Source organism: Rattus norvegicus, chromosome 13 (assembly GCF_036323735.1).
Source record: "Rattus norvegicus strain BN/NHsdMcwi chromosome 13, GRCr8, whole genome shotgun sequence".
In the NCBI taxonomy this organism is placed as follows: Eukaryota; Metazoa; Chordata; class Mammalia; order Rodentia; family Muridae; genus Rattus; species Rattus norvegicus.
The window spans coordinates 92,456,958-92,574,318 of NC_086031.1; the positions used below are offsets into that span (position 1 = coordinate 92,456,958).

The following is a 117,361-nucleotide window of genomic DNA, read 5'->3' on the forward strand; positions in this document are numbered from 1 at the left end:
ATCATCCTGAGTGAGCTAACCCAATCACAGAAAGACATACATGGTATGCACTCATTGATAAGTGGCTATTAGCCCAAATGCTTGAATTACCCTAGATGCCTAGAACAAATGAAACTCAAGACGGATGATCAAAATGTGAATGCTTCACTCCTTCTTTAAAAGGGGAACAAGAATATCCTTGGCAGGGAATAGGGAGGCAAAGTTTAGAACAGAGGCAGAAGGAACACTCATTCAGAGCCTGCCCCACATGTGGGCCATACATATACAGCCACCCAATTAGACAAGATGGATGAAGCAAAGAAGTGCAGGCCGACAGGAACCGGACGTAGATCTCTCCTGAGAGACACACCCAGAATACAGCAAATTCATAGGCGAATGCCAGCAGCAAACCACTGAACTGAGAATAGGACCCCCGTTGAAGGAATCAGAGAAAGGACTGGAAGAGCTCGAAGGGGCTCGAGACCCCATGGGCTCCAACCTCATAGGTAGCAATGAATAGCCTAGTAAGAGCACCAGTGGAAGGGGAAACCCTTGGTCCTGCCAAGACTGAACACTTAGTGAACGTGATTGTTGTGGGGAGGGTGGTAATGGGGGGAGGATGGGGAGGGGAAGCCTATATAGAAGGGGAGGGGAGGGGGAGGGGCTATGGGGATGTTGGCCCGGAAACCGGGAAGGGGAATAACAATCGAAATGTACAGAAGAAATACTCAAGTTAATAAAGATTTAAAAAAAAAAAAAGAGTTCCACCACAGCCAGGGTTACACAGAAAAAAAGAAAAGGAAAAGTAGGAGAGGATTACTTTATCTAGCATCACTGGGAGGGGGGAGCTGCTTGGTCCTGTGGAGACTCGATCACCCAGGGTCGGGGAATGCTAGGGTGCTGAGGCAGGACCACCTCACAGAGGCAGGAGGAGGGGGAGGGGATGGGGACTTGTGGAGGGAAAACTGGGAAGGGGGATACCATTTGAAATCTAAATAAATAAAATAACCAATAAAAAATGAAAACAAAACAAAAACAAGCAAAGATTCCTAACATCACAATACAAAAAGTCAGATTCAGATCATGTCTGCCCCTGTGAACAATGCAGAGACCCTGAACAATGCAGCTTGTATTAGACTTGTGCCTAAGTTCAGATACTGGAGCTCACCCGCACTGCTGTAGCCCTCTTGCCTGTCCTGCTCCAGGATGGTTTCTCCTGTGTCGTCACATGGCTGGGACACTTTCATGATGAAACCTTTGCTTCTCCTCCTCTCCATCACTTTCAGTTTTCTTCCCTTCTCCATCTCTACAGCTTAAGTGCCACAGTTTGGTTCACCACTGCCTTACTTTCCTAGGTGTGATCCCGGAATGCTGTCATGGCAACTGTAAATGTTCACCTTCCTTTTGTCTGCCCCTGCCTGTATCTGAGCTGCTGGTCACACACAGTGGACATGTATGACAATGTCTGGAACTAGGACAGCTGGATCATTCAACTAAAAGAAATTTCAACACAATAACTGACCACGTAAAACACTGTACCAAGTATTTAGAGTGTGTCTCCTCCTGAGCACATACAGGACCACCCAAGGAGGAAAGTCAACCTACTCAACCAACAGTACTGGATAAACTCAAACCACACACACACACACACACACACACACACACACACACACCACACCATACACCACACACACCATACCACACATACCACACCACACACACCACACCACACACACCACACCACACACACCACACCACACACACCACACCACACACACACACACACACACACCACACACCACACACCACACACCACACAACATACACCACACACACACACCACACACCATACACCACACACACACACAACACACACACCACACACACCACAACACACATACCACACCACACACACCACACCACACACACACACACACACCATACCACACACACACACACACCACACCATACACACACCACACACCATACACCACACACACACACCACACACACACACACACATCACACACCACACACCACACACACACCACACACACACCAAACACCACACACACACACACACACGCACACACGCACACACGCACACACACCAAACACCACACACACACACATACCACACCACGTACACACACACCACACACACACACACACACACTACACACACACCAAACACCACACACACATACACATGTCAAGTGAAGGAGCTCAAAGCATCCTGAGCATCCTTTGACTGAGGGTCAAAGATGATGGCTCAGTGGTTAAGACTGCTGACTGCTCTTTCAGAGGACTCGAATTCAGTTCCCAGCTCTCAGATGATGGCTCACAATCAACTTTATCTCCTGTCCTGGGGGATCTGATCCCCTTTGGCCACTGTGGACACTCCACTCATACACAGACATACATTCAGGCAAACAAGTAAAATGGAACTCTCACCCAACTCAGAATTGATCTATGGTCTAAACTTAGGAACCCCAAACTGAAAAAAAAAAAAATTCTTAGAAAAAAAAAAGTAGAGTAAATCATCCCAACATTGGTTTGGGCAGTGATTTTTATAATGGCTATGATATCAAGTCCCAGATGAAAGAAAGAGAAAGGAAGAGAGAAGAGAAGGTGGAAGAGGAAGGGTGAAGGGGGAGAAGAAAATGGAAAGGAATGGGGTAGGAGAGAAAGGGAAAAGAGGGAAATCAGGGTGGGGAAGGAGAGAAAAGGTGGACTTCATGAACATCTAAAAACTCTGTGTATCAAAAGGCACAGGAATTGGTGCCTAGACCATGCTTCATCAGAGAGGTTTCATTCAGCAACCAAGGGAAAGAGGAGCAGAGAGTATAGGAGTTAGAGGTGTCAAGGACACCCCAAGAAAACCCCACAGATTCAACTAACCTAGGCTCACAGAGGCTCACAGACACTGAAGCGAACAGGAGCCAGAGAGGACTGACCTAGCCCTCTGCATACAGGTTACAGTTGTGTCGCTTGTGGGATGCCTAACAGTGAGAGCAGGGACTGTCCCTGACCTTTTCCTCCCACCGGCTTGCCTCTTCTAGCCTTAATGCAAGGAGAGGTGCCCAGTCTTGCTGCAACTTGATATGCCACGTCTAGTGGAAATCCACAGGAGCACTGCTCTTTTCTGAATAGAAGTGGAGGAGGAGTGGATGGGAGAGAAACTGGAATGAAAAGAGGGAAGGGAAGCTGTGGTGGGGATAAAAAAATAACAGTAAATCCAAAAAACCACAAAAATAAAAAGGCAACCTATGAAATGGAGCAAAGTATTTGCAGATCATATATTTGATAGTAGAATGTCCCGAGTGTTCAGAAAACTCCCATAATTCAACAAAACAGCCAAATTAAAGCAGGAGGGAGGACTCAAATAGATAATTTCTCTAAAGAAAATGGCTAGTTGGCATTGGAGAACATTTGGGAAACCTAGATTAAATCCACAGTCAGACACTATTTCACATACACTAGCACGGCAAGAATAAAAATAAACAGTATAGTAATAAAGAGTTCGTGATGGAGAGGGGGAAGGGCACCTTCACCCTGGGGAACGCGCAGTGGTAAACCAGAGACTGAGAGCGAGATCTCCAGTATTCCATGCCTGGATGCCCAAAAGAGTGGAATGGAAGTTCTCCATAATTTATTTTCACACCACGTTCACAGCACCATGTACAACAGCCAAGCCTGTAAGGACATGGGCAGAGGGACGTCTCGTTGAAAGGGTGCGTGTATGGGATGGTGTTAAGGGCTGAGACCACAGTGAGCAGGGATGCACATTCTGGTGAGGGAAGCAAGAACTGTGAAGAATGGTGCCTAGAAAAGCCAGGGCAACAGTTAGTTATTCGATGCACAGGAATGCTGTGGAGACTTTCTGGGACTTTCTATGTTTTGAATCAGGAGTAGAAAGGTTTTCATTATTCTCATGTTGGTTTTAGCCTCTATGTGAGGTTTTTTGTTTTGTTTTTGTTGTTGATCTTTTCAAATGAAAAGGGACTTAACATAAAAAGGAATGGATTAGTGCTATGGAAAATAGTCTGGTAATTCTTCACAAATTTCGACACAAAATTCTCGAATGATCCAGCAATTGTGGTTTCACCAGATGGTTCATCAGGTAACAGAGCTTCCTGTCAAGGCTGAGGGACCTAAGATCAATCCCCTCAGGACCCATATGGAAAAAATATGGGACCCACAGGTTATCTATCCTCTGGCATCTCCAGTCACCCAACAGCATCCACTTGCACACATGTGTGGGTGCATGCACATACGCACACCCTCACACGAGCTGTCAAAAGGCAGGAAATCCTCATACTTGCTAGACCATGGATGGCCCGTGGAAACATTTTACTAAATAAAAGCAGGCTAGTTTGCAGGCAGAAAAATACCAAACTACTTCACTTGTAAACGTTAGTTGGTCAAAAGTCTCAACAGAAAGTCGGATGTCGGTTGCCAGGGGTTACGGTTCGTTCAAGTGGGCTCTGGCAGTGGCTGTGGTTACAGAGTGTGAACAAAATCAATTGAACATTTTCAGTGTTTAAAACTGTGTTTAAGGAAAAAAACTGCACTGTATATAAATGTAAGGGTTTGTGTTTTTTTTTTTGAAAAATATTAAATTTTCCAGTGCCAATTAAGTTACTCCAAAACAAGCTAATACAAAGCCTTCTCCATAATCGCACGGTGCCATCTTTTGACAGAATGGTTGTATAAATGAAGCACAGACGTGGGACATTATGATAGAGGAGAACCCAGGCGTCCCAATGGAAGACATCTGGGGGCCTCAGGTAAGAAAAGGACTAAATTTGGTGTTCGAGATTAGCAAAAGCTTGAGTGTATCAAATGACTACTATGTGTAAAAATACGGAAACCGAGCCTTTTAATAGACTCATGGTCTTATGGTGCTGGAGAGAGCACACGCTGCCCTTACAGAGTCCGTGTTCTGTTCCCAGATCCGTGTCACGTGGCTCTTAACCGAGTGTAACTTCAGCTTCAGGGATCCAGTGCCCTCCTTCAGCCTCCTCCAGTTATACACAGACACAAAGACACGTAGAGTTCAACCTAAAATTCAGTCTGAGATAAACAAAAATAAATCAAACACAAGCTCCAAGAGTGAAGAGGGCTTTGTTCCTTCTGCTCACTGCTATATTCCCAGCACCCAACTCATCGTAGCACTTACAGAGCTAACTAATAAACTATGGCTCATCGCCACTAATAAGGAACACTTATTACTTAAAATCACAAGGAATTAATGTAGCAGTGGATTCAGTTCCAAAAGAACTTGCCTTCCTGGTTCTTTCTGTTGTTTTTCACAGGCACCCAAGGGTCTGGGTTGGGCAAACAAATGCCACAGAGAGCATCATTGACTCTGTGGTGCTCTTCGGCAAGGAGATGCATCCAGCAGTGAGTAGCTGGAAGGTTGACAGTCATGAAATGAGGCTGAACCGGCATGAATAGTCTAGTCTTTCCAGGCTTAGAAGACACCAGGAATGACTTATCCTCCAGGAAGCTTGTTGGAATAGACAACTTGGTCCCATCCGAGTTTCTGATTCAGTAAATCTCAAGCAGGGTCAACATTCTTTTCTGACCCCGCTTCTCCCTTTCCTGCCTCACCACCCCACTCTCTTCCCTGCCCTTCTTCTTCTTCCTGCCTTTCTGTTCCTTTCTTTTCCCAGCACTGGAGATAACGTCCAGAGCATTGTGTAAGCTATGTAAGTGTCTGCATGACAATCCAGCTCCTAAATTCATATTTCTAAAAGTTCCCAGATGCAGCTGACATTGCTGACCGTGGGCCTTTGGGCCTATACCTGGGAAACCAGGGAAGTAGCTTACAATTAGCAAAGATTCTAGAAGGAACATGCCAGGCCTTCAATCCTCATCCCACCTTCCGAGAAGGACAGCACAAGACAGTTCTGCTTCTAAGAAGTAGCTCTCAACCTCTAAGTTCTCAAAGAAAAATGTCTGAGAGCAAAAACGGCATTTTTTGTAGGTTCTCGGAGTTGGTGTTGGAACAGATAGGGACAGGACGGGCGCTGCATGGCTGGCTAACTTTCCTGTGATCCAATATGGGGTTTGAGTCTTTGAACGTGACCAAGAGTCTAGACAGAGCAGTCCTTGGCTAGGAACAGAGTGAGCTCATGAGTCTATGGGAGATTTGTTTGGTTGAAGACTAGGTAGCTGATGAAGTGATGGCTCACAAATGAAAAGGAGGGAAAAAAAATACTTGACCTGGCAGCCCAACAGTATGGCAGGAAACGTCGCATGTGACCAGGAGGAGCAGCCGTTGGTCAATATCATCCCTGGAATTAAAAAAAGAATAACAAAGGAGAAAATTAGAAAGAACAAACATATTCCAATGTCTCTGTATAAAAATGCACAGTGTTACCAGCAAAGAAATCCTAATGCCCAGGTCCATTCCGTGGTAATGGGCAGATATCCAGTTCCCACGTGTAATGTAACTGTCTCCTTTTCTTTTAATCAAGTTCATGGCTCCATGTATTAACCAACTCGGTAAACAATACTTCTCATAGCCCAGTGTTGACCCAGGAAATATTTTGTATTTTCTTTTACAGAGAAAGGGTCTCTCTCCATAGCCCTGGCTGTCCTGGAACCACCTACATAGACCAGGCTGACTTCAAACTCAAAGATGTATCTGCCTCTGCCTCCCAAATGCTGGCATTAAAACGTGTGCCACCACACCACCCAGCATAGTGCGCATTTTCAAGTTGGTTTTACTGAAAGATCCATGAGCCATTTATGCATTCTTCAGTCAGGTACCCAAACACGGTTGGGTACCTATAGCAGACATACAGTGTCAGAGAGGTGAACAGAGATGAGAAATGGGAGAAGGCAAGGATTCTCCCTGCTATGCTTGTGTTTTATCATGAGGTGTTGTAATACTTTATTAACATGTGCTTCATGTGAAACAATCGCATAGCATACCTTTAATACCTAGTACATTGAAGATAGACTATACCCATGGTAGCATTGCATTAAAAGGCCTCAAATTGTAGGGGAAATAAAGAAATCAAGAAGTAAACAACACTGATATATCCAGTGCCACCTACCATCCATACCACTATACCTACCCCAAACCCTATTCCATTTTACCTCTACCCCTGCGCCAACACTTACCCTTACCCCAGCCACTTCACCCCAACCTACACTTACTCACACCCTTACTCTTCCCCTCACTTTATACATAAACACACCTCTTACGTTAACCTCCTCCCTACCCCTACCCTTACTATTCAATGGCTACGGACAGAATTTGGCTTCATTAAGCATCCGTGATCGGTGATAAGTAGATGTTACAGGACAGATGGAAAGACCCAAAGAAACTCGCCGGGTTCGGTACAGTTGTGGGCAACAGTCTTTCAAGTAGGTGAAGTCCCATCCATCTCCAGAGGAGCCCAGTAGTCTCTCTCCAAGGGCAATCTTACCCACATAGGATTAGAGCCACCTTGTACATGGGCTGGGTAGATCTCTGCCTTGCTACTAAGGCTATGTCCATAGCAAACTTACACAGGGTTACCATTCTCAGCCTTAATCCCTTCTGAAAGCTAAACTAAGCTCCTAGTTCCACACTCTTACTTAACATCCCAGTTTTCACCAAGCTAAGACTATCTTGGTCTATGTGAGGGATCCCCCAGAAACTCCTCTCGGAACCATGGGCGAGGGCTGGTAGGGGATATGCCAGGCATTCTCTGGTACGGCAGTGGCAGAGTAGAAAGGTGTAGCCATCACGTGATGTTTCCAAAACAAATATATGATAAGCTGGGGCTATTGAGAAAGGTCAGCAGATAGAAGCACTGGCTACTCTTAGCAGAAGACCTGGTTTTGGTTCCCAGCATCCATAAGGTAGCTCACAAGCACCTGTTAATGTCACTTCCTGGGGTTCTGATGCCCTTTTCTGACCTGCACAGGTAGGGTGTGTAGGTGGTGAACTTGAATACAGACCAAAATAAAAAAATACTCATACACATAAAATTCTCATACATCATATGAATCAGATTTTATTAAAGTGTGGGAATAAACTTTTTTTTGTCTTTGCTTGTGCTCAGAACTATAGGCCTTGTTTTTCTTATGCTATTGGGACGCCAGGAGACCTAAGTCAACCATACGAGATTATAAACTATTCTAATAAAAACGCCTTAAAATGGTCCTCATCATATGCCGCAATGTATGTGTATCGCTTGAAGGTCTTGGATCCAAACTATAGGTAAGAATAAAATTGTAAGTAAGATTAAAATGATATTTTCCCCTTTAAAAATAGTATTTTTTGTCTTTTTGGTTTAATTTGATACCATCTAAATATCTAATTTTGTTATTCCTGTTATTTATAAGTTTACTTTCCATTTTGTAGCAATCATAGCAAACATGCTATAGAAGCAGGTTATTAGATCACTCAGTTTGAAATTTTGTTCTGGTATTGTGTGTGTCCCCTTGACATCCATATTGGCTGCTTTTCCCGCTGACCGAACACCTGACCAGAAACACATAAAGGGTGAAGGATGGGTTATGGCTCAAAGTCTGAGAGGAAAATCTACCATGGTAGAAACAGCATAGTGCGAGGAGAGCCAGGCGGCTGGCGAAGAGCCCCAGTCAGGAGGCACAGAGCAACAGAGGTCAGGTTCAATTCTTTCCCCCTCACAGACCCCGGTCCAGGCTACTGTGTGATCCATGCTTAGTGTGAGTCTTTCTCAGTCAGACACTTCTGGAAACAGCCTCCTGTGTAGTCCCAGAAGGTGTGTTTCCATGGTGTCTCAAAATCCGGTCAGACTGACACGGCCCAGGGTGCCATCCTAGCACTATAAGAGAACAGAGCAAATGGAAGCCCAGGAGCCCATGTGCTTGGCCCTGGAGGAGACACATTTAAAAAATACAATGTGGACAGGATCAGTCAGTCATGATTGAATGGGAGTCTATCAATGTGACATTATCTTTTGAGTTAATGCTTCCCTTGGTTACCTGGCAAACAAACGTTAACTGACTGCCTTGCTCCTCCTTCACAAAGATGTGTCTTTTGGTATGCTAAAAAGTTCACTGATGCCTGGAAGCACTTAGGTAGTTTTGGAATGCAGACTGATTGATGGAAAGACCAAAGCAAAACTAAGATTTATGATTTTCCTATACCCATAAGCCTCCAGTGTATTTCCAAGGAGGCTGGGAGTTCCTAAGATCAACAGAGAGGATTTCCTTCTGAAAGAGTTCTGAGTGCTGCACATCTCCTAGCCCCGCCCACAGGGATAAGAATACTTCCTTGAAAGGGAGGAGAAGCCTTAGGGAAAAGAGCCTCTCCGCTCACAGGTGATAGGCGGCTTCACTGATGCACAGCGATGGGTAGGCTAAAGAGTGATGCCATCGCAGAAAGGGACTCTTGCCAATGTCAAGAGAAAATGTCCAGACAGTTCCAACGGCAGTACAAACCAGTCATCCCAGCTACTCAGAGGACCCGAGTCCATAGATCTCTCGATCCCAGGAGCTCAAGACCAGTCTGGAAGAGATTCTCAAAAATAACAAACATATAAGGAAACCAGGCTTCGAGGGTGAAATAATCCCAAAGAAAAGGGTGTGTGTGAAAGCCACAAGGGGTCCAGGCCGTGAGAAATGACCGAGAGCCAGTCAACAGGGAAAGTGGCCTGCATCCTGGAAGGTCCTAGGGGAGCGGCAAGGAGATGGTGTGCGTAACACACTCAGTCCATGTAGTGGGTGCTGAGAGCTAATATTTGGACAATCAGCGTGTAGGATTCTCAACTATTAAAATGGCCATGTCCACTTTTTAACACATTTTCATTCATTCTTAATAATTTCATAGATGTATACAATGGATTTTGATCATATTCATCCCTAATTCCTTCGAGATCCAACCCCTGCTTTCTTCCCAGACCCTGCTTCAAGGTCATGTCTTTGGTTTTTTTCCTTATGTGGCCCACTGATTCCATACTCACGGGTATGGGGCTATCCACTGGCCTGTAGTTAACCAACAGGAGCCACACCGTTAAAGGAAAATGTCCCTACTTCCCTCGTAAGCCAGCTACTGTCCATCGTTTCTCCCCTCCTCTCTTCATACTGAAATGTTGATTGGCTTGGTCTTGTACAGATCTTATGCAGGCAGCCATGGCCGCTGTGAGTTCTTAAGTATAGCAGGCCTGTTGTGACTATAGTACTTCCTGCCTTCTGACTCTTCCCCTCCTCAGCAGTCTCTGGATTTGGGGGGAAGGAGTATGATATAGATGTCCTATTTGTGGCTGACAGTTAACCTGCAGACAGTTTTCTTCACTGTGACAATAAGTTTCTCTATTAACTATCATCCACCGCACAAACAAACATCTGGGATCTAATCTATGGGAATAGATACACAATTTAGAAGGCAATCAGTACTGTGTCCATTCAGCAAGATAATAATAGTAAGACGTTCACGCCTTGGATGGATAAGTTCCCCTACCAGAAGTTCTTGGCCAGATTAACAATACCAGACACCATTTCATCTTGTGGCATGGGCCTAAAAGTACAGAGGGACCACTAGTGGGAGGCAGGGTGGGGTGGGGGAGGTCTTCGTGAAGGTGGGATAATAGAACCCAGGAGATAGAAAGGGAAAAGGAGAAGGAGTTTTAAATGAGGCAAGGATAGAAGGAACAAGACCGAAGAGGTGAGGAAAGCGATAACACTGAGATTTTGAAAAGGCCATATAAAAATATATATCGAGATATATTTGTATAATAAATTCATACAACCATATACTTATATTAAAATTATAAAATATAAAATTATATAATAATTTATATAATATCTTAAGTTAGTATATACAAATATGTTACACATATAAATATGTGTGTTGGGCTGGAGAGATGGCTCAGTGGTTAAGAACACCCGACTGTTCTTCCAGAGGTCATGAGTTCAATTCCCAGCAACCACATGGTGGCTCACAACCATCTGTAAAGAGATCCGATGCCCTCTTCTGGTGTATCTGAAGACAGCTACAGTGTACTTATATATAATAAATAAAATAAATCTTTAAAAAAAATAAATATGTGTGTTTATATTTATAAACACATATGTGAGTTTTATTGGAGTTGCCTCTATTCAGGGTATAATGCTCCTTAAAGAAGCCATAGTGGCCCAATAAAAAGCCCAATCCTAGGTGTTGAATATCTCTCCTTGAGTTGAAAGGTCAGGGATGACCTAGAGACCTCAAGGAAGTACAACCTGTTGTCACTGATTTTTGTTACCCAGAAGAACTGGATAACTAGACCGTAAAGCTGAGGACACCACACACTTTGACAGGACACAGAGAAACCAAATTGGTACTGACCAGGAAGCTTCCTCCCTGTTGGGTGACTTTCGTATCACTGGAAGATGCTATACGGGCTGCTTGCCACAAAGTCATCACTGCACCAAACCAACTGTGAACCCTGTGAGATTCAACCAGTGGCCTGACAAGATAGGCCCATGAGGGGACACTATTGGCATGGGTGCCATGGGGGTCAGCTACCTAAAGTTTTGATCTTCTGTTCTTACGTGTCTACAATCCTGGATAAGTTTGGAAAAAGAAAGTAGAAAAGTAAGTTTAGTGATATAAATGGGTGTGACAGACTGGCAATCAGAGATTAGATCAGACAGACAAACGATGGCTGTGAGTGGTAAAACCCTAGAAGATGATGGGGGTATGTATCTGAATTTAGTTCTAATTCCAGATGAAAAAGAAAATGAAGCCAACTCTCACTAGATATGAGCCCGGATTCCTGGTTAGCTGAGTGTTCACCAGAGATAGTGCTGTAGCTAAAACTTTAGTTTGAAATAGTCCCAGTCTGTTTATGCCTCCCACATGCTCAGCAGAAACAAATGAAGAGTAGGGCTGGAAGAATTCACTTTAAATGTAAACACACACAGACACACAGACACAGACACAGACACAGACACAGACACACACACACACACACACACACACACACACACACACACACACTGAAACATTCTAACAAATAAACCAGACAGGAAAAGAAGCCATAGACAAGGAACAAGAACCAATAGAAATAACTACCTATAAAACGAGCCCCTGAAGCCCGTCCAGTGTTAAACCTGTTAGACACAAAATACAAAATGCATGTGCTTGTGTCTTAGTCAGCGTTCTATTGCTGTGAAGAGACCCCACAGCACCTCTTTAACTGGGGCTTGCTTACAGTTTCCAAGGTTCAGTTCATTGTCATCATGATGGGGAACATGGTGGCACAAGGACAGACATGGTGCTAGAGAAAGAGCTGAGAATTGTCCATCCAGGTCTGCAGGCAGCAGGTAGTAAGCCTCGGGGCCTGGCTTGGGCTTCTGAAACCTCAAAACCCACACCCCAGTGACACACTTCCTCCAAAAAGGGAACCCCTCTTGACCCTTTCAAATAGTGCCACTCCCTGGTGACCTGGTGTCCAATCTCTGAGCCTCCGGGGCCATTCTTATTCAGCTTGAATGTTGGCTTTTTTTTTTCAAAGAAGCAATGAAAGGAGGACATATTGGCCCAGCTGTCTGCCAGCAGAACGTGTGTATATGCACATGATAGAATTTTATCCAGTCTCAGAAAGAGCAAAATTAATATTATTTTCAGGAAAGTGAAGAGAACCAATGAGTGTCATTCTCTGTGAAATAAGTCACACTGAGAAAGATAGATAGCCCATGTTTTCTCTTATAGACCAAGTCTAGACTTCAGAAAACGTCACAAAAATAGGAGTGGGGCCATTTGGAGTGGAGAGCAGGGAATAGGGACAGTTGGCGATTGGTAGGTCCTTCATTGTATTCGTGGATGGAACGGCCATGCTAAAACACGATGACTACAAGACTATAAAGAGAATAAATGAGTGCTGGGGAGGAACCGAGAGTTTCTAATCATCGCAGTCCATACTATCATCACTCCCTTGCCCCAAACCTCTCAACTTCCAAGGAACCACAAAGATAATTCATTTCATGAGAACGTAATTATACTTTTTTTTAAATTTATTTAATACTTAATAATAATTCTTTGGTTTCCGGACAAATATCCCCCTCCCCCTCCCCTTCCTTATGGGTGTTCCCCTCCCAACCCTCCCCCCATTGCCGCCCTCCCCCCACCAGTCTAGTTCACTGGGGGTTCAGTCTTAGCAGGACCCAGGGCTTCCCCTTCCACTGGTGCTCTTACTAGGATATTCATTGCTACCTATGAGGTCAGAGTCCAGGGTCAGTCCATGTATAGTCTTTAGGTAGTGGCTTAGTCCCTGGAAGCTCTGGTTGCTTGGCATTGTTGTACATATGGGGTCTCGAGCCCCTTCAAGCTCTTCCAGTTCTTTCTCTGATTCCTTCAACGGGGGTCCTATTCTCAGTTCAGTGGTATGCTGCTGGTATTCGCCTCTGTATTTGCTGTATTCTGGCTGTGTCTCTCAGGAGCGATCTACATCCGGCTCCTGTCGGTCTGCACTTCTTTGCTTCATCCATCTTGTCTAATTGGGTGGCTGTATATATATGGGCCACATGTGCGGCAGGCTCTGAATGGGTGTTCCTTCAGTCTCTGTTTTAATCTTTGCCTCTCTCTTCCCTGCCAAGGGTATTCTTGTTCCCCTTTTAGAGAAGGAGTGAAGCATTCACATTTTGATCATTCGTCTTGAGTTTCATTTGTTCTAGGCATCTAGGGTAATTCAAGCATTTGGGCTAATAGCCACTTATCAGTGAGTGCATACCATGTATGTCTTTCTGTGTTTGGGTTAGCTCACTCAGGATGATATTTTCCAGTTCCAACCATTTGCCTACGAATTTCATAAACTCGTTGTTTTTGATAGCTGAGTAATATTCCATTGTGTAGATGTACCACATTTTCTGTATACATTCCTCTGTTGAAGGGCATCTGGGTTCTTTCCAGCTTCTGGCTATTATAAATAAGGCTGCGATGAACATAGTGGAGCACGTGTCTTTTTTATATGTTGGGGCATCTTTTGGGTATATGTCCAAGAGAGGTATAGCTGGATCCTCAGGCAGTTCAATGTCCAATTTTCTGAGGAACCTCCAGACTGATTTCCAGAATGGTTGTACCAGTCTGCAATCCCACCAACAATGGAGGAGTGTTCCTCTTTCTCCGCATCCTCGCCAGCATCTGCTGTCACCTGAGTTTTTGATCTTAGCCATTCTCACTGGTGTGAGGTGAAATCTCAGGGTTGTTTTGATTTGCATTTCCCTTATGACTAAAGATGTTGAACATTTCTTTAGGTGTTTCTCAGCCATTCGGCATTCCTCAGCTGTGAATTCTTTGTTTAGCTCTGAACCCCATTTTTAATAGGGTTATTTGTCTCCCTGCGGTCTAACTTCTTGAGTTCTTTGTATATTTTGGATATAAGGCCTCTATCTGTTGTAGGATTGGTAAAGATCTTTTCCCAATCTGTTGGTTGCCAATTTGTCCTAACCACAGTGTCCTTTGCCTTACAGAAGCTTTGCAGTTTTTTGTCGATTTGTCGATTCTTGATCTTAGAGCATAAGCCATTGGTGTTTTGTTCAGGAAATTTTTTCCAGTGCCCATGTGTTCCAGATGCTTCCCTAGTTTTTCTTCTATTAGTTTGAGTGTGTCTGGTTTGATGTGGAGGTCCTTGATCCACTTGGACTTAAGCTTTGTACAGGGTGATAAGCATGGATCGATCTGCATTCTTCTACATGTTGACCTCCAGTTGAACCAGCACCATTTGCTGAAAATGCTATCTTTTTTCCATTGGATGGTTTTGGCTCCTTTGTCAAAAATCAAGTGCCCATAGGTATGTGGGTTCATTTCTCGGTCTTCAATTCTATTCCATTGGTCTATCTGTCTGTCTCTGTACCAATACCATGCAGTTTTTATCACTATTGCTCTGTAATACTGCTTGAATTCAGGGATAGTGATTCCCCCTGAAGTCCTTTTATTGTTGAGGATAGTTTTAGCTATCCTGGGTTTTTTGTTATTCCAGATGAATTTGCAAATTGTTCTGTCTAACTCTTTGAAGAATTGGATTGGTATTTTGATGGGGATTGCATTGAATCTGTAGATCGCTTTTGGTAGGATGGCCATTTTTACTATATTAATCCTGCCAATACATGAGCATGGGAGATCTTTCCATCTTCCGAGGTCTTCTTCAATTTCTTTCTTCAGAGTCTTGAAGTTCTTATCATACAGATCTTTTATTTGCTTGGTTAAAGTCACACCGAGGTACTTTATATTATTTGGGTCTATTATGAAGGGTGTCGTTTCCCTAATTTCTTTCTCGGCTTGTTTCTCTTTTGTGTAGAGGAAGGCTACTGATTTATTTGAGTTAATTTTATACCCAGCCACTTTGCTGAAGTTGTTTATCAGGTTTAGTAGTTCTCTGGTGGAACTTTTGGGATCACTTAAATAAACTATCATATCATCTGCAAATAGTGATATTTTGACTTCTTCTTTTCCGATCTGTATCCCCTTGATCTCCTTTTGTTGTCTGATTGCTCTGGCTAGAACTTCAAGAACTATATTGAATAAGTAGGGAGAGAGTGGGCAGCCTTGTCTAGTCCCTGATTTTAGTGGGATTGCTTCAAGTTTCTCTCCATTTAGTTTAATGTTAGCAACTGGTTTGCTGTATATGGCTTTTACTAGGTTTAGGTATGGGCCTTGAATTCCTATTCTTTCCAGGACTTTTATCATGAAGGGGTGTTGAATTTTGTCAAATGCTTTCTCAGCATCTAATGAAATGATCATGTGGTTTTGTTCTTTCAGTTTGTTTATATAATGGATCACGTTGATGGTTTTCCATATATTAAACCATCCCTGCATGCCTGGGATGAAGCCTACTTGATCATGGTGGATGATTGTTTTGATGTGCTCTTGGATTCGGTTTGCCAGAATTTTATTGAGTATTTTTGCGTCGATATTCATAAGGGAAATTGGTCTGAAGTTCTCTTTCTTTGTTGTGTCTTTGTGTGGTTTAGGTATAAGAGTAATTGTGGCTTCATAGAAGGAATTCGGAAGTGATCCATCTGTTTCAATTTTGTGGAATAGTTTGGATAATATTGGTATGAGGTCTTCTATGAAGGTTTGATAGAATTCTGCACTAAACCCATCTGGACCTGGGCTCTTTTTGGTTGGGAGACCTTTAATGACTGCTTCTATTTCATTAGGAGTTATGGGGTTGTTTAACTGGTTTATCTGTTCCTGATTTAACTTCGGTACCTGATATTTGTCTAGGAAATTGTCCATTTCCTGTAGATTTTCAAGTTTTGTTGAATATAGGCTTTTATAGTAAGATCTGATGATATTTTGAATTTCCTCTGAATCCGTAGTTATGTCTCCCTTTTCATTTCTGATTTTGTTAATTTGGACACACTCTCTGGGTCCTCTTGTTAGTCTGGCTAAGGGTTTATCTATCTTGTTGATTTTCTCAAAGAACCAACTTTTGGTTCTGTTGATTCTTTCTATGGTCCTTTTTGTTTCTACTTGGTTGATTTCAGCTCTGAGTTTGATTATTTCCTGCCTTCTACTCCTCCTGGGTGTATTTGCTTCTTTTTGCTCTAGAGCTTTTAGGTGTGCTGTCAAGCTGCTGACATATGCTCTTTCCTCTTTCTTTCCGCAGGCACACAGCGCTATGAGTTTTCCTCTTAGCACAGCTTTCATTGTGTCCCATAAGTTTGGGTATGTTGTACCTTCATTTTCATTAAATTCTAAAAAGTTTTTAATTTCTTTCTTTATTTCTTCCTTGACTAGGTTATCATTGAGTAGAGCATTGTTCAATTTCCACGTATATGTGGGCATTCTTCCCTTATTGTTATTGAAGACCAGTTTTAGGCCGTGGTGGTCTGATAGCACACATGGGATTATTTCTATCTTTCTGTACCTGTTGAGGCCCGTTTTTTGACCAACTATATGGTCAATTTTGGAGAAAGTACCATGAGGAGCTGAGAAGAAGGTATATCCTTTTGCTTTAGGATAGAATGTTCTATAAATATCTGTTAAGTCCATTTGGCTCATGACTTCTCTTAGTCTGTCTACGTCTCTGTGTAATTTCTGTTTCCATGATCTGTCCATTGATGAGAGTGGGGTGTAGAAATCTCCCACTATTATTGTGTGAGGTGCAATGTGTGTTTTGAGCTTTAGTAAGGTTTCTTTTACGTATGTAGGTGCCCTTGTATTTGGGGCATAGATATTTAGGATTGAGAGTTCATCTTGGTGGATTTTTCCTTTGATGAATATGAAGTGTCCTTCCTTATCTTTTTTGATGACTTTTAATTGAAAATTGTTTTTATTTGATATTAGAATGGCTACTCCAGCTTGCTTCTTCTGACCATTTGCTTGGAAAGTTGTTTTCCAGCCTTTCACTCTGAGGTAGTGTCTGTCTTTGTCTCTGAGGTGTGTTTCCTGTAGGCAGCAGAATGCAGGGTCCTCGTTGCGTATCCAGTTTGTTAATCTATGTCTTTTTATTGGGGAGTTGAGGCCATTGATGTTGAGAGATATTAAGGAATAGTGATTATTGCTTCCTGTTATATTCGTATTTGGATGTGAGGTTATGTTTGTGTGCTTTTCTTCTCTTTGTTTTGTTGCCAAGACGATTAGTTTCTTGCTTCTTCTAGGGTATAGCTTGCCTCCTTATGTTGGGCTTTACCCTTTATTATCCTTTGTAGTGCTGGATTTGTAGAAAGATATTGTGTAAATTTGGTTTTGTCATGGAATATCTTGGTTTCTCCATCTATGTTAATTGAGAGTTTTGCAGGATACAGTAACCTGGGCTGGCACTTGTGTTCTCTTAGGGTCTGTATGACATCTGTCCAGGATCTTCTGGCCTTCATAGTTTCTGGCGAAAAGTCTGGTGTGATTCTGATAGGTCTGCCTTTATATGTTACTTGACCTTTTTCCCTTACTGCTTTTAATATTCTTTCTTTATTTTGTTCGTTTGGTGTTTTGACTATTATGTGACGGGAGGTGTTTCTTTTCTGGTCCAATCTATTTGGAGTTCTGTAGGCTTCTTGTATGCCTATGGGTATCTCTTTTTTTAGGTTAGGGAAGTTTTCTTCTATGATTTTGTTGAAGATATTTACTGGTCCTTTGAGCTGGGAGTCTTCACTCTCTTCTATACCTATTATCCTTAGGTTTGATCTTCTCATTGAGTCCTGGATTTCCTGTATGTTTTGGACCAGTAGCTTTTTCCGCTTTACATTATCTTTGACAGTTGAGTCAATGATTTCTAGGGAATCTTCTGCTCCTGAGATTCTCTCTTCCATCTCTTGTATTCTGTTGGTGAGGCTTCTATCTACAGCTCCTTGTCTCTTCTTTTGATTTTCTATATCCAGGGTTGTTTCCATGTGTTCTTTCTTGATTGCTTCTATTTCCATTTTTAATTCCTTCAACTGTTTGATTGTGTTTTCCTGGAATTCTTTCAGGCATTTTTGCGATTCCTCTCTGTAGGCTTCTACTTGTTCTCTAAGGGAGTTCTTCACGTCTTTCTTGAAGTCCTCCAGCATCATGATCAAATATGATTTTGAAACTAGATCTTGCTTTTCTGGTGTGTTTGGATATTCCATGTTTATTTTGGTGGGAGAATTGGGCTCCGATGATGCCATGTAGTCTTGGTTTCTGTTGCTTGGGTTCCTGCGCTTGCCTCTCGCCATCAGATTATCTCTAGTGTTACTTTGTTCTGCTATTTCTGACCGTGGCTAGACTGTCCTATAAGCCTGTGTGTCAGGAGTGCTGTAGACCTGTTTTCCTGTTTTCTTCCAGCCAGTTATGGGGACAGAGTGTTCTGCTTTCGGGCGTGTAGTTTTTCCTCTCTACAGGTCTTCAGCTGTTCCTGTGGGCCTGTGTCTTGAGTTCACCAGGCAGGTCACTTGCAGGGGAAAAGTTGGTCCTACCTGAGGTTCCGAGGCTCAAGTGTGCTCGTGGGGTACTGCCTAAGTCCTCTCCGCGGCGGCAGCAACCGAGGAGATCTGCGCCACTCTTTCTGGGAGCCTCCGTGCACCAGGGTTCCAGATGGTGTTTGGTGTTTTCCTCTGGCGTCTGGATGTGCGCAGAGTGAAGTCTCTTCTGGTTTCCCAGGCGTGTCTGCCTCTCTGTAGTTTTAGCTCTCCCTCCCACGGGATTTGGGTACAGAGAACTGTTTATCCGGTCTGTTTCCTTCAGGTTCCGGCGGTGTCTCAGGCGCAGGGGTCCTGCCGCTCCTGGGCCCTCCCCCTACGGGAACCCAGAGGCCTTATACAGTTTCCTCTTGGGCCAGGGATGTGGGCAGGGGTGGGCAGTGTTGGTGGTCTCCTCCGCTCTGCAGCCTCAGGAGTGCCCACCTGACCAGGCGGTGAGGTCTCTCTCCCATGGGGTTTGGGAGCAGAGAGCTGCTGCGGGCCGGGATCCGCAGGACATAATTATACTTAACAATGCACTTAACCCTCCAAAGCAGAACAAATCAGTCTTAGTGCATCCAGTGCCAAGTCCAATCCCTCAAAAGAACTTTTTGTTTCTCCTTTAATTTTGCCATGATATGTAAGACTTCCCAGTTGTCACCAGTTAGCACTGATGTGCCTAACATATGTCATATACAAGTAGGAGAAATGGAAAAGGGGGAAAATAAAAGATAGTTCAAATATAAATAGCATAGAAGTAGACAGATACTGTAGCTGTTGTTTGAGACAGAGTCTCTCTCTACAGTCCTAGCTGTCCTAGAACTTGCTATGTAGACCAGATTGGCCTTGAACATTTGGAGAAAACTTTTCTTTCTCTCTCCGGAGTGCCGTGATTAAAGGCATATGGTATCTGCAACTCTCTGATAACCTTTCCATTCTGGTTTTATAGCTCTTATTACCATATAACTTATTATCCAGACCAAAGGCTCAAAGAGTTAAACAAAGCTTTATTAGAACAACAGGTGAATATCAAACATGACCTAGGTCACCAGCAACAAGAGAACACCCTATTAATACAAAGGACGCCTTGAAAGGATATCCACTCCTCTGAGAGACCAGTGAACCCCATGCACGTCAGCTCTCTTGCTTTCCAGTCCTTGTTCTTTTATTCTTTGTTATTGGGACAACATGATAAAAATGCCTGGCTCTCAGCACACCTCCATCCAGTGCTTCAGGATGAAGCCAAACAAAACAGGCAAATTCAGACCCAAGCACACCACAGGAAGAAGAGATCACTGTCCTCCACTTGATGACATCAGCCGCCACTGGGGAGATGGCCAGTGCCTCTGGATTCATGCACCTTTGGGGCAAGTCAGCCCAGTACTGATGCTGCAGTGGCAAGAAAAGTCAATGCTTGGTAATGGCAGTCTCCACATCAGCCTGGATAAAGGAAAGCCACAGCAGGCACCATGGCCACACTATTCATGACCCCACCGCATAAGCACTTGGGAGGCTGGCAAAAGGAAGAGCGGTCACCAAAGGAAGAGCCTCTTCTCTGGTGATAAAGTGAATGTGGGTCATGTGACACCTGAACATTTAAATACTCCAGAATCTTGTCGAGGACCCTATCTACATGTGCTCCCTTTAAATTTCTTCTCACCAGTTTCTATTTTGTGCAAATCCTCACCATGTATCTAAGATTCAGTTACTGTCCACTATTACGGCACTGGCCGTTATCCTCTAGATAAAAAAATGAAGAAACATTAACAAGAAGCCCTGTTTGATGGGAGATCTGTTCTCCACAGAATTCACAGCACTCTGCAAATGTCCTCTATTTTTACTCTGCAGTCAGTGGAGCCTCAAAGACCTCCCAATGTCTGAGAACAGAAACCATCAACTCTTGAGTGCATGCAAGACCGTCTTACATCACTTGCACACCAGGACAGAAAGGTCACATCAGGCTTAGATGTCAGAGATAGCACGTGTCTAAGAGTCAGTCAGCAGCCAAGGTTTCAGGATCACCCATCACTATGGGGTCAGGTCGTGGGAGCTTGATCTCAGCACTGTTTGAACCACCGGGGACATAGAGAAAAGTCCTCTGCCCTGAGTTCAAGTCTGGTAGATTTTTAGTTAATATATAATACACAGAACAGTATGTAATGTTATGTAAGTATGTCCATATACCTTAAAATATGTTTATATATTATATACTGTGTATAAATTATGTGCTAATATATAAATATATGAATGTATTATATATATATATATATATATATATATATATATATATATCAAAGTGGGTAAATGTAGAACAGTAGCAGCAACAATCAACAGGATGGTCCTTTTATCTGGACATGAGCTGAGGGATATCTTGTGCCCCACATCAGTGTGACTTACCTCTCTTATCCGCTTACCACCACCTGAGCGTACGCCTTACATCATCAGCATAAGGGATTAGCACAACGTCCCATGAGATGCTGTTGGAAAACAAGCTCTCTGGCAGTAGGTTCATAGGGTGGATGTAATCCTGGAAGGTAAAAAAAAAATTCTTTTTCCGCCTATGAGGCTAGTGGAACACTGAGGAGGGAAGCGCCTTTTCAGATGAGCAGCTGCTTACTGGCCACCAGGACTAGAGAACCCTGGAAAGAGCCTGGACTGAGCTCACGAAAACTTCCCGGGTGTCCCAGATTCTCGTGTCTTCTGAGAAGCCAGCCAGACGAGCTTCAGAGAGGCAGTCTAAGCTTTGCAGCTCAGGTTTCTCAGGAAGCACATTTTGTGATGCAAACAGATATGTAGGTTTACTAGGATGGGATCGAAGATAGCTGCCTGTAGAAGGAGGAAGTCAAAATGGAGAGAGGAGGAAGTGGGTAACTCCAGCCCCAGTGAAGCCTTCCGTTGATTTCACAGGGACACTTGAGCAGCGTTGCCTGGCAGAGCTGTTCTGAGAAAGGGACAAGGTCTTCTGGGTCACGGCCTTTGGCATGGACTTTCCACAAGAAGGGGTGACTTTGGCAGAGGGCAGGCCCTGGCAGACTTTGGTTCCCTTATGAGGAAACAGATGCTTCATTCCAGAAAGTAGACCCTTCACGGCACATGCTTGGGGTTGCCCTCATTATGCCTCTTCCCTTCGAGGTCTGTATTTTGGGTTTGCCTTGTTGATTTCCTTTATGTAACTTGGTTTGTTTACTTGTTTGCTGGAACTGAACTGAGGCCTCACATGTGCTAGGTAAATAGTCTCCCACTATTCTACAATCCCAGCCCTGTCATGTCAGCCAAAGAGGGCCCAGCATCAACCATCCATACCCAGTCATTTTCCCTGATGGTAGCCATACTTTCTTCCTCTAATTATAAATCCATTCGGCTTTTGCTTCATCCTAAACAAAATGGAAGAGCCCATTCCTACTGCAGCGTCCCGTTCCTCAGATCTTGGGAGTCCACTTGGCCTCAGACGCTGATGCAAGTCTCAGGGCTGTCACAAACAGTTTCTTTCTGGGCCCTGCCTGAAGGTGAAAGAGAAACACGGACCTAAGAAATTTACCTCAGTAGACCTCCTTTAACAGTCTTTGCATTTTATAATGCAAGACTGATACTGTCAGCCTGAAAGGATCCAGAATCACCAAAGAGATAAGTTCTGGATATGTGTATTAAGAATTTTTTTTTAGATTAGATTATTTGAGGAAGGGAAGACCCACCCTGAAAATGTGGGCTGTACAACTCCATGGACTCTGGTCCACTACTATACACAAACAAAGTGAACTGGCACCAGCACTCATCACTCTCCTCTTCCTCACGTGGGTCAGCTGCGACCACTTGCATGCCTTCCTCTCCCCTGGAGGTATGAGCCAAAGCAAACTCTTTTCTTCCTCGAGTTTTTTTTTGTTTTGTTTTGTTTTTTTCCGGAGCTGGGGACCGAACCCAGGGCCTTGCGCTTCCTAGGTAAGCGCTCTACCACTGAGCTAAATCCCCAGCCCCTCGAGTTGTTTTTAATCAGGAGTTTGACCACAGCAATGCAAGATCTGATCCTTAGCTCCCTCGTCTGGAAGGAAAGGTTCTCGTGAGGACTAACAGAGCATGCATGCATTCCGCACAGCACCAGGCACATAGTAAATGCTCATTTAGCTCAACTTCATTGAACATAAGGCTCCGTATGCAATGGTTGACTGTGTAATCCTTCTGCAGATACGTATGATCATTGTTCAGTATTATTAAAGCCATTATGACTGTTGCCCTGAAAACTACTAGCCAAACTGTGTAATGCTGTGAGGACAGAAGCTCTGGGGAATCTCACAGTAGCCTAAAGGTGCAACAGTGTCCATTATGACGTGTCTACTGTGTTCTCGTCAAGAAAATGACACCTTAATAAGGTTCCATATGATCTGATTATAAGCATAAATATGGATGTTTTAAACACATCTGACTTAATATTTAATATTCTAATTCGCAGCTTCTGTAACCTAACAACGTATTTTGCGATTGAGAGCTTAGGACAGATTCCCAGGTAATGGGCAGTACCTCATGGTGCTGCAGTTTTGTTTATTGTGTTTCCTGTCTTTGCTTTTTTTGAGACAAAATCTGGTAACCCAGGCTGGCCTGGGACCCTTGTTCCCCCCATCTCAACACAGTGCCTGGTAGAAAGAGGGTGAGTTACGCTGATCGTGGTTCAAAAGAGAGCCCTTTGCTTGCTCCCAGAGGAGAAAAATCACACTGAGATAACTGCAGACCCAGAGAAACTAACACTACAACAGTCTGCTCCAAGCAGACACTGAGGCTTCAAATAAAAAACAACCCTTACATTTTTGGATTAGAACATAAGCCCTCTCCAGGGAGGTACCTCCACAGAAAAGAGACCCAAAGTGAAGGGCCCTTAGCAGGGAGTAGGCCCCAGTACCCACATGTTCACACACGCTCACACACACTCAAACATGCTCATCACCAGTGCTGTCACAAATATACTCACACACACATACGCATTCATACACACACATGCTCACACCCACACACTTCCACATATGCATGCTTTCACAATCACAAATGCTCAATCACCACCAGCCATGGAACCAAGCCCTGAGCCTGGAAGGATGGCCAGAGGTGAGAGGATCACTAGAGCCCAGCAGTTGTAGGCCAGCCGGGAAGCACACTAAGGCCACATCTCCCTGTATGTCCCCATCCGTCCCTCTGTATTTGTGTCAGTGAATGGTGACAGTATCTTCATGCTGACCAACCCCAGATTTAGCAGCTCTCCTTATTCTTCTGCAAGACCCTGGAATGCCGCATGTTAATAATTGCCGAGACTTTATTTTTATTTTTATTTTTTAAGACTTACTATCTATAGCTGTCTTCAGACACACCAGAACAGGGCACCAGATCTCAATACAGATGGTTATGGGCCACCACCATGTGGTTGCTGGGATTTGAAGTCAGGACCTTTGGGAGAGCAGTCAGTGCTCCTAACCGCTGAGCCATCTCTCCAGCCCAATTCCAGAGACTTTTGAATACATCCTGGACCTAACCCTTCCCCTCCGTCTTCTCACCCACATCACATAACCTTCTCCCATTCCGTCTCGCTCCCACAAAACCCCCTCCTCTTGCTCTTTGCCTAAACTCCAGCTCTTTTCTTACTGTAAGCTTTTTTCCTCTCGTATGCATGCCCACCTGTTTTAGGTTTTGTTTCTTTGGTTTGTTGGGACTGGGTGTGCTGTATTTGGGGGGAAAGGATTTAGCTGGAGTTTGGCAACTTTGTGGGTTCTTCTACCCTTCTCAACCCCTTTTCTTCCACCCTTTTAACCCCATAACTATATACAAGAGACACGTATGTCTATATATGAAGGATAGAGGATGGTCCTATCTCCTGCTGATCAGGAGCGTTGAGTTCCTTGGGGAAAGTTTGATCTTTGCCATCAGTATTAGTACTGCTAAACTCTCATTCTCCTCCCTCCCTCCCTCCCTCCCTCCCTCCCTTCCTTCCTTCCTTCCTTCCTTCCTTCCTTTCTTTCCTTCTCCTTCTTTTTCCTCTTCTTCCTCTTCCTCCTCCTCCTTTCTTCTTCCCTCCTCCTCCTCTTCCTCCTCTTTTTCGTCTTTGTTAAGGAGTACTCATAGACCAGAACCAACCTACAACCCACACCAACCAGCCTCTCGGGATCCTAGCACTAATACATCCTCTGAAAAGTCCCCAGAGTTCCAAGTGTCCCACAGTCGAAGCTGCTGTGGTCAGTCTGAAGTAGCCCCACATCCCACACCTGGGATTAAAACAAAAGCACAGTTCTATTCCTGTGTTCTTTAAAGAAACCAAAATTCTCACGGCAGAGAGAACAGCGTGTGGAGGGCAAGGGGGTGCCTTTTTCCTTTCCCGTTTTCTCTCAGTGCTGGAGAGCACACTTGGGACCTTATTCCTGGTCGGCAGGATCTGTGCCATTGGACCACATCCCCAGTGCCTTTGCCAGTCGCTCATTTCTAACCACGCTGCCCTGCAGGTTCTAGAGTTCCAGTCACCCTGAACTAGGTTACATTCCAGAACAGCCCAGAAGGACCTCCCAGCTTCTTCATGTGTCCGTGGCCTTGCATACCATCTATTTCCTAAAGCACTGTTCAGCCACAGCCGCCACCTCCTCTCCCGGGCGTCACTCCAAGGGTGGTAAATAGGACGCCCTTCCTTCTCTCCAGTGGGTCATCATACTGGCCTCCCCAGGAAGCCTCGAGCATGTTTAACCACCTGGAGGACCTATGCTAGGGCTTATTCCTCCATTCCCTGCCACCAGCAAGGGAGGTAGCTGTTCTAAGACAGTGCAACTGAGTGGATTAGCAGACAGAGCATGGGCAACGACTTTCTGATGGCTCCTTTGTTGTTTGTATTCCAGATCAAGTATCTACCTGGTAGCTGCCTTGGTATTTGTCCTCATGCTCACATTCATCAGTGTTCTAGTTCTGAGCTATTTCTGGTACTCGAAGATTTATAGGCGGTTTATTATTGAACCACTTCACAAGCCTCCTGGAAAACAGAAGAAGAATTAGGAAACCTGAGAGTCGACTCCGGATACATATATGTAGATAGATAGTAGTATGCATATATGTAAATATATTAAGAATTTACATTTGCCTAATAAGCTCATGCTATTATTTTATTCAATATCTGAAAAAATATAGTTAAATTACTTCTACTAATAGCATACATCACATTACTGTGTTATTTCATTTTAATGATACCATATATACTGTTACATTGCATTTAAAAAATAAACACCTTTGGCTATTATGCTGACTCCTAACAATGAAAGTTTCTGACAGTGAATAAATGTGCCAAATATGATTTTATTGGATCATATGGAACTGTGTATAGTTGTGGTTAATTTATATCTACTCAATAAAAGTAGATTTTTTAAGTCATCTGCTTTTAAGTAGATTTCAGAAGCTTTTCTAGTGGTAGGTTCACATAGGAGATGTAGATGTTATATAGAAAGGGTCATCTTGGGTTAGGTTCACAACTAGAAATATATAAAGGGGCAGCTAATATAAATTTTAATTCTGTTTTAACCTTTGATTTTCAGGTTCAAAATAGGCTTCTTAGTTTATCCAAACTGAATTGAAACTTTAAAAATAATGTTATTTTACATGTATTTGAGTGTGTGTGTGTGTGTGTGTGTGTGTGTGTGTGTGTGTGTGATTATGCTTTCTGGAAGTCAGTGCTATTGTGGGCCCTGGGTCTTACTGTACCAATTAAGAATGAAGTAAATGCTAGGAGTTGATGGAAAACACCTTTAATTCCAACACTCAGGAGGCTGAAGCAGGTCAATCTCCATAAGTCCCAGGTCATCCTGGTCTACAAAGTAAGTTCCAGGACACCCAGGGCTACACAGTGAAACTCTGTCTTAAAAAAATCAAAAGAAAGAAGGAGGAGGAGAGGAGGAGAGGGAGAGAGAGAGAGAGAGAGAGAGAGAGAGAGAGAGAGAGAGAGAGGATGGTTTGATTCCCATCCCTCACATAACTCATAGTAACTCCAGTTCCAGGGGATCTGACACCCTCTTCTGGCTGCTATAGGTACTGCATGCATGCGATAACAAAGATACAAGCAGCTAACACTCCCATACATGTAAAATAAAAAATGAAGGGAAATAAAGGACTTTATATTTAAAAAAGGTTTAACCTCATTTCTCATGAGGAGGGCAGAATTCAAAGGCTACATAGAGAAACTCTACTTCCTTTTTTAAATATTATTTTCTTTGTTTTGTGTATTTGGTGTTTTGACTATTACGTGACAGGAGGAGTTTCTTTTCTGGTCCAATCTATTTGGAGTTCTGTAGGCTTCTTGTATGTTTATGGGCATCTCTTTCTTTAGGTCAGGGAAGTTTTCTTCTATGATTTTGTTGAAGATATTCACTGGCCCTTTAAGTTGGGAGTCTTCACTCTCTTCTATTCTTATTGTCCTTAGGTTTGATCTTCTCATTGAATTTCCTGGATGTTTTGGGCTAGGACCTTTTTGCGTTTTATATTATCTTTGATAGCTGTGTCAATGTTTTCTATGATATCTTCTGCCCCTGAGATTCTCTTTCCTATCTCTTGTATTCTGTTGGTGATGCCTGCATCTATGACTCCTGATCTCTTTCCTAGGTTTTCTATGTCCAGGGTTGTCTCCCTTTGTGCTTTCTTTATTGTTTCTATTTCCATTTTTAAATCCTGGATGGTTTTGTTCAATTCCTTCACCTGTTTGATTGTGTTTTCCTATAATTCTTTAAGGGATTTTTGTGTTTCCCCTTTAAGGGCTTCTACTTGTTTACTTGTGTTGTCCTGTTTTTCTTTAAGAGAGTTATTTATGTCCTTCTTAAAGTCCTCTATCATTATCATGAGATGTGATTTTTAAATCCAAATCTTACTTTTCTGGTGCATTTGGATATCCAGTATTTGCTTTGGTAGGAGAACTAGGCCCTGATGATGACAAGTAGTCTTGGTTTCTGTTGCTTAGGTTCCTGTGCTTGCCTCTCGCCATTGGGTTGTCTCTGGTGGTAGCTTGTCTTGCTGTCTCTGACAGTGGCTTGACCCTCCTGTAAGCCTGTGTGTCAGCACTCCTGTAGACCTGTTTTCTTTTAGCCAGATCTGGGAACAGAGAGCTGCTCCTGGGTTTGTGTGACCTGAAGCCTCCAGGCAGGTCCCTTGGAGCAGAAAAGTTGGTCTTACCTCTGCTCTCAGGTATGTAGGTGCTCCTGGCGACTGACTTTCAGCTCTTGTCGAGGCAGAAACCCGAAGTGTCTTGCTCCTGCCTGCTCCTAGGTCCCTGTGCCTAGAGGGCACAGATGGCACTCTACTTTTTCTTTAAAGAATTATTTATTTCATGTATGTGAGTGCACTGTCGCTGTCTTCAGACACACCAGAAGAGGGCATTGGATCCCATTACAGATGTTTGTTATCCACCATGTGGTTGCTGGGAATTGAACTCAAGACCCTCTGGAAGAGCAGCCAGTGCTCTTAACCTCTAAGCCATCTCTCCATCCTCCGAGAAACTCTACTTCTAAACACAACACAACAACAACCCCACTAGCCAAGAGACTTTGAAGCCACCACTGCCTCCAGATACAATAGTGATAACATGAGCAGCTATCATCAAAGACTTTGTCAATCATTTTCCTTTCTATTTGGTAAGATACAAACTGGTGGTTACCACTAGCCTCGCAAGTCACTCCAAAACTAAAGATATCCAGGATAAAGAATATCCCTTGAAATTCCAAGGTGTGCTATCTCTCTTTGCCTGGCTGGCAACTTGGAAATGGAAAATGGGCTATCTCAAGATCTTCTAGTGAAACAGTGTTATTCAATAACCACCACAAACTGATTCAGCCAGTAACGGTTGATCTAGCAGAGCAGGAGCCGTAGCGAGCCAAGAGGAGCATGGGGTGACCTCCCAAATAGTCCCCAGGATTGGTCAGAAAGGAGACCAGTAATTTGGAAGACATCAGTCGTTAGTCTTCGTTTCAGCCACTCCCTTGCTGCGGGTGGTGGAGCATGGGGGAGTGGCGGGGCTTTATATAATCATAGCCAAACACCTGTCAGCAAGTGTCTAAGAAAGGAAACATTTATTTTTACCCCAAGTTTAAGAGGTACAGTCCATACAAACCACAGGAATAGTGTGTTCCCAGCAGTGGGAATGTGAGGTCGCCTCTGCTCCCATCAGAAAAGTCCACTTCCTCCAGCAAGACTCATAAGGGCTCCTCGGCGCTCTAACACAGTGTTTCCAGCTGGGGACCAACTATTCAGGAAAACGAACGTGTGGGAGGCCATTTTCCACTCAAACCATCACACTGTTCGAGGTGGCCAAGGGGACCCCCGCCTTGTGGTAGCCATGCACTTTGGTAGTCTCTCCCTTTGCCTTACTGACAGCATAAGCACTAAAATAAAACAGAAGCAATTCCAGGCCACTTCTGATATGTGGCTTCCTGCTTGGTTGTCCCCTACTGTCTTTTGCAACAGTTCTTCTGGAATAAGCAGCTACCATTTCAGGAGCAGCCTTACAAAAAGGCCAGGACACAGCAAATTCAAGCCTCCCACTGACTGAGCGGCATAGTGAGCTTGAAGGCCTATCTGTACTCCTCACCCAATCCATAGGTATTGGACTCTACTAGTGCAGAAGACAAAAACTCAAGAGACTCGGGTAAGAAGCACTCGCTTAAACTGCTCTTGTTACTCCCTGACTCTGGAGACAGAAATAATGTTCTTTCCAAGTTACTGTACATGTTGGGTGAATTGCTGTACAGGAAAACACAACAGGCAATAGATTGAAATTCTACCAGCTTTTGAAACCTTCATGGCTTTGGGATTGACCTGATTGAGGTGACAGCAGATACACATACAGAAGGGCTAGCATCAGATTGGTCATGTGCTCAGGGGGAGACATAGCAGTAGTGGTTTGGAAACGCAGCACGCTGCTTATATGCCACACTGAAAGACCCCAGCTTAGCAGCAGTAACGCCATTTTGCAAGGCTGTACTTAAGATGACTGGTTCAGGGAAAGGTTAGAACACTGAGTACACAGCGGCTGCCAAGCAAGATATGTTTGGTTGAAGGCCTGGCAACAGGACGACTTCGGTTGAACACCTGACAATGAAAAAAAGCCCCGGGAGAGGTCCCACACCCTGGTGGGGGGCCGAGTCAATCGTTATGTTCCAAGAAGGTAGCTAAGAAACTTGCCCCCGGGCTGAACCCTTGGGGGGCCGAGTCAGCCGTTATGTTTCAGGAAGGTAGCTAGAAAACTTGCCCCTGGGCTAAACCCTTGCCATATTAGAATCCACCAATTATATCCCTGTAACCATGCATCTGCTTCTGTATGCTTGCTTCTGCTCCCCAAAATCCTATAAAAGCCCATCCTTGGTTCCGTGGGGCGCGCCAGTCCCCCGAGTGACTGAAGCGCCCGCAGGTGCCTGTGCCTGTGTATCCCGACAATAAACCAAATCCTCTTGCTGATTGCATCCTGTGGTGTCTCGGTCTGGTCTTTGGAGTTGGAGGGTCTCCATCCCGAGGGAAAGTTCTCCCTGAGAGCTTTTCAACACAAACGAGGAGGAGGTAGGTTAATCTCTGTAGTGGTCTTTGTAGGGGACAGTTTCAGCCTCCGGTCATCTTGGAGACAAAACTGTAGTCTGTAATTTCTTTGAGCATGCACACTCCAGGGGAAGCCACTCCATTCCCATGGCACTAGCATGTTTGACATGCTTGTGTTAATACTACATATTCACTTGGGATTCCACCCACAGTTTGAGCTGTTTCCTCCTGGAGAGAAGGGATTAGTTCTTCCAGGATATAAGAAAGGGCTTGTGACTAAATGTTTTGTCAAAACTACTATTCCTTCTGTTTCAAATATCTTTCCCTGGTTTGCTCTTTGGTGCAGGTGGCTGGGACTCTGCAAACTACATTTCTGCCACCCTGTCACTCTCTGGATGTGACTAGATTCTAGGAGGAGACTAGGAGACAAGAGAAAGGAGTTCCTGTCTCCTACCTGTGTTAGTTACTTTTCTGTTGCTGCAAAAAAACAAACAAACAAACAAAACAACAACAAAAAAAAAAACTACGATCAAGGCAACTTATATAAAAAGGGGTTTATTTTGGCTTATGGTCTCAGAAGGCTAAGAATCACAGCAGAGGGACACAGCGACAAGCTGCAGGCATGGCAGCAGGAGCAGGAAGCCAAGAGCACATGTCTTTAAATGCAAGAAGGAATCAAGAGAGAGGTAGAAGTAGAGTAGAGAAGTAGGCTTTGTCTTGGTTACCCTTCTGTAACTGAAGAGACACCACGGACACGGCAATTCTTACAAAAGAAAGCGTTTAACTGGGGTCTTGCTTACAGCTTCAGAGGTTTAGTCCATTATCATCATGACAAGAAGCAGGCATGGCTGGAGCAGTAGCTGTGAGGTTTACATCCTGATGCACAGACAGCAAGGAGAGAGACACACAGTGGGCCTAGCAATGGCTTTGGAAACTTCAAAGCCTGATGCAGTGACACCTCTTCCAACAAGGCCCCACCAAGTCCACCACACTACTTAATCACCCACAACTGGAGACTAAGCATGCAAACATACGAGCCTATGGAGGCCATTTTCATTCACACCACCACATTCCACTCGCTGACGCTCCCCTCCCATCCCCACCATAGGCTTGTAGTAGTTATCACAAGGCAAAATGCATTTAGTCAACTTCAAAAGTCCCCATAGTCTATAAGTCTTAACACGTTAAAAATCCAAAGTCCAAACTTTTCTGAGACTTAAGGAGATCTCTTAACTCTAAACACCTGTAAAATTAAAAAGAAAGTTATATAGTTCCAACATATGACACTGAATATACATTACCATTTTATTTTATCTTATGTTTGTTCAAGATAAGGCTGGCCTTGAACTCATAGATTTGACTGTCTCTGCCTCCCAAGTGCTGGGATTAAAAGCATGCCTTGTGCTACCCACCGCCTGGCTACATTACCATCTTAAAGGGAGGAAAGGAAGTATAGGAAATACTGGGCTAAAGCCACACCAACTGAAACCCAGCAAACTCCAAATTCTGCATCCCCATGACTGGTGCCAAAGTGCTCTTCAGAATTCCAACTATTTTCAGTGTTGTTGACTGAAACACATCTCTCTCTCTCTCTCTCTCTCTCTCTCTCTCTCTCTCTCTCTCTCTGGCTGGTTCCATATTGTGTTAGAAGCTCTCCTTGACCCATATGACCCATAGCTCTGGCATTTCCAATATTGTGGGGCTCCCACACAATCCAGGTTTCACCTTCATAGTTTCATGCAATGGCCTCTGTGGGCCTCTATGCAGAGACAACCCTGACATATGCCTGGCCTCACCAGCTTTCCTTAGCCACATAGGAAACATCTCTCCTGTATCCATTTTTTTACTCTAAATTCAGAACCACATCACTACATCATGGAAGCTGTCAAATTCTGCTGCCTGCTTGGGCTAAAGTCTGGTCTTTCCTCTTTGTATTACATTTGTACTAGGTTTCCGTTGTTACGTAGGCCTAGGCAATTGCTCAGGCCTTTTCTGTTTACAGGTTGCAGGGTTAGCTGGGTAAGATCTTGTCTGAGCTCACCAGTCCCTTTATCCCTTTAGACCTTTCCTTAAGCTTCTTGTCTCCTTGAGCATAGGCCTCGGCTACAGCATTACACTTCCTGCTTCTCCTTCTCCAATACTACCTTTCGAATCTCTCTTTGCCAGCTTTTCATTGTAGATCTGCACAAGAGTGATCATTGATAACCACATGATACAGTCAATACTAGACTGTCTTGAAACCTCCTCTGCCAACACTCTTCAATTGAGCCTCAGTCATATTTTTAGGACAAGGCAGAAAAAAGCAGCCACATTTGCCAAAATATCACAAGAGTGGTCTCTAGGCCACTCACTAATATCTGTCCCCTCTGAAGCCTCTTGAGCTGGGCTCCCACAGTTCACACATCCCTCGGCACCACTCTTCATGCTCCTGCTACAACAACCCAATAAACCCTGCTTAAAGCTGTCCGCTAATTTTCTAGATTCAGAGTCTCAAAGCCTTCCATGTTCCTTCGAACAACAGCATGACCAGGCCTATCACAGTGATGTATACTCCTTGGTACCAGCTTTTTAGTTACTATACTATTGCTGTAAACAGACAGCATAACCAAGGTAACTCATAAAAGAAAGCCCTTGACTAGGGATTGCTTACAGCTTCAAAGGTGAGTCCATTGTCATCACAGTGAGAAGCGGGTAGGCATACTGCCATGCCTGACTTTTCGCACGGGTGCTGGAGATCTGACCATATGCTTGCATACCCATTAAACCATCACTACGGTGCCTTATTTTTCATTTTTAATTTATATTTAAATTTTTTCTCTTATGTATATTTTGATCATATTCTTTCCCCTCTTCCATCTCATCCTGGATTCTCCTCTACTTCTTTATACATCCAACTTCATATTCTCTTTTTCCACGTCCAAAACTGAACATGAAGCAAAAAGGATCAAAACAAATAACACCTCCCTCCATCATAAGATAACCAAAAAAAAAAAAAAAAAAGAGCATAGATGGCAAAAAAAGCAGAGTCTGTTTTATGTTGGTCAACCACACCTAGTCATGGGGCCTGCCCTGGTGTGCAGTTGACATACCGAATGACACTTTTTTGAAGAAAATGCATTTTCCCCATCCCCAGCTTCTTGGTTAGGGGTAGGACTTTGTGTCTACTTTCTCTTCTTTGTACTGGAATTTTACCTACTTTGAATTTCTACAGGTAGAGTGCTATCATGTTCTCTGTGAGTTCACATGTGTCTGGATGATACTGTTTCTTTGGAGTCATGTACCACCTCTGGCTTTTACAATCCTTCCTTCTCCTCCTTGGCACAGTTCCTTGAGCCTTGAGGGGAATGGTTTAATAAAGATATTCCTCTTAGTGCTGGGTGCTCCAAAATCTCTCATTCTCTTGTGCATTGCCTGTTTATGGTCTTAATTACCATCTACTACAGGAAGAAGCTTCTGTGATGAGGGTTGAGTAAAGCACTGATCTGTGAACATAGCAATTTATCATCAGGACTCATTCTATTACTATGTTCCTTTGCAAAATAATAGTACTAGTTTTCTCCCTGGGTCCATGACCTATCTAGTTGCAGGTTCTTAGCCACTTTAAAGATTTCAGGTTTGAGTTCCAGCAGCAGAGTGAGCTATAAGCCCAGTTTAAACAAACAAACAAACAAACAAACAAACATAAATAATGTGGTTGGTTACTCCTGTAACATTTGTGCCACTACTGCATCATTGCATCACATGTCTGGTAGACAAGTTGCTACTGTAGCAACTAGGTTTGCACCTAGGTGAGACAGATAGTTACTTTTCTCCTCTGGTATCATGAAAAATACGCCTCAGTACCATGAACACTAGTCAGTAAGAATGAAACTTCTAGTCGGGCAACAGTTCCATTTTTTTTTTTTTCATGTTTGATGACTTAAGTGGTGCCTTTGGCAATAAGACCTTCCTGTAAGGTTATGGAAAGTAATCAATAGTCTTGGCAATAGCGTAATGTTGGAGGAAGATATCTATGGGACCTTTTTGGCCAATAACTTAACAAGATGTAACCCATTCTGGCACTGGTGGTTTTATTTGCCTAAGATGTCTAGTTGGTTCATTGTCTCCCCCAGTAAATAGTACAATAGTACGTTTTCATATGGTTTTTCAAAAGGCTATTAATGTTAGTTCTCCCTCCCCATATTCCTTTCTTTAACCTATCCTTCCATCTCCTCCCCCGTTTTTCTTTCCAACCACATTTTTTTCAGTATTTCCTAGTGCGTCATTCTTTAATTTGAACATAGCCTAGAGTCATTTGCAAAAGAAGTCCCAATTAAAGGATTACCTTGGCCAAATTAGCCTGTGGGTATTGTCTTGATTAATCCATATAATAAGGCCCAACCCATCATGGGTGGTACCATCCCCTGGACAGGCAGTCTTGGGTTTTATAAGAAATCTAGCCAAGGGCTGGAGAGATGGCTCAGCGGTTAAGAGCACTGACTGTTCTTCCAGAGGTCCTGAGTTCAAATCCCAGCAACCACATGGTGGCTCACAACCATCTGTAACAGAATCTGATGCCCTCTTCTGGTGTGTCTGAAGACAGCTACAGTGTACTTATATGTAATAAATAAATAAATCTTAAAAAAAAAAAAAAAAGAAATCTAGCCAAGCATAGGCCAGTGAATAAGCCAGCAAGCACTGTTCCTCCAAGGAGTTTGCTTTTAAGTTCCGGCCCTACCCTGACTTCCTCCGATCATAGACTGTGACCCATAAACCTCTTCTTTCCTAAGCTGCTTTCAGCCAGAGCATCTGTTAATCACAGCAATAGAAAGGCTGTCCAATAAGTTTCCAGGCTTTAAATTGTACTTAAATGTTTGTTTTAGTCAGTTTAATAGTTATAACTCCATTTCATTTATGCAAATGCCCTACTCAACATCTCATGAGCCTCTAAAAGACACTTGAAATATAACATGACCCAACAACAATTCAATTTTCCTTTCCAACCTGCTTCTCCCTCAAATGTTTGATACATTATGAATAGCATACTATGTACTCAAATGTGTCAAAAATCTAGAACCTACTTTGACATTACCCCCTACTCCCCCAACAAATTTAATGTCCAAACTTGTTCATATAATGCTGGTCACTAGATTCCCAAAATCAGGAAGAAACCAAGCCACAAATCCAAAGTGCTGTTTAAGTTTCTTGCGTTATATTTGTTAATGTTCCAAGGACCAAATCAAGGCTTGCTAAAGGCAGGAGAAAGGGATATCTATCTATCTATATATCTATATATATAATTTGAGACTATTTTTACAATCTACCCTGTTAATCTTCATGTTTTCATTTCCTTTGCCTCTTTAAAGTTTCACACAAAAACTCAATCAAACTTTTAAAAGACGCACATACTCGTGTCATTCCTTGGTTCAGACACTACCAACTCTTCTTTTAAAATCCAACCTCAGGGGCTGGAGAGATGGCTCACTTCTTAAAAGCACTTGTTGCTCTGTAGAGGATCTGAGTTTGGATCCCAGCACTCAGGCCAAGCAACTTACAGTGACCTACAACTTCCTACAACTTTGGTCACAGAGCATCACTCACTGCCTACTTCTGTCCTCCTTGGTCACCGCGCCTTTCTCTCTATCTCATACACAGACACACACACAGACACAGACACACACACACACACACACGCATCCACGCATCCACGCACGCACGCACACATTAATAAATCTAAAATTTAGATATCCAATCTCAACTGAAAACTCGGGATCTGGCTTCTGACTAGTTAACTGCCTGCCCATGGATTGATTTCCTCTTCGGGCTATTCGATTTTGTTCCTTGAATATAGAAAACTTTGGCGTCTTATATCTAATGCACTTTTTTTTCTAATTAGAATTCTTAGATCTCAGGGGGTTGGGGATTTAGCTCGGTGGTAGAGCGCTTGCATAGCAAGTGCAAGGCCCTGGGATCGGTACTCAGCTCAAAAAAAAAAAAAAAAATCTTAGATCTCTTATGTTTGACGAGATTCCTGTCAGAGTTTAGCATAAAACAAGTAGTCATTCCCCACACATCCTAAGATAACTCTATCATCTTAATTTTTCTACAAAACACACATCACTGGAATTTTGTTTCAGTTGTTTCAGTTGCTGAATTCCTCAGTCTACCATATCACACGGCATAGGGCAGGAACACAAAATATACTTGTTGAAATGGGTGCACAAACGCTGTGTCCTAGGACGGAGCTAATCTGAGTTGCTACACTCTTACCACGTGCACAGGATACTCTCAAGAAATGTGAATTCCGTTTTGAGGGTTAACTGAGTTTGTTACATCCTACTTTTCAGCAGTAACCTTCCTCCTTTATTGCCTCACTCCTATATTTGGGAAAAAAAAGAAGGGCTTTGAAAACTTAGTCATTACTTCTTCACATTGCGTTGGATTCACATTTCATGCCACAAACACCAGAAACAGCACTGAAAGCTACAAGTCAAACAGTTTCTCTGCTCGCCAAGGACGAACAGCGAAGGTTTCCCGGACAAACCCTTAGCATGGCATCCTGGGAACTGAAGTCTCCCTGGGAGACGTGAAGGGCAACAATATCCTGGCGCATGCTGGGATATGTAGTCAGACTGTTCATACGCCCAATAGAAATCGGGGAATCCAGCACTGCATTCTGGGAATCGTAGTCTTTCTGCGACCTCGAACCACCAGGGTGAAGAGGCACCCAACCCGCCGCCATTTTAGGTCTCGAGGTGCAGCGCCTGAGAGAGTCAGCGCGCAGGCGGGCTCAGCCCTGGCTCCGAGCGGGCCCCGCCTCCAGGGTGCCTGGAGCCCGCCCCTCGCCCAGGCTCCGCCTTCCCCCACGTGTCTGCGGCCGAGGGGAGGCGCCTGAGCCGGAGCGGGCTCTCCACCGGTCTGGCCCGGTCCTCATACAGGTTTCTGACAGCGGCTCCCGGGAGCGGCCCCGGCTGCCGGATGCTTCCGCCCCGACTGCGGCGGGCCGGGCTGGACGCTTAGTGCCCGGCTCGAGCCCTGCCTGAGGCTCCCGCGGGGGTGGCAGCGGCCTCCGCCCCGCGGAGACCGAGCGGCTGGAGGACGAGGCGGCGGTCGTGGGGAGGAGGATGGGGGCTAACCAGTTAGTGGTGCTCAACGTCTACGACATGGTGAGTGCGGCCCCTGGCGGCCCGCGCCGGCCGGCACTCTGACGGGCTGGGACCCGGGCTCGGTGCTTCCTGCCTCGAGCCCCCGCCTCCAGTTTAGTTCTCAGGGGTTGGGGGAGGGGACAGTGGCGCTGTCTTCTAATCCGGAGACTGGCCGGCCGCCTCTTGGAGGTGTCCAGTCATTCTGAGGGAGGGCTTGGGCTCGAGCTTCCTCCGAGCCCTCAGCTCCCCCGACTGTGGGCCCGACCCCTGGGCGGATGAGCGGTGCCCTATCCGCGAAGCTTCTGTCGCTGTGCGACCTCCCCGCCGTCACCTGGCCTCGAAGCTGCCCAACTCCCCTCTGCCCTGCTCCTGCTGGCCCTTTCCTGTATCCAAATGCTCAAGTCTTCCAGTAACTCCCAACCCTTCAAGTCTAGAAAGTCACAGCTGCGATGCGGATGCTAGAGTCTCCCTAAAGGTGAACAGGATCCAACACACCCTCATCTCCAAGGCAGCCTCATTAAAATGAATGAAGCTAAAATTTATCTAGAAAATAGCGCCGTTGAATTATTTAGAGATCACAGAGGTGATCACTAGATTCCGAAGACCACTTTCCAGGTGATGCAACAGGTGGATGACGTGACCACTAGAGAGGGAAGGGAAGCCTTGTTTATTATGTCATCTAACTTTGAAGAGCTGCAAACACGCAGGCTAGGGGGGTCAAAGTTTGGGTTCCCTGGGGTTGCAATTGCAATAATAGCCCTAGAAGAAGCACGAGTAGAGAATGATCGCCACTGTGAGTGCACAGTGGGTTTGTTCCCTCGCCTTTGGTTACTTAATTTTTGTTTTGTAAAGGATAACCTTTGCCTGAAAAGCCTGAAATTTCTTGGGTGTGCATTGACACGTGAAAATTCTCCGACTTTCTTTCTGTTGGCTTAAAAATACTTAGCAGAAATTCAACAATAAGAAGTCTTGGTTCTTGTTTACAACTCTTATCTCTTTATTCTTTATATTGTTTGTAAGTTTTTAAATGAACAGGAAGCTATTGATAGAAAGGGATTCCTTATATGATATCCAGAAATAACATTGACAGGGCATATGGTCTGCCTGTAACTAGAAGTGAGGCTTCTCTTCTAGTAGGTTCCAGTGTAATCTGGAGATGAGAGGTAGATTAACAGACTAGGCAAAGTGAATCATGAAGAGAAAAGTTGAATAACTGGGACGAGAGATTCTAGAAGAGCATGTGTAATTTATGACTAACAGCCTACACTACTGGTTAAGAAATTATTCTCTGCTTTAAACTTTTTGTGTTTAAAAACACAAAAAATGGAAATCCTTTCTTAAGACTTATTATTGTCCCCTTTTTTGTTGTCTTTCGTTGTTGTTTTGAGGCAGGGTTTCTCTGTACTTCTGGCTATCCTAGAACTATCTCTGTAGACCAGGCTGGCCTCAAACTCAGAGATCCACCTGCCTCTGCCTCTCCTGGGATTAAAGGCCTGCACGACCACTGTCGAGTTTAATATTGCTTTTTTATTATTTCACTGCCTATTGCCTATCAGACTTTGGATTTTTTTTTTAACTGATGAAAACTATATATGTTTTTCTCTGGAGGATATTAAGATATCATTTATATTTTTAATCAATTAGGATTATGCAATGACCAGTGACAATAGTTTCAGTACCCTAAAACATGTTTTTTAGGGGAAGACTGTTTTGAATGATGCTAAAATATGAAGTAATCAAAAAAGAACTTATTCTTCCCGTCACTTTAGTAGATACAGTGAAAGCAGACAGAAAAAGGGTAAGTGACCTTCCCGGGTGACTAAAAGCAGGATCTAGAATTTCTAGATGATAATCTTGATTCAGTATTGTCCCTACTGAGTAATTCCCTTAATTATTTCTTACATATTGCTTTATTTCATCAGCAGGAAGAGAAATATTTGAATAAAGACATTTATTTAAAAGACTTACCCTTGTATGTTCTTTTAAAGGCTTTTGGTCTTTGAATGCTTATATCACTAATTTAAAAACTTAGCATTACTTATTTAATTTTGACCCAGTTGAAACCACAGGCAGGATCTATTACCTCTCTGCTTCAAGGAATTTGGGATATCATAAGACATAAGAGTAGTTATGATTTAGAGCAGAATAGCATTATTTTAATGGGAGCAGAAGTGGATCCAAAGACTATTCTGTGGTTGTAGAATCAGGAAATTCTGAAAGAGAAAAAAGTAAACTAGAAGCCTTGATAGGCTCTTCAAGGGCAGGGATCAAAAAGAACAGGAGTAGGAAGTACAGGCTGAACCAGGAGCTTTGATCTAGTCCCGTCTAACTGGAGGGTAGGATGCATGAAAGAAAACTTCATAGTGAGTGAGTGAGGGTTGCAGGGACTCTGAGCCAAGGGGGTGATCACAGCTCCATTAGCACAAAGCCAAGTAGATGAAGTTATACACTTTTTCCTGTTATACCCATTTTTCACAAATCGGTTTTACTTTTTGATGTATTTTGCTTGGTGCTCAGGGTCGATTCCTTTTATCTTTGGCTATAATTTCTGTTCCGTGTAGATGCCTTTGATGATAATTGCTTCTGTTTATAAGCCTAGTACATCAGCTGCTCCAAAACCAACCACTGGTTTTTCCTGTTAGAATCATCAATCAGTTGTCATGGATTCTTGAGTCTTTCTGTCACCTGCTATGACTGTATTTCCTGTTCACTAGAATGGATGGCCGGAGATCACTCCTCTACGCCTCCTACATATATAACTTATTTATCCCGTATTACTTACTTATTTCTTGGTGATTAGAGCCCTCTGAATACTTTGGGACAACCTACTAATAAAATATGGCCAGTAGCAATTTTTTGAAATTTAGGAATGGATTATTCATATATTCCTAATCTACCTAAATGTATAGCTAATGAACAACTCAGATTTCTTTCAATTACTAGAAAAAAAATCTATTATGGTTGCTTTAACACAGTATTTTTTTTTCATAGACCCGGAATTTGTATATTTCAGCCTATCTCAGCTACTAATGCATTTCTTAAAAATTAGAATATGTAGGTCAAAATAAGCTTATCCATCCTAGAAAAAAGTTAAGTTTTTTCCATTTTAAAAATAGTGCCTATGTATCTTCAAAGTCTTTAAAAAGTAGAAAACAAACACCTAGAACTCTTCCAGTTAGGACATTTTTGCCTGGACTGCATTGTTTTGGCCTGATTCTCAGACTCCTCCAAGAGAGTTTAAAATTATGAAGGTGTGATAAGGTGTGTCTTTTCATACATCTGTAGATTTAAATCATACGTTCTAAATGAGTTCTGTGTACACTCATTTATTATATACTAAATACACTCTTTGACAATCAGTTCCATAAAACCTGCAAATCCACATGTCTAGCAGCAGACATCCTCCTCTCCTTTTTGTGCCTCTCCTATGCTTTTCTCTTCCCCTACATGCTGCCCCCCCCCAAATCCCACCATTACCACTTTTGATAGCTAACACTCTATTCAGCATCTCAACCCAAAAACTTGGAAGTAAACCTAAGTAGCTATTATAAACCCTTCACAGTCAGTCACCCGGCCTCATCCAACTCTTAGTTTTGGTTGATCAGTGTAAAAGTAACAGAACTTGACAATCAGCAGCTTAAATTGGAAAGATAGTCTTCAATTCAGAGATTAAAAAGAGGTAGTTTTGCAGCTCAGTCGTGTCATTAAGATTTTGCAACCTCCTACTCTTCCCTGCTCAGTTTGTCTTTGTCCTTGGTTTGTGTCCTCGGAGTTGCAGAATTGCTGCCATAGCACTAAAGTTAGTGTCAGCAAACGATGTGAATGTACTGGGGCAGGGGGACAAAGAATCTTTCCTTCCAGAGATTGCTCAGAATTGGCTCCCATGTAAACATGCTGCGTCTGAATAAGTAGATCACTGGCTTTTCTAGCCTTTATAGGCAACTTTGTCTATCACACATCTGACTTTGAATTGTGTGTCCATGAGCACATGTGGAGGTCGAACAGCTCAGGTGCTGTTCCTCAGGTGCTCTCCACCCTTTTTTCTAAGTGGCCTAGAACTCACCAGTAGGCTAACTTGGATGGCCCCATGGATCCATCCATCTGTCTTTACCTGTCCTGTGTTTATATTACAAATACTATCATGCTTGAGGCTAGAGAGATGGCTTAGTGATTAAGAGCACTGGCCATTCTTCGAGAAGGACCTGCGTTCAATTCCCTGTATCCACATAGCAGCTCACAAGTGTAACTCCAGTTCTAGGGATCCAGTACACTCATAAAGACATCTGTGCAGGTAAAGCACCAATGCACATAAAAACAAATAAATATTTAGGAAAAAATCTGAATACTATCATGCTTGGCTTTGAGGGGAGCAGGGTAAGACAGTCTTTCATTATTCAGCATGCCAGGCTGGCCTTGAACTCAGAGAATCTCCTGCTTTTGTCTTCTGAGTCCTAGGATTAAAGGTGTGTGCCTCCGTGCCCACCAGTTGTTGTTTTAAAGGTAGGTTTTGGAGAATGAACTCAGATCCTTAATGCTTGGTCAGACAAGCACTTACTTTACCAACAGAACCACCCTGCTGTCCCCAACTTTTTGAATATTTAAAAATTTTCAAATTAGATTTGTTTTTCTTTATTCTTGTTTATCCTACAAGTATGTACTTTGTTGTAGTTTGGTTGCTCCATTCTTTAATTGGTTGATTGATTTTTGAAACAGACTCTGATGTTGACCAAGCTTGTCCTGAATACCTGATCTTCATTCCTTCCTTAAGTGGTACACCTTTTAAAGTCTCATCTCACTAAACAGGGACCCACGAAGAAATTTCAGTCACTTCACTGTAGATATAACCTCCTGGACCAAATAGAAAGAAGAAAGCAAATGCAACACCAGCATTCATCTCTCTCTACTTTCTGAAGATGAATTGTGACTGGACACTCACGTGTCCACCATGCCTAGACTGAACCTTCAAACCGTGAGCTAAAAGAAGTCCTTTCCTCAATTTTTTTTTTGGGGGGGGAGGGTTAGGAATTTTACTACTTTAGTGAGAAAAAGTAACTAATACAATGCCCACAAGCCTTTAATCATTAATATGCTTGCACCTAATTGACCTCTGAGCACTTCCCAATCATAGAAGATTTCTACATTAATTCTTTTGTATGTTTCAAAATTCTACCTTTAGTTACTAGGCTAACAGTTACTCTATACAAAGTCAAGGAACCTACTAAGGATTCCCAGTTGCTAGTGAACTGGCCCGTTAAGAATTCTTAGCTGTTGGGCTGGAGAGATGGCTCAGTGGTTAAGAGAACTGAGTACTCTTCCAGAGGTCCTGAGTTCCAATTCCCAGCAACCACGTGGTGGCTCACAACCATCTGTGATTGGATCCGATGCCCTCTTCTGGTATGTCTGAGGACAGCTACAGTGTACTGTATTAAATAAATAAGTAAATCTTAAAAAAAAAAAAAATTAGAACTGTTTGACCCTATCTATGACTTTCAGTGTTGGTTGCCTCTTGTATTTCGGGGAACAGGATCAGACATTAAAAAGCCAGCTAAGGCTGAGAAAGGGAACTGGGCTACCAGAGTGAGAAGGGAAGGCAGTTGGTGGAGAAGATATGCTGAGGAGACAGTTGAGGTAGGAGAAGCTGAGCTGAGCAGATAGGCTAGAACGGCTGTTACAGTTTGGAGCTGCTAGGATTGGGAAAACTGGGAGGAGGGCTGGCAGGGAGTTTAGCAAACTGGTAACTGTTCTAAAACAGCTAGCGATTTTACATAGGGAATGATGCTGCCCACATTCAGAATGGGTCTTCCCTCCTCAGTTCAACCTCTCTGGAAATGCCCTCAAAGACATGGGAGGTATATATCACCCAGGTGATTCTAAATATTGTCAAGCTTATAATCAGGATTAACTATTATAAGTCACCCTTTGCATGATACTCAAACATATTTTTAAGTCATAACTTTCTGCCTCTGGACTCCATAGGCTTATGCCCACCTTAATGCTAACTGCATGCATTTCAATATCAAATTTCAAAACTGTTAAAAATTCCAATGTCTCTTCGTACTCTGAACCACCAGAGAGTTAAAAAACAAGTTCTATACTTCCCATATACAATGGTACAGAATTTAAAAAATCCCTATCAAAAGAAAAGAATGGGAACATAGCAAGGACAGTGTGGTTCTACATTTCGCCTTACCAGTGGGGACCTCCTCTCAGGCAGACAAAATGAGAGGTGTCCTCACTGCCATCAGGGTGTGAGAATGGCAGAAAGCAGCCTAATATGGAGACCCCAACCCGGGTAAGAAACGAGACAGGCTGAGGCCAAGGAGGTAGGGGTTCTTAAACTCCTGGGCATCCAGTGGCCACTGGGAACCTCATGGAGTCAGAACGAGGGGGCCACACAGGCCAGCAACAAGCCTGGGGGTGAGGATGGGAGGACTCTGGCTTAGCTTAGGGGTGAATGCCCGGATGGTGGTTCTTGTTGAGAGAGACAGTCCTTGCTTGTTCAAACTTTATTTCTTTTTCACCTTGGAAAATGGGTGCATGTGATTTACTGAGGGTGGACCAGAGATTAAATACCTTTTGCAGGAAGGAATGTCCAGGAAGGGACACTTACTGGCCAACCCATCGATACCCCATTAGCATGGAGAACTGTATTGTGTTCTGTGCTGTTCATGTGGGGCGTTGTGGTCATGGGCTCCAGGACAGGAACAGGGTTGGCAGTAGATAACAACACCTACCATCCTCAGATGCAGAAGTACTTGGGTTTCTGAATCGGCTCAGTCTTCCCCGTTTTTGTCTGGTGATATGGTTCCACTTGCCCTGTAGGACAGATCAGGCTTTTAAAGCAAGGCTGAAGACCCAAACCAAACACCCAGACCTGAAGCTCTATTTGTTGTCTGGAGATCTCGATAGCATCACATGTGTGGGAGCTTGATTGAAATGGCATCCCCTATTTTGGGCATTTGAATACTTGGTCTCCAGTTGGTGATGTTCTTTGGGAAGTTATAGGAGGTGTGCTCCTGTTGGAAGAGTATGTCACTTACGGCGAGCTTCAAGAGTTGAAGACTCTGGAAGTTGAAGTATGCTTTCTGCCTATAGTTCGAGATAGCCCTCCAGCCTGCCTGCTGCCATGCTTTGCCCCTGTGAGAGTGATAGACTCTTACCCTTCTAGAACCATAAGCCATAACCCTTCTTTGTGTAAGTTGCCTTGGTCCGTGGTATTCTATCACAGCAATGCAAAAGTATCTAATGCAGAACAGAATTCAATACCAGGGGTGGCCTAGTGCTGTGGAGAACCTGAACATGTGGGGTCTGGGTGGGATGTGGAAGGCTTTGGAACATTGTACTACATAAGCCATAGAATGCTGTAACAGGGCTCACCAGCTCATCCTAGTAGGAGCTTGGAAGGCAGTGCAGAGAGCTTTGCAGACAATGGAGGCCCAGCTCAAGAGGTTTAGAAGCAATGTTAACAACTGGGTTAGAAAACATTCCTATGCGTTTGGAGGTTGGGGCTGTTTTCTGCCCATGTTCTAAAAACCTACCTGAGGCTAAATTTAAAAGTAATGGACCAATTTCTTTGACAGAGAATTCAAGATAGCCTAATATTTACTTTGTCATGCAGTTATTAGTAGTCTTAAGTAAATCTACAAGGAAAAAGAACAACTGGGCAAAAGGAAAACATACTTTTTGAAAAGGAAAAAAGGTGCCAGGAGACTTACTATTTCAGCTAATGCTGTGAGATATAAGGAGATTATACCTGATCTATACTGAAGTAAAGGAAGGGACACAAATTCGTGAATAGAAAAGGCCTATCTAAGCATCTAAGCAATATTCTGCTCCTAGAAAGGATAAACAGAAGCTTCTGTATTTAAAGGGGCCAAGTATCTATCTCAAACTGATAGCCAAACTTGGTTGTCTATGTGAACATGGCTTTTAGAGTCACAGAGGATAATAGAATCTTCCACAGTTTCAGAGAGTCAATGAGGCTGACAAGGGTGTCTGTGATGGTTTGCATATGCTTGGCCCAGGGAGTGGCACTGTTAGAAGGTGTGGCCTTGTTGGAGGACGTGTGTCACTGTGGGGTGGGCTTGGGGAGACCCTCCTCCTAGCTGCTCCTCAGTCTGTTCCTGGCTTCCTTTGGGTGAAGATGTAGAACTCAGCTCCTCCTGCTGCCATGTTCCTGCCTTGATGATAAACTCTTAAGGTTCAGAGGTTCAGGACTAAACCTCTGAACCTGTAAGCCAGCCCCCATGAAATGTTGTCCTTTATAAAACTTGTGTTGGGGAGCTGGAGAGATGGCTCAGTGGTTAAGAGCACTGGTTGCTCTTCCAGAGGTCCTAAGTTCAAATCTCAGCAACCACATGGTGGCTCACAACCATCTGTAATGTGATCCAATGCCCTCCTCTGGTTTCCTCTGAAAACAGCTACAGTGTTCTTATGTATAATAAATAAATAATAAAAAAAAAAAAACAACTTGTGTTGATCATGGTGTCTGTTCACAACAATAAAACTCTAAGACAAAAGTCCTCACTTAGAGAGCATTGTTTGAAGCTGTGAAAGTAAAGTTCTGTTGTGTTGGAGATCCCAAAATTTTGGAGCTGTCAGAGCCATGGGACATCTCTCCTTAGAGTTGTGTACAGGGGATGAAACCAGCCCAAGAGACTAAAGTTACCAGTAGCAGCACTGGAAGGAAGGGCAGAGTGATCTAAGTCAGCCCTTTGACATGAGGCATGGAAATACCTCATGAGGCATGAAGTTTGTCCCGCTGAGTTTCCATCTGTCTTCCTTGGGTCTAGTATTCTCACTATGCCCCGATTCCTCCTTTTGGTATAGTAATGTATATTTTGTGCCATTGTATTTTGGAAGTAAATTGCTTTTTTCTATTTTACCGGAGGGTTACAATTAAGAGATTCTGGAGTCTGACATGAGACTCTGGACTTTTAAGCAGCATTGAGACTAAAAGACTAAGAAGTCTTCTGAATCTTCGTATTCCCTGAATATCTTTTGTGTTATGATATGGCCACAAGTCTGTAGCGGCCAGGGCGTGGAATGTGGTGGTTTGAATGCTACATGCCCCTCCATAATGCTGGGCATTTGAACACTTGGTGCCCAGTTTGTGGCACTGTTTCGATAGGATTAGAGAGTGGTCTTGACGGAGGGAGTATGTCACTAGAAGTTGGCTTTGAAATTACAGAAGCCATGTGTCATTTCCAGTTTGCTTTCTGTTTCCAGCTTAAGGTTCAAGATGTGTGTTCTCAGCAGCTCCCCACTGTGAGGGAGATAGTCTTATCCTTCTGGAACCATAAGCCCCAAATAAACACTTTCTTCTCTAAGTTGTGTTGGTCATGGTGTCTTAGCACAATAGAAAAGTAACTAAGATAGTCTAGATTGTAACAGCCTTGAGTAGTCCCTTCCCTCCAGGTTGGCCTGCCGCATATGTGACCTTGCTCTTGGCCAGCTTTCTTAGGTGGGCATCCATCCCTATAGTCCTGGATATCTCTGTTGTAGATGGCTTCACCTGCATGGCTTTTGTACTATGACCTCTTAGGGCCACCTTGTAGCTACTCTAACCCTGACACACAATTGCCTGGCCTTAGTGGCCATGGTGCTAGCCTCATAATGCTGTCTTGTCTTGCATACCTGCAAAAGTAGTGCTGTTTGAATAATGACGCAGGCTCTGCTGCCAGCTTCAGGAGTAGCTGGTCCCCTACACCACAGCTATGACTTCCATGCAGCATGGCCATTCAAGCTGAGAACACTCTTTCCTAGGCATGTCGGGGTTTTGTTTTTGTTTTTTGTTGTTGTTCTTGCGGGGTTTTGTTTTTGTTTTTTGTTGTTGTTCTTGTTTGTTTTTGATCAGGAGACCTCTTCTTCATTCCAGTTCACGCTCTCTCTTCAGTTAAAAATGCATCTTTCATAATAGTCTTCAACAGGCAGAAATGATGATCTTAATCATGGACACCTTTCCTGTTAATGTCATTACAGGAAGCAGAGTTTCTCTTTAAAAGCACCAGTCTCTAACAATCGCAGCTGCTGTCTTCACGTGTGTCTTTTCTGCATCTTTACTTTTATGATGTGTGTGTTGCATGATGGGTTACCATGAGGTCATGCCATAGCATACATTCGGAGGTAAGAGGACAATTTTGTGCACTCAGATCTCTCCTTTTATCTTTACATGAGTTATGGAACCAAACTAGATTTCCTGGCTTTTGTGGCAAGTGTGTTTATGGCATGGTCATCTCCCTGGCCCCTTTTCTGCATTCTTAAACTCACAATTCTTTCCTTGCCAAACATTACCTTTTTCATATTTTCCTGCTGTTTTCTGTAACTGTACATCTAACTAAAAGCAGTAAACAGTAGTAACTAGACCACCCCCTTGAATGTTGTGGTATCTTGAAATTCACCTTCCAAAAAACTTAGTAGTCCCACTTATCAGCCACCCTCACTTACATTTTCAGGACAGAGGCAGAGTGGAACTAGGTTCTTTACCAGGCTGTGAGACAAATGACTTATAACCCAAATTTCAGTAGGGTCCTTGTTCCCCGCTGAAACAAGGGCTTGGGCTTCCCACTGACCGCATTTCTCTTGGCATTTGTATTAGCTACTTTTATGTTGCTGTAGTAAAACACTTTGAGCAAAACAACTTAGCAGTGGGGGTGTGGTGCGGTATTTGGCTTATACTTCCAGGTCACAATCCATCATTGAAGGAAGTCAGGGCAGAAATTATAGAAGGACACTACGTACTGGCTCACTCCATGCCTTGTGGGCAGCTAGCTACCTTTCTTATACAGCCCTGCCTAGGGATAGCACCATGAACGAACATTGAGCTGGGCTCTCTTAGCATCAGTTAGCAATCGAGATAATGCTCTAGACATACCCACAGGCCAGTCTGATCAATGCAGGTTTTCTATTGAGGTACCCTATTCCTAGGTAACTCTAGGTTGTATATTAAGTTAATAATAAAAACAAAGCAGCATGTATCCTGTTCTTCTAAATGCCCACCAGAATGGTCTTTTCTCGCTAAATTATGGTCTTACCATTTCAATACTGAGCTTTTGCCAGTACACTGACCAAGCCAGCTCAGTCAGTCAACAGGTTCTCCAGGGCAGGTGTGAGGGTTGAAAAGAAAAAAGACAATTAGACAACATTCAATATAACTTAGCCAATTCTGAGGCTGAAGCAGATGTTTTATTTCTAATCTGCTTTTATCCCACTTTAATTATGTGCAGAATGGTAAGATCAGTTCTGAGTTGAGGAACAAGCAAGGTGATAATCAGGATCCTGTAAACACCTTTCTGGAGGCTGGTCAGGATGACCAAGACAAAGGGACTGCCACACACGCTTCTGCTGACCCTGCTCTGAGCTTAGCATTAACTCGGTGTAAATGTTCTAGTCAGAGCCTATTTCCTGAGTCCAGGCCCAAAGCCAGATTTCTGTCCTAGGCTTCTTTTTATTGCCCTGATAAGGTCAGATTTCAGCCAAGTGTCTAGCAGCAAAGCAAGTGGCCCCAAAAGGCTCTCTGCAATGCATAGTGATTTTAATTTCACTACCACACTGTTTTAATTATTGCAGTTTCACATTATATTTAGTATCTGACTAGACCAGTTTCTCTTTACTATTATTTCAAAGTTTGCTTGGCTTCATTTTCTTTTCTAGAAGTGTTTCTTTTTTAAGTCTTAGAAAAGCATTCCTACAGATTTTTATGTGTTTTACAATATAATGTAAAATGTGCCACCTTAGACATTTCTGACTATGTAGTTAGTGATATTAAATATACTCAAATAATTTTTCAACCATCCTCCAGAACTCTCTTCATCTTGCAGAATAGAAAGTTATCTGTTCTGCTTCCTGCCCTGTAAATTTGACTGAGCACATATAGGCTTTTGCCTTTTTCTGTTGACTCCTTAGCATACCCTCCTCAGTGTCTGTTCATATTATTATATGTATGAGAATGTCCCACTTTAAGGCTGAATAGTATTCATTGTACTTATGTACCAGTTTGTTTCTCTATTCATCTCTTGGTGGTTACTTCTACTTTTGGACTGTGATTAGTAATACTACAAAAACAGGCGGAAAGCCCTGATTCCTGCTTTTAATTATTTTGAATATTCGTTTGCTTCTTTTATAATTGCTCACTAAACCCATAAGCTTGAAAAGAATTAACATTTTTATCATTCTCTTTCCTCTTTATTTTTTTGCTTTAAAATTTTTATTCATAAAATTCATATAAAAAGTTTTATAAGTATAATTAATAGATAGACAGACAGACAGATCAGACTCACATAGATCTGCCTTCTGAGTGCTAGAATTAAAGGCATGTGCGACCACACTCAGCCTTAATTATTAATGTTAGTTTAACTTTTTTAATTAATAATTTTTAGCTTGCCATAATCTAGAGTCACTTCAAAGCCTCCATTAGGAATTAATTTTCTAGATCAAGTTGTCTTGCGCTCATGTCTGCGGGGGGATTACCTTGTTTGTTAAGTGGTACGTCTCTGTTTAGATGGTCCTTAACTATGTAAGAGAAAGCTAGGTGAGAGCAAGCAAATATCCATTTGTTTCTCTTTCTGCTCTTGACTGTACATGTGCTTGAATGTGTGCCTTGAATTCCTTCCAGTGATGAACAGTAACCTGGGAGTGTAAGCTAAATAAACCTTTCCCTTACTAAGTTGTTTCATGTCAGAATGTTTGTCACAGCAACAGAAACGAAAGTAGAACGTCTGTTGTTATTAAAATCTTCTTGTTATTAAATATTGGCCTGCGCCCGTCCAGAAAGAGCACACCAAACCAACACGGTTCCACGTGGAGAGATTTAATGAGAGAAGAGTAGAAGGGTGGAAAGGCAGCTGGCCATGGGCATGTGGAGGGGTGGAGGGCAGGAGCAGCAAAGAACAAAGAGTAAGAGATTATTAAGAGGGCAAGCAGCCCCTTTTATAGTCAGGCACAGCTGGCTGTTGCCAGGCAACTGTGGGGTGGAGCATACCTGGCTGTTCCCAGGTAGCTGTGGGGGTGGAACTTAGACAGAATACCAACATTCCCCCGTTTTGTTTTAATTAAAAAGAAAAATTAGAGGCGATGGTGAAGCAGGAATAGAGTCGTCGTGATCTCTGACTACTTTCTGCTTGCTTTGGAGCGACATGTCTTAGGGAACCTAGAAAAATGGGTATGGGATGTTTGTCCAATCCTAGAGTTGGCTATCTCCCTGTTGTCCGTGATCTGTGGAACCGTCCTGGATAGGCCAGAAGAAACAGATCCAATAGAAGCATCTGTGTCTGTGAGAGGAGATTGAAACATCTGGAGGTCGCTTCTCTGGAGCTGTCCTGGGTGTAGTAAGTCCCTGAACTTGACAAGATGCTGGAACATACATATATATTTATTATAGGCAGAGAATAAGATTAAGCGCGTTTGGGAGAAAAGAAAAATTTTCTTAGATGTACATTTGAAACCCAGAGGAATCCCACTCTTTGGAATAGGTCGTAAGTGGGAACTTTAGGCAGATGTACTTATCCACGTGGAGTCTATTTGATCCATAAGAGGTAGGTCTGAGTGGGTTTCCTATAGCTTATAAGTTTACAAAAGAGATAACAGCATGAGTCTACAACATGAACATTTCTTTAGGATTTGCAGAGCAAGGGAGAGGCTTGCAGTGTCACAGAGAGCTGGGACACTGGTGCACACAGCTGAGGCATCGCGCGTAGGTGGCAGTGTGAGCTTTGTGGAGCAAAGTCCCGGACAGAAAGAGAGAACTTGCTTATATGAAGGTCTTAGGGGTCGCATATGTGTGGGAAAGCAGGCCTCACAGACAGGGTTCCTGTGGAACAGGGTCAGGCCTGCTTTTCAGGGGTACAAACCAGGAGCTACAGCAACAAGGAAGGGAGGAGTGGGAGGCCTGGGGATGGGGCCAGACAGAGATAGTGTTTTCTGGTTAGTGTAAATTAGACCAAAACATCCCAGGAAATGGGGACAGGCGGCAAAGACCGATAGACCTGTGGGCGAGAATAGGGATTAATTGCCCCGACCAGTGCTGGGGCTACACTCAGAGCCGGTGCTCCTGAGCCAGAGAGCAGTCTATCCAGGCCCGGCCTGGCGTTAAACTATCGGAGAGCAAGACAGCAGAGCGAGAGCGAGAGCGAGAGCGAGAGCGAGAGCGAGAGAGAGAGAGAGAGAGAGAGAGAGAGAGAGAGAGAGAATCTCACCCAAGAGAGAGAGAGAGAGAGAGAGAGTGAGTGAGTGTGTCTCACCCAAGGGAAAAGGTCCTAGAACAAGGGTTAGTGAAAGAATCTATCCTCAGGGGCAGCACAGCACAGGTAGCTCCAAGCTCAAGAACGCTCCCCTGAAACCATGTGCACACCATGGAAAGTCAAGCTCTGAGGTAAGAAAGTGCACGGAGGTTGAGTAGTTACTGCTCACCAGCACGTGCTTGAAGAGGGCGCTCTCCTTGGCAGGCAGCTGTAGGCAGGACATCATGGCGATAGGGAGGCCCGCTGGAGTGGTGGAAACCATGAGTCCCACAGCAGCCAGCAGATAGTGGTTGTGGTGATCGGATGGCCTATATGGTGTGATGGAGGCAGCAGCTGGGATCGAATTTGTGTGATGTGCACGGAAGTGGCAACAATGCAACGACAGTGCCCAATGGTGGGCTTGCAGTGGCGATCTCGGGTCATGTGCGCAGAAGTGGCATCCATCTCCATTCTTCCTTGCCACAGCCAGCGCAAGCGAGCAGCCCATGGCAAACAACCGTGACTGCGCCCCAGGCCCAGGGTAGACCATGGCTCCATGTGAGCGCACGACTATGACCATGCCCTGGGTCCCGGGCCCAGGGTGGACTGGGGGCCGCAGCGGCTGACGGAAGCATGCCATGGGAAGGGCCCCGTGGTCCCTACCGCTGCAGCCGGCGGGGGGCGCCAGGCACGGAAGATCAATGTCCTCACACGGGACATCTGAGTCTCAGCACCAATGTTAGGGTTCCTGGTTCTATCCTGGGTTTCGGCACCAATATTAGGTTTTGAATCTTGGCCTGTGCCCAGACTGAACATACCCAAACACCATGGTTCCATGTGGAGAGATTTAATGAGAGAAGAATAGAAGAAAACCTGCCCAGAATGTAGTGGTACGGCACAGATGTACTTAAACTGTACTCTCCCTCATCCAGCACATTTTCTCCCTATAAGGTTGGGGGGTTAAATTGCAGTGGTTCTCAACCTTCCTAATGCTGCAACCCTTTAAAACAGTTCCTCGTGTTGTGGTGACACCAACCATAAAATTATTTCGTTGCTACTTCATAGCTGTAATTTTGCTATTATGGATATTGATGTAAATATCTGATAGAATATCTAAGATGTGATTGGGGGTCACGACCCACAGGTTGAGAACCACCGACTTAGAGCATTTACACAGCCTGTACAAGGCCCTGGATTCCATCAGTTGCATTGAAAAAAGGAAAGGAATGTGTTTCTCTGTTCGTCCTGCTCTCACAGTTCTCTGAACTTCCTCTGTGTGCTCTGTAACTCATAGATGAACAGGGACCAAAAAACAAAACCATATATCCTAAATTGGTTTTCTGTGATGGTTAATTTTAATTGCCAGCTTGTCTTGGCCATGGTAGCTGTCTGTGTTGTTGCCCTAAGACCTGGATTTACTGGTCCCTACAGTCTTATGAGTTAGTTCCTTAAAATAATCATTCACACTTGCCCATCACGTGGGGTTAGATTCCAGTCTTCCATTAGTCACTCTCGGCCACACTTGTAGCTGCTCTAATTCAAACAACTCTATCAACTCCACTCCTCAGCAGCCAAATGTGGCTAGAAAAAGCACAGACCACTGACTGATCGATTGTTCTCTTTCCACCACCATTGGCCTACAGCTACTCCTTTCTGTCTGTTGCATGGAGTGAATGGACTTCCTGTGTCTCTGTTGTGGTCAAACAAACTTCTAGAGTCTCCTCTAGAAGCCTCGTGTTTTAGAGCCTCCTCTCTCTTAGTGTAAACACAGCTCTCTCAGAATAGTTACCACTCTCTGCTGTTATTTTCCCCCCTCAACTGCATCATTCCAATTAACAAGATATGTGCTAAAATGTTTTCAGTGCAGTCACCATACCCTCTCAGCTATCTATCGTTCTCATGGGTCTTCCTAATCTGTCAGACAGGAAGCCAAAAGCCCTCCACTGCCTTTATTGATTTAGTGTAAGAGGCAGAATTGGGAGGGAGCAGCAGATAGCTGTACTTGATCTCCTTCTTGGTCAGGCTTACTGTCTGGGTCTGTTATCAGGGGTGCATATTACAATTTTGTCTTTTTGTGATATAACCTAGAATCAGGGAATGTGGTTTAATATCCTTAGTTTTGTAGGTGCACGGCCTTGGGGAAGTCATCTTCTGTGGCTATGTTCCTCTCTAAAATGGGAATCACAGCAGTGTCCACATCATGGAGTTATTGCAAGGACTGTGCATTAATTAAAATGCGTAGGAGGGTAGCTGGTACCCAGTAAGCACTAGAAAACGCCAGCTGCTGTGAGTAGTGTTATCATTTGCAGGACTTTGTAAGCTCCGTGAGCTACCGTTCACCTGCTTCAGCAGTCACTTAGTGACTGCAGTTCAGCCATAGCTGGAGCTGCAACTCAGTGACAGAGCACTTGCCTAGCACGCATGAGGCCCTATCTATGTGCAGTCTCCGGTACTGCCTTGAAAAAAAAAAAAAAGCTGTAAAGTGCAATTTAACTTCCTCTCGTTTTTAAAGAAATGTTTCACTATGAAGAAAGAACAGTGCTAGCTAACCAAATTGAATGCTAAAAGTGTGATTGTTTTGTTGGACTCTAGCTTGAAAGTCTCCGTAAAATATGTGCAGAATAAGGGTTAATTGGGCATTATAGTGCTGTCAGTGTTGTGGAAGTTGTTTCAGATATAAGAGAGGGGAGGAGAGAGGGTTAGTGAAGTTGTTCACTGAGTAAAATGAGTAAAACTGTTTGCTGTGCACTTAATCGATATGCACATGCCAACCGCAGTTCAGTCTCCAGAACCCATAGAAGGGAAGAACTGACTTCCAAAAGTTGTCCTCTGACCTCCACATGCACTGTTTTACATGTGCACCCTCACACATCATTCATTCATATAGCAATGTTTTTTTAAAGGAGAGTCTTAGCCTGAGATAAGTTCATAACACCATAAGGTTATTAGAATTTCTAGCTTGCCCAGCAATAGGAAAAGAACTCTCCGGAAAAAACTAGCATGCTCATTGTCTCTCGCAGGTGTCAGGGTACCTGAGTTTTGTGAAAGTTGGGTAACTCACATATATTTAAAATTCTGGTTTGCAAAAAGATGCCTTGTTGGGTTTGCCTGCCCTTCAAATTGAGGTTTAGGTCTCTGTTTCTGAATTAAAGGCACAAAGTGAGCACATAGTATACTGTTGGAGCAATGGGAAATCATAGCAGTAACTAAAACCACATAGCATAGCAACGTCTCTTTGTGGTAGTACCTAAAGGGACACCATAATTTTATGTTTTAGGAAGAGTGATAAATTAACCTTTTTATTCTGAAGTTCTTAAACGTATTTCAAGATCATATAGGAAAAAAATGGAGCCGTGTGAGGATAGTTACTAGGAGGTAGAGCTGTATGACAGAGGCCAGCCACTCATTGGACAGGCTGTCTTCCTGACAGATTGTTTTCCAGGTGGGTGTTTCTGCATAATGAACTTCAGCCCAGCAGGTTACACAGGGTCAGGGATTCTCTGTGTAGCCCGGCTGTCCTGTAATTCTGACAGCAAACTAGAGATTTGCTTGTCTCTGCCTCCCAAGCGCTGGACTCAAAAGCATGCACCACCACATCTGGCTTATGCTTCATTTATTTCACAAAGACTGTTAGTGTGGAAACCAGAATAAGTGAAAATACATTCTAGAAAGACCTCAAAAATTTGCTCCTTTATGTTTCAATTTTAACGTTTACCAAATTGTAGTTGATTGACATTCTAAATGAGTTTTTGTAGACATAAATCAAATTCATCATCTTCCTGTCTCACTATCTATCACAATCCTTAGCATAACTTGAGAGCTGTGCACATATTTTCTTGAATCAAAGTTGTCCCCCCTCCTTTTTTTTTTTTACTCTACAAGTAGTGTCTTGGTCAGGGTTTCTATTCCCACACAAGCACCATGACCAAGAAGCAAGTTGGGGAGAAAAGGGTTTATTCAGCTCACATTTCCACACTGCTGTTCTTCACCAACGGAAGTCAGGACTGGAATTAAGCAGGTCAGGAAGCAGGAGCGGATGCAGAGGCCATGGAGGGATGTTACTTGTTCAGCTTGCTTTCTTACAGAATGCAGGTCTACCAGCCCAGAGACAGCACCATCCACAATAGGCCTCCCACTCTTGATCACTAATTGAGAAAATGCCTTACAGCTGGATCTCATGGAGGCATTTCCTCAAGGGAGGCTCCTTTCTCTGTGATAACTCAAGCTTGTGTCAAGTTGACACACAAAACCAGCCAGTACAAATAGGTATGCATTTGAAGTAACGTTTACATCTAGATATGGTAGTTCACAGCTGTAATCCCAGTAATTAAGAGGCTACAGCTTACCCATGAATTCAGAGCTAACCTTAACTACATTCTGAGTGAAGACCCTATCTCAAAACAACACAAACACTGTAAAATAAACTTTAAACTGAGGTACAATTTAGAGGTCTCTTCTAGAACAGTGTTTCTAAATTTATCTGAAATCAACTAAGAAATGCTTTTTTATACAGTACCCTCTATGCACGCATGTAACTAAAACCGCATATTTAGGAAGGACTTTATCATATGCCCTCAATGATTACTATTGTGTAGTGTTTGTTCATTTAAAATGCTGGTGTAACGCACTGAAGTAATTGAGCACTAGGAACCTCAAATTAAAACACATTTTCAAGAGGAGCAGTGGTGGTGTACTCCTTTAATCCCAGCACTCAAGAGGCAGAGGCAGGTGAGTTCAAGACCAGCCTGGTCTACAGAGTGATCCAGAACAGCCAGGGCTACACGAAGAAACCATCTCTTGAAAAAACAAAACAAAACAAAACAAAATAAAAGGATATTAGTACTTTTAAACTTAAAGGTTTTTTAGTACTGAGTGATATTATAATGAAATGATTTTATATAATAACTTGTAATGCTTGATCACTAAGGACAGTTTATGGGAGATGGTACTGTGGTAATTAATTAGCCTCCATTATTCATGGTTTATTTAGGGCTTTTAAACTCAATAAATGAAATACTTTGTGTTTCATGAGCCTTTTGGGGGGCTGGGGAAGCAAGTCAAACATTCCACTTAATATCTTACATAAACACTTTTCTATAGCTTTGGAGGAAAACAGCCATACTTTACATGTATCCAGGTTGTTTGACACTGTTGTGGACAGAAGTTGGTTCCAAGTCCAAAGTTCCAAGTTCCAAACCAGGGAAATAGCATATGTCATTGTCAGTCTCAAACTGGAAGCATAAGGGTTTCTTAAATTGATAAGGCAACTCATTGACTAAAGTGAAGTTTAATGAAAGGTTTCTTGTCAAAAGAATAAAAGGGCAATAAATTCATTTAGTATACAGCAGTTTAAAATAGAAGTATTTAGGCCAATTTTTATATTGAAGAAAAATTGTACCCAAAATAATCATTACGTATTTATTGCCTTCCTACATATCTTTCCTATTGTTTCCTTTGTTTGTTAATACTATGGAATACTTTTTTCTTTCAAAGTCTTCTAGATGTGAATGAGTAAGGCTTCATGGTATCAGTGGCCCTCCCTGTCTTGGCCTATCTGTGCACTTACCATCTCCCTAGACTGAGACTGGGGTTTCTAGTCCTCTCATGCCCACCACAGATATACACAGCCTGTAAAATACAGCCTTATTTCAGGAGGCCGTGCACTGAGCCTACATTCCCCAGCATATAAATAAGTCTTGTAGAAGTCATAAAGCAGAATCAAACCGACTGTAACACTGTCTGCTCTTCAGTGAGTGACTCACCACCCTGGGTAATTTAACTTCAACTCTGAATCATGAAAATTCTTAAGAATTCACAGATTGGCAGATAACCAGAATTGATCTACTTGTGCATCAGCCTTTCCTAGTGTACTGAAAAATAATAGGCCTTTTCTTCACAGTGGATTGAGGCATTCGACACACATTTTTCAATATAAAAAGTACATCCCGATTCCTTTTTTCTGTTTTTCTTAATCTTTTTTTTTTTTTCTGTTTGTTGACTGACTGTAGCCTCGATGACTTTAAATTCTCCTGAGTATTGTTATTACAGGTTTGTTCCAAGTTTGTTGTTGCTGACACTTCATGTTAGGTAGGGGTCATATGGTCTTCTAAGCATGCATGTTATTGATTTATTTAACACTCATAGCAGCTCTCTAGGGTGATTTTGTTTATTACAAACATGCATGTACACATGGACATCAAGGAGCAGAGAAGTTAGTAAATTTGAATTAGTAAATAACAAAACCAATATTTACACCAAAGTATTCAGGCTCTAGAATTTTTGAGTTAACTTTTTCTTTTCTTTCTTTTTTTTTTTTTTCTTTTTTTTTTGTGCTCTTTTCTTTCTTTTTTTTTTCTCCCCTTTGGATACAGATGAAAGCCTCAAAAAGTTAACAAATCTACTAACAAGCCAGGGCCAAACAACTAGATCTTCACTGAATCCAGGGTCTTCTCTGCTATTTCTGCTAGTTCTAATATTTGGATACATTTTCTAACTTGATTAATTCAAATTTAGAGAAAGAAATTCCTGTGTTCTCCATACTAGAATTGAAGATTGTGAGCCTTTCATTGACTCTCAGGGGTCACCAAAAATATCCTTATGTTAAACTGATCAGAGGTGATTGACATGGTGTGTGTGGTGACCCCTCTGTTTTGTGGTTTCAGAGACAACTTGCTGTAGCCTCTGTGAATCACAGAGTGACTACTTTATGACTTTTCTTTGGATATACTCAGGATTTGAGAATAAACAAAGTATAAGTTTCAAATAATGTTTGCCTTTCCCCTCAATTACTGGGGAATCGTGTTCTGAGCCAGCATAGCATAAACTTAACATGGAGCCTCCTTCAGTCGATCTGTCCCCTCGAGTTCCAGTTCTCTGCAGGCCTGGTCCCTAGTGTCAGAGCAAGAGTTCTTAGTCCACTCAACTCTAGTTGAACCACACTCTGGGAGGAGAAGTGACCTTCCCCTGGTTCAAATAAAAAGCCAGCATCTAAGGCTTTTGTTTGGATGAGATATTCTGGATAATCCACTATTTTTCTCAAGTATTATGTTTAAACTTTTGGCATCTGTTACTATTTAGACAACAAAATCAATACAGTCATATTCAACACAAATTAACAGAAATGTTGCTAACATCCAGTCATAATCTAATTCAGCAGCTTGTTTTGTTTTTCATAGATGCTTGTTCTTGGCCGTGATTTCATCTTTGCATATTTATAATATTTTCTGTTAGAAAAATGTTTCTAGTTTGTAAAATGGATTTAAACAAATACATTATACTCAGTGTTCTACTAAAGCATGAATTTTCATATTGCAAATTTAAGAAGCTTTATAGGGAAATTTTGCTCTGGATGCTGTGTAAAATAAGTTTTGATGGTAGCAAAATACTTTTTCAGAAGTAATGTTAAGAACTATAAGGCTGGTCAGTGGTGGTGCGTGCCTTTAGTCTCAGCACTCAAGAGGCAGAGGCAGGCAAATCTCTGAAGTTAGAGGCCATTCTGGTCTACTGAGTAAGTTCCAGGACAGCCAGGGCCATACAGAGAAACTGTGTCTCAGAACATTCCCCCCCAAAAAAGGAATAATAAAAGTAATTAAAAGAGCTAGACCTGGTGGTCCATACTTGTAATCCTAACACTCCGGTTAGCATGTTCAAGGCCTGCCTTGAGTCTGTAGCAAGTCTGTGACTCAGAAAAACAAACACCCAAAGGAAGGGATGACAAGGAAGAAACAAGTTAGAAAGAGCTGCTGCTGCTAATTTACGGACTTTACCTGTGAAAGGGTACTAGTTTCTTCAGCATGAATAATTGGAATGATAAATCATTACACAGAATTTCACAGCTGAAATAATTCATTCAGTAAAAGGCTCATTCGATTAGCTTGTTTACAGTTAAATCATTAAATCTTAAAACAGGGCCTCATGCATACTGTCTGCTGGCTGAGGCAGGGCTTGATAAGGCTTGCTGACCTTGAGTTAAATCTGTGTGGCCCAGGCAGCCTGCCATTATGTAAAGAGTGAGCCTTCCAGGCCTGTTCTCTAATAATAGATCTAGGAAGCCTAAGCAAGAGCAGAAACATTTGGAGGGCATCTCTCTATGACCAACTCTCTAAGGAAGGCTTACCCTTCTGTGCTGAGTGTATTCAGGAAAATGCTCACAACCAAAAAAAAAGCATCTGTTTATACATTCGGTAATGAAACAAAGCAGTTTTCAGAAATGTGCTGCTGCTGTGTATGAATTGGTGACTGACTAGAATATATATTTGAGTCCCATCTCCTCCCACTCCCATCCCGTACACACACACACACACACACACACACACACTGAATTGTTACTTTTTTATATCCAGTCTATAATCTAAGAAATGATCTATTTACACTTTGACTAGGATTTTTTTTTAATTTTTATTTTTATGAGTACACTGTAGCTGACTTCAGACACACCAGAAGAGGGCATCAGATCCCATTACAGATGGTTGTGAGCCACCATGTGGGTGCTGGGAATTGAACTCAGGACCTCTGGAAGAGCCAGTGCTCTTAGCTGCTGAGCCATCTCTCCAGCTCCTTTAGGATTATAAAGTTCAAGAACAAACTGTACGTTGGTGTTGCTAGAAAAGTTTTTGAGGTATTTGTATTTTTTTTTCATTAAGAGCTATATCCATAACCTATATAGAGGCATATATCAATTAAGGCAGGACATACATTAATTACCTGCTTGTGTTATCAGGTAATTTTTTGTACATACTTTCAAAACCTACATGGTATAATAGTCCAGTCATATCGTCATGGCCTGGTGCTGTGGTTGAGACCCAGTGCACATAGTACATAAGGATACAGTAACAGGCAAGGTAAATATGAGATACATAAGACTCTTACTCAAATAATAAAGCATCTGTTTTACAGGGAGTTTCCCCTCTATCCCCCTTTCTTTTAATAAGTATGAGAAGTACATTGTAAAATAACAGCCAAAAGTATAGTAATATATAAACCATAACATTATCAAGTCATTTGCACTATTATAATTATGTGTGCTGTACTTACAGAAAATATGTTATATCTTATACATACTTCCAGGTTTGTTTATGCCAGCATCACCACAAGCTAGGAATAGTGCATTGCACCATTACCTTAATAGAGCAGCTACATCACTGAGCAATAGGAATTTCTCAGCTCTGTTACAATCTTACAGAGTCATATGAGGACTGCCACTGATTAAAGCAACATTGTGGCACATGAATGTTCCTCTCATCATAACGTTTTACTAGATAACCTAAAAATAAGGAAATAGAAACTTATTTCTTCATGATTGATTGTTCTCAGTTTGCTAACAAGTAAAAAAATTGTATTGGCAATTTAAAAAAAAATAAAATCTGTATTATACTTGGAAATTTTACTGCTGAGGGATTCACAGCATGTATAAAATAGATTTTGTTCAATCAAAACAGATAACTCTAGTTTGTATTTATGAAACAATATACTTAGCCAAAAGTGATGTCACAAATCTGTACTCTATCTGCCAGGAGATTGTGATTTCCAACTAGCCTGGGTTATATAGCAAGACCCTTTCTCAAAATGTGCTTGTACATGGTTCTTGAGTCACTTGTTAGAAATTAGCGGGGCCTACAGTAAGAACTTTACAAACGTTTTATTGTCATAAGCAGAAAACATATATCCATCAGCAGTCACTCCTCATATCCCGAACTCTGCAGGCACGAGCAATGTGGGAGCTACTCTCTAATTTTCTATTTGTATAGATTTGCTTATTCTGGCCTTGTCATAGGAGTCATGTAATGTGTTGTTATTGCAAGCAGTGCCTAAGCAACAACAGCATTTCTGCCTTATACAGTATTAAAAGCTTACAGAAAAAGGATATTAGGAACGAGAATTGTGCTTAAGTTGTTAATTCTGTCCAAAGGAATATTTTTGTTTAAAAAAAAAATCTTTTCTCGCAAATTGTGGCTTTCTAGAAGCTTAAGCAAAACAAATGTGATTGTCCAACTTTCCATATGAAGGTAATACTACCCCCTTGTGAAGAAAGCTATCCCTTATTCATCATCATGCTGCCTCAGCAGTTCTTCAGGTGCTTTAGATAGACCACATGCCATCATTGGGAAATCAAAAGTTCTGACCAGATTTGAGGACACTTGTTTCTCCTTTTTAAGAGCCTCTCATTTATGAAAACAGTGTGCCAAAAACATAGCAACTGTTTTTAGAAAATAAAGACTTGAAGTTTAGATTGACTTTATAGAGTTCACAAGTACATATTAGTTCCAAGCATGGAATCCTTAAGTATGGAGAAAATTATTTCATTCATGGAAAGAAAGAGAATAAACGATTTTCTGAGTTCAGGGACCTCACTCTGCCAAGTGTTTCAAGAAGCTACCATTTGAATATAACCTTTTTCACAAAATTGTTTACCTTTTTAATAAAGCACTTAGATTCCCATCAAGAAATGTATTAAAAAGCACTCTTGGAAGACAATCTACTGTCTACCTAAAAGAGAAGTTATAATTAATAGTGGGCATTAGATGAAGTAGTTCATTTAGTACTTGCTTAGAGTCTTTTTGAGCAGCACCAACACTGAAAAATGTCTCTTTTTTAAAAATGTTCTGTATTTTGAAAGAAGTGCACATGAAAGAAAGAGATACTGTTACTTTAAAGCTCTCTGTACCCAGAATAAAGGTCTGTAAGTGCCTGTGAGTGCCAAAGGTACCAGTAGCACACAGACCAAAGTACTGACTGCAAACTGTATAAACAGTTCAGTGCTCCACTGGAAAAGAGAAGCAGACAATCCTGAGCCTTTGCAGTGTTTCGGCTTTCTTTATGTGAAAAGGGGACAAAAGGAAAATAGGTGAAAACTTAGGAAGGCATCTTGCTGCAAGAGGGCAAAGAACGAATCATTTCATGAGTCAGTCCCCATTTTGCTTTGCTTTGTTTTCAGCAACATCTGGAACTCCTCCTCCCAGTCCTTCTACCTGGGTCTCTACCCAGAATTACAGTGTGTGCCACCATACCTAACCTTCCCCCACCCTTTGTTTTGTTTTGTTTTGCTCTTCAGAAGAGTTGAAAGAAAATTACAGTTCATGTACCCTTTGCCTAAATTGACCAGTTTTTTAACATAGCAATTAATACCTATGGAGAAGATACTCTACCTAACGACAATATCTTTATCATACCCAGGAAATTCTTAACTGCTATCATACTTTTTAATCCACTTTATTTCATATTTCCCCAGGCTATCCCAATAGTATTCTTTTTTAGCTTTTATACTTTTTACTGTAGGACTTAGTCAGGGTTCATTAATTAATGATGTTTTCCTAACAGTAGTCATTCGCCTGTCATATTTAAAAGACCATGTCTCTCCTCACAGTCTTACTACATCCAGACTCAGATGATTCTTCTTTGTTATTATTCTGTTTAAACCATTCTCAAGAAAAGCCAAAGACATGCAGCCTTTATATGTATGAGACGCGACAGCAGCGAGGCCCACTCTTAAGTACTTTCTAGTCACTTGAGTTGGGTGATGTCCCCACACTTTTCCATTGCAGATGTGTCATTTCTCTTTGTGACTTAAGGGTTTGTGGGAGGCGAGGCGAGGGAATACCTTGAGACCATGTGATTATCAGTTTTCACCCATCTCTCTTCCAGTGATTTGTGTCATCCATTTGTTAACTGACTCAAATTAGGCCTGCAAAGTGGTGCTTAACCAATTCTGCCTTGCACCTATATTTTACTGTCTAATTTTCTTTAAAAAACAAAACAAAAACCTGTAAATGAATAGAATGATTAATTTAAAAAAAAACTTACGGGGTTGGGGATTTAGCTCAGTGGTAGAGCGCTTGCCTAGCTTGCTAGCAAGGCCCTGGGTTCGGTCCCCAGCTCCGAAAAAAAGAACCCAAAAAAAAAAAAAAAAAAACTTAGTGTATGAGCCTATGAGTGCCATTCTTATTCAAACAGCCACAACTTGTTCATTATTAAGAGTTTCTGGTGGTCAAAGCAGCAGGTGGTGGTACACTCAGGAGACAGAGGCAGGTGAATGAATTTCTGAGTTTGAGGCCAGCCTGGTACAGAATGAGTTCCAGGACAGGCAGCATTACATAGTGAGACCCTGTTTCAAAAAAAAAAAAAGTTTCTGGTGTTTAATTTTCTTCACAGGATAGAAACCACTTGTGGCTAACTTCTGTATCATTTTGACATGTCTCCATCAGACAGTTCCCCAGTGAGCCTGCTTCACTCAGTTTTTGCATTCACAGCAGTGCAAAAGCATCGTGCAGTCAGTAGAACCTGGAGTTGAAATTTTGAATTTAGATCTTGGCATGATTGGCAACAGTTGTAATGAGTCAAAGCCACCAAATGGGCCACAGTGTGACTGTGGCCCAGTGATGATGTTCTGGAAGGTGGTATTAAAGTATCAGAAAGTGAGTGTTTGTAATGTTCTACTATAGAAATATCCACCTTTCCATCTCCCCCTTTTCAGGACAAGGCTTCTCTTATAATAGCCCTAGCTGTCCTGGAACTCACAGAGATCCACCAGCTTCTGTCTTCCCGGTGGCAGGATTAAAGGTGTGCCACTATCCCCAGCTTTTTTCCTAACGGTTGAAATGATACATAACACCCGGGAAAATAGTCCTGAGATACAAAAGTGAAAGGATCATCTTAAATACCACTCCTTCCTAGCCCTGTCAGTCTATCACAGAACTGCTGACAATTTGATGTATTTCTGATCTTATTTATTTTTGAGACAGGGTCTCAGATAGTCAAGGGTGGCCTCTGATTTACTGTGCTCCCAAATATGACCATGAACTTCTGATTCTCCTGCCTCCACATACCATTGCTGGGATTATACACATGTGCCTCCATGTTCATTGTTTCTGGGGATTAAACTCGGGCTTTATGCACATTCGAGCCACATTGTTAGTCCCCAGCCGCACTTGGTCAGTCATCCACAGATTGTTTGGCAACAAACAAGGTATCTTCCTATGGTGGTGTGAGTGAGAATGCACCCTGCCCTTGCTGGTGGAGCTATGTGAAGGATTAGGAGGTGTGGCCTGTTAGAAGAGGTGCATGGCCTGGCAAGTTTTGAGGTTCCCAAAGACTGGTAGGATTCCTAGCTCTTAAGATTTCTGCTTCATACTTGTGGATCAAGATGTGAGCTCTCAACTGCTCCAACCAGCATGACTTTGAAACTGTCCAGCTTTTGAGACATTTTCTAAATTGAAGCTCCTTCCTCTCCAAGCTAATGTCAAGTTAACATAAAGGTAACCTGTAGACCAGGCTGGCCACCGCTGCCTAACAACCTTTCCTTTCTTATTCATCCCTAAGACCTCACAATAATAGAACCATCAAAATATAAAATATCGTAAATTTTAAAAGTTCCACAGTCTTTAAAAATTCAAACAACTAAAAATACAATCCTTTAAAAATAGCCAGTCCCTTTTAAAGTCCAAAGTGTTTTAAAATCCAAAGTCTCTCAACTGTGGCCTCCTGACAAATAAAAAAATAATTTATTACTTCAAGCTGGAAGAACCAGGGCACAGTCACAATCTGAACAAAACAAAATCAAACTCCAAGAGTGTAAATAGCTTAGTGTCCAATTATCTGGGATCCATTCACAATCACCTGGGCTCCTTCAAAGGGCTTGGGTCACTCCTCTGGCTCCCTTAGCAGCATACCCAGATTGTCCTCTAAGTTCAGGCCAGCTCCACCCCCTTGCTGCTGCTGTTCTTAGCTGTCATCCTATGGTACCAGCATCTCCAGTGCTTGCTGACCAACCAGTTCAGCCAGTCAGTAGACTCGAGCGTGAGTGAGAGACCCCTGTCTTACAATAGAATAGGATAGGATAGGATAGAACAGAATAGAATGGAGACGCACTTGAGAGACTCACTGTTGATGTCTGACCTTGGCATGCGTGTATGTACATAGGTACACATACATAAAGAGATATATATCGCACGCAACATTAAAGACAGATCATCAGTCTAATCCAGGAGGGTCCAGTAGGTCTATAACACCCTAGGTATGGTGTGATGTGCTAATAACTCATTTACCTCCCTCTAGGTTCAGCCTCTCCAGCCCACCCTTTTGACCCCTTTCATAGTCATTCTCTATCATTTCAGACACGCTGCTAATGTATGTCTTTATTCCTCTTCCATGTTCTTAGATTTGGTTTTGGTTTTTTTTTTTTTTTTTAATTATTTTCCCTCCCCTACCAGTCCAATCTTTGTATCTGAGGAAATTTTGTTTGTTCTTGTTGACCCATTTCATATAGTACCTACCTCCTTAGGAAGTTTGTCTTTATGCTATTGTAGGAAGGTCGTTCCTACCTTCCTAACATTCTCTATACTTCACACTGCTTGTTCCTACTTTCAAACTTTAGGCTGAATTGGGATAGAATAAAAGCCATAAATATTTACAAAGAATAAAGTGTCCCACCTTGAAAGAACTCACTAAAGTATGAAAGAAAAAGTTTAGGGCAGAAGGACATTAGACAGAAAGCCAGATGTTTGTGTCTTTGTGGTACTTTTTGGTTGGTTGGTTGGTTGGTTGGTTGGTTGGTTGGTTGGTTGGTTGGTTGGATGGTTGGTTGGATGGATGGATGGATGGATGGATGGATGGATGGTTGGTTGGTTGGTTGGATGGATGGTTGGTTGGTTGGTTGGTTGGTTGGTTGGATGGATGGTTGGTTGGTTGGTTGGTTGGTTGGATGGATGGATGGTTGGTTGGTTGGATGGTTGGTTGGTTGGTTGGTTGGATGGTTGGTTGGTTGATTGATTGGTTGGTTGGTTGGTTTGGGTTGGGTTGGGTTGGTTTGTAAGATAGGGTCTCACTGTATAGCTCTGACTAATCTGGAACTCACTGTAAAGATCTGGCTGACCTGGAGCTGACAGAGATCTACCTGCCTCTGTCCCTGAACCCCGGGATCAGAGGCAGCGTCATGCCCTGGGGCTCTCTCTGTATGTGCTGTTTAATTGCTAATGACACTTTTATGTCAATTTTATACCAACCTGATTATTCAAATTTAGATTTTATTTCATTTAAGTTTTATTTATTATGTGCTAAGCCCTAAGTAAGATGCTGGACTCAAGGTGAAACCTTTGTCTATACACAGGAAGGGCTTCCAAGATGTAGGAGAATAGACTAGGCTGCTCTTGGTAGATTTTCAGCATTGGAAAGGAAAATACCAAGACTTGGGTTTATAATCTTCCTGTCCTGTAGAGTTGGGCTATAGATGATGATATTCTAAAGTTGTTTTTTCTCTCCTTAGTACTGGATGAATGAATACACCTCATCTATCGGAATTGGAGTTTTTCATTCTGGAATTGAAGTATATGGCAGAGGTATGTGTGCACATAGTTTAAATTTGTTTTCTGAGGATTCTGCCAGCTTAAAAATAAATACAGGGCCTGGAGAGATGGCTCAGTGGTTAAGAGCACTGACTGCTCTTCCAGAGGTCCTGAGTTCAAATCCCAGCAACCACATGGTGGCTCACAACCATCTGTAGTGAGAGATCTGATGCCCTCTTCTGGTGTGTCTGAAGTCAGCTACAGTGTACTCATATGTAATGAATAAATAAATCTTTAAAAATAGATAAATAAATAAATAAATAAATAAATAAATAAATAAATAAACAAATAAACAAACAAACAAATACAGAACATGATGTTAGGCTGTTTTCTGTGTCTTTTCTTTTAAGCAACTTATAAATGTTATTGCAGAAAGTAGAATAAACTCCCACACTTGTTTATACTGTTTGGAAAACTGTCTGTGGTAGAATACAAAAGGGTTCATTTGTTCATTACCTTTTCTTTTCTTTTTCTTTTTTTTTTTTTTTTGGAGCTGGGGACTGAACCCAGGGCCTTGCGCTTCCTAGGCAAGCGCTCTACCACTGAGCTAAATCCCCAACCCCTCATTACCTTTTCTAATTACTATGTCTTCTAAGACATTTTCTTAACCAGGTGTGGCGACACACACTTTTAATCCCAGTATTCAGGAGGCAGAAGCAGAGAGATTAGTGTGAGTTTAAAGCCAACCTGGTATGAGAGTGAGTTCCAGGACAGCCAGAGCTACACAATAAGACCCTGCGTCAAAAACAAAAAGCAAGCCCTTCTTTATGAAGTTGTTAAACCATGATTGTTCTTCTTTACTATGTATAAGAGTTTCTAAGAAACTTCTACACTTCGAAAAACTACATAACAAAAGTAATCATTTTAGACGTGTCAAATTTGAAGTACCAATTTTTTGAGGGTGTTTGAGTAGAACGTTTGACTTGGCAGGCTTGTGAGCGTCAATAAAGTCTAAAACATTGTTGAGCAAATCTTGCCTTCAGTAACACCTAGCATTTTTCTCAGAGTTAGAGTTATACATCGTTGTGTATATACATACATAAGCTTGCCTTGTCTGGGTGCAGCCTCGACACAGGATCAGAGTTCTCAACTGGAAGCAGGAATCTCTGGAAGGCGCATTAAAAACAGACACAGACAGCTATTCAGGTACAAAATGACAGGCAATTTTTCAAGGCTTAAAGTCTCTCTCTCTCACTCACCTGCTCACAGCTTACGGCTACACATACTGTGCATTCTCTTGAGCACTCTGCTTTTCTCGAATTCCCACACTCCTACACACCTCTGTTCGTTCCCCTTTCACTCTCTCACGCTCTCTTCACACACACCTCTCACATCTCACACACACCACATTCTCTCTTCTTTCATTCACACACTTCTACACACACACACACACACACACACACACACACACACACATATCTCATGCGTACCTCACTCTCTCATTCTCCACTTGCTCTTTACATGCTCTCACATTCTCACACATGCTCTCTTACTCAATCCGTCACTCCCTCCCTAGCCTTTCTCTTGCCCCAGTCTTTTATTGATAACTCCAAAAGCAGGTAGAAAAAGACATTGTATAATCATTGCCAAATTAAATTCAAAAGAATAACCATATTCCACAAAGAATTACGAATTATAGTTGTTCCTCAAAGTTTCAAGTTTCCCCAATTCCCAGGCCTGTGGCCAAAATAATAATAGTTGTAAACTTATCATTATCTAAACTTTAACTTTTGATTTATTATACTTCAGAGCTCAGAGCTCCGAGGTCAGCTACCTGCATTTTCCTGTGAAGTTCCAATGATAAATGACATGGGCAAAGCTGCCAGGAAGTGGCCAGAAAGAGTCAAGTTAACCCTTAAGTCAGCAGTTCCGCTGGCTTTCTGCTGCTGCACATTGCACACAATGGCTCTCCTTGGAGTCCCAGTGTTGCGAATTAGTTTTACTAGTATATCATTTTATGCATTCTATACGTCCTTATCCAGGAACCACTCTCAAATGTTATGTAAAACTTATTTCCGAACTTCAATAACTTTTACCTTCCTTGGAGTCCCAATGTTGGCTCTATTTCATTTTCTAATGATTTATTCAAACTTTCTTTGCAAGTCAAGCATTAATCTGGAACTACCATTGTGCAGTTATTACATTGTTTCCAAGTGGAGAACACACAACATGCACCTGGGCCATTGGGACTGTGCTGTGCTGTGCTGTGTTGTGCTGTGCTCCTTTGCGTCAATTTTTTTTTCTTTTTTTTCGGAGCTGGGGACCGAACCCAGGGCCTTGCGCTTGCTAGGCAAGCGCTCTACCACTGAGCTAAATCCCCAACCCCTGTGCCTCAATTTTTAATTGTTTAAGAATCATTACATCAAGGAACATCTAGTTTCACAGAATTCACCAGAACAGAAGGAGAAAGAAATAGGAAAGTCAGATGTAATAGAATAATTATGCATACCAAGGCCAACTGAAAGGCAGTTATGCACAAATGAAATCTATATAGCTGTTGTCCAGGGCTAGGGTTAGGAGAAATGGGAACAGCTGTTTTTTACAAAGAGCTGTCACAGGCTACTAAGATATCTCCATCCCGGCCTGCTGCAGATAGTCCCTTATTTCAGATGACTGGTCCCCTGGAAGAGTGTGTCTCTTGCTTCTCAGGGTCCCAGATGCCCTCCTTTTTTACAAGGAGCTGCTGTAGGCTTCTGAGCTGTCTCCATCCTGGCCTGCTCCTGGCAGTCCCTGTCATGGTATGCTGTCTGCAGCATTGCCTTTTAGCAGAAGGTCCTGCACTTGCATGAGCTAGGCGGTCTTCGTGACCTGGAATACATTAGCTTACCCAGGATAAAGTACCTACCTGCCTGCTCACTAATTTTAAAGAAAAACTCCACTTTCAGTGGCATGTCCCCGCTGCCTCTGTGTAGGAGTTGGGAGGGGCTGGCAGTTGAATCCAGGACCTCATACTTCTAAAGCAGGTGCTGCCTCTGGGCTGTGGTCCTTGCCCCTGTCTGTTTCTTTACATCAGTTGCTTCCAGCTGTAGTTTAGCATTCATTCTGGGCTATAAAGATTTGTCTATTTGGAATGGGAATGCTCATTAACCCCAAGAACCAATGAGGGCCTTCAGCTAGGATTTCAGGGACTCGAATATTACAGTGGGTGGGATTATGGGCCGGAGGTTTCCTGTCTGGTCTTTGCCTAAGTTGTGTTACTCCTTTTTGGTTAAATCTAAATTATATGTTATGGTTTCCATAGTGTTGTGAACTTTACAACTATATGATCACGCCATGAGGTAGGAGAATGTGGCCTTTTTAGAAAAACAAATTGAGGTTCTCCTGCCACCATTCATACTGCTAATAACTCACAGACCTAGGATTTGAACTCAAATGTTCTTAAAAAAGTTCAGTGCTCTATACCTGTATATAGTATGTACTCCACTCATAAAATAATTTAAAAACAAAAATATGATTCAAAACATGTTCATGGAAAGGACCTTTATCTTCCTAAAACTCCAAGTGTGAAGCCAGGTGGTGGTAGAGGCAGACAGACCTCTAAGTCCAAGGACATCAGAGCTACACAGAGAAACTGGTTCTTACCAAATCCAACCTCAGCATATATAATATTTTAATTAAAAGTTATATAGAAAAATTAACTGACTCTTAGAGAGAAACAGGACGTGGTGGTGGTGGTGGTGGTGGTGGTGGTGGTGGTGGTGGTGGTGGTGGTGGTGGTGGTGGTGGTGGTGGTGTGGTGGTGTGTGTAAAATGTGGTTCTATCCCAGCACTAAGGAAAAAAGATTGTGGGTTTGAGGCCAGAATGAATTCGTACATGAAGACCAAAGAGACAAACTTTAGAGCAGGCGTAGAAGTGAACACCTACAGTCTCGGCATTTAGGGAGCAGAGACTAGAGAATGACAAGTTCAAGGCTGGCCTGGGCTATATAGTTAATCAGGTCAGCCTAGGGTACCTAACAAAATCCTTTCTTTAAAAAAAGAAAAAGTAGCTAGTGTATATTTCAAAATTAAGTGATCTACATCATTTAAAAAAAAAAAAAGGCTACAGAATGTGTGAATGACACGTTAAACTTGGGAGTTTCATGGTTAAGAGTACTTCCTGCTATTCCAGAGGACCAGAGCTCTGCTGTCTTGAGTGTGGAGGTGGGGGCTACAGTTCCGAACTAACTGGGACTCTAGTTCCAGGACATCCATTGTCGTCTTCTGCCCTCTGTAGGTGTCAGCACATACTCGGTGGCATATACATCTAGATACACACACACACACACACACACACACACACACACACACACACACACATTCAAGTAAAATTTAAATCTGAAAAACTAAACCTCATCTGCCTTGTTTTTTCCTATTTTGTCTTAAGACTACATATTTGGGCTGGAGAGATGGCTCAGCGGTTAAGAGCACCCGACTGCTCTTCCAGAGGTCATGAGTTCAATTCCCAGCAACCACATGGTGGCTCACAACCATCTGTAAGGAGATCTGATGCCCTCTTCTGGTGTATCTGAAGACAGTTACAGTGTACTTATATATAATAAATAAATAAATCTTTAAGACTACATATTTAACAAATGTATCCATTTAGTTAAGTATTTTGAGACAATGTTGCTATGTAGCTCTGACCCATCTGGAACTCACACTGTAGACCAAACTGTCCTCAAGCTTTAATAGTCTTCCTACCTCCTCTCCTCTAGCTCTGAGTTACAGGCATGCACCACACATCCAGTAATTTAGTAAATCTTTTTTTTTTTTTTTTTTTTTTTTTGGTTCTGTTTTTCGGAGCTGGGGACCGAACCCAGGGCCTTTAATTTAGTAAATCTTAAGTGAGAGGGTTAACTTAAGTATTGGAATTGCTTATTCTACTAAGATTTTAATACTTAATATCTAAATGAGAAACCAGAATGGAAGCCAGAAATTTTGGTTCTTTCCTGATTTGAAACTATCGGCATTTCTGCTGTGGATGAGCACATTTGACCGGAAGTGCCTGTATTAGAATGGACAGATAGTGCCCTCCTTCCTGTAAGACTTGCTGTGAAGAATGTGGGGATGGCTATATATTAATAATTGGCACCTTACTGTGATTCAGGTTTGATGTTTGTTTTGTTTCAGACAGGGTCTGGGGTTATATATCGTTCAGACTTGCCTGGAACTCAGGAGGAGTAACCCAGTCTAGCCTAGAACTCACAATCTCCTGCCTCCTGAGAGCTAAGAATATAGACACACACCATGCTTGGTGCAGTAGTGTTTCCCCCTAATCCAGTGTAGTTCAGGTTGGGTGGATGCCTGCAGCCCAGCGTGGGGCACACAAAACCAAAACAACGCACGTCTCAGTTTCTCCAGTCAGGTCCTGAGCTGCTGGCCTTCTGGGGTGGTGGCACCACAGAGAGTGGTCACTCTCCTGCCATTGTAGGTTCAGAGCAGTATTAGCGCAGTCACAAGCATTTTGAAGTGTCTGTATAGGTGATACATAAACAGGACCTTGCCAAAAGTACTTTATACGCTGAAAATTATTCAGATTATATTATTTTCGTAGTATTTTAAGGCTGGTTTAGCATTCTGATTACATTTCGCCTTGTATCTTTTCAGAATTCGCTTATGGTGGCCATCCTTATCCTTTTTCTGGAATATTTGAAATTTCCCCAGGAAATGCTGCTGAGCTAGGAGAAACATTTAAATTTAAGTAAGTAGGGAGGGTAATTTCTGTTACACTGTTGTAGGTGGCAGAGTTAGTTTGGGGGTATAAAGAGTATATCCTGTAGATAAAATATTTAGAAAATTAAATAGTCTTAAATATGGTTTAATGGCTGACACTTTGTTTAAATTAAATTGAACTGAGTTGTTACATAAAAATGGAAAATGAAATAATGTCTGGAAAGCCCGTCTCGCTCTTGTTCAGGATCTCTGTTGTTTTTTGTCTGCTTCTCAAATACAGTTGTCTTTGTTTAGCTTAGGAATTCTGCCTTAGGAAACTCCTGCCTAAGGATCTCCTGCCTAAGCTCCCTATTTCTGAGGGAGAGTGAATAAGGTGGGATTTTTATTACGACCTACTATAAAATCTCTATTTCCCCAATGAAAGAAACACTTGTAAATTCAGAATAACCGAACTGATTAACCTGGAAACTGGTACCGATAGCATCAGTGCAGGGGAAATCCTAAACCAGCAGGCTGTCTGGGCCTTCCCCTTTCTTAGTCAACCTTTTTATTGTTTTAGATTTTATTATTTACTGTGTGTGTGTGTGTGTGTGTGTGTGTGTGTGTGTGTGTGTGTGTGTGTGTGTGTGTGTGTGTACACTGTAGCTGTCTTCAGACACACCAGAAGAGGGCATCAGATCTCATTACAGATGGTTGTGAGCCACCATGTGGTTGCTGGGAATTGAACTCAGGACCTCTGGAAGAGCAGTCAGTGCTCTTAACCGCTGAGCCATCTCTCCAGCCCACTTAGTCATCCTTTTTATTCCTTAATTGTTAAATCTAAAATGATGCTTAGAGTCTTCATTTCAGGAAACTTTAAAGAAACTTCTGGGTCTGTACTAGTGATTTCCCAGAATAAAACAGATAACTCAGAATAGGGCTACAACACTTCTGAGCACATAGCCCTTGTACCTCAGCACTGGGTTAAAACATTTGTACATAACAATGCCAGGTAAAATGGCATAAACTGTGCCAGATAAAGTGATGTTCTAATAATTTTTAGATTTTTTTTTTTTACAACTAGCTTATATATAAAATTCTGTCTTTTATTGAGTAATTTCTGCTACATTTTCCAGGAAATATACTGGCGTGTTTACATTTGCTGTTTTGAAGGATCTTAGGACTTGCCTCAGCGTAGCACAAGAACAGTTAACACCAAAGGTCTTTTTTCATGAAAATATGGTTAGCCCCAGTATTTAGCTGGGATATTTTTAGCTTTAAATATGGTTCTCTAATAATATGTTTCATAAAGCAAAATAGAAACTAAAATCATTGAAAATTTTAAGTATCCCACTTACCTTTAATCTAAATATGTCAGCCCTATATTATTTATTCCACTATGCCTGAAGTAAATATGCATTTAATTATGCTTATTATAAATAAAATATATAAGCAAAACTCACCCAACTTTGTTTTGTGTTGTTTATTTGGGTTTTTGTTGTTGTTCTTTAAGAGAAGCTGTTGTTCTAGGGAGTACGGACTTCCTGGAAGATGACATAGAAAAGATTGTGGAAGAGCTGGGGAAAGAGTACAAAGGCAACGCCTACCATCTGATGCACAAGAACTGCAACCACTTCTCCTCCGCCCTGTCAGAGGTGAGGCAGGCCTCGAGCTGCTTGGCTGTTTTGGGTTCTGTTTTGTTTTGTTTTTCAAGACGGTTTCTCTGTGTTGTTCTGGTTGTCTTGGAATTCACTCTGTAGACCAGGCTGGCCTTGAACTCTCAGAGATCTGCCTGTGCCTGCCTCCATAGTGCTGGGATTAAAGGTGTGCACCACACCACCCAGCTCGATTTCATTCTTAAACGTTCTTCACATAATGCTTTCCTGGTACACTTCTCTATCACTGTGTTCAACCTTGGTGTTTTTCCCCTAATTGTTCAGTGCATAAAATTACTGTATTTCTTTATCCAATGTGGCTGATTGTTCCAGAGTTGGCAATTTTAGAGTCATCAGAGTTGAAGTGGTGATTTTGGTCATTCTTTTGTAGTGGGTAGATTGATTACAAATAATTACCTTTTACTCATTTGATTGCATTCTATGTTAGCATTCTATACCTGTTGCAGATACCTAAGGAAAAGACATATTTCCATTCATAGTGGAGTGCCATTCATTGTTCGGGGCCTCTGGCACCAGTTTGTCTTTGTGGCAACTACGCAGAACGAAGTCCAGTCACCAAGAAAGAGAAAAGCTGGGGAAGGAGCTGCTGTCTCCTGTCCTGTCAGAGGTGTCCCTACCCCCCAACCTACCTCCTCCTACTAGGCCCTCCCCCTTCTAAGTGCTGTGCCTTTCAGTAGTGCCCTGAGCTAACAGCCACACTTAGTACATGAACTTTGAAACCTTAACTCGATGAAACCTTTTCCTTCTCTTTTCTTTCTTTCCCTTTTTTGGTTTTGGTTTTGGTTTGAAGACAGGGTTTCTCTGTGTAGCCCTGGTTGTCCTGGAACTTGTTCTGTAGACCAGTATGGCCTTGAAATCAGAGATCCGCCTGCCTCTGCCTCCTGAGTCCTGAGATTAAAGGCCTTCGTCATCATACCTGCCTTTATTGTATTTTTTGTATACGTGATGTTTTAGTTACTTTTCTGTTACTGTGATAAAACACCATGATCTAAGCAACTTAGGAGGTAGGGTTCACTTGGCTTGTGGTTCCAGAGAGTAAGAGTCCGTTGTGGTGAGGGGGCATGGCAGCAGGAAGCAGGCATGATGACAGGAACTGGGTGCTACAAGCTCACAACTTGAACCACAGGCTCCAAACAGGGAAAAAGCACACTGGGAGTGGGCGAGGTGTTAAGCTCTGAACCCGCCCCTCGAGGCATAGTTCCTCCTCCAGCAAGGCCACACCTCCTGAGCCTTGCTAACACTACCACCAACAGGACTGAGTATTCAAGTGCCCAAGACTATAAGAACAGTTCTCATTCAAACCATTACACATAAATACCTGCCATGAAATTTAACGACAAAACATCATAATGCTATGCACATAGTTATACAGAGAAAGGGTTTTGGGGTGAGAGGGAGGTGGGTTTGAACTCACAGAGATCTACCTGTCTCTGCCTCTGCCTCCCAAGTGTTGGGATTAAAGGCATATGCCATCAGGCCCAGCATGATGCAGTCACTCTTAAAAACGTTCTTTAGACTCAAAGTTGACAAGTCAGAACTGAAACTACAACATCAGATAAGGGAAGCCATTTATGTCCTAGAGTTCATTCAGCAGCAGTATATGGAAATGTTTCTCATTTCTTTTCTCAGCTGAACAGTCCTCTTGTGACAGTATAATATTCAACTAATTTCTTACTGCTGGCTTCAGAAGGCAGAGGCAGGCAGATATCTGTGAGATTGAGGCCAGCCTGGTCTATATATAGTCCCAGGCCATCCAGGACGATGTAGAGAGACTCTATCAAACAAACAAACAGAATTTATTTTGATTTATAGTTTAGTTCACGTGCAAGTCCCTCGTGGTAGGGGACGAGTGGCAGCAGGAACCTCCTGGGACCTCTGATGACATTGCATCCACAGTCAGAAAGGAGAGAGAAGTGGTCCCTGGCACTCAGCTCACTTTGGTATCCTGGACTCCAGTGCATGGATTGTGCTGCCCACATTTGTCCCAGTGACCTAGTCCCTCAGAGAGGTTTATCTGTTTACTTACCTTCAGTCTCATAAGTTGACAATATTAACTTTCATGTGTTTGCTCCTTGTTGCATTGATATTCAAGCTCCTTGTCCCGAGACGCTCACAACATTTCATAATGCAAAATCTATTCAGTTGACTTCAGAAGTCCCTATAGTCTTGGGCTGTTCCAACACCAGCTCAAAGTATAACTCTGATCTCTAAACTGTGAGCTTTTCTCACATAAAATCAAGTTCCCACTGACAGCACACAGTGGAGCGGCTCAGAATAAACACTCCAGTTTAAAGTGGAGCGTAACAAAAAATGGTCAGACCAGGACCAAGGAAAACACCTAACCCCCAGCACCATCTCTGGCGTTAGGGACTCCTGACGGACTCATTCACGACCCAAAGGGCTGGAGAGTCCACTTCCCCAGCTCTGTTGCCTCCGCACATGTGTTCTCTCTGGTGCCAGTTCCACCTCGTGCATGCAGCATTCCTAAGGGAACTCCCAGATTCTGGCATCTCCAACTAACTGGGGTCCCCATTACAAACTAGGGTTCACCGTCACAGCTTCATCCAGGTTGGCCTCTCAGGAACTCTACCCCACCATACATTGCCTGCCCTCGTCAGCTTTCTGAAACCATAGTATAGACTCCATGATCTGTAGTTAGACATCTGATGCCTGAGGAACCAGTTTTATGTGGCTCGTATCACCAGTTCTGCTGCTAGCTGAGGAGGATGCAGCCTGCCCTTGGACCACAGTTGTACTGCACGTGAAGTCAGGAGCAGAGTCTCCTTTCTCCTTTTTGTGCAGTGTCTGGGACTCCAGCATATGGGTGGTGCTGTCCGAGTGAGGGTGTCTTCTCCCCTCAGTGATCTAACCTGCTGGATAATCCCTCACAGACCTGCCCAGAGGCTTTTCTGTTTGGTGGTTGGTCCAAGTGACAGCATTGTGCGTCATACGGTATAAACTAAATACTGCCTGATGAATAGCCATGGTAAAAACGTGTTATGACCTGTGTCTACAAATGCACAGAAGATAAGTATCACAGTTACCGCACTATTAATAGTCTGCTTCATTTTTTAAAAATATGTTTACAATGCTAATAACCTACTAATGGGCTTTGACCCAGAGTTTTTAACTCTTAGGAGTTAAGAGCACTAGCTGCTCTCCCAAGGGAACCAAAGTTTAATCCTCAGCGCCCAAATGGTAACTTACACTCCAGTTTAGGGAATGTGATAGGTGCTGGGCAATCAAAACTGGTCGGAACATACTGCCTGAGTAAGTGAAGGCACCCATCTTCCTCTTAGCTAGAAGAGAAGAAGAACTAAGGACACTTCTGAATCTTAAGATTGTGTTGTACAGTTGCCAGCTTTGTAAATGTCAGCTACCTCTTTGATGTAAGAAACTTTGAAACCTCTAGTATTTTCAAATATTTTAAAATACTAGCTTCATATCACATGATCATAATCTTTAGTATGACTAGAGACAAACTGTCAAAGTGGCAGTGGAGCATGGACTCAGTTAAGCCCATTTTTTTTATATGTGTGAGAGCCAAGAAGGTAAGAGGGTAAAGTAAACATTGTCATTGGCCTGCCTCTCACTCTCTGACCTAAGAGGGACAAGACTCCCTTAAGGACCTGTAAAGAATAAAAAGCCAGCAGAGGAGCACAGCAGGTTATAGCCAAGGAGTCCAGCTGACACCTACTTGTACCCCTAGAGTCCTCAGGCCAAAGGCTAGCCAGGCCTCCAGGCCTTGTGCTGACCATGGCCCCCTGCTGCCAGGGACCGTGGGTCTTGTGTTCCTCAGGGCCTCTAGAACCCGCTGAGCTTCCTAGAAACAAATGGGTGATGGGTGATGGGTGAAAGCATAGGCTGCAGCTGAAGGGGATGTGGGTGGTAGAAACTAGAAGACAGTATAAAAGAACTGAGAAACAGAACAACAGGGAGATACCCAAGGCTGACTCTTCTAACAGCGCGAGGCTACTCTACTCTAATAGCTTGTACTAACAAGCCTCCTTCCTTCTGTACTGTTTAAAAGTAATTTTACATGTTTCACAGTAGCTCAAGGAGACAGAAGCCAATGGGAATTGGCTTGACTTCAAAAATGTAAAAAGTACACCACTTTAAGAAGGACCGGGCTGTGGAAGGGTCCAGCTCCTGCGTTAAGGCCCTGCTTCTCAGCATAAGCTGGTCCGCAGTGTATTTTCTCTACAGCATCCACCCCTTAGTCATACCATTGGCACTGATCTCTTCTTCCTAACACAGAGCTCTCTCCTCCATAGATTCTCTGTGGGAAAGAGATTCCTCGCTGGATCAACCGGCTGGCCTACTTCAGCTCCTGTATACCCTTTCTACAGAGTTGCCTCCCAAAGGAGTGGCTCACTCCTGCGGCACTGCAGTCTAGTGTCAGCCAAGAACTCCAGGATGAACTGGAAGAAGCAGAGGACGCAGCCGCATCCACTGCCATGGCAAGTGCTGCAGCTGGAGGCAGAACTGGGCGTCACACTAAACTATAATTATGATCTCTGCCGTCTGCCTTCAGAACGGTCTCTGGCAGTTGAGTGTCACTAGAGAAAAAGAAAATAGAGTAAATGTCCTTTGGATATTTTGTATGCAAAGATGGCTCTCCCCCAAATCCCAGTTTTTCAGCTCAGGATTATATTTGTAATCAAAAACAAAAAAGAAAAAAAATCACTCGGCACAGGAGGGAGAACTTCGTACGAAGCTGCCCTCTTCTCTTTTCTTTTTAACCCACTTGTAAATTTGGATTCACTTCCTCTGTTTTATACGAGCTCTGTTAAATTACGTTTACAGTATTTTGTACCACTGTTTACAAATCTTGCATGGACTTCTGCCACCGTGAAGGAAGAGTATCCTCCTCTTCAGACGTGAGGCAGACCATCTCTGTACACTTCCTGACAGCTGCAGAGCCACGGCCTAATAGTGGGCACAAGAGAAGGCTCTCACGACTGCAGGTCTCATCACCTGCTCACAGGCTGTCCCTTAGAGTCCCATTTGGCACCCAGACACAGGAGTGCCAGCTGGCCTCATGTGAAGGAGCACACATGGCCAGAGGGCTCCTTGGGCCCCAGGTCAGCTCCTTTCCACACCTCCTTCCTGTTCCGAGCAGCACATTCCCCAAGGTGCCCATGGAGCAACTGGTTTCATCCCAAACACACCTGCTCAGCAGGGGGGGGGTGTCGTGTCTGCCGGCTAGATGCCTCTGACCCTTTAATGAAGATGTGTTCATGGAAGACACTCTTATAACGATGAGTGGTTTGCACATGTCTTACAGAGGGGCCTCATTTTTACTTTAGTACATTCTAAACTCCTCCCTGTACAGGATATTTTTGGTGGGCTGGGAGTATCCTAACCTAGCTTCCTGAGCAGCAGTCTAAACTGACATTAAACTGCTTTTTAACTAGCCAGACTACCTTTTATACTGGACATTGAAAACTAGAATCTGAAACACACCTAACATTTAATACTTGTGTACACCATATCAGAAATGGCTTGTTGGAGTTTTAGTTCATGGGGGAGTGGTTGCACCTCATAATAGAGATTCTATTTTCATTGATAACTTGTTAAAAATCATATTTTTGTGTCTTAAATTCATCTTTTTATGTTCTCAATGTACATCTCTTACATAACATACCCTTAGGAGGAAGTTGTGCTACAGATAAGTCTTTAGCAAGGAAGTCATCTGTTAGAGTCCAACCCCCAGTGAGCCTTGGATGTAGAACCAATCATTACGTCACAATCAATGTTCTGCCTTAAGAGTGAGTGTGTAAGTGGATGCAACATAGGAACATCCCAGGTACTGACTGCAGCTTCCGATGCAAGGTTAGTGTGGGAGCCACAGTCTGTGTGAGGACGATACATGTCTTTGAGTAAATGACATCTTTAACTTTGCCATGAGCTGATTTTGATTGATACTTATTAACGTAAGCACACTCTCTTTATAGGGAAAGTAAACCTTGGGTTATTTGACACTTTGTGCTGTTTGACTGTTCCGTTCCAGAGAAGAAAGTTGCTGCAGGTTACTCTGCCAGGGGGCGGGGGGGGGGTGCATTTGTTTTAGGAAACGTGCAGCAAGACAGGATTGTGGGATTGTGGTCTTTATGAAGAGTTGACGTAGTTCAGTTCTGAAAAGAAGACTGAGGACAAGACACTAATGCTCCCAAGAGGTGTTCACTACAAAAGCCCAAGCCCTCAGCCCAGCTTAGTAGGAGTTGACTTGGGGTTTTCTGTTTGTTTGTTTTATTAATCGTGTGGATCATGGTGTTTCTATGAGATATAAAAATGTTTTGACCCAAGGGAATGGCCCCTCAGTTAGACATTTCTCGGTAAATAGCCAGGAACATCTCTCTGCTCACCCATAGTTCAGCAGCTCAGCACACACACGAGTGACTTGCTGTTCTCACACCTGACTGTGATATTTGCAATTTGAAGTAGTGTAAAAGTCTTGTAGGAGATAAACAGCGTGTGTGCAGGTCACCTGAGAGTCAGGACACACGATTCTTTGCACTTTAGTGTACCTGAGGTTAAGAGGAAGAGAATCTCATTTAGTGAAACCTTCTCTACAGTGCAAATTAAGAATGGGTTAATTAACTTTGCTTGTCTTGCCCTCAGAAGAAACAATCTTGTTCTCAGCATGAACTCCTAAGAAAACCCCTAAGTCAGAACCCGAGTCATGAATTCACATGTGATCCCGGGAGTCAGATACAGCTTTTGTAGTTGCAACCAAGTGAACTGTTTCTCCTGGTAGGTGTTCAAACAGTAATAGCAGTGAAAGATCAGGTAGCTGGGTTCTGGTGCTTGTTTTAAATACGCTTGGGCTTTTAAATCCTCACTGGGGGCATTGGCTTTAGATTGTGGCTTATGGGGCTGTGGAAGGCGGTGATTGTCCTCGAGGCCTGACCTCCAGCCAACTCTTGCTCTGACTCACAGCAATAGCATAGCTACCCATCACCAGCATCTTACAGAGCAGGGAACCCCAGGTTTAGTCCATCGATAGATAGCCTGGTGCGTCTGTGTGCGTGTGTGCATGTGCGTGTGTGTGTGTGTGTGTGTGTGTGTGTGTGTGTGTGTGTGTGTGTGGTCAGGCACCGCAGACAGCAGCAGGACTCTTTCCCATGGCTTCTTCCATCAGAAGACGGGTAGAAACACGTTCACTGCTTCTCAGCTCTAACCATTGTGTCGTCCTGTGGCTCCATTATGTCTTTACTGCAGCTTTGGTGTATGCTGTTTTCCTTAAATGACTAATTTTAAAAGTTAGTTTTTTCAGCAGTGGCCATCCCATTTGGGCCAGTATGGTTTGAAAGTGTTGCTTGGTTGTTAGACTTTCGTTGTCTGCTTGGTCTGTTCACACACATCTCCGCTGTCAACAAGTGGGACGGCTGTCAACAAATCTTCATGGACCTGAAGAGAATTTCTGTGAGGATGACTGCAAGTGTACTGTCACTCACAGTGTCTCTAAAACACCAAGAGCTCTCCCTCCCTTTTGCTACCTTGATATAGCATTGGGTTATCATGTCACAACATTGGAATACATCGATTTATTAAAAACTACTTTTATAAGAAATGTTTATAGTTCTTTGTGACCTCTAAGAGACACCACTGTTCTGTATTTGTGCTGGGAAGGGGTTATTTGTACAATCCAAGAATTCCATCTGCTCTGCGGGAGTGGGCCAGGTTCCTCTGTCACGCCTTGTATCCACAGCTTCCCTTGCTCAAACAGTAAGGACTCTTGGGCTCCGTCCCTGGGCCAACACATTGGCCATCAGAGAGCGCACAGGCAGCAAGTGGCAGCCCAGATTTCTGGGGAATGGAGGCAGAGTGCTGACTGGAAGACTCTCCCCACCTTTCAGCATTAAGTGGGAGCCTGAGTGCTGATGCTCACTTCCTGTTAGCCTCTGCTGTGTGGCACTTCCTGTTAGCCTCTGCTGTGTGGTACTTACTGTTAGCCTCTGCTGTTTAGCACCTCAAACCTGAAACTTTGCCTCTCACCTCCATTGGCCCTTTGTACCTAGCTCAGTATTTACCTCCACTAATTTAAGTTTTTCCCTAAAATTGTTAACAAGTAAATGAATAGTAATTTAATGATCCAACAAGGGTTGTCCACTCTTCGCCAAATAAGAGTGATCTACTGTAACCAGGCTGTTCTCACCTCAGGGACATCCGTGGGTCTCTTAACACCGTAATCTCCTAATAGACTCAGATCTGCTAAAAACAACCTAAGGGTCTTCCCTATAAAGAGAGTGCCAGTAATACTGGAGACAGTTTTTTTTAATTGTCCCTGTTTGCCCATGTTTAGGCCTTGCTCTGACTTCAGGAGTCTGCGCTAAGGATGATTAATGACTTCTTATGCTCTCTAAGAGATAATTTAGTAGCAAATAGCTTTTCTTCATATTGAAACAAAACAGAACACTAAAGAAATCTTCACTGGCTTGGTTATTTTCAGAGACCAGATAAGCCTCGATGTGCTCTGAAGATCTGCCCTGGCTGGCAAGAATTTCACAATCCCACTTGGGAGTGACTCCGTCCCGTGCTCTGAGGCAAGGAATAGTTAGGGCTGCCATCTCCAAGCCTTCTCTGGCCTTCACACTGGGAAGCACTCACTCTGATCCACAGGGGGCCTCCAATTGGAGGAAGACATTGTCTGTCTCCTTGTTTTCTCTCATCTCCCAAACTCAGGCAGGCAGTGGGATTTATCATCAGGACAGCCTACATTGCTTCTGAAGCCCTCAACCTATCTCAGGCTACCTTTAGGCCCTATGTGAGCCAGAGGGCTTAGGTATGGTTGCCCAGGTTGCTAAGCCAGACTCCTCAAGGCAGCTTGACTGTCCTGAATACACATGTGGTGTAAATTAAGGAAGGCAGCTGGAACTGGAGTGGCGGTCTGGCTCTTAGGAACACTGGCTGTTCTTCAGAGGACCTAGGTTCCTGTAATTCCAGATCTGGGGGATCTGATGGCCTCTTCTGGCCTCTCTGGCCTCATATTATACACAGAGACATGCAGGCAAAACACTCATTAAAAAAAAATTAAGGCATTTTGGTGTACCTGGGGGTGCTCAGTCTAGGTGACTACTTACCCTCAAACCTGGGCTGGAACTTTCCAATGGCAAAGCTGGAATATGCTCTAAGGGAGCAGAAGCTGCCAGAGTTGGCCATCAGGAAAGGTACAAAATGCATGCCTTCCTCTTCTGTCAGCATCTGTAAACAGACACCACAGGAGTACCCTAGTGTGGCCTCCAACTTGTTTAAAAAGAAAAAACAAAAACCTACCTTATATTGAGGACAATGAAAAAGGGAAGTCCTTTTGTTCTACCTCTGCCCTGAGTCGGGGCTGCCGTGGGTCACGTAAATACATTTCATTTATCACGACATCCTGTGCTTCACAAAGACAGTGGAGAGGTCATTCAGCCTAAGATCACACAGATTTCCTGGATAAAGTGAATGGTGGGAAAGGCTGATGCTATGTGTGTTGGCGTTAAGTTCCTGTCCACAGTCTGGAGAGGTGAACCTCTGAAGGGCTTAGTCATGGGTCCCCCTCAGAATCAGTAGAGGTGGAGGGAGGATTTTCCAAGTTTTTAATGAGTTTGAGTCAACCCTACAAACTATTCAAGGAGGAACCACAAAGTAAAACATGGACTCAAGGACTTCAGAGACTTACCTAGATGCCTCTAAACACCGGGCTGAAGCCAGGCTGTTCTGTCCTAGAACCACCTTGAGCTGTCAGGAACAAGTCCATCAACCAACCATTCATGGCGAAGACCCAAACTGCCCAAACTGCCATCCCCAGGGACCTTGCACATAGCCTCGTGTGTTACTGTTCACCATTACTGTCCCTTCTGACACTTCCAACATGACAGACAAAAATGCTTTAGTGGGTGACACTTTTTTTTTTAAGATTTATTTGTTTTATGTAAATGAAGAGAGCACCAGATCCCATTAGAGATGATTGTGAGCCACCATGTGGTTGCTGGGAATTGAACTCAGGACCTCTGGAAGAGCAGCTAGTGCTCTTAACCACTGAGCCATCTCCCTAGCCCGGGTGACACTTTTCAAGAAGTACCTCTCAGCCACACCTTGTGTCTTGAGAAGCCCTCTGGACCTCTGTTCTCTATTTCCATTGTTGTTTCTGACATTTCTCCACTACAGAACCTTCAGCCCTGCCAGGTGCCACCTGCTACTTCACACTCTTCTGCTCACTGTCTTCCTCCACAGCTGTTTCCTGTCCTCATTCCCAGTGACCACATCCACACAGATGGCAAGTGCTATTTGCCTCTGTCATCTTGTCACCTTGCCCTCTAGCTGCCAGCACCTCCCACTCCTCAATCGTCATGTCCATAGTTATTCTATCCACACACATTTCACCATCATTCCCCAGTCGATAACATCCACCACTGTCCCAGTCTTAGACCTGAGACCTATTATAGGGATGTTCTAGACCACTTCTAAAATTGTTATTTCAAGACAGGGTTTCTCAGTGTAACCTTAGCTGTTCTGGAACTCCCTTTGTTGACGAGCCTGGCCTTGAACTCAGAGATCCATCTGCTCTGCCTCCCAAGTGCTGGGATTAAAGGCATACATCACCATGCTTGGCCAGTTCTGGAATCTTCATTCCAAGCATTTCTGGCCATTACCTTTAGGTTTACCCCAATCCACTTCTCTATAAGGAATCATTGGCCTTTGCAGGATCCCAAAGCCATTAAATCTTGTACTTAAAAATGTCTCCTCTCTAACCCACCTATCTCTCCTCTCACTCAAACCAAATCTGATTGCCAGCAACTAAGTCATTTCCTCCTCTGGTCCCTCCACCACTTACTTCAATGTCCCTTTATTAAAATTTTCTGGCAAGCTAACCTGATTGGGATGTAGACTATATCAGAGTCTGGCTGCTGATGCTGCATGTGTTAGCTTGACTTTGTTTCTGTACATAAAGCAGTGAGTGGTCACTCACACTGCACCATGGTCTACTCTTGGTCCCTTGGAAGTCAGCTTCCCACATATATCTCAGTTGAGACCCTCACTTGACGCCTCAGTAAAAGATGTTAGGTCACTTGGCCTCTGGTCTCCTAATCTAAAGTCTGTATCCAGAGACACTGTGCTACCATAGGGGGTGCTTGCTACTTTTGTAAAACACCCCTCCCTCACCTCTCCAGGCTGTACCTCTAACAATTATTCCCTGTTCCTCAACAGCGCATTTCCTCTCTCCTGTCAGCAGCTATTATGTTCCCTGGAGACCTGCTATGACAAAATGGATCCTCTCCATCTCCACAATCAGAATTTTCCAACTCCATGTCCCATTCACTATTTTGAAAATCACTTTGATTTTGAGTGACGGATACAATAGAGTTTAGGGCTTCGAGTGTAGTTCCCAGGGTAACAAGTGGTAGTGCCCTTGACGAGTGTATGCAAGGCCCCAGAGTTCATCCCAGCACTGTTTGAAAAGTAAGGGCGTGGAGAAAGGCTGTATATAATGTATGTGAACCATTTAAAGGACGATGGAATGAACAGCATCCTGTACCCACCACTCAGCTTAGATAACAGACCTGGAGAACATGTCTAGGCCCCTCCCCCATTACTACTCTTCCTTCCACCAGAAGAGGAACCAACATCCTGAAGTTTGTGTACATTGTCCCTTTGGTCTTCTTTTTCTTGATGGTTTTATCTCCTGCATATGCCTATTTTTGAGCTTTGTATAAATTTAACTCATATATACCATGGTTTTTAAAGTCTCTATTTTTATAATTCATGCATATTTAATATGTATAGTTCTATCTCTTTCCACTACTGTATTCTACTGTATTCTACAAGCACACCATGATTCTGTTTATACATTTTCCCTTTGGCGGACATTTGAACAGTTGCAGCTTTCTCACTGATAAGCAATACTTTGTGAATGCTGTAAGGTGTGTATGTGCTGTGAGGATCTCTCTAGGAACTGCTAGGAATGTGTGTGTTCAAACTTATCGATGTCAAAGAACAATAGAGTCTTTATTACACCTTTATTAAATAAAATCCTGTTCAGCCCTCTCTCCATCTGCTAATCATAAAACTCTACGATCCAATTATTTTCTTACAATATCACATAATGAAATTTCTCAGAGGCTTGCCTTAAATATATTTTTCATAACTAAAGGAATCAGACCCTCCCATTCAGCCAATGGGAAAGATAACACTCAACAATGAAAAAGTAGTTTTTAAAAAGTCTAGTTGAGCTGGGCACAGTACTTATGCCAATAATCTTCTGGGAGACTATAATGGCTAGTCCTGGTTGTCACCTTGACTACATCTGGTTTGAACTACAATCCAGAATTTGAGAGCTCACCTGTGATCTGGATTGGGAGGTTAGAAGACAAGTTTCTGACCTGGATCTTGGTTGGCATGGAGATCTTGAGGCATACATAGTGACCATGAAAAGTTTGGGCACAAGGAAGGTACATGCCTTTAATCCCAGGAGACTAAGGCAAGGAGATCTGAGTCAAGGTCAGCCTGGGACAAAAGAAGTCCCAGATCCAGTCATGGTGGTACACATATTAACCTGGGTCACACCTTCTGCTGGAGGCCTAATGAGGACCCTGGAAGAAGATTCTCACTAAACTAGCTCTACTCCTCCTGGAAGGGAGGGGCTTTCTGTGCTCAGAAGTTTGTGGTGGAATTTTCCCACTGGCTTCAGATTGACCCAAACTCTGACTCTCTCATCCTCTGACCTCCATGTGCAAACTGGCACACATGTGCCTCACACACACGCACAGTGAATGTTTTCAAAATCAGGAAAAAGAACCCCAGAGAAACCTGTGTCATCGTGTGTCATCTGTGATAACTTGCAAGCATGGCTCCAGTGCTGTGCTTGGCACGTGGCACCAACGGTGCAAAGACTTGCACAAGCCTGGAAAGTTTCTCCGGTGGGTCACTCCAAGGACTGACTGCTGATCTTCCACAAAGAGGCTGGAAAAGTCAAAAGCACTTCAAATTGGAGTCCATACAATAATCCAAGCCACCAGAGGTAGTAATTAAATTTCATGTGGCTTTGCCAGGCCACAACCTGTATTTTGTATCTTTGTCAGGTGACACCGTACCCAAGTCAGCTGAGTGTAGACAAACTTCTTCCCACTTTTGATTTATGTGTAGACACACCTGTTCCTGCTCTTGACTTATATATTTCTGATTATTGATAAGTTAGTTCCTTTTCTTATAAACAAGATATACCCACCCCCCCAGCAGCTCCTGTGGGGAGCTAGGCTCTCTTTGCCAGAACCTGCCTAAACAGTGCCACAAACTTTGGGCCAAGGAGGCCACTGCAAGGCACTGGGAGGCGCTTCCTACGTGTGACGGTTGCCATTGATTGTCAATCTAACCAGTTTTGGAATCACCTAGGAGACAGAATTTGGGTGTGTGACCATCCTTCCAGAGAGGATTAACAGGTGAAGGCCCACCCTCGAAGTGGCCACGACTCCAAAGGGCAGCCAATTCTGCGGGTCTGAGGGAAGGCCGTGTGTCCCTGTAGTGAGAGTCTTGGTTTCTTGAAAAACACATTATGTTACATGAGTATGTTTCTGCTTTAATCCCAGATGTGGGATATATGGCTGCTTCGGTTTGTCCACAGTCATTAGCTACGATTGTCCCACGCTCCCTTTGAAAAGCTCTCAGGGAGAACTTTCCCTCGGGATGGAGACCCTCCAACTCTAAAGACCAGACCGAGACACCACAGGATGCAATCAGCAAGAGGATTTGGTTTATTGTCGGGATACACAGGCACAGGCACCTGCGGGCGCTTCAGTCACTCGGGGGACTGGCGCGCCCCACGGAACCAAGGATGGGCTTTTATAGGATTTTGGGGAGCAGAAGCAAGCATACAGAAGCAGATGCATGGTTACAGGGATATAATTGGTGGATTCTAATATGGCAAGGGTTTAGCCCGGGGGCAAGTTTCCTAGCTACCTTCCTGAAACATAACGGCTGACTCGGCCCCCCAAGGGTTCAGCCCGGGGGCAAGTTTCCTAGCTACCTTCTTGGAACATAACGACTGACTCGGCCCCCCACCAGGGTGTGGGACCTCTCCCGGGGCTTTTTTCATTGTCAGGTGCTCAACCGAAGTCGTCCTGTTGCCAGGCCTTCAACCAGACACATCTTGCTTGGCAGCCGCTGTGTACTCAGTGTTCTAACCTTTCCCTGAACCAGTCATCTTAAGTACAGCCTTGCAAAATGGCGTTACTGCTGCTAAGCTGGGGTCTTTCACCTTGACTTTTGCCAGCTGTAGAAGGTTTACTTCTGGGGATTCTGGAAAGAATATAAATGGGAGAGCCCTGAGAAGCACCTGTGGCAGCGGTAGCGACTGCTGCTGCTGCATTTGCTGGATTGCTGGATATTCTGAAGAGTAAGAGTGGACTCACCCTTAGAAACCTGACACCCCCCAGTAAGCAGGAAGTAGTCCAAAGAAGTCTATGTTCCCTCTCCCCTCTAGTCTTCTTTCTCTTCAACCTAGTGTTGGGGGCTTGGAAGGAATTGGGGTGGGATAAAGGTTGGAAGGGCGGTAGGTATAAGAACCCAATAAAGTAGACCCAGAAAAAATAGCACCTGCATGTCCCTGTCCTCAGACTTCAACTTCTTAACCTTCTTTCGTGGACTACTATGGCAGCACTCTCCAGGGAGCCATCTGAGGTAATACCCAGTTAAATACTTAAATAGATCCTGGTGAAGGAGCATTTTTTGATGCTTGCCCCAGTATTCTGGGTTCCCTCAATGCCTTACATTCAGACACATTCTCATATAAACTACTTTGGGGACCCAAATTGACATAAGACAAATAACCACAGAACCCTTCCTAATACAGATTTGGGTACAGGTAGTTAGCTCTGAGAAGGACTGGCCAGGCCAGTGGGTTACCCAAGATAGGGCATTAGAAAGACAGAATCAGGGCGGCGCCGCGCGGTGAGGAGCTCGTGTTCATACCTGTAGCTATGCCGTCCAAGGGTCCGCTGCAGTCCGTGCAAATCTTCGGACAGCTGTGGCCCACTGCAAACGAGGAAATGGGCTCATCAAGGTGAATGGACGTCCGCTGGAGATGATTGAGCCGCGCACGCCGCAGTACAAGTTACTGGAGCCTGTTTTGCTTCTGGGCAAGGAGAGATTTGCTGGTGTGGATATCCGGGTCCGTGTGAACGGTGGTGGTCATGTGGCCCAAATTTATGCTATCCGGCATTCCATTTCAAAAGCCCTGGTGGCTTATTACCAAAAATATGTGGATGAATCCTCCAAGAAGAAAATCAAAGATATCCTCATCCAGTACAATTGGACCCTGCTTGTAGCTGACCCCCATCGCTGCAAATCCAAAAACTTTGGTGGTCCCGGTGTCCGTGCCCGGTACCAGAAATCCTACCGATAAGCCAGTCTCAAGGATCAGGGTTTACCTTTGTAATAAACATCCTAGGACTAAAAAAAGAAAAAAAAGAAAAAGAAAAGAAAGACAGAACTAAAGAGAGAAGCCTCAGAAGAAGATTAGTTGGCAGTGGTCACTCCAGATGGGCCAGCTCAGGGCCCCAAAACAGGATGGTGGTGGTCAGATCAAATCTGCTTCGGGAGGGTTGGGGATTTAGCTCAGTGATAGAGCACTTGCCTAGGAAGCGCAAGGCCCTGGGTTCAGTCCCCAGCTCCGGAAAAAAAAAAAAAATCTGCTTTGGGACTTCCTCATGGGGGAGCATGCAGACTGTTGCCTTTCCCCCAAGCAAGTTTTTCAGTTCCGGGACAACATGAACCCTTCTATATAGTCGTGCAGTCCAGGCATCTACTTTAGAATTCTGAGTAAAATGGGCTTGTGAGGAAAGCTCACCCTTTCCTGGACATGTCTAGTCTCAAGCTGGCATGAGGGATGCTTTAGCACAGAGGGGGGGGGGGGTGATATCTAAGTCCAATGACTGCAAGATACTTCTTACTAAAGAGTATGTTCTTGCTTCCTTGTTTAATTAACTTGAAAAGTTTACACTGCGATCGTGTGTGTGTGTGTGTGTGTGTGTGTGTGTGTGTGTGTGTGTGTGTGATTTTTTAATTTAATTTCCCAGCATGAACTTGGTAGGTGACTTCTACGGCAATGTCAAAGGTTGAGCATGCCTGTGAGCATTCTGAGTGTGTCTTAAGAAAGACCCTTCTCTCCTGCAGCCTCGAACCAACGCTGCTGCAAAGCCCTCCTCCTGCAGCTGGCTACCTACAGTGTCAGCTAAGTCTGGGCTCAAAGTGTCTGCACGGAGAGAAGACACTGGAAGAATGGGGTCCTGCAGCTGGAGAGGGCTGAGCTCAGTGAACACTGAACTTTGATGGTTTTCTTACCTGAGGAAGTAACTTCCCTCCTCACTCTCAGGAACAGATGTAAGGCAGTCCTACCCTTACTGCTGCAGAATTACCTTCTGACATTGCCTGGGGTCACGATACTGCACTGTGTGCAGATGCAGTAATGTGCCTCTTGGCCTTCACTGCAGAACTGCCTTTGCCTCTAGGTCTCTAACCAGACTCAAGGTTATACTCAAGGTTATATTAGACGCAGGCCCCCTAGAAGTGAGGTGCAGTGGGACCTGTGTAGAGGTGCACTACACACCGGAGAACTGAGCTCAGGAGAATGTGCATAGAAACGGATTTTAAGGGTATGGGGTGATGGGTTCATCCCCATTGCTCCCTTGCTCCTACTGTGCATGCTGTCTGCCTTGCAGTCTCACCCCCGCCCTCACTTGGCCCTCTAAGGTGACAGATCTCCATTGTGCTGAGAATTTGGTGTCTGGGTGTGTCCTGTACTGTCTCAGAAGGGGCTGCCCTCCCTTATACCCTGCATCCCTACGTTCCTCCTGTGGTGATTGTCTCCTCGGTCCTGAAATACGTAATTGGGACAAATATATTTAAGACTTGGCAGGATTCCCTCGTTGGTTCCCTGATCTATGGAGGGCATGGAGGTATTATGGTTGAAAAAGACTGGAAGGGAGCCAAGCTGCCTCTGTCCTGCTAAAACCAGTGTGGAATCCTTGCAGGGATTGAAAAAAACTAGTGACAGGAAGAGACTTGAAAGATGCAGGTTCCGTGGTTGTTGCCATATCTCTTCTTAACTCCGCCTCCTCTTTGGCCCGGCAGAAGATGGATGGATCCTGGAGACAGCCGGTTACCAAGTTGAACCAAGTGGCAATTCTGTTGCAGCTGCTACCCCAGATGTGCTGTGAATTGTCACACCTCCTAGCCCCAAGTCCTGGCAGTGGATCGCAAGAGCTTTTCTTCTCCACAACTGCCCATAATGCCTAAGAGAAGCGATTTGCTCTGCCGACTAGCCCAGCAGAATGCCTCCACTGTCTGACCTCCAGAGTACGTTAATTTCCCAGCCCTGTGTCTCAACTCTGTTCAAAGAGATCCTGCTCGCTTGCCTCTTCCACGATGACATCCAACCCAGATCCATTACATTGATGGCAATTATGTCTGTTAGAACATGGGTCTGCCCTCTTAAAGAAGCTAATCACTCTCAAAAGGCTAGGTCTCTCAGACTAAAGAAATCAGTTCAGAGCACTAGCTGCTCTTCCAGAGGTCCTGAGTTCAATTCCCAGCAACCACATGGTGGCTCACAACCATCTGCCATGACATGATTCTCACTGATGCACGTGAAGACTGAATGCTTATATACAATCAATCGATCGATCAATATCTGACTTTGGGTTTTTGAACAATGTCAACTGTCACTGATGGTCCCTCCTCGGTCATGTCCTTCAGGACCAGACAGGGGAAGCTATCTGCAATGAGACTTGGAGGTATGGAGGCTCAGGAGAGGTGCAGGGAGGAGCTAGTCCCACAGCTACCTTGGGGGGCCATCTATCTCCTTTCTTACAGCTGCCACTTCGGCAGCAGTTACCTTGGGGGAACCTGACACACAATGCCGCTAAAAGAGGGAGCTAGCCAGCACTGTGCCATAAGCTCACTGTTTCTGTTTGGGAAGCTGAGTCATAAGAATCCCAAGTCTGGGAAGACCCTGTGCTCTGGCTAGTTTTATGTCCATTGTGCTTGTCTCATAGACCCCAAAAGACCACCAAGGAGTTGATTCTAATGCAATTGCACGAGGTCTTTATTCAAGCTGGAGCGTAGGCTCCTCCCTCATCTCCGACCAAGCAGGATGGGGGCGCGGGGGGGGGGGGGTGAAGCCCCAAGCCCAGTTTCAAGCAAGCATTTATAGAGGCAAGCAAACAAGCAAGGGGATATCCAGCTTGGGGCTATTATGGAATTTGTTGCCCTTTAAAATGATTGACTAGTGCTGGGAGCCAAACCATAAACTTTCATAAGTAGGTACAACTGTAACTTCTTTCCTCCTGATTGGTGGTTGTTAGGGAGTGACCAAGAGACTAACACTAGGTGTAGGCTTGTTGGGGAATGACTCAAAGATCAATATTAGGTGCTGATTTGTTAATGAACTCCAATTCAGCCTTAGGTCAGGTTCTCTAAGGAGCCTGAACCCAAGATGGAGTTGGTCTGGTCTCTCGTGTCACCTTGGCATAAGCTTGGGTGACTTTTGGAAAAGGAAACCTCACTGAGAAAATGCACCAGACTGACCTGTAAGCAATCCTGGTTAGAGGTCAATTTCTTGATTGATGATTGATGGGAGAGAGCACAGCCCATTGTGGGTGTTTCCATTCCGGGTTCTATAAGAAAGCAGACTGAGAAAGCCCTGAGTTCTGGTTTACATCTGTGCTGGGAACAGAGCCTTTGCTCTAGATCCCAACAAACTGAGCCCACACCCCAGCTGCAGCTTGCCTTGTGGGGGTATTCTGACACATCCAGGATCATAGGTGAGACCCCAACCGAGCTCCAATACTGGGCTTAACTGGGACCTCAGAGACCCTGGGACCCAGATACCCTGCCCAGCCAGAGACCCGCACTCCTTCCGGTTTGCACCTGTACCTGGTGCCGAGCCTCTACTCTGGATCCCAACCCACTCAGTCAACACCCTAGCAGCTCAACTCCCAGGGGATCTGACACATCCAGGATCACAGGCTCACAGGAAGGACAGGCTCCAATCAGAGACAGCAAGGTCAGTTAACACCAGAGATAACCAGATGGTGAGAGGCAAGCACAAGAATAAAGCAACAGAAACCAATACTACTTGGCAACATCAGAACCTAATTCTCCCAACACACCTATAAAGCAAGATTCAGATCTAAATTCTCATCTCATGAAGATGATAGAGAACTTAAGAAGGACATAAACAACTCCTTTAAAGAAATACAGGAGAACACAGGTAAACCAGTAGAAGCCCTTAAAGAGAAAACACATAAATCCCTTAAAGAAATACAGACAAACACAAACAGGTGAGGGAATTGAACAAAACTGTCCAGTATCTAAAAAGGAAATAGAAACATTTAAGACCACACAAAGGGAGACAGCCCTGGAGATGGAAAACCTAAGAAAGAGAGCAGGAGTCATAGATGTGAGCATCACAACAGACTATAAGAGACAGAAGAGAAAATCTCAGGTGTAGAAGATACCGTAGAAAACATTGGCATAACAGTTAAAGAAAATACAGAAAGCAAAAATCTCCTAACTCAAAACATCCAGGAAATCCAGGACACAATGAAAAGACCTATAATAATAATTATAATATTATTGTTATAATTATTATTATAATAGGTTTAGAAGAGAATAATAGGTTTAGAAGAGAATGAAGATTCCCAACTCAAAGGGTCAGCAAACATCTCCAAAAAATTATAGAAGAAAACTTCCCTAACCTAAAGAAAGAGATGCCCATAAACATATAGGAAGCCTACAGAACTCCAAATAGATTGGACCAGAAGAGAAATTCCTCCTGTCACATAATTGTTAAAACACCAAATGCACAAAACAAAGAAAGCATAATAAAAGCAGTAAGGGAAAAAGGTCTAGTAACATATATAAAGGTAGACCTATCAGAATTACACCAGACTTCTCAACAGAGAATATGGAAGGTAGAAAATCCTAGGCAGATGTCATGCAGACCCCTAGGAGAATACACATACCATCCCAGGCTACTCTATCCACCAAAACTCTAAATTAACATAGATGGAGAAACCAAGGTATTCCAAGACAAAACTAAATTTAAACAATATCTTTCCACTAATTCAGCCCTAGAGAAGATAATAGAAGGAAAAGTCCGACACAAGGAGGGAAACTACACCCAAGAAAAAGCCAAAAATTAATCTTTTCACAACAAACCCAAAAGAAGAGAAAAATACAAACATAATTTCACTTCTAACAACAATAACAGGAAGAACAATCATTGGTCTCTAATATCTCTCAATTCCGCAATAAAAAAACATGGGCTAAGAGATGGGATACATAAACAAGACCCAGCATTTTGCTGCATACATGAAATGCACCTCAGTGACAAAGACAGACACTACCTCAAAGTAAAAGGCTGGAAATTTTTTTTCCAAGCAAATGGTCCCAAGAAACAAGCTGGAGTAGCCATTCTAATATCCAATAAAATAGACTCAATCAAAAGTTATCAAAAAAGATGGGGAAGGACACTAAATACTCATCAAAGGAAAAAATCCACCAAGATGAATTCTCAATTCTGAACATCTATGCCCCAAAGGCAAGGGTGGCCACATTTGTAAAAGAAACATTACTGAAGATCAAAGAACACATCGAACCTCATACAATAATAGTAGGAGATTTCAACACCCCACTCTCATCAATGGACAGATCATGGAAACAAACTAAACAGTGACACAGTGAAACTAAAAGAAGTTATGAACCAAATGAATTTAACAGATAACTACAGAACATTTCATCCTAAAACAAAAGAATATACCTTCTTCTCAGCACCTCATGGTACCTTCTCAAAAATCAACCGTATAATCAGACATAAAACAAACCTCAACAGATACAAGAAGATTGACATAATCCCATGCATCCTATCAGTTCACCACAGACTAAGGCAATAACAACAAAAATGACAGAAAGCCCACATACACATAGAAGTTGAACAACACTCTATTCACTGATAACTTGGCCAAGAAAAAAATAAAGAAGGAAATTAAAGACTTCTTAAAATTTAATGAAAATGAAGGCAAACATACCCAAACTAATGAGACACAGTTAAAGCAGTGCTAAGAGGAAAACTCACAGCTCTGAGTGCCTCCAAATAAAACAGGAGAGAGCATACACTAGCAGGTTGACAGCACACCTGAGAGCTCTAGAACAGAAGGAAGCAAATACACCCAAGAGGAGTAGACGGCAGGAAATAATCAAACACAGGGCTGAAATCAACCAAGTAGAAACAAAAAGAATCAACAAAACCAGGAGCTGGTTCTTTGAGAAAATCAAGAAGATAGATAAACCCTTAGACAAACTAACTAAAGGGCATAGAGAGTGTGTCCAAATTAACAAAATCAGAAATGAAAAGGGAAACATAACAGAAAGTATTCAAAAAATAATCAGATCCTACTACAAAAGCCTGTATTCAACAACACTGGAAAATCTAGATGAAATAGATGATTTTTTAGACAGATACCAGGTACCAAAGTTAAATCAGGATCAGATAAATCATCTAGATAGTCCCATAACACCTAAAGAAATAGAAGCAGTTATTAAAAGTCTCCCAACCAAAAAGAGACCAGGACCAGCTGGGTTTAGTGCAGAATTCTATCAAACCTTCATAGAAGACCTCATACCAGAATTGTCCAAACTATTCCACAAAATAGAAACAGAAGGAACACTACCCAATTCTTTCTATGAAGCCACAATTACACTTATACCTAAACCACACAAGACTCAACAAAGAAAGAGAACTTCAGACCAATTTCCCTTATAAATATCGTGGCAAAAATACTCAATAAAATTCTCACAAATTGAATCTAAGAACACATCAAAACGATCATCCATCACAATCAAGTAGGCCTCATCCCAGGAATGCAGGGATTGTTCAATATACAGAACTCCATCAATGTAATCCACTATATAAACAAACTCAAAGAAAAAAATCACATGATCATCTTATTAGATGCTGAAAAAGCCTTAGACAAAATACAGCACCCCTTCCTGTTAAAAGTATTGGCAAGGACTGGAGAGATGGCTCAGCAGTTAAGAGCACTCACTGCTCTTCCAGAGGTCCTGAGTTCAATTCCCAGCAACCACATGGTGGCTCACAACCATCTGAAGTGGGATCTTGGTGCCCTTCTCTGGTGTACAAGCATAGATGCAAACAGAAATAAATAAATTTTTTAAAAAACTTTAGCAAGATCAGGAATACAAGATCCATAACTAAATATAATAAAAACAACATACAGCAAACCAATAGCCAACATCAAACTAAATGGAGAGAAACTCAAAGCAATCCCATTAAAACCAGAGACAAGACAGGGCTGCCCACTTTCTCCCTACCTATTCAGTATAGTACTGGAAGTTCCAGCCAGAGCAATTAGACAACAAAAGGAGATCACCAGGATAAAAAATTGGGAAAGAGGAAGTTAAGACATCACTATTTGTAGATGATGTGATAGTATACTTAAGTGACCCCAAAAGTTCCACCAGAGAGCTCCTACAGCCGATAACTTCAGCAAAGTGGCTGGGTATAAAATTAACTGTAACAAGACAGTAGTCTTCCTCTACTCAAAGGATAAATGGGCCAAGAAAGAAATTAGGGAAACAACATCCTTTACAATAGTCACAAATAAGATCAAATATCCTGGTGTGACTCTAACCAAGCAAGTGAAAGATCTGTACGACAAGAACTTCAAGGTCCTGAAGAAAGAAATTGAAGAAGATCTCAGAAGATGGAAAGACATCCCATACTCACAGGTAGGCAGGAGTAATATAGTAAAATGGCCATTTTACTAAAAACAATCTACATCAATGGGGATTCAATGCAATCCCCATCAAAATTCAACTCAATTCTTCATAAAGTTAGAAGGAGCGATTCTCAAATTCACTCTGAATAACTAAAAACCCAGGATAGTGAAAACTATCCTCAACAATAAAAGAACTTCTGGAGGAATCATTATCCCTGACCTCAAGCTGTACTGTACAGCAATAGTGATAAAATAGTGTAGATCAGTGGAATAGATAAGACCCAGAAATGAACCCACACACCTAAGATCACTTGATCTTTGACAAAGGAGCTAAAACCATCCAGCAGAGAAAAGATAGCATTTTCAACAAATAGTGCTGGTTCAACATATAGAAGAATGAAAATTGATCCGTTCTTATCTCCTTGTACAAAGCTTAAGTCCAAATGGATCAAGGACGTCCACATAAAACCAAATACACTGATTCTAATAGAAGAGAAAGTGGGGAAGATCCTCAAACGCATAGGCAGAGGGAAAATTTCCCTGAACAGAACATCAATGGCTAATGCCCTAAGATCAACAATCAACAAATGGGACCTCATAAAACTGCAAAGCTTCTGTAAGGCAAAGGACACTGTCAATAGGACAAAATGGCAACCAACAGATTAGAAAAAGAGCTTTACCAATCCTACATCTGATAGAGGGCTAATATTCAAAATATACAAATAACTCAAGAAGTTAGACTCCAGAGAACCAAATAACCCTATTAAAAAATGGGGTACAGGGGCTGGGGATTTAGCTCAGTGGTAGAGCGCTTACCTAGGAAGCGCAAGGCCCTGGGTTCGGTCCCCAGCTCCAAAAAAAAGAACCAAAAAACAAATGGGGTACAGAGCTAAACAGAGAATTCTCAACTGAGGAATCTTGAATGTCTGAGAAGCATTTAAAGAAATGTTCAACATCTTTAGTCATCAGGAAAATGCAAATCAAAATAACCCTGAAATTCCACCTCACACAGTCAGAATGGCTAAGATCAAAAACTCAGGTGACAGCACATACTGGCGAGGATGTGGAGAAAAAGGAACACTCCTTCATTGCTGATGGGATTGCAAGCTGGTACAACCACTGTGGAAATCAGTCTGGCTGTTCCTCAGAAAATTGGAAGTAGTTGTACCTGAAGACCAGCTATACCACTCCTGGGCATATACCCAAAAGATGCTCCAACATATAACAAGGACACATGCTCCATTATGTTCATAGCAGCCTTATTTATAATAGCCAGAAGCTAGAAATAACCAAGACATCCTTCAGCAGAGGAATGGATACAGAAAATGTGGTACATCTACACAATGGAGTACTACTTAGCTGTTAAAAACCATGACTTCATGAAATTCTCAAATGGGTAGAACTAGAAAACATCATCCTGAGTGAGGTAACACAATCACAAAAGGACACACATCGTCTGCACTCACTAATAAACAGTTATCAGCCAAAAACCTCACAATACCCATGATACAACCCACAGACCACATGGAGCTTAGGAGGAAGACCAGGGAGTGGATGCTTCAGTCCAGCATTGAGAGGACCACAGGATGATCTCAGGAGGTGGAGGGAGGGGGACTTGGGAGGGAGAGAGGAGGGGGAGGAAATAAGGGGGCGGTATCAGGTACTGGAGGAGACAGTAGAGAGGTACAGAGAGTCAGGAAATGGAATAGAAATGTGTAGCAGAGGGGATGAAGAAGTAAGGATAGCCACTGGAGGGTTCCAGATGCCAGGGAAACGAGAGGCTCCCAGGACCCCACGGTAATGATTTTAGCAGCGTAGAGGAGACAGAGCCTGTAGAGACCACCTCCAGTAGATAGACATGGCTCCCGGTGGTGGGATGGGGCCACACAGCCATCTCAAAGTTTTTAACCCAGAAATGTTCCTGTCTAAAGGAATAACAGGGAGCAGAGACTGAAGGACAGACCATCTGAGGACTGCCCCACTTAGGGATCCTTCCTGTCTACAGACACCAACTCGGACAGACGCTGTTGCCATTGCCGAGAGACACTTGCTGACAGTAACCTGGTATGGCTGCTCCTTGGGAGGTTCAGCCAACAACTGACCAATACGGATGTGAATGCTTGGAACCAACCATCTGACTGAACTCAGGGACCCAGGTCAGGGAGCTGGTGGAAAGACTGGAGGAACTGAGAGGGATTGCAACCACATAGGAAGAACAACAGCTGTCGGGACCACCCAGTGCTCCCAGGGGCTAGACCACCAACCAAGGAGTGTACGGGGAGGGATCCACCGCTCCAGATACAGATGGCAGAGGATGGCCTTGTCTGATATCAATGGGAGGGGAGGCCCTTGGTCCTGTGAAGGTTTGATGCACCAGCATAGGGGGTTGCTGGTGGGGTGGGAGAGGGTGGGTGGGTGGGAGAGCACCCTCATAGAGGCAAAGGGGAGGGAGGAGAGGGACATTGTGGGATGGGGGTCTTGAGGAGGGAAACTGGGAAGTGGGATATCACTTGAGACGTAAATTAATTGAATGATAAATAAATAAATAAATAAATAAATAAATAAATAAATAAATAAATAAATAAATAAATAAGTGCGAACCCTGAGGAGCAAGCCAGTAAGCAGAACCACTCCATTTGTGTGTGTGTGTGTGTGTGTGTGTGTGTGTGTGTGTGTGTGTGTGTGTGTGTTCTACATTGACATAACCAGTTAAGAACAGTTAGCCAGAAGTGGAACTACAGAAGTCAAATTTAGAGACTTTCCCAGAACTATGAACTTTGATGGATCAGGCCTTTGTTTTAGTTTTAGCAGGCGGTACTATTGAAAGACCCCCCCCCCCCAGAGCAGGAAGACCCTCACTCAAGTCTTGGGATGACGAGACACCCCCGCCCAGAACTCACACAAGACTGTCCTTGCTGTAATCACATGAGGTTTATCAATAGGAACCAGTGCACTGGGGTTGAGACTCATATCCCACGCAGGGGCACAGGAGTTCGACCCCAAGAGGCTGGGAGAAAGGGTATTTAAAGGAAGAAGCCACAACCCAAGGGGGCAGGGATGGTGTCATTGGAAAATCACAGGGAGAAGCTTCCTGTCTCTCAAGATTGCTTAACTTTATGGTCCGCTAGTTCCTAGAAGCTTCCTGCTTCTCAAGGTTGTTCTCTAAGATTTTAATCTAACTTTATGGCCAGCTAGTTCCTGGGAGAAGCTTTCTGTTATCTTTACTAGGCCTGGAATCACATATCTAAGGGCCTTATCTTAAGTCCTTTTATCTAGTTCCTGGGAGAGCAGGCTCAAGAAATGTGACCTTTTACTTACAGGTAGAGGGCAGGGTCTGGAATTTGGGGTATTTAGGGCTTCTTTTGGGTGAGGTTGCATTTTTAAACTTCTGGCTTTTTGGCTGTGTTTTTTATTCTTTCACTGTCTACACGCTGAGTTTTCCAGCCTGAATGATGCTTCCACCCTGAAGTCAGCTACCAAGTCTGGGGCCTGTTACAGACCACAGGGGTTCACGGGCCAGCAGCATAGCTAAGAAGCAAACGCCTGGTTCAGTGACCTACACTATCCCAAAAGTAGGCTAGAAGAGCAGTAGAGGAAGACTCCAGGCTATGCACGCACACAGGCAAGCACACCCACATATGTACACGTTCATATATGAGCCACAGACACAGAAAACGTTTTAATTTTAAAAAATAATAACTAGGGCTGGGCACCGTGGTGCATGCCTTTAATCCCAGCACTTGGGAGGCAGAAACAGGCAGAGAGTCTTGTGAACTCGAGGCCAACCTGGTCTACAAAGTGAGTTCAGAACAGCCAGGGCTCTGTTACACAAACTTTGTCTCAAAGAACATAGATAGATATTAGGCTTTTGAGTTAGGTCTCAGAAAAAGCAGGCAGGCTTAGCAGTGAGGATCTGAAAGCAACTGCTTCCTTGTGGGATAATTCTCCTTCCTACTGCCTTATGTCTCCAGATGAGTCATCTTTACTTACAGGTGATCCCCAGGCCATGTGATTGACAAGCCGGGTTGGAACGGCATTTAAGGAAGGGGCTTTACTATGCAATGGTCTAATCTTTAAGGCAGATAAAATTCATGTCTCCACCCATAGCCCCAAGTAGAACTCAAGAGTCCAAGCTTTCTGGTTTTTTGAAACAGGGTTTCTTTGTGTAACCCTAGCCGTCCTGGAATTTTCTCTGAAGACCAGGCTGGCCTTGAACTCACAGAGATCTGCCTGCCTCTGCCTCCAGAGTGCTGGGACTAAGGAGCCACACTACCATGCCTGGCTCCATATTCTCATCTTGTAATCAACGTAGCTTTCCTTTAAGGGGCCTAAACAAAAGCTTGATGCTGAGACAGACTAGGCTAACTCATGGCAGGCTTCAAATCAGCAGTTCAGGACACTAGGCCTGAATCTCTGTCTCCAAGAACTGGGCAAGTCCAAGCCTCAGAAGCTGCCCCACCACCTGGCCTGAGACAAGGACAATGGGTCAGCAGTAGTTTCCAGACTTCCCCAGCAACAGTTTCCAGACTTCCGAGCAACAGTCTCTAGCCTCCCAAGCCCCAGCAAGAGTCCTGGAATGTCCCTAGAGATAGAGCCAGTGATTAAGAGAGGTTACCTACTCCCTCACCAGAAATCCTCTGATGTGCTTTAAACTGGACCTGAGGCTCCCTGTGGCACCTCTGTAGGCATAAATTTTTTGCAACCCACTTTGAATAAGGGTTGAACCTCTCCTCTAGCCCACCACCCAGCAGAGGTAGTGGGAGAGAAAAGTTATTAGGATTTGGGGGAAGTGAACCTGTTCAGCAATAGTTCTTTGGGAGCGAGCTCCATCTTTTGGGGCAGCTGTTCAGTCTGGTAACAAACACCAAATACAATGTTAACAGCTGCAGATCAGTCCTCTAGGCAGGCAGACAACAGGCATGAACCAGCAGCTACATAGTCCTTTCAGGAAGCAGACATCAGGCACAAACTGGCACCACCAGGTAGTTCAATCCTGAAGAAACCACCAGGCTGGCTGGGCAGCCTGAGGCAAGGCTGTAGAAGCAGCAAGCTGTCCCAGGAGCCTCACAGCAGTACTTCCCATAGTTTCTCTCAAAAAACGGTTGTGATGGTTTGTATAGCTTGGTCCTGGGAGTGGCACTATTAAAAGATGTGGCCCTGTTGGAGTAGGTGTGTCACTGTGGGTGTGGGCTTTAAGACCCTCATCCTAGCTGCCTGGAAGCCAGTCTTCTGCTATAATCTTCAGATGAAGATGTAGACCTCTCAGCTCTGCCTGCACCATGCCTGCCTGGACTCTGCCATGCTCCTGGCTTGATGATAATGGACTGAGTGAACCTCTCAACCTGTAAGCCAGTCCTAATTAAATGTTGTCCTTCATAAGACTTGCATTGGTCATGGCGTCTGTTCACAGCAGTAAGACCCTAAGACAGTGGTGTTGGCACAAATTGAGCTCAACAACACCATGTAAGGCAATAATGAGTGAGGCAGCAGAAACCAAACCTAAGACTCAGTGCTCGTTTCCCACTGTCTGTGGGGTCATATTTATACTCCTTCATCAAGAGTCCTTCCACGTGTCTGCTTCAGGAAGGCAGTCTTTCATGTGTTTGCTTTAGCAAGACATCCTTTCACCTGTGTGAAACTAACTTTCAGAAAGTTGGCGAAACTAACTTTCCGAAGAACTAGAGGTTTCCACTCCACGTTTCCATCTCTGTAGATAGTAGACCCTGCCCCCCGCACCCCCCCCCCCATGCTGGGCTTCTGCAGACTAAAACGCTGTGTTTATGCTATTCCAGTCCAGGGCATCATTCTTCAGTGGATCATAGAACCTTACAATGCCCCCACCTTTGTTTTCAGTATTTTGAATTTTAAGGAAGGGCGATTGCAAAGCTTCCCTTTCTTAGAATTGGTGTAACCAGGGAAGTGGAAGTAGGGTCCAGTGCTGATCAGGAGGAAGGAATCTACTGTCCATGACCTGCAAGCCTACTGATGCCTTTCTGAGGGGCTAACAAAATGTCCCCAACAGGCCAGTTTCACTCATGAAGTTCCCTCTGCTGTCTGACTCATGACTATGCCTTTTTCTTTGTGTCATTGCCCTACCACAGAAAGCAATGTGCTGTCCAGTACATTGTAGGAAAGTAGCTTTGAAAGGGGCGGTGGCATGTCCTGCATTCTTCTGTCCTTTTCCACCTGAAATCCAACTTCTGCTCCACTCATAGAACACCAGAGCTGCCGGATTCTAGAACCTCAGAGACAACCAAGTTCTAGTGCTGTAACTGTGCCTCTTTGACACTCTGCCCACCCCACCCCCATCCCCTCCCTCCCTAGCTCCCGCTCCCTCCCTAGCTCCCGCTCCCTCCCTAGCTCCTGCCCCAGGATGGTGTGGGATTGCAACAAAGTAGTCCCCTCTAGGCTTTTCTCTCCAGAAGGAGTGTTTAGGGCAGTGTTTCTCAACCTGGGGGTCACGACCCCTCTGGCTAGCCCAATGATCCTTTCATAAGGGTCCCATATCAGATACCCAGCATATCAGAAATTTATGTTACAATTCATAACAGTAGCTAAATTACAGTTATGAAGTAGCAATGAAATACGTTTATGGTTGGGGGTCATAGAAACATGAGGAACTGTTGTAAAGGGTCCCAGCATTAGAAAGGTTGAGAAGAACCATGTGAGAAAAAACTCCAAAGCCACAACAGAGACAGCCAAAGAACAACACTTTTAGCTTGCCAGAAAGTCCGCTCCTATGGACTGTGGAGGAATTACGAGGAGGAGGGGGAAGGGGAGGGGGGAGAAGGAAAGGGAGGGGGAGAGGGAGGAGGGGAACAGCTCCAGGAAAGACCATTCTAATAGTTATTAACCTCTAAGCCCTCGAAAGTGCTTCTAGCACTTTCGCTGGTGACGTTCACTTTCATCCTGACAGGTATGCCAGGCTGGAGTATCATTAGCAAGTTTTTATTGATGAAGAAGATGAGTCAAAGGTTACCCTACATCCCATGGGAGGAGAGGGCAGGAATCTCCTGGAGGCTCCTTTGCTTTTATCTCTAACAGCAATTCTCACAGAGGGTGAGCGGGAGAATGAAAGAAGGGGCAGGAATATGATCAATGTATGAAGTAAATATTGTGTGTGTGTGCGTGCATGCGCGCACGCGCGCGCGCACGCACGGATATATACTCGAAATTGTGAAATTTTTTTTTCTTTTCTTTTTTTCGAAGCTGGGGACCGAACCCAGGGCCTTGCACTTGCTAGGCAAGCGCTTTACCACTGAGCCAAATCCCCAACCCCTGTGAAATTTTTTTAACCAAGTATTATTGTGCATGTAGGGGTCAGAGGACCTCTCTGTGGAATTGGGTCTCCCCCTCCACAGGTAATTAATTAACTGGCTTCCCAGGTTTTCACCACAGGCTCTTTGACCTACAGAGCCATCACTAGGGCCCTAAATAATAAACTTTAAAAAGCAGGGTCCCCTCAACCTGCTTATTATAAGTAACAAATAAAACCAAGGATGACAGTGCAATTTCACAACACCCAGGGGGCAGGGACAGTGGGTACGGGAGTGTCCCGAAGGCAATGTTACACCATGTTGCCCTGCCCAGAGGGGACTGGCCCAGAGAGTCCTAATGACTTCACCACCCACTCAACAAAGCCAATGCCTCCTCTCCAGGTCTGGGGCGCGCTTGGTTCCCCCAAATCCACCTCCTTTCATTCATCCAGTGCAGGGGTTTATTTCCACTTCTTGAATTCTTTAAAAAACCTAACCGATGCCGGGGCACGTGCCAGCGAGGCGAGCCTGGGAGTCCCCTAGTCGGCAGCGCGCGCGCGCTCCAGCACGAGCAGCGGGATCTCCTCCAGGCCCTCGGGTCGCTCCCCTCGCCGTAAGTAGCGCCGCCGCCAAGTCGCCAGCCTCTGTAGCAGCCTCTGCAGGCCGGGGGGCGCCCACACGCCGCGCTCCGGCGGGGCCGCGGCGCCGGGCCGCGTGAACTTGCCCTTCCTCCGGCGCGCCCCGCGGGCTCCGCGGGCGAACAGCCGCCGCCAGCACCAGAAGCCCAAGCCCGAACCGCTGTCGCCCGCCGTTCTGCGCGTCGCCGCCTCGGGCTCGGCGTGCCGCGCTCCCCGCTGCAGGCGCGCCACCTTCTCTAGCAGCTCGTGCTGCACGCCACCGCGCCGCGGACCCCGCGCCTCCGCCATGGGCTGGCCCGGGGCTGAGGAATCGGGAAGCCACCCTCCTCTCAGCTTTGCGGTGCCCTCCAGGACCCCAAAGGACCAGCGTCTCTCCGTGGGTGGCCTCCAGGGGATGTGTGCCCTTAGCCGCCACCCACCCTCTGGGTTAAGTTGCCAAGGAAACATGGAGGATGACTCCACAATGGCAGCCTTGTTCTGGAGGAAGTCCTAGAATCCAGAGACCCCCAAGCGCCATAGCCAAGCACAGTGGCACCGTGTGTAATCCTACCACTCAGAGCTTCAAGGTCAGCTGAATGAGCGTCTTTCTCAACCAACCAAAAGAAGCAGAAGGGGTGCGAGAACTGAGTCCTTACCAAATGACTTCGGACATTAGAAGGGAACATGTTGACCTCTTAACTATTAAGCTACACTGAACTGAGCCTTGGGTCTTTCTTTGGCTGTGCTAGCCTAGATTTAGGCCTTATGGATGGTTTGTCGAGGTGTGTGTGTATGTGTGTGTGTATGTATATGTATATATATACATATATATATACATATATATATATATATATATATATATATATAGAGAGAGAGAGAGAGAGAGAGAGAGAGAGAGAGAGAATGTATATGTAATTTAGCATGTGCTTGGCAAAAAACAAATGTACCATGAATAAATTACCACATAATCCTCACAAGAAGTGATTCCCAGGTGAAGAAAACGTCTCGTTTTTAACGGCTCGAGAACACTGAAACTCGATAGGTAAAACCATCCACCTGGTATTCTATAGTATGTAGATGTGACAGGTTCAGAAGCTGTCATCCCAAAATCTGCCCCCAAGGCAAACTGAATGTTCAGGAAAACCTCTTTAGCTTCCCCTCAGTTGCCAGAGATGACCCATGAACCTCTCGTTCTGTGGCATAAACTGATATTCAGAAGGTCACTTTCTCTAACGAAGGTGTGGGTACCAGTAAGTCGTCCTCTACACAAACACTTGTAATTATTGAATCAGAGTGTCAAATGAAAGCACTTTGTTGTTGTAAGAGTGGAAAGGTAGCCCCAGCCCCAGCCCCAGCATCATGGTGTCCACCTCACCCTGAATGTTAAGCACACCATGGAGCAAGTCATCTCATGGTCCCAAAGCAAATCAAGACAATAGGGAAGAGGCTGTGGTTCCTCCTCCCCTTCAAAAGAAAGCCAAGACCTCCTACCGGGCTCTGCACCTCCAGTAGTGCTTGCTACTCAGGGTGGCTATGGAGAGCAAGCCCTTACTGACCAAGCCGGCTCAGTCAACAGGTTCTCCAAGCAGAAGCAAGGATTAAAAAGAAACAGGACAATTAGACAACCCTGTAGCATGACCCCAGCAGGTTCTGAGGCTGAAACTGGGTTTTTCTTTTCCCATTCTGCATCTATACCATTTTAACTAAATGCTGATAATAGGGTCAGGTCTAGGTTAAGGAACAGACAAGGCAATAAACACAAACAGTCAAGGCACAAGCAAGGCAATAAACAGTCCCGTGATCACTGTTTCTAGGGCTAATCAGGATGACCAAGATACCTGAGCCCACTTCCCTGTCCTAGCCCAAAGTCAGATTCTTGCCCGAAGCCTACTTCTTTGTTCTAGCCTAAAATCAGATTCCTCTTTGGGCCTACTTCCCTGTCCTGGCCCAATGTCAAATTCCTGCCAAGAGGCCCCAAAAACTCTCCACACCTGGTGGTAACCAGGGCCAGGAATTGAAACATAGGAGCCCACGCAAATTTCCTTTAAGAAGGAGTAGCAGTATATATTCTTGTTTCCAGAGTTTCTGCTGTTCCTGTTTTTCTAAATAAAGTAATCCTCATACAAAAGAGGCTTATTTAGGGATGGCTTCATTTGAAGTCAACTGAGGGGCAGCCTTTCAGCCCCAGCTACCTCTGAGCACATGCTGGTTGACCTTGGCTTTCCCTTACTATGGAAGGACTTCACCTGCCCCTGCCTTCCCCCTGCTGGGATTAAAGGCATGCTCTACCATGCCTCACCTCCACCACTTTACAGGATGGGTTTTTCTTGGCTTTGGAGACTCTGGGTCTCCGGTGCTCCATTACTTTTCTTGCAGAGCTGTGTTTCTTTCCTACGGTGCTTCTCAATCCCATGAAATCAACAAAGATCATCCCAGATGGTGGGTCAAGTTAGGACAAGGTAGGATGAGAGCCTGCTCCTCTTCATGGCTGAGAGGAAGCAGCCTGTTTGTCTTCTTGAGTTCCTATCAAATTGACATTGGTTATTAAGAAAAGAAGAAAGAGATGGAGAGGAAGAGAGAGCTGGGCAGGGCTACAGGATATAAAAATGACCAGCATATACTGGTTTGAATAAGGATGGCTCCCATAGGCTCCTATGTTTGAATGCTTGGTCCCTGTTCGTGGAACTGTCTAGGAAGGATTAAGGGGTGTGGTCTTGTTGGAGGACTTGTTGGCTTGAATGAGAACGGCACCCATAGACTCACAGATTTAAATGCTTGGTCACCCAAGGAATGGCACTATGTGTAGCCTTGTTGAAGGAAGTGTGTTACTAGGGGTAGGCTTTGAGGTTTTAAAAAGCCTACGCCAGGCTCAGTGACTGTCTTCCTGCTGCCTACAGATCCCAGTATAGAAATCTGAGCTACTTCTCTAGCACGACGTCTGCCTGCATGCCACCATGCCCTCTGCCATGATGATAATGGACTAAACCTTGAAACAGTAAGTCAGCTCCAATTAAATTTTGTTTTAGAAAAGTCACTGCAGTCATGGTGTCTCTTTATAGCCATAAAACACTAAGGTATGCTGCTGGGGGTGGGCTTTGAGGTTTGAAAAGACTCAAGCCATTCCTAGTGCTTCTTGTTTGTGGATCAGGATATGGGCTCTCAGAAGTTCCTCCAGCACCATGGCTGCCGCCATGCTCCTGGCCATGATAGTCATGGACTCCTGTCCCTTTACAACTGTAAGCCCCAAATAAACCCTTCCTTCCACCCTGTGAGACCGCGTTCAGCAAGCTGAAGACCTCGTAGGAGCCCAACTATACAAGGGAACTTTCACACAGACTCCAGTGTTGTGAGAATTCTAGAATTTTTGTTTTTTTAAAAAAAAAAAACAACAGAAATATTATAGTACGTCTCATACGTTCCCCGCCTTGGTCGTGGTATTTTATCACAGCAATAGAAAAGTAACCAACACAGACATGATTGCGTCCTCCCCAGAGTCCTGTCTCATCTCTGGGAGTTCCTCCATATTGAGTGGTTCTGTCCTCCCCTCTGGGTCTGTCTTTATAAGGTCAGATTAGAGATGCTGGTTCAGCCCATGAGCTGTGCTTCACAGAAGAATCTCAGAGCTGCTCACACTTCTGTGCATTCCTTTGGAGTTCTGTCCTGTCCATGTGGCATTTCTCCAGGCCCTGTTTACTACCTGGAGCATAGCTTGTGTTTAGCTACTTTATGGGTTCTTTCTTGATTCCACTCCACCCCTTTTCTTTTTTTTTTTTTTCTTTTCTTTTTTTTCAGAGCTGGGGACTGAACCCAGGGCCTTGTGCTTGCTATACCACTGATCTAAATCCCCAACCCCCACCCCTTTTCTTCTACTCTTTCAACCCCCTCACACTAGATAGGAGAGAGAAGAAGATAGAGCTCCCTGAATAAAGTCAGAGTTTGGAAAGGGGGTGATGTTACTGCAAGAGTGCTTCCTTCTGATTAGGGGCATCCAGTTCCTTGGGGCAAGTTTGATCTTCACCCTCAGGATATCTAATTTCTTCTTGTTGTTTCTTCTGTGTGCATGGTCACTTAATAAACCACGCCCAACAATAACCAACAACAACTAAAAACCAACCAATAACCTACTCTCCCTCTTAGCGCCCTAACATGTATATACCCTCTGAAAAGTCCCCAGAATTCCAAAAGCCCCATAATCTCAGAAACTATCTGTAGCTGGCAAAATCACTCCCCTGGCAGAGCAGGAGGTAAATTGTAGTCAGCTGCTGTTGACAATCTGAAGTAGCCTCGTATCCCACACCTGGGACCAAAATAGAAACATACTTCTGTGTTCTTTAAAGAAACTAAAATTCTAGAATCCTCCTTACACCAAGTCCCTGTGAAAGTTCCCTTGTACACTTTGGTTCCTTCCAGGGTCTCAGCTGGCTGAATGCACTTTCACTGTACTCTGTTGGGCAGGTTTCAGCGTATGGTCGATCCCATGACACTTGGTTGAGTTTCCCCAGAGTACAGTTCAGGCTGCCGTGGCATCCTGCTTCTGCTCTGTCAATTGTCCAGTGCTGCTGGAGAGATGGCTCAGTGGTTAAGAGCACTGACTGCTCTTCCAGAGGTCCTGAGTTCAAATCCCAGCAACCTTGTGATGGTTCACAACCATCTGTAATGTCTTCTTCTTGTGTCTGAAGATTGTTTGTGTGTGTGTGTGTGTGTGTGTGTGTGTGTGTGTGTGTGTGTGTGTGTGTACACTTGAAAGAACCTAGCTCGAGTCTCAGGATGGTGCGCCCCAGGAAATACCGATCCCAGACGAGCCCCCAAATGAAAGAACCTAGCTCGAGTCTCAGGATGGCGCGCCCCAGGAAACACTGATCCCGGACGAGCCCCCAAATGAAAGATCCCACGCAGAGAGAGACCCTTACTCAAGTCTCGGGAAATCGCGGACCCCAGACACAGAGAGACCATTTTGGATGTAATAAGCAAAGGCGAGGTTTATTACAGAGATCTATTACGGAGATCTCCGGGCCAACACGTATCCCGCGCAGGAGACAGAGGTGTCGACCCGGACTTTTAGAAGCAAGGGGTTTTTATAGGGTGAGGAACAGGGGGTTGGGGAGAGTCGGCGCGGCTATAAGTGATTGGCTCATTCAAACATAGCAGTAAAATTACAGCACAGCAGAAGAGTACGTGCTGACTGGGGCGTTCAGGATTTTAGAAGCCTGGGCTGGTTCCTGTATTCCTTTTCTTTATCTTTATGGCCTGTCAGTCCTGGCTGCAGGGCGGGCCCTGCCCTGCCTGGACAGTGTTTAGCCCTGAGTCTGTGGATTTTTGAAACTTACTCTTTTAATTTTATATTTTTAAACCTTAAATCTGTATAATTTTCCTTTCACACTCAGGTATACAGATCTATATACATGAAATAAATCTTTAAAAATTATAAGAGGGGCTGGAGAGATGGCTCAGCGGTTAAGAGCACCGACTGCTCTTCCAGAGGTCCTGAGTTCAAAACCCCAGCAACCACATGGTGGCTCACAACCATCTGTAATGTGATCCGATGCCCTCTTCTGGTGTATCTGAAGACAGCTACAGTGTAGTCATATACATGAAATAAATAAATCTTTAAAAAAATAAAATAAAATACTTTGTTTAAAAAATTAAAAGAGAGAGGGATATTTCCTGGCATCTCCTTCTGATGATGCTGCTTCTGCCCCGGGAGTGTCTTTTTCCCCAGCTATTGTGAGTCTCCATAGTTCTTCTGGTAGCTGTTTCTGAGATTTCCCCATATTATTCCCAGAAGACTCTGGCAGGCCATACATGGGTGTCACTGTCATCTTGAAACATGTGCTGAAAAATCTAAGTATGAACCACTGTAATGTCTGGAATTTATGGTATCTTGGGTGGAAACGGAAGCAGGACATAGATGAGCCCAGTGCACTGAGCTGACTGTTGAAGGAGGGGTAGTGTGTAGTCGGTACATATCCATAGGCACCATTGATAGACATATTTGGGGATCTTTTTCTCTTGTTGATTTTTTGATAGTCCTGGCTGCCCTGGAACTGACTTTGTAGACCAGGCTGGCCTTGAACTCACACAGACTTGCCTGACTCTGCCTCCCAAGTGCTAGAATTAAAGGCATGCACCACCACACCCTCCCTGTAAAGGACTCTTGTGCCCAAGAGAACAGGGAGGGAGATGGAAATTGGCTCACGTCCAACCCACCTTTCCTCTTCAAGGAGGGCCAGGCCCCAGATGGCACTCTGTAATTTATAATTTTTATTTCATTTATTTCCCATGCACGTGCACACCACAGTGAAGTTGTAGAGCTCAAAGGATAGCCACTACCAGGTGAGTCCCAAGGATTGAACCTGGGTCATTCACTCACTGCTAACCCATCAGAGGTCACATTTAATAACCTACTCTCACCCCAGCCCAAAGAAAGACAGAAACTGAGACAGAGATTCTGGCTAGGTAGGTGGGGGTTAAAGGAGCTGGGAGACCATGATGATTCAGAGATGGAGCTCCGCTATGCCTACTCGTACATCCAAGCTTTACAGATGTGGAGATCTGGAATAAAAGAAAGCGGAAACATATACACACTTGAAATAAGTATGTACAAAATCCCCTCTGGGCAACAGTAACAATCTACCCGGCAGTAACAAGCTGTCTGTGTGGACAGACAGACAGGCAGACAGGCAGGTAGGCAGGCGCACATGACAGTAACAAACTGTCTGTGTGGACAGACAGGCAAGCAGGCAGGCAGGCGCGCACGGCAGTAACAGGCTGTCTGTGTGGACAGACAGACAGACAGACAGACAGGCGCGCGCGCGCGCGCGCACGCACACACACACACACACACACACACACACACACACACACACACACACTGCAATAGTGTAGAGGGAGGTGTCAATTCCCTAATTGGCTCTTGATTATGTCAATAAAGAAGTCAGGAACAAACTGCTGGGCAAAGGGGAAGGGTGGGACTTCCGGGAGAGGGACATACTAAAAGGAATTCCGACCAGGCCGCGGAACAAGGAGGAAGCTGTAGACGAGTAGGTCTTGGGGTTCCTAGAGTTTGTAGCTTCTACCGCAATCCGGGACCCAGGAGGATGGAGGGAGCTAGTTGTTAGGATTAACGGAATTCTTCGCACAGACATTGAGTTATCTGGCTAGTTTTAAAATAATAAAACTGTCTAGTGTTTTCTATCTGCGGCACTAAGGCGGGCCCGCGAAGAAAGAGGGGTTAGCCGGGGTGGTTAGCAGCGGTTTGGTGAAGTTAGCCATGAGGGGCTGGGGGATTGATCACAGCCCCTTGGAAAAAACAGCCGGTTTACCATTGGCGAGGCTGAGACTGATGGTGGCTGATCTCTGAGCCTAGCCGGGAGTGCTGGCAGGGTTCCAGAGAAGGCAGAAGCATGTTTGTTTGTTGTTTGTTTGTTTGTTTGTTTGAGGTTACATACAACACAGTAGCATCACTTTTGTGCCCAAACCGGTTTCGGGCAAGAACATCCAACCTCTTTGGTAGAATAGACGAAGATGTAACAGTTTGTTGGGGTCATACAGTGATAGACAAACAAATTTAACCGGGATTTAATTCTCATTTCCAAAGTCAACTTACACCTTATGGATGAGAGAGAACCACTCCCTCTCTTTGGCGAGCCACCTAAACAGCCTCCTGTGTCCTCGGCATCCTTGCCATGGAGCCAGTCACCTCTAGACTGAAAAATATATATATTTTTTGTTGTCTGTGATAAACGTGAGCACCCTGTTTTTAAAATGCATTCTTTCAAATCATTAGACTGATTTAGGTAGCAAACACACTGTTGTTGTCTTCAGTAACCCAGAGGTGATTTAAAGTACATGGGAGAATTGAATAGGTTGTAGGCAACTAAGAGAGCATTTTATATGTGACTTAAGAATTCGTGGACTGGTTGACAGGCAGAGGGGGACCATTCCCCCATGGATACTGAGGGACAGCTGTGTCTGGTGTCAATTACTGAGACAATGTGAGTTAACACACACAGTGGTGCTAAGTGCCAAGCATCTCTGTAACCAGAAGGATCTGGTGGCTTGTCAGAACAGCTGTGCTCAACAGAAAATTGCCCTTCCTAGAACTCACAGTACCCGACAGGCCTTCTAAACTGCAGTATTTCTACCTGACAAATGTTATTTCCATCGCTATTTTTAGCTTTATATTTCTACAAAAGTATTTGGAAGGAAAAAAACCACACACACATTGTCTTAGACTCTATTAAGTGTGTGACCTACCTACCTGCATGTCAGAGACAAAACCGTATAATCTCTCAGCTTATTCCCTTTTCAGTTTAGAATTTCTGGGAAGCAATCAATCCAAATGGATTTGTTTGTTTGTTTGTTTGTTCGTTTAGAGATGATGTCTCCCGTAGCCCAAAGCTGACCTGGAACTTAGATAATCCTCTTGCCTCTATCAGCTGTGTGCTAGGATTATGGGAATGCGCCACCATGCCCGGCTTAGGAGGTGTTGGGTATTAAACCCAGGGTTACCTGCGTGCCAGGCAAGCTCTCAATGAGCTGAGCCACTTCCCTGCCACAGTTGTTACTTCTTTATAGTAGAAGTCTTAACACTTTGTAACTGGGGCATTGCAGTGTGTGAATTAAGTCATTAATACACAATGTTTTTTCAAGCATGTAGTTGTTGAGATGCTAAAAAAAAAAAAATAGGACGTGTTTTTCCTAGGCATTCGAATTTAAAAAGCATGGGAGGATCAAGTTTGCAACAAATTATCAAGTTGACAGCTTGGGTTTCTACAGGGAAAGCATCTGCATTTGCATTCCTACGTCCCTTAAGTGATAGGTTCCATCTTAAATTTTTTTTTAAAGATTTATTCATTTATTATATATAAGTACACTGTCGCTGTCTTCAGACACACCAGAAGAGGGCATCAGATCCCATTACAGATGGTTGTGAGCCACCATGTGGTTGCTGGGATTTGAACTCAGGACCTCTGGAAGAGCAGTCGGGTGCTCTTAACCGCTGAGCCATCTCTCCAGCCCAGGGTCCAGCTCTCCAGGTTCCGTCTTAAAGGGAAACAAGTCGCCTTTGAGTCTCCTTTAACTCAACACGCCCCAGGCTCCACTAATAGCAACACAGACATTCCGTCAACAAGTCTGTCACTGAGGTGTCAAGATTTAAGAAAATTAAAATCCAGCTTGGATTGGCAGGATTAATACAGTTAAAAATGGCCATTTTACCAAAAGCGAACTACAGATTCAATGCAATCCCCATCAAAATTCCAATCCAATTCCTCATAGAGTTAGACAGAACAATTTGCAAATTCATCTGGAATAACAAAAAACCCAGGATAGCTAAAACTATCCTCAACAATAAAAGGACTTCAGGGGGAATCACTATCCCTGAACTCAAGCAGTATTACAGAGCAATAGTGATAAAAACTGCATGGTATTGGTACAGAAACAGACAGATAGACCAATGGAATAGAATTGAAGACCCAGAAATGAACCCACACACCTATGGTCACTTGATTTTTGACAAAGAAGCCAAAACCATCCAATGGAAAAAAGATAGCATTTTCAGCAAATGGTGCTGGTTCAACTGGAGGTCAGCATGTAGAAGAATGCAGATCGATCCATGCTTATCACCCTGTACAACCCTTAAGTCCAAGTGGATCAAGGACCTCCACATCAAACGAGATACACTCAAACTAATAGAAGAGAAAGTGGGGAAGAATCTCCAACACATGGGCACTGGAGAAAATTTTCTGAACAAAACACCAATGGCTTATGATCTTGAAAGAATAAAAAATGCAGCCAAGATGTCAGAAGTTTAGAAATGCTATCTCACCCCTAAGAAGCCCTAAATACCTCAAATTCCAGACCCTGCTCTCGGCCAGTGAGTAGGTAAAAGGTCACATTTCTTGAGCCTGCTCTCCCAGGAACTAGATAAAGGGGCCTAAGGCCCTTAAGTACGTGATCCCAACCTAGTAAAGATAACAGGAAGCTTCTCCCAGGAACTAGCTGGCCATAAAGTTAGATTACAATCCTAAAAGCAATCTTGAGAGACAGGAAGCTTCTCCTTGAGATTTTTCACTGGTATTCTCGACATTTTCCAAAGATGCCATCCCTACCCTCTTGGTGGCTTCTTTCTTTAAATACCTCTTCTCTCAGCTACTCGTGGTCAAACAACTCTACCCGTGCGTGGGATACGAGTCTTGACCCCAGTGCACTGGTTCCTCTCAATAAACCTTGTATTATTACAGCAAGGACGGTCTCACATGAGTTCTTGGGGGGTTGCGTCATCCCAAGACTTGAGTGAGGGTCTCCCCACTCCTGGGGTCTTTCACTCTAAGATCAAGAATCGACAAATGGGATTTCATAAAACTACAAAGCTTCTGTAAGGCAAAGGACACTGTTGTTAGGACAAAATGGCAACCAACATTGGGAAAAGATCTTTACCAATCCTACAATTGATAGAGGGCTTATATCCAACATATACAAAGAACTCACGAAGTTAGACCACAGGGAGACAAATAACCCTATTAAAAAATGGGGTTCAGAGCTAAACAAAGAATTCACAGCTGAGGAATATCAAATGGCTGAGAAACACCTAAAGAAATTTTCAACATCTTTAGTCATAAGGGAAATGCAAATCAAAACAATCCTGAGAGTCTACCTCACACCAGTCAGAATGGCTAAGATCAAAAACTCCGGCGACAGCAGATGCTGGCAAGGATGTGGAGAAAGAGAAACACTCCTCCATTGTTGGTGGGATTGCAGACTGGTACAACCATTCTGGAAATCAGTCTGGAGGTTCCTCAGAAAATTGGACATTGTACTACATGAGGACCCAGCTATACCTCTCTTGGGCATATACCCAAAAGATGCCCCAACATATCACAAAGACACATGCTCCACTATGTTCATAGCAGCCTTATTTATAATAGCCAGAAGCTGGAAAGAACCCAGATGCCCTTCAACAGAGGAATGGATACAGAAAATGTGGTACATCTACACAATGGAATACTACTCCGCTATCAAAAACAATGACTTTATGAAATTCATAGGCAAATGGATGGAACTGGAAAATATCATCCTGAGTGAGGTAACCCAATCACAGAGAAACACACATGGTATGCACTCATTGATAAGTGGCTATTAGCCCAAATGCTTGAATTACCCTAGATGCACAGAACACATGAAACTCAAGAAGGATGACCAAAATGTGAATGCTTCACTCCTTCTTTAAAAGGGGAACAAGAATACCCGTGGCAGGGAATAGGGAGGCAAAGTTTAGAACAGAGACTGAAGGAACACCCATTCAGAGCCTGCCCCACATGTGGCCCATACATATACAGCCACCCAATTAGACAAGATGGATGAAGCAAAGAAGTGCAGACCGACAGGAGCCGGATGTAGATCGCTCCTGAGAGACACAGCCAGAATACAGCAAATACAGAGGCGAATGCCAGCAGCAAACCACTGAACTGAGAACAAGACCCCCATTGAAGGAATCAGAGAAAGGACTGGAAGAGCTTGAAGGGGCTCGAGACCCCATATGAACAACAATGCCAAGCAACCAGAGCTTCCAGGGACTAAGCCACTACCTAAGGACTATACATGGACTGACCCTGGACTCTGACCTCATAGGTAGCAATGAATATCCTAGTAAGAGAACCAGTGGAAGGGGAAGCCCTGGGTCCTGCTAAGACTGAATCCCCAGTGAAGTAGACTATGGGGGGAGGGCGGCAATGGGGGGAGGTTGGGGAGGGGAACACCCATATAGAAGGGGAGGGAGAGGGGTTAGGGGGATGTTGGCCTGGAAACCGGGAAAGGGAATAACATTTGAAATGTAAATAAGAAATACTCAATTTAATAAAGATGGAAGAAAAAAGAAAGATTAACTGAGAAACACAGTCACTGTTGGGGATGCCAAGAGGTGCATGCTGACAGGAGCCTGATATAGCTGTCTCCTGAGAGGCTCTGCCAGAGCATGACAAATACAGAGGCAGATGCTCACATCCAACCATTGGACTGAGAACCGGGTCCCCAATGGAGGAGTTACAGAAAGGACTGAGGGAGTTTGCAACCCCATAGGAAGAACAATAATAACCACCAACCAGACACCCTAGAGCTCCCAGGGACTAAACCACCAACCAGAGAGTCCACATGGGGCGATCTATGGCTCTAGCCGCATACGTAGCAGAGGATGGCCTTGTCAGGCATCAATGGGAGGAGAGGCCTTTGGTCCTGTGAAAGCTCGATGCCCCAGTGTAGCAGAATGCCAGAGAGGGGAGGTGAGAGAGAGTGGGTGGGTGGGTGGGAGAGCATCCTCATGGAGGCCGAGAGGAGGACGGGATAGGAGGTTTTCAGAGTTGAAACCCGGAAAGGAGATAACATTTGAAATGTAA

The 117,361-nt window shown here is 43.7% G+C and overlaps 3 protein-coding genes, 1 long non-coding RNA gene and 1 pseudogene across 32 annotated transcripts in view; 3 read left to right on the forward strand and 2 right to left on the reverse strand.

Annotated features, from left to right (window-relative positions):
* Catspere (catsper channel auxiliary subunit epsilon) overlaps positions 1 to 30,258 on the forward strand; it is a 155,390-nt gene extending 125,132 nt beyond the window's left edge. For 14 of the 19 annotated variants that reach the window (XM_039091441.2, XM_039091439.2, XM_063272760.1 and 11 more), the window contains 4 exons: positions 4,683 to 4,769; positions 8,046 to 8,203; positions 23,258 to 23,311; positions 25,668 to 26,062. In XM_039091441.2, the coding sequence (XP_038947369.1) occupies positions 4,683 to 4,769; positions 8,046 to 8,203; positions 23,258 to 23,311; positions 25,668 to 25,821 (453 nt within the window). In that variant the 3' untranslated portion in view covers positions 25,822 to 26,062. Of the gene's footprint in view, positions 1 to 4,609; positions 4,770 to 8,045; positions 8,204 to 21,720; positions 21,853 to 23,257; positions 23,312 to 25,667; positions 26,063 to 29,265 lie in introns of those variants that run through there. The other 5 variants (XM_039091446.2, XM_063272764.1, XM_039091440.2 and 2 more) reach the window with 4 other exon arrangements.
* On the reverse strand, positions 4,845 to 21,751 carry LOC120096322 (uncharacterized). The gene is made up of 3 exons (XR_005492668.2): positions 21,211 to 21,751; positions 6,211 to 6,281; positions 4,845 to 5,055 (listed from the first exon to the last, which is right to left on the reverse strand). It is a non-coding gene; the product is annotated as an uncharacterized LOC120096322 (long non-coding RNA).
* A 6,549-nt stretch (positions 30,259 to 36,807) lies between the features above and the next one.
* Desi2 (desumoylating isopeptidase 2) lies at positions 36,808 to 86,350 on the forward strand. 11 transcript variants are annotated; one of them, XM_017598724.3, is made up of 7 exons: positions 36,991 to 37,475; positions 42,258 to 42,423; positions 47,436 to 47,579; positions 66,927 to 66,999; positions 72,595 to 72,688; positions 74,153 to 74,294; positions 78,590 to 86,350. In XM_017598724.3, the coding sequence occupies exons 3-7, from the start codon at positions 47,550 to 47,552 to the stop codon at positions 78,821 to 78,823; spliced, it is 573 nt and encodes a 190-aa protein (XP_017454213.1). In that variant the 5' UTR covers positions 36,991 to 37,475; positions 42,258 to 42,423; positions 47,436 to 47,549; the 3' UTR covers positions 78,824 to 86,350. The 11 variants fall into 11 exon arrangements, with proteins under 11 accessions (XP_038946458.1, XP_038946460.1, XP_017454213.1 ...); XM_017598725.3 differs by lacking the exon at positions 36,991 to 37,475 and adding an exon at positions 37,541 to 38,247; XM_006250317.5 differs by lacking the exon at positions 47,436 to 47,579.
* A 142-nt stretch (positions 86,351 to 86,492) lies between these two features.
* Rps16-ps3 (ribosomal protein S16, pseudogene 3) lies at positions 86,493 to 91,891 on the forward strand (annotated as a pseudogene).
* Positions 91,892 to 104,812: 12,921 nt separating this feature from the next.
* Positions 104,813 to 105,944, reverse strand: C13H1orf202 (chromosome 13 C1orf202 homolog). Its single transcript, XM_063272722.1, has one exon. The coding sequence runs from the start codon at positions 105,435 to 105,437 to the stop codon at positions 104,892 to 104,894; it is 546 nt and encodes a 181-aa protein (XP_063128792.1). The 5' UTR covers positions 105,438 to 105,944; the 3' UTR covers positions 104,813 to 104,891.
* Between the last annotated feature and the right edge of the window lie 11,417 nt (positions 105,945 to 117,361).

What these genes read in the sequence shown, in the direction of transcription:
- Desi2 (NM_001013873.1), top strand. Translation starts at nt 37,434, where the DNA reads ATGGGGGCTAACCAGTTAGTGGTGCTCAACGTCTACGACATG. An exon ending in AATTGAAGTATATGGCAGAG is followed by an intron (nt 67,000 to 72,594) that starts GTATGTGTGCAC and finishes GTATCTTTTCAG; the next exon opens with AATTCGCTTATGGTGGCCAT. An exon ending in TCTCCTCCGCCCTGTCAGAG is followed by an intron (nt 74,295 to 78,589) that starts GTGAGGCAGGCC and finishes TCTCCTCCATAG; the next exon opens with ATTCTCTGTGGGAAAGAGAT.
- C13H1orf202 (XM_063272722.1), bottom strand. Translation starts at nt 105,437, where the DNA reads ATGTTTCCTTGGCAACTTAACCCAGAGGGTGGGTGGCGGCTAAGGGCA.